Source organism: Enhydra lutris, unplaced genomic scaffold (assembly GCF_002288905.1).
Source record: "Enhydra lutris kenyoni isolate GAN:26980312 unplaced genomic scaffold, ASM228890v2 scaffoldscaffold12, whole genome shotgun sequence".
In the NCBI taxonomy this organism is placed as follows: domain Eukaryota; kingdom Metazoa; phylum Chordata; class Mammalia; order Carnivora; family Mustelidae; genus Enhydra; species Enhydra lutris.
The window spans coordinates 51,961,655-52,105,046 of record NW_019154096.1 but is presented as its reverse complement, the minus strand read 5'-3'; the positions used below and the strand labels follow the sequence as shown (position 1 = coordinate 52,105,046).

The 143,392-nt window shown below is 44.9% G+C and overlaps 4 protein-coding genes across 5 annotated transcripts in view; 1 reads left to right on the top strand and 3 right to left on the bottom strand.

Annotated features, from left to right (window-relative positions):
* LOC111145381 (ectonucleoside triphosphate diphosphohydrolase 7) overlaps positions 1 to 25,879 on the bottom strand; it is a 40,354-nt gene extending 14,475 nt beyond the window's left edge. Inside the window, exons 1-8 of one of the 2 annotated variants that reach the window (XM_022500248.1) lie at positions 25,823 to 25,879; positions 25,459 to 25,561; positions 24,126 to 24,308; positions 11,834 to 12,039; positions 11,423 to 11,573; positions 7,265 to 7,368; positions 3,632 to 3,688; positions 357 to 490 (exon numbers count right to left, since the gene is read on the bottom strand). In XM_022500248.1, coding sequence (XP_022355956.1) covers positions 357 to 490; positions 3,632 to 3,688; positions 7,265 to 7,368; positions 11,423 to 11,573; positions 11,834 to 12,039; positions 24,126 to 24,308; positions 25,459 to 25,466 — 843 coding nt within the window. In that variant the 5' untranslated portion in view covers positions 25,467 to 25,561; positions 25,823 to 25,879. Of the gene's footprint in view, positions 1 to 356; positions 491 to 3,631; positions 3,689 to 7,264; positions 7,369 to 11,422; positions 11,574 to 11,833; positions 12,040 to 24,125; positions 24,309 to 25,458; positions 25,630 to 25,822 lie in introns of those variants that run through there. The other variant, XM_022500249.1, reaches the window with a different exon arrangement.
* Positions 25,880 to 46,211: 20,332 nt separating this feature from the next.
* Positions 46,212 to 56,086, top strand: LOC111145060 (solute carrier family 25 member 28). The gene is made up of 4 exons (XM_022499674.1): positions 46,212 to 46,502; positions 52,502 to 52,730; positions 53,845 to 53,901; positions 55,272 to 56,086. Exons 1-4 carry the CDS (start codon positions 46,212 to 46,214, stop codon positions 55,787 to 55,789), a joined length of 1,095 nt encoding a protein of 364 aa, XP_022355382.1. The 3' UTR covers positions 55,790 to 56,086.
* A 6,661-nt stretch (positions 56,087 to 62,747) lies between these two features.
* Positions 62,748 to 114,715, bottom strand: LOC111145022 (translation initiation factor IF-2-like). Its single transcript, XM_022499642.1, has 5 exons — positions 114,669 to 114,715; positions 112,214 to 112,795; positions 67,837 to 67,920; positions 67,056 to 67,175; positions 62,748 to 64,142 (listed from the first exon to the last, which is right to left on the bottom strand). The coding sequence occupies exons 1-5, from the start codon at positions 114,713 to 114,715 to the stop codon at positions 64,043 to 64,045; spliced, it is 933 nt and encodes a 310-aa protein (XP_022355350.1). The 3' UTR covers positions 62,748 to 64,042.
* A 2,543-nt stretch (positions 114,716 to 117,258) lies between these two features.
* LOC111144948 (NK2 homeobox 3) lies at positions 117,259 to 120,436 on the bottom strand. Its single transcript, XM_022499567.1, has 2 exons — positions 119,898 to 120,436; positions 117,259 to 118,424 (listed from the first exon to the last, which is right to left on the bottom strand). The coding sequence occupies exons 1-2, from the start codon at positions 120,256 to 120,258 to the stop codon at positions 117,679 to 117,681; spliced, it is 1,107 nt and encodes a 368-aa protein (XP_022355275.1). The 5' UTR covers positions 120,259 to 120,436; the 3' UTR covers positions 117,259 to 117,678.
* Between the last annotated feature and the right edge of the window lie 22,956 nt (positions 120,437 to 143,392).

Below are 143,392 nucleotides of genomic sequence, written 5' to 3'. Positions count from 1 at the left end.
CTCTGGGATTTATATGTATTATCATGTTTAATCATCACGCAGCCCTAGGAGATGGGAGTATAATTACAATTGCTAAAATATATTAAACATTTATCACACACTGGTAAGTCTGTTAAGTGCTCTACACACATGGTGTCATTTCATCCTCCCAACTTTATGAAGTAGATACTATTATTATTCTTTTTATATATGAGGAAATTAAGGCTCAGAGGAGTAACCTACCCAAGGTAATATAAGCTAGCAAGTATGTGAACAAATATTTGGACCGAGGTAGGTTGGTCTATGTCCAAAGACAGTGCCCTTCTTCTTAAATACTGGCATTTCTAGCAACCGAATTTCCCTAAAAGGTAAAATACCTGTTTTGGAGGAAGGACAGAAGTTGAGGTAGGAACTTCATAAGCAATTTGAAGAGAGGCTCCTCCCATATCCAGTATCCCTACTGTCCTTCTGCGCCCTGCTGCCAGTTCCTGGGGAGCTTCGGCATCAGATTCTGAAATAAATAAGGGAACAGGAAGGATCTAGTAATTAAAAAACAAAATTAAATCAAAAAGAAAAAAAAAAAAAACCCAAAACGGAAATCCCTTAAAAAATAAAGAGCAAACGGGGCGCCTGGGTGTCTCAGTGGGTTGAGCCTCTGCCTTTGGCTCGGGTCATGATCTCAGGGTCCTGGGATCATCCCTGCATCGGGCTCTCTGCTCAGCGGGGAGCCTGCTTCCCCCCCCTCCTCTGCCTCCCTCGCTGCCTAGTTGTGATCTCTCTTTCTGCCAAATAAATAAATAAAATCTTTTTAAAAAAATAAAATAAAATAAAAATAAAGAGCAAACTGAAATATATTAATCTAACTATATCAACTATATATTATAGAGAATTCTTTCAAGTAACTTACAACAGCATTTTTACTATATCCCTTATAGAATGTATCTTAATGACAAAGAGGCAAATAGATATCTTAAACTGCATTTTAGTAGTCTTATTGGTAATAACTTTATTGGTATTATCATTTTTAAATCATTAATCATATATTATGAAATAAAGCAAATATTTATATTAGTATCTTTAGAAACATAATCAGCATAAAAAAACCTAAGAGTATAAAATCAAACATATTAAGCAATATAACTTTATATACTTATAACTTTAAATATGAATTGGAACTACCACTGTGAAATCATAATTTATTTTTCTTTTTTTTTTTTTTAAAGATTTTATTTATTTGTCAGAGAGAGAGGGAGAGAGAGCGAGCACAGGCAGACAGAATGGCAGGCAGAGGCAGAGTTGGAGAAGCAGGCTCCCTGCCGAGCAAGGAGCCCAATGCGGGACTCGATCCCAGGACGCTGGGATCATGACCTGAGCCGAAGGCAGCTGCTTAACCAACTGAGCCACCCAGGCGTCCCTATTTTTCTCTTTCTAAAAACACATATTTTCTAGGTCTGTTCACTGAAAGGGCCTAACAGCAAGGATAACCCAGGAGCAATGAGCACCCTTGGCATCCACACTACTATATACCATTTTCCAATCAAAGAAACCAGGGCTCCTTAAAAAATGGTTGTTGCTAGGTCTAAGGTAGAAAAAATACAAGATGATCATGGAATATCTTAGTGTGCCCAAAAGCAAGGGAAATAGACTACAAAACTATTGGGATGTTAAACAGTATAGGAGCCAACCTAAAGATGCCTCTACTGGCCAATGACAGTATAATTTGAGCACAGAAAAGAATAATGATGTGATGGACCATGATGCATCAAACACATTAAAATCTAAAAGTCATAAGATACTGGGGGGGGGGAACTCCACTGGTTACCTTTAACCTTTTTGTGCTAGGACATGAAGTCGTTACTAAAAACCTTGATAAGTGAAAGAAGGAAGGACTCATTTTGTCTTTCCAATAAGGATAACTGAATAATGAAGAAAGTTTTGTTATATAAAAATCCAAGTTGGGCAGTGGATGGCTCAGTGGGTTAAGTGTCTGCCTTCAGCTCAGGTCATGATCCCAAGGTCGTAGGATCGAGCCCCACATAGGACTCTCAGCTCAGCAGGGAGCCTGCTTCTCCCTCACCCTCTATCTATCATTCTGCCTACCTGTGCGCTCTCTCTGTCAAATAAATAAATAAAAATGTTAAAATATTAAAAAAAAAAAAAAAACAAGAAAAGAAAAATCCAAGCTGTTGGGGTGCCTGGGTGGCTCAGTAGGTTAATGTTGGCCTTTGGATCAGGTCATGATCCCAGGGTCCTACGGTGGAGCCTAACCAGGTTAGGCTCCCTGCTCAGTGGAGAGCCTGCTTCTCCCTCTCCCTCTGCCTCTTCCCTCTGCTTATTCTCTCTCTCTCTCAAATCTTAAAAAAAGAAAGAATAATATTTACTTTATTTATTTATTGCAGAATAACTGAAAGAATTAGAAAAATCAACATTTTGCAACCTCTAATGAAGAAAATGGATCTAAGCAACCATCACAATTGGCTATTAATTAAGTGAAAAGTGGCTGGGGAATTTTTATAGTAGATTACATCAGACTGACAGACAATACCTGAATCCTGAATATCTGATCAGTCTTAACATGACTAAAAGTGGGACAACCAGGAAACACTTAACGCCAATATTTATGATTTATTCTTGCCAGAAGAACTGAATCTCTGTCTAATCAAGGTTCTATCCCTAATCTCCAACATACTGGACGGAAGGAGGGATGAAGAGCATGTTGCAGACCCCACAAAAATGCAGTTAATCAAATCAAGAATGTGTCAAATTCATGCTATCAAGTAACCCAGTTTTGTTTTTGTTTCTAATCATTTGAGAAAAAAGAGGTTTGTTGGGGGGGGAACTGTTTTAGATTAAGAAACTGATCAAACATAACACGTGATCCTCATTCAGATTCTAATTTTAGCAAGACAACTACAAATAAATATTCTTGAGACAATAAGGTAAGTCTACACCTGGGTAGATGAATGTTACATAATATTATAAATTATTAACTTTTTTAAATTTAAAAATGCCATTGTGTATATTTTGTTTGTTTTGAAACTCTTCATTGGTGAGAGAGATACACTGAAGTACATGAAGATAAAATGGTATGTCTGGGGTTTGCTTTGAAAAATCCAATAGGAGGGGCACCCGGGTGGCTTAGACATTTAAGTATCTGACTCTTGGTTTTAGCTCAGGTCATGATCTCATGGGTCTGGAGATTGAAACCCATGTTGGGCTCCACACTCAGTGGGGAGTCTGCCTGAGATTCTCCCCCTCTACTCCTCTCCCCACTCACACTCTCTAGCTCTTGCTCTCTCTCTCAAAATAAATATATTTTTTTTAATCCAGCAGGAAAAAAAAACTGTGTTGTATAAAGGGAGTGTGGGGCCAAAAAACTAGCTAACCACAAATTAATGTTGAGTCTGGGTATTGGGTTCATGGAAATTCATTTTATTATTTGCTTCTATGAATGTTTGAACTTTCCATATTAAAAAGTTAAAAAGAAAAAAAAGAAGGCAAATTAGGACTGGAAAATAAGCATCTTAAAAGAGTTTTTAAAAACTAAAGAAAGAAAGAAAAACAACTCAAACACAGCACTTATGTTCTACAGATAGGTTACAACATAAACCTTCAGTGCTTAGAACTATCATAAGGCAACAGTATTACTCACCATCCTCATGGTCAAATCTTCCCAAAACAAAGTTGATTCCAATCCATGCATAAACTCCTAAGTAAGAAATATGAAAGTCCTCGCTTAATTCTCTGTTCTATGCCATGACTACACCTCTTCCCAGGGCTGTTCTTTTCCTCCTTTTCTTAGAAAAAGGTGATGAGAGTATTTTATTCCACACTCTCAGTGTATGAATTTAAAAATCTCATCTTATGATGCTTTTCCCTTTAATCATTTTAAAATGATCTGCATTGTCTAAATTTCCTACAGATGATTATGGATTAATGTATAAAAACAACTGGTAAAAAATGTGACTCTTGGGAGTTCTGGTCCTGGGCAAGATGGAATAAGCACACTCCATCCTGTCTCCCCACTGAATACAAGTGTAAACTCTGGATGGAATAGATAGAGATTTGTGAGACCTCTGAAAGGAAATGATAATGGGCACACGGAGACAGAGATCAGAAGTTAAAGTGCCACCAAACTGGAAGTGAGTTCCCCATTTCTCCTCCCCAGATATTGCCTGGCCTGGACTCAACAGCAGCTTGAAACACAAAAGGACATACAGGTGTGGAGGAAAGAACTTCAAGACCTTGCTTTCTGGTTCAAGGAGCATTAAAAGGGACTCTAAAAGCTCAGAAAGAATAGAGGAAAATCCTTTGAGGTTTTTTTCCCTTTTTTTTTTTTTTTTTTTTGTTCTCTGCTTCCCCAGGCAATCCTGCAGGGATAGAGGCAGAAGTTGGGCAGGTACCTAAAACTCTGAAGAACATGAATCCTTTTCTCTAACTAGAGGAGCTACAGCCTCAAGAGTTGGCAAAAATCCCTATTGGTTATTTTTCCCCCTCTGTCCTGTATCATTTAGCCCTGGCTACATCATGGAAAATGAACGGCAGAGCAGGTAAGGTAAAGTCCTGGCTTTCTGACTGGAGGACCATGAAAGTGAGCCCCAGGGAATCAGAAAGAGGAGAGGGAGGGGAAATCACAAAGAGTAGGGAATAAAGTAGTGTATCAACTCTTGGGCTCATAGTCAAGCTACACATGCATGGATCTCACTCTAAACAATATAAATACACCAAAGGTTCTGAGAACTGAACTACTGGCTAGACAACCCATTGGTATGGGCTATGCCCAGATTCTAGATTGGCCACTGGATGACACAAAAATGGGACAAATTCAAATAGCAGTGCCAACGCTTTGAAAAACAAATCAACAGAATCACAGCCAACAAAAGGTAGGTCAGAACTTGAGGCATGAACCTAACCAGGTCAATTCCCTGCTAAAACAATCAATATTCTCCTTATGACTGAAAAAAGACCCAGAATCTCATAATGTAATATTTTAAATGTCCAGGATACAATATAAAATTACTTGGCATAAAAAGAACCAGGAAATTCTCAACTCATAAGGGAAAGGATGCCAACTGCAAGAAGACACAGATGTCAGAATTATCAGACAAAAATATCAAAGCAGCTATATCATCAAGAAGTAAGAGCAGTCCTAGCATGAATGGAAAGATAGTTTCAGCAAAGAAATAAAACATACAAAAGAACCAAATGAAAATTCTAGGGCTGAAAAATGCAATACTGAAATTGAAAAAGGTAAATCTTTTCCCTTATGTGAACTATAACTAGAATGCATAGATTTTGTCTTTTTCAAGAAATGGAAACATAATTTTGTCATACGGGCCACATTTGGGCCACAAGAGAACACCCATTCAACTCCACCCCCAAACGGCAAGCTTTTAGGGACTTATCAGTACTGCACAGTAAATGCAATAAAGGGAGAGCCCATAACAAAAGAAAAATAGTGATCATCCTGATCACCCCCTAAAATTAAAGTTTCCCCATATTTTAATCTAGTAATTTGATTTACATTTGAATTTGGCAAACTCAGTAGAACTCAGAAAAGTATGTATGCTTTCGAAACTACAATTAGCTAGCAAAATATCCATTTGGAATCATCGCTAAATACTAATACCTTCTTTTTTTTAAAAATTTAATTTTTCAGTGTTACAAGATTTAGTGACATCACAGAATCTCTTAGGGCAGAAGTAAGAGCTGACCTGGCAGAAGTTAAAAATGCTATCAATGAGATCCAATCTAATCTAAAACTCTAACAGGTAGGGGGTAACCGAGGCAGAAGAGGGAATTAGTGATCTAGAGGACAAACTGATAGAGAAAAAGGGTCAAGAGGAGGCCTGGAACAAACAGCTTAGAAGCCATGGAAACAGAATTAGGGAAATAAATGACGCCATGAAACGTTCCAACATCAGAATTATTGGGATCCCTGAGGGGGTGGAGAGAGAGAAGACTAGAAGATATAGTTGAACAAATTCTGGATAAGAATTTCCCCAATCTGGGGAATACAAAAAGCGTTTGTGTCCTGGAGGCAGAAAGGATACCCACCAAGATCAACAAGTCTAGAAAGACCACAAGACGCTTGATTGTGAAACTCACGAATCATATTTTTAGACAAGAACTTCTAAGGGCAGCTAGGGGAAAAAGATTCCTTATGTGCAGAGGAAGGTCCATCAGAATAACGTCAGACCTATCCACAGAAACCTGGCAACCATACAAGGCTAGCAAGACATATTCGGGGCACTAAATGAGAAGAACATGCAGCCAAGAATACTTTATCCAGCAAGGATGACATTTAAAATGGATGGAGAGATAAAGAGCTTCCAAGACCAGCAAGGTTTAAAAGAGTGTGTGATCACCAAGCCGGCACTAAAAGAAATCTTAAGGGGGGGGTTCTATAAAGGAAGAAAGAACCCAAGAGTGACATAGAACAGAAATTCACAATCTATAGAAACAAGGACTTCACAGGCAACATGATATCAATAAAAACGTATCTTTCAATGATCACTCTAAATGTGAACAGCCTAAATGCTCCCATAAAATGGCACAAGGTTGCAGACTGGATAAAACGACGGGACCCATCCATATGCTGTCTACAAGAGACACACGTGGAACCTAAAGATACATCCAGACTGAAAGTGAAGGGATGGAGAAGCATCTTTCATGCCAATAGGCCTCAAAAGAAAGCTGGGGTAGTGATTAATTAGATTTTAACTAAATTAAAACAGACAAATTAGATTTTAAACTAAAGACTGCAGTCAGATTTATAGAAGGACACTACATCATTCTTAAAGGGTCTAACCACCAAGAAAATCTAATACCTTTATAAACATAGTACTTAGCACAAAGTTAAAAACAAATATAAACACAGGACTTCTAGAAGCAGGATTCTTTTTTTCCCATTGTAAAAAAATTTAAATTCAATTAATTAAAATATAGAGTATTCATTTCAGAGGCAGAGTTCAGTGATTCATCAGTCTTATGTAACACCCAGTGCTCATTACATCACATGCCCTCCTTAATGTCCATCACCCACCTCCCCTCTAAAAGCAGCATTCTAAAACAGATACTAATGCAGAATATGCAAATAATAACTAAAAAACTATACAGCAGAATCAAGAAAATTAATCGAAGGAAAGTAAATATCAAATATATAAAGTAATCCAAAAAAAAAATATATATATATATATATATAAAGTAATCCTAAACCCCCACCAGAGAGACTATGCCATGGTTGGCTGGGAGCCAAACCAGGGTGCCCCTTGAGGCCCATTACCTTCCTGCTTCCCAGAGATCACTTCTGCCTGAGACTGAGAAAAGAGGAAGTCAAACTCCAGCGGTAAATCTCTCACTAGATCAGCCAAGATAGCTAGCTGCTTTCTGCAAGAAAGAAAAAACATATAAAAGTTAATCGTTAAACACTCTTCTCACAATTAGCTTCAACTTGAGCTTCTACTCAGACTTGTTACAACTCACTGCTCATATAGCCATCCATCAGTTGAGCCCTACATCTTTCTTGTACCTTCTTTGATTTCAAAGGTTTAAACATATCCTCCTACCTAAAGAGTAATGTGGTACTAGTAATACTTTCCCTTTTTATAATTTTATGATTCGTATAGCGTTAAAAGATGAGACCGTGGTTCTGTGCCTCTCACAGGCTGAATACGTATAAGTGGCAGGAAGCACGGTTTCATAATTACATGATCCCTAACTACTGTGAACAGAAGCTGTTAGACTGAGGAACACAATCTCATCCTCAGCTCTTACATAATACAGAAACAACACCTCAAGTCACCACACGACGAGCACTGTTAGGTCCACAAGTTTTTAATAATCCTTTACACAAGCTGACAATGAACTTTTTAATCTCCCTTTATCTATTTCAAGGGTTGGTTTTTTTTTTTCTTTCTTTATAAAAAATCTTATCATTTGAAAAACCCAGATCAGGATCAAAATCCAAAGGTTATAACAATTTGGGGACAAAGTTTTGAGTCTTATTATCTAAGGTTGTTTTTGCCTCTAAACTTTTGTGTTATCCGTGTTATTAAAGAGAAGCAAAGAAACAAAGCTAGAATTAATAATGTGAATCTAGAGAATATGGTTAAAAATAAGAGCAATCATCCTGGATTTTTTAAATTACTCATTACAAAAATATTCCATTGGCTCAGATAGTTGTTGGCATGACTTAGTGGAGAATGTTAACACTTAAAAGTGAAGAATACATTTAAAGTAATAATTTCCCAGTATACTGTCAAATATAGTTTACAAAAAAGCTCATTGTTATACGTATTAAATTCCTGCAATAAGAATTTTGCATGTGTAATAAGAGGGACTATTTTGCCCTCCCTATTGGATAAGCTTCTAAAATACCCAAAGAAGAAGGCTTGTTGGTTTTGGCAAGGATTTGGAAGAAGAGGCACCAGTATACACTGCTGTCTGGAATACAAATTCCTGGTATGATGTTTCCAAGAGCAATCCAAGCCTATGTGTCCACATTTTTAATGTGCTTAACCCTGGACCAGCTATTACACTTTTAGAAATGTATTGCAGGGGCGCCTGGGTGGCTCAGTGGGTTAAAGCCTCTGCCTTCGGCTCAGGTCATGATCTCAGGGTCCTGGGATCAAGCCCCGCATCGGGCTCTCTGCTCAGCAGGAAGCCTGCTTCCCCCTCTCTCTGCCTGCTTCTCTGCCTACTTGTGATCTCTGTCTGTCAAATAAATAAATAAAATCTTTAAAAAAAAATGTATTGCAAGGAAATCATCAGATAAGAATACAAAAAGGAGAGAACATTGCAGCACTATTTGTAGCAGTGAAAAAGTGAAAATAACCTAAACGCACATCATTAGGTATTGGTTAAATAACCTGTGGTATATCCACACGGTGTGATACTAGACAGATGTTAAAAGAAATGAGGTCGATATAGATCTGTATGTACTGGCGTGAAAAGCTGTCCAATATATTCTGAGTTCTAATAGGTTATTAAACAATACATGTGTGACCCCAATTTATAATAAATATATATATAATGTGACCCCAATTTATATTAAACAATGAAACAAAAAAATTCTTCATGTACTGCACAGGACTCTCTAAAATTCAATTATTGTTTCTTTATTAAAGAAAAACTTTCAGTGGCAAAATATTGGTAATTGTTAAGCTGGGTGGGTAAGAAAATACAGATTCATCATGCTGTTTTGTTTTTTTTAATGTTTGAAATTTTCCATAACAAAAGTTTTCTTTCCCCTTAAATATCACCTTATACTATATTTGTAGTTTTTTAAAGATATTTCCATTACAAAATGAAAACGAGGTAAAACAAGTTGTTAGTTCAGGTTATTTCTTTGGCAAAGAAATAAAACCTAGTGCTAATACATTTCAAAATTACAGTCCCTGTAATTTGAACCCATTTTGAATACTGCTCACAAACACTAATAAATTAGCAAAGCATCAAATATACAAAACAGGTTCTTGCAGTGATGGTTACATTTATGTCAACAACTATGGCTGCCTCAATTGCTAGCAATGATTTCAGAAGCCCAGGATAGATCCAGGCATTATTAGATGAGGTGATCAGAAGGCAAGTTAAAATGCAAGCTCTTCACAAATACTTAAGATAAAAGAAATATTAATATTCAGAGCTTCCATGCAGTGAACATCTTGCCAAATGGAATGGAGCTACATAGTGGGTTTTCCCCAGATGGAAACTTCTTTGACAGAGTCAGTGCTGAGCGGTGTCAAACAATGAGACAATCCTCTTTGCTTCAGACCCCCAAAACATGGCTAAACCATCATCCTCCTGGTTGGCTCTGCCTTTCTGACTTCTGAGTTAGCTTTTTCTCTGGCCATCCTCCCCCTTGCTCCTCTCTGTTGACTGTAGACCACTCACAGACCTGTGATGTGGCATCCCTGTGTCACCTCTACTCTTCCCAGGATTTCTAAATTTTGAACTATATGAATATTACTTACGGCAAAACGAAAAATCCTAAATTGCATGTACAGTATGGTTACGACCTTGTAGAAACTACATATAGATGTACAGAGAGAAGGCAATGTGACAAAATGAAACACTTTTGAAAGAGCAGCAGGAATGTAAGTGTTTGGGGTTTGTTTTGTTTTATTTTTAAGATTTCTTTAATGCAGCTATAATATTTTAAAATTTGGTTTTAAAAATAAAAACAAGACAAAAATTTCTTAAAGGTCAAGATAAATGGAAAAATAAGGGGCTAGAAGAGCTCTCATTTCCACAAATGGCTATATAATCTCCTCCTCAACTGCAGACCAGACAGTAAACCAGTAACCTCGTGTCTAAACGAAGTCCACTGCAACAACTGTGGACATGTGTTTTCTGGCTCATCTGGCATAAGCCGTATGAAGTCCTACATTCATGGCTGAGGTTTTTGTTGTTGCTGGCCAAGCATACAGAACAAAACTTCCTCGAAAAGGTTACTGTTATTTACCAAGAATAAAATATTTAAGCTAATTAAAAAACACCTGATGCCTGTGAGACTTAGAGCATTCCAAGAGGACAAATTCTAAGGTTAAGGAAGGTCACTCCCACCCCATGACCATAAGTCTGCAGGGGTCAGAGAGGTGTCGAAGGGGAGAAATCACAAACAAGAAGGGGTGTCACCTAAGTATAGCCAGAGAAGGAAGAGGGATCAGGTGGCAAGATCCTGGGCTAAACTACCAAAGCCAAGTAGACACTGGACTGGTTGGGATGGAAAAAGCTAGTCTAAAGCAATGGAGACTGAGCTTTGCAAGCAGCACCAACTATCACCAGGGAGCCAGGCAGTTGCAGACAGAGCAGCATTCCTACCAGAGCCTCTCCTACTGGCCTCCAGGTACCCAGTCACTCAGATGAACCTCCTACAGCCCTTCTCTAACTATGTTCCCCATCTAGTGATCCCAAGTTACCACCATCACCATTGCTTCTCAATCAAAACTAATAATCATTACAGCCATCTCAGATAGATATCGATCCCAAAGAAGCAAGTGACACGAAGCTCTGAACAACAGATTGTGAAATAATGATGTGCGGAGGTGGCTCTGCTCTATTTTGAGCAAGGAGCCTTTTACTGCCTGCCACCTGCCAGCTCTGTGTGATATATCCCCAGCCCACCTTCAGACCAGGGAGCTACAGAGAACAATGTGTAGAAATCAGTCTTGTGGGGCGCCTGGGTGGCTCAGCCGTTAAGCAGCTGCCTTCGGCTCAGGTCATGATCCCAGAGTCCTAGGATTGAGCCCCGCATTGGGCTCTCTGCTCAGCGGGGAGCCTGCTTATCCCTCTCGCACTCCCCCTGCTTGTGTTCCTTCTCTCGCCATCTTTTTCTCTCTGTCAAATAAATAAATAAAATCTTCAAAAAAAAAAAAAAAATAGAATCAGTCTTGCAACTCTTGTACCAGCCATTTTCCTGCGTCCAGACCCCAGCCCTCACCTCTCGGGGAGAAGCCGCATGCCTGCAGTGCAGAGGATGTAGAGGGGTGTCTCCTTGTGCTTCTTCACAGGCACGTGCGCAGCAGCAAAGCTCAGCAGAGGACGAAGGTAATCACTGGCATGTTCTGGGGTGTCTGCCATTGCAGAAATTCCTTAAGCAAGACAAAATATTTTAAAAAGCAGATCACATTGACTCAGAAGACTGATATGCCATGAAGTTCTGCTTAAGGTCCTAAACACGTAATTATTTGTGAGGATGGGAGCAGCAACGAAGGAGATATCCCTTCCATTATCCAGAATCTCAAGGGAAAAAAAGGTTTTTTTCTGCCTCTTTCCTTCTGCCTCTTCCTTCCTCTCTCATGCCTGCAGCAGATAAAAAGAGACTGACAACGAAATATATTCCAATTAGTACCTGGCTTGATTTTTTTAACGACTGGCTGGCTGTTGCGGTCTCTCATCTGTTTGATGTCCAGCAAATCATGGGGGTTGCCATTATGTCTTGGCCAGAAATAAACAAAAATCCGGGAGCCACTGCTGCCACAGTCCACAACAAGTCCATAATTCAGAGTTGGGTCTGCAGTGTCAGTCGCTTCAAGCTCCCCGACTCGTGCCAAATACCTACGCCAGGCAGAAAGAGAAATTGGTATCAAGCATCCAGGTCCACAAAAGGCACCACTACTTTAATTCATTTGTTCATTAGTCTTCATTAACTGTCTATATGTGCCAACCACATGGAACCACAAGTCTCAAGGAATGAAACAACACTGACCATAGTTACTGATGGATATGTATGAGGCAACAGCTGGTTCGCTCGCCTAGAGGCCACTGGAATCAGACTAAAAGACTCCTCCATGTCTGGAGGCAGTTCTGAAACTAGCTGAAGTACCAAATCTTTTACCAACTTTAAAGAGTTTCTAGGCCTGAGTAAATTACGGTTTTTGTTGTTATAAGCCACTAAGATTCAGGGCAGTTTGTTACACACATTGATTAACTAAATGAATCCTAATAATTTCTCTTCATCTTTTCTGTATCTAAAGAATACTTTGGAATGATTATCACTTAATACGTGTTTCTAGGTGGTAAAAATTTATGGGGCTTTTTGCTTTGTATTTTTTAGTGCTAGACTTGCATTAACGAAAAATGTATTTTAAAATACTATATTCTTCTCTACAATCTTTTAAACTATTTTTTAGTCATAGAAAGAAGGTTTATAGTGTATGTATAAGTAATAACAATAAGACAATGCCTCTGTGCCCAACACCCAGTTTAAAATATAAAACATTATACTGCTTCAAAAAAAAAAAACACCAAAAAGCTTCTAGGCCCAAGGACAGCAGTACTTTGTGGTGGGATTTTTTTCAGATTCTTATTACAAGATATTTATTTGGCTGACAGCAGAAAGATGAAACAAGTGAAGATGTTACCATCAGAACACCAAGGTTTGAATCTCAGCTCTAGCACTTTCTATGCTGTGTGACCTTCAGCAAGTTACTTAACTTCTCTCAGACTGTTTTCTCATCTGTAAAATAAGAGTATGAGAGTGCTGAGTGGTTAGCTCACCGCTGTGCTGCCGCTGCTCTTGCTGTTATGTGATGAGTATTGGGAGGGCAAATAATAGAAGACTCTCGGGAGAAAAGGGCAGGAAAGTCCAGAAGGAAAGAAGTCTAAGGGTTGGTAAAAATGATTCTGAACTCTGAGTCTTTAATAAACATTAAAGTTCACTCAGAACCTGAGGGTCTGAAAAGTACAAATATTATCAACTCCTCTTCAAAAGCTTCACTTGAAGGGGAGCTCAGGAAGAACAGCTCTTAGCTTATTATATGGAAAAAGAGCTGTTTCTCAGTGCTACGAATATATACTACATGGCAGACAGATTCAAATGTCTTCAAAATTCCTTTAAATGTGATTAAGTATTACTATACGTTGAGATAATAGATGAATAAATGCTCTGAAAGCAGTGCTGTGAATTTTTTCAAGTATCACAGCTGAACAATCTTCCTTCTATCTGCCCTAGTCACCCAACACTATATTTAGAGCTAATTCCTAGATCCCCTAGACCCTTACACAGAAGCCCTCAGAACTAGGTTTTGTAAAGCCTGAAGCCAGTGCCAATGGAGAGGTGTTCTTTTTAAAGAAAGATTCAACATTACAAATGCAAAAGGAGTCCACACATGCCTGGGGCCTTGAAGTATACGTATCAATAGCTCTGCAGGAAATCTACCTCTGATTAGGCAATAAGCCACATGTCCCACCCCTGAGGACATTCTAGTCCATGTTTACTGGTGATTTCACATTGCTATGAAGACCACAGAATTCCCTACTTTGGACAGAAAAGCAAACTCGATGAATAGATGACCATGTAGAAACTGTGGAAAGAAAAAAAGGGAGCTAAGTACCTTTCCTAAGGTACAATACAAAATAAAGGAAGAACATGTATTTGGGCTCCAATATAATGCTGCAAATTATTACATAGATACGGTCAGGCAGAACTTTTTTCTGAATCCAACATCACAGTGAGTTATGGGAAATGAAGCAGGTGGTAAAAACTGTTACAGTCTAGTCCATTTACAGTCCCCAAAACCACATACTTACCCACTCTGATCAAATGACTGGGCTGAACTGGGTTTATAATCCACAAATCAACTCAGGACAGCTCATTGCTATCACATGAAAGGTGGGAAAATATCTGGGTTCAAGTTACAGAACTTGTGCAAATACTGATCTCATAGCACGCCATATGCAAGATAAGCAATCTCTCGCCCATAGTGACTTTTCATTTCTCATTTTAGCCATCTTTCTACTTCATATGCTTCACAGATCCTTCTCTGCTTTCCCCCTCTGAAAATCTTCCCCTCTACTTTTCTCACTAGATTCTGAATCCCATTCCCTCCTGCTTAATGAATAACTTTTCTCCAGTTCATTGGTTCTCAAATGTTTGGGGCTCAAGACCCTTTACTAAAAATTATTGGATCCAAAAGAGTTTTTGTTTATGTGGGTTCCATCTATTTATATTTATCATGTTACAAAATAAAACAGAAACATTTTTAGAATTTATTAATTTAGATATAACAATAAACTCATTACATATTAATATATTTTATAAAAATAACTTTTTTAAAACAAAACCCAGGAGAGTGGCACTGTCTTATGGTCTGACGCATCTCTTTAGTGTGTAGATTAATAGAAGACAGCTAGATTCTCATTATTTGCCTCTGTATTCCATCTGTTACAATATGTTGTGTTGGCTGAAGTATTTCAAAAAGTCCAGCTTCGTGGAGACATGTTATTGGAAAAGGGAATACTTTTAAGAGACCATTTAGATCACTGGGCATAGTCTTCTTTAATACTACACTAAAACTCAAGAAGTGAAGTTTCTTAAAGGCTAGTTGCAACATGAAATCTAAAACCCTATCGAAGAACGTTTCATACTCTATAAAGTTAACCATCGGTCTATCTTACACTTTGAATGACTTTTATCCCTGCATAATTTTGTAACATCCTATACTCAAAAATACTGGTTCACTGAGGATGCAAATCTTCCCAATATTGACACATTTCATTCTACAGTATTAAAAATAAACAAAACCCACACACTCATTCATTAGTATCACTACCCATTATCCAAAAAAAGGCATTTAAGTATTGAGAAGCTAGCAAACACATAGTTGCAGACACAAATTTTCCAAACTGCTAATTTTCAGCTGAAAGCTCAAATTTTATCATTGGCAATAAACACTGACAGTTGTTTTCCTTAAAGTGACAGGCTTTTACTTCATTTGTTTTCAAAAAAAAAATCTATGAAATATCCAAGTCTGAAAACCATAGCTTTTCTGGTAGTCATCCTTTCAAGTAAAAATAATATTCCATGATAAAAGCAGTTCATAACCCAAACAACTGCCTAAGGGCTTTTCCTCAAGAAAACTCCAGTATGCATCAGAAGTGCTTAATACGTATTTCCAATTCTGTCACACAGAATATGAAAAAGACATTCTTAAATGGAACTGGAATTTTTTTCCCCATTACAATTATGTGACAATGATGATTACAATAATTAATAGCATAATTTGGTGCCTTCATCGTGATTTGTGCTAAGGCACCTGCAGTTTTACCTACCCGTTGCTTTGCATCATTAGTATAAATGTCAACTCAGTGAAAAGGGCAAAAAAAACACCACAGTAGCCAAGAGGTAGAAACAACATAAATATCCACGGACAGATGAATAAACAAAATGTGGTGTATACATAAAATGGAATATTATTCAGCCTTAAAAGAGAAGGAAACTTCGTCTTATGCTACGATATGGGTGAATCTTGAGGTTATCGTGCTACATAAAACGAGCCAGTCACAAAAGACAAATACCTAATGGTTCCACTTATATAAGAGTAAAGCAGCCATATTCATCAAAACAGAAAACAGAATAGTGGCTACCAGGAGTTGGCGTGGGGAAGGAAAAAAGGGGAGATGTTGTTCAATGGGCAGAGAATTCAGAATTGCAAGATGAACAAGTTCTGGAGTTTGGTTGAATGACAATGTGAATATAGTTAACACTACTGAACTGTATATTAAAAGTGGTTGAGATGGTAATTTTATGTTATGTGTTTCTTAGCAATTAAAAAAAGAGAAAATAACATCTTAGTAGGTATTACAAAAACAGTTTTGGCCGAATTTTGAACTCACAGACACCATGAAAGGGTCTCAGGAACTCCCAAGGGTCAGTAAACACTTTGACAACCGCTGCTCTAACCTTCTTTTTCTCTGGAACATCCATCTGCTTCTCCACCTATCTCTCCCCCTTTCCTTCTTTGACATGGCTTCCCAGTTCTTAAGAAGCCTCCACTCAACAATGCTGACACTTGTAATACTCACAATGATTTGGAAAGGCCTCCTTCTTCTGTTTTAAAATGTGGAGTGTCATTATTCCCTTTAAGCAGTTTGTTTATATTCCAGTATGAGCCCCTAAGACTTCTTTCGTATTTCTTTGTTTCACCTTTGCATTTCTCAAGCGCAAAAACCTTAACCCGCAGTATATCCGAACTGTCACGGTATTCTTCACGTTTCTCTGACATGTACCAACCAACACTGGCTGGTTTGGTCCAGAGCTCACAATATAGAGCTGTGCATTTGTTAACTCCTCTATGTCTTTGTTAGCTGTCTAGCTATACATATTCAAAATCAATTGGTCTCCTCAGAAAATTTCAATGGCTTTTTAAAGCATCCTGTCATGCTCCTGGGTTCCTGTCAAGATAAGCAACTCTAAGTTGGGTCCAAGTCAACTTTGCTTTCTCATCTCTTAGAAGTCTCCCTGTGTGCATTAGTCACAAATGTCAGCTGACCTTTGAACACAAGGGTGAAAGCTAGAACCAGACAGCATTTATGTTACACTTCCCACTTGAGTCTTTGCTTAATGGCTGCAGTCACCAGGAAGCCTCCATCTTTCTCATCATGCAAACAAATGAGTTACTGAAGAACAATTTTCCCCTTTGGGAAGTAATAGCATCGCCTCTTCCTAAAACTTGGATGTCTAATGATCTAACCAGGCTTCTTACAGTTTTCAAACACCTGGGGGTCTTCCTCTGTCCAAGCTCCTGACATGAATGGATCAATGGTCCTTTCCTGGATGTTTTCATTTGTGATTTTCAGTCCTGGCCTTAGCCATCAGGGTCAATTACTTGCATTGCTGGACTCTCCTGCTTTGCTGACATTACACTAAATTAATCCCTAAAGAGGACGTAAAGTCCATGAGAAAAGTTCCAAAAGCTCTGGAATCCCTCATATCTGCTTTCCCAGGACAGATCTGATTCATTATCCCACATATTTAACCCCCCTACACACATACACATACTGTTTCTATTTGAGAAACCTGATTTCCCTCTAATCACTGCTCAATCAATGAAAAGGGAATTACTCACATATACATCACCCAAGGTAAAACTGGAAGACAGTGGCTTTCACTGCCATTACCCTGAAAACATTAACAGCATTGGGGTGGTAACTGACCAAACCATTACCTAGCTTACAACCAACACTAATTATACCACTTCTAGAGTTCAAACAAAACTCAGCAACATGCCAAAAGTCCATTAAAGCAACCCCCATCAGTATGGAGCTACCAGCTTTTTGCTGAATGTCATCATACTCTTTCAACTCCGTTCAAGGCTCAGAACCAAATATAATGACATTATACGGAAAGTAGCTGTGCATGACTGATGATAGTAATAAATGTGCAGGAAAGCATCTTAAAGGTTATTGCTGATCTCCTAACAAGATTAATCAGAGCAGTCAGGAGCATTTATAATTTAAAGCTCTGCTTATAAATACTATAAAAACCATTAAAGAACAAGTAAGTGAATAAATGAATAAATGCCAAAGAATGCAGGGAAATGCCTTCAATTTCACTAGGAAAAATCTCTGAATTTTTCTATTATACATAAGAAGCCTTAACTTCATCCGCATATCTCAAAGTTTATCATTTTATCCTAACCAAAAGTAATGTTTCTTTTCAACTTGCTTTAAACAGAATTGAAATTCCTAAGGAAGGCCAGTACTGAGCCCACTGCCGATGCAGAACCTCTCATTCACAGTTATACCTAGATGACAAAGGAACATGAAGGCACCTACCTCCCTTCTTCTAGGAGGAGGAGCAGCAGGAGAGGAAGAGAATCGTAAGCAGGCTTCACGCCCAGTGCAGAGCCTGATGCAGGGCTCCATCTCATGACCCTGAGATAATACCTGAGCCGAAATCAAGAGCTGGATGCTTAACTGACTGAGCCACACAGGAGCCCTGGCACCACCTTTTAAAAGGTACCAAAGACATTGTTCAGAACAATAAACCAGACAAAAATTTCCTCTCTAATGAAGACAGTAGTGAGGCTACAAAAAAGTGAATAATACTAAACATTAAGGTTTAGAAGAAATTCATTGAATATACAGAACATTCAAGTAAGGGCAGTTTATCATTTGTCTTGTACTCTATATATGTATACATGCTAAAAGTGCCCCTTATTTCTAAAAATTATTAACAATTTACCTAGGGCTAAAATTTTCCAACAGAACTCTCTGCTGTGATCGAAATATTCCCCATCTGTCCAAGAGGATAGCCACTAGCCACATGTGGCCAGTGAGCTGCTGAAATGTGGCTAGGGCAAGTGAGGAATTGAATTTATTTTATTTTAATTAATTTAAACTTAAATAGCCACTGTGCCAAGTGGGTACCCTATTGGATGCCACAGTATAGACAATAGTATTTGCTGAATAAGTGAAAAGATGAATGAATAAATAAGCAGTAAAATATGTGTACTAAGTCTGATGAAGTTGTCAGAGCACTATTTATAGAGCACATGCCAGACAAAGAGTTGATTAAAACACGTATCTAAGAAAAATACTCTTAAAAATCGCTTTGCTAGGGTTCCTGGGTGGCTCAGTGGGTTAAAGGCTCTGCCTTTGGCTCAGGTCATGATCTCAGGGTCCTGGGATCGAGGCCCACATCGGGCTCTCTGCTCAGCAGGGAGCCTGCTTCCTCCTCTCTCTCTCTCTCTCTGCCTGCCTGTGTACCTGTGATCTCTGTCTGTCAAATAAATAAATAAAATCTTAAAAAAAAAAAATCGCTTTGCTATGCATGTTGGGGTAGAGGGTACCTGGGAAACCTCTGTACTTCTGATAAACTTAGCTGTGAACCTAAAACTGCTCTAAAAAATAAAGTCTGTTAAAAACAGCTCTGGATTCTAGCCTTACTGATACCCCCATCACTGTCTAAATTTATCTTTTCTGAAATTCTAGTTCTGATGCAAACCTCCTGATTTCTCCTTCCTGAAGCAATATGGGTACATGTTCATAATAAACAAACAAACAAATACAACAACTCTTCAGTTTTGAAACTACAGAAGGAAAACCCTCATGCAGGCTTCTAAAATCCTGGGTCACGTTGCCTCAGAAGAAATATGCTAAGTTCCACCAATGGCTATAAAAAATTCAAATTATTTTTTTCAATACAAACTACTGATATAATTTCATAATGAGAAGTGGAACAATTTAAGTTGGAAAAAATATGACTATATTATAAGTATATAATATAAAAATCTCAATAACCACTTGTCTGATTTTTTAATAAGCTGTTGAATTGAAGTATTTCCATCAATTCCTAATCATTTGCTTAACCATCTTATTATCAGCTAGTGCTCACCAATGTTTTAGCAATAGCAGCAACCAGGAAGAAAAAAATTCTGGAAGGAATATTTTAAATGCAGATAATGCTGCCCATTATCTTCAGTGTATATCTATAGGGCAGAAAATGGAATTAGAGAACAGAAAAATCAAGATTATTTCAAATAAAAAACTCTCTCCTGCCTCACTGTCAAGATGCCAGCATATTATTTATTGACAATTGTCATCAGTGTGCCCACATTTAATGGTCAGCATACCCTTCCTACTACCACGATCTAGTTTGCTGTTTATGTGCTATGTTCTGAGACAAGACAAATCGAAGCTAATTAACACAGTGTGTAAAATAAAAGCAAACAGGGTCTATGGGAAAGACTATCTTATCAGTAAAGTGCGTGAGTTTAAGGATATCGACTTTAGTTACTCATAAGCCTCTGCTGATTAATTTCTGATTCTTTGTTCCTGATTCTTGACTGTGTACAGTTCCTGATTCTACACAGATATATATATATAAACTATTATCTCTTTGGGAAATAATTCTTCCTTCACGTCTGCCTCCCTAACTAGATTATGAACTCCATGAGTTCAGGAGCCATGTTTTATTCATCTTTGTACCTTAACATCTACAACAGCAGCAAGCACACAGCAAACTCTCAATGAATGTTTGCTTCCAAAATAGCTCACAGGGGCTGCCATGAATGAAATGTAATGATATACAGTAATTTGTGGCAATATGCACATAACCTTTCAATAAAGAACAGGAGCTCTAGGCTATATGGCTGCTGGCTGCTCAACTAGAGCATTACAGGGGTCAGGACTTTGGTAAGATAAACACACAGGCACAGTGTGTCCCTTAGCTCTGCAGCTAACTTGTTGCAATTAATTCAACTTCAGTATTTATCAGATCTTGCCACTTGCGGTAGAGAGGTAGACAAGAATATCAGATCACTCTACCTCCCACATATCCCTCAAATTCATTTACTTCTTTCTCTCCATTATCCCTGCTTCCACCCAAGTTCAGGCGACCATCATCTCTACTGGAGTATTCCAGTTCATCTCCCTCCTTTCATGTTTATTCCCCTCCAATCCATTCGCCACAATGCCACGAAAGTGAGCTTTCTTTAAAAAGAAATTCCAATCATATTACTCTTTTTTTTTTTTTTAAAGATTTTTATTTATTTGACAGACAGAGATCACAAGCAGGCAGAGAGGCAGGCAGAGAGAGAGGAGGAAGCAGGCTCCCCGCTGAGCAGAGAGCCCGATGCGGGGCTCGATCCCAGGACCCTGAGATCACGACCGGAGCCGAAGGCAGAGGCTTTAACCCACTGAGCCACCCAGGCACCCCCACCAATCATATTACTCTTTGAAGCCTTTCAAAGCCTTCCCTCTGCCCTGAAAATAATGTCTAAACCCCCTCAAACGACTTAACAGGTTCGACCTGATTTACCTCTCCAGCCACACAGCTCACCACTCATTCCCTAACAGTCTTTACCCTAGCCGTATTAACCCACATAGAATTCCATAATTAGACCACGCTGTCTTCCAGTGGAAAACTGTCCTCAGGTGTGTCAAGAAAATCTCAATAAGCATTAAAAAACACTCAAACTATGGATTTAGTTCTTTGAAGCTAACAGACTGCTTCAGGCTGATTATTGACAACTATAGTCCTCTAAACAAATATTCCTTCTTCAGAAAGACAGAATGAAAAATACAAATGAATAGTGCTGTTGAGGGAGGAAAGGTTGGAAACATAAACTTCTTGAAAAAAGGTACCAAAGTCTCCATGTCCTGGTACCTGTCATCACCCAGCACACAGTGGTTGCTCAATAAATGCTTGCTGAATGAACGAATGGATGAATGACCAAAGTGAAGTGGAAATGAGAAATTATGGGGACAGAACAACCCAGAAATATTAAGGGGAGTGGTCACATGTCCCAATTCTGACCAGAAAAGACTGAAAAAAAGGGCTGACGGAGGTTTCCAGGAAGAGCTCTCCTCATTCTCACACAAGGGCACTGAAGACCTGTTTCCCTCCTGTAGGACATGAATGTGAATGTATGTAGCCCTAGTGGCTACTAGCTGCGATCTTACAACCATTCAACAAGTTGACACTGTGGAAAACGGAGACAGAGATTCTCAACCTGACAGTCAATGTTGCACTGATGGTCCCTTTGCTCCTGGACTTCTAGTTGTGTGAGCCAATAAGCTTTCTTTTTATTTAAGTCAGTTTGGCTGTCACTTGCAGCCCAAAGTCTCCTGATACTGAGAAACAACAAAGAGAAAGTCATATTGATGATGAACACAACACATCATCATTTCACTTTGTAGCCTAATCAGAAACTAACAAAAACAAGAGCAAAACAAATCATTGTTATATGGGGCGCCTGGGCGGCTCAGTGGGTTAAAGCCTCTGCCTTCGGCTCAGGTCATGGTCCCAGGGTCCTGGGATCGAGCCCCGCGTCGGGCTCTCTGCTCCGCGGGGAGCTTGCTTCCTCCCCTCTCTCTCTGCCTGCCTCTCTGCCTGCTTGTGATCTCTCTCTCTGTCAAATAAAAAAAAAAATTAAAAAAAAAAAACAAAAACCAAATCATTGTTATAAAAGATACAGATCTTCTATGTAACTGGTAAGGCATTAAAACTATATCAAATAATTCAGATGTATTTTCCGGAAAGAAAAAAGGTATTTAGCACTCACTGGATGGAACTAACAGTAGATTAGACTTTATAAAAGAAAATACTAGTGAACTGGAAGACACAGCAATATAAAATATCCAGAAAGAAATACAGAGAGAAAAAAGACTGGAAAAAAAAATGAGTGGGTTGTGAGAAAACTTCACACGGTTCAATATGTATGTGACTGAAGATACCAAAGGAGAAGTGGAGGAGGTCGGGAAAAAATATTTGAAGAAATAATGGTCAAAATTTTTCTGAATTTGATTAAAAAGTATAAATCCATAGATGCAAGAATCAACAAATCACAAGTATAAGGATCATAAAGAAAACTACACCAAGGCACATCATAATCAAATTGCTCAAAACCAGTGATAAACGTAAAAAGCTAGAGGAAAGACACGTGATGTACAGAGAACAAGATTTAAGAATTACAGCAGACTTCTCCTCAGAAAGAATGCAATGCAGAAGACAGTGAAGCATCATTTCTTTTTTTCTTTTTAATTTTATTTATTTATTGGACAGAGAGAGAGCGAGCACAAGTAGGCAGAGGGAGAGGGAGAAGCAGGCTCCCTGGTGAGCCACGGGGCTCGATCCCAGGACCCTCGGATCATGACCTGAGCCAAAAGAAGGTGCTTAACCAACTGAGCCACCCAGGTGCCCTGTGAAGAATCATTTCTAAAGTAATGAAAGAAAAAAAAAAAGATCAATCTAGAACTCCATACCCCACAAATATTTTCAAAGGAAAGCTAAATGACTTTTTGGTCATAAAAGTTGAAAGAACTCTCCAATTACAAACTCACACTACCAGAAATGTTAAAGGAAGTCCTTTAGGCAAAACGAACAAATACCAGATGGAAATATGAACTATAGTACAAAGGAATGAAAAGGCCCAGAAATGAGAAATATACCAGCTGTTTTTTATTTCTGAAATCTCTTTAAAAGACAATTAAATATTTAAAGCAAAAATAATAACAATATATGGTGTTTATAACATATGTAGAAAAAAAATGTGTAACAATAGCACAAAGGCCCAGGGGAAGAGATAAAGAGGTATGCGGGAAGAGGAATTATATTACTTGAAGGTAGTCTATGATAAGTTAAAAACATATACTATAAATCCTAAGCTCTAAAGCAACCACTAAAAAAAAATTTTGAAAAATTAAAAAACCCAGTTATATCTACTCAGCCAACAAAAGAGATAAAATGGAATATTAAAAATGTACTCAATTCAAAAGGGAGGAAAATCAAACAAAGAACAGATGTGACAAGCAGAAAACAAATAGCAAGACAGATTTAAGCCTAAGCATAATCAATAATCACATAAAATGCAAATGACCTAAACACTTCAAATAAAAGGCAGACATTGTCAGACTGAATAAAAAGCAGTTACTTATAAAAAAAACTGGGTAGAAATAAAATATAATGACATAAAGGCTAAAACAAAAAAGATGGGAAAACATCTATAATGATAACACTAATTAAAAGAAAGCTGGAGTAATTATATTAATACCAGACAAGATTTCAGAGCAAAAAATATAATCAATGATTTTTTAAAAAGTCATTTAATAATGATAAAAGGGTTCATTCATCAAGAATACATAACAATCCTAATCATTTATGCATCCAATAAGTTAGCCCACCAAAACAAGAATACAGAAAGATGCCTTTCATGATTAAAACGCACCATCAGCATTCCTGAATGAAAAATGAACATTACCAAAACGGGACTTAAGATCTTTATGTAATAAGTGGCATGCACTTTTACTAATAAAAGTGCAGTATTCCCCAAAAGGGTCAAAGGTAGTAGTATGTTAAATGACAAAATATTTATGACTTCAATGCCAGGTCTGATCAAAGAGATCTAAAGCTGACTCACCTTTCATATTGCCTATCTCGTGGTAATGAAGCACCCCAATGTCGAAAGTCCATGATTAACATAAGTAAAAGGAGACAGGATATGAAGAAGAGTCCTAGGAATGCCACCCGCTGACGTGGAAATGGACTCACTGTGGGCACAGTAAAGTACCAGGAGGCTGGGCAGAGGTAGGAAAAACTGATCCTGAAATGAGACAAACATTATTAGTAAGTAAGGAAAGTCTCTACGGTTGAGTGCTCAAAAATGGTTTTTAAACTGGACTAAAGCCCTTCCTAATAAAGGCAAAAATTTATGCCACCAGAAGTCTATCAATGTTCTCTTAGTCTCAAACTTTAGAAAAGAACCTACATAGTTCATAGTGCTTCTATAAATCAGAAAAGCCTTATCTGCTCCTTTCCCAATGTCTGCTCTTTGGGGTGTAATTCAAAGAATTACTCTCATGTTTATGGAAAGATCACCAGTCTCCCTGGTCAATCTTTAACACTGCGGAGTGAAAGCAACTACAGCATTCCCATCAAGAATGATGTCCAAAAAAACGGACAGTCAGAATATTTTTCCAACTAATTTTTTAAAAAATATTTTAATAAATAAAATACATGGTAAGAAAAAAAACACAAGTTTGAAAGGACATATAGTGGAAGATGAGCCTTTGGCCTTAACCAATCATTTCCCACTCAAAGGCAACCACTGGTACCGTTTTCTATATATTTTTCCAGGGATACTCCATGTTTACACAAGCATAAATGTGTATCATGTATGACAATATACATGTGTGAATCTCGATTCCTCTGATTTTACACTGTACCTACTACTGTTCTGCATCCCTCCCCACTTACTCTATTTGACAATTGTTCCATCTGGTATTTTGATCCACATTAATCTTTTCTGAAAGTTTCAGAGCATCACAATGTATGGATACACATACTCAACTATGATATGAAGTTCACTTTCCATATTGTTCAAAAGGATCTCAGCCTATTTTCAAAGTTCATTAAAAAAACAAAAAACATTGTTTAACCTCCTCAGAAAGCATGTAGCCTCACTCAAACGGAAATCTGAAAGAACATTACATTTTAGCACTTTTCACATGTCAGCAAGCACTCACTCCATCACCCTGGGGTTATGAGCCAGAAACTACAGTTGTGTCTGCCTTCAAAAAAAAAAAAAAAAAAAAAAAAAATCACTTTGATCTTCTTTGCATCCATCCGACCAAGCAGCCAAGTCCAGATGCAGCACTAGGGAAAACCTCACTTGTAAAAACATCCCAGGGCCCCTCCACCTACCTGCCACCCCCAACTGAGCCCCAAGCTGAGGAGAAAATGTGCAGCCTTACCTAGCCATGGGATCCCTTCAGTGGTCTCAGTGCCTGTCACCTCCTTTTCTTTTTGCCCTGAGAAATTGGTCTCCTTATCTCAGGCATCTCCTAAGTCTGCAGCCTGTTAAGAGTTCGTGGGGTTTCAGGCTTACCTCCAGCAGTGCCCACAGGACTAGACCTCCGAAGGAAGGCCAAGGCGCCCACCCACCCCATATGCGTCCGCTCTTTTTCCCGGGGCCCAGCTGACGCTAAGCCGACTCCCCGGGAGCCGGGCGTTCTCGAGGCAGCGGCGCTTCCCAGGAGGCGAAGTGGGGGTGCCCACTTCCCCTCCTCGCCCTCCCCGCCTCTCCCAGCTCCGCGGCCCTCCCCCGCTCGCGCTCACAGGTCGAGCGGCCCGCAGGCTCCCTCGGCAACGTTCCGCCCGGTCCAGAGCGCTTCCCCGCGGCCTTTCGCCCAGCCGGAAAGAGGCCTGGGCGAGCGGCGGCGCCACGTCCCCAAGGAAACCGCAGGGAACCAATGACTGACGGCAGACCCGCGGAGAGGGTCCCAGCCTCCACCCAGCCGGGGCCGCGTGTGATCTAGCTGCGCCGGCCGCACGTCCATTCGCCAGAGTGGCCAGTCCCCAAGAGCGTTCGGCTTCTAATGCCCGCCCCGGGATTTAGCGCGCGCCCAATCCGGAAAGGCGTCGTGCCGTAGCTCCGCCCTGACGGGCCGGGTAGGCGCTCGCGTGAGCGGAGCGAAGCGGTGCAGGGGTGCCTTGCGCCCTCTGCCCTCCTGGCGGCGCGATTTCTCTGCCGGCTTCGTGCTGCGCTGCCGCTTCCAGGACTGAGCGGCGCCGGCCGGTGAGTCTTGCAGAGGCGGCGAGAGAAATGCATCCCTTGTCCACAACCTATCAGAGGTATTTTGTCCAGCAACCGTGATCGCCAGAATCAAACCTTCCCTATAGCCTCCCAGACTTATGCCCTCGCTTCCTTGTTTTGTCCTGTTAGAGAAACAGAAATAGGGGACAATATCGTTTACACCGAATTCCTTCAACATTCATTGAATGTCTACTGTGTGCCAGACGTGAGCCCCTGTGCCCCTGCCTTCTCGGACCTGACAGTAATACATAGAGAGGTAATGAATGTTTCCTTAATGTTCTTCTTCCTAGCTGACACCAACCGTTTCTCTCATTTCCAGGAGGGAGCCCTTTGGACAGGATAAAGTCCAAGCCCTTACAAACGTGGCATACACATGGCGATCCAGGACCCGCCCATGCAGCCTCTTATGCGGCTGCTCACCTTCTTTCCTGTGCTTCAACAACGCACATCCGTGGCTTCTGCCCTCTTAGGCTTTGTTCATTCTGCCTTCTCCACCCTTCCATCCGCCTTGAATATCCTTCCCGGCCACTTAGCCAAGCCAATCATACTCATTCCTTACCACTTAGTTTAGGGGTCACCTCCCCTAAAAACCTTCCTTGACTTACAACCCCGTAATATATGCGTGTTGTTTCACTTACCATATTGAATTACAATTTATGTGTCTTTCTGTCCCAGTCGACAGAATATGCTTGAGGGCAGGGATTATCTGCTTCCACAGCAAGGCTGGGTATTGTCAGGCGCATACAATACACCTAATGTATAACAAATAAGGGAATGAATGTAGAAATAAATGAAGACCACCCCACTGGGATCAAAAAGAGGCTATTTGTCCTATACCTACTATAAAAAGGCAGCCAACCATCAACACTTATATATGACAGAGACCTTAAGACTGTCAGGGAGGGACGCCTGGGTGGCTTAGTTGGTTAAGCGGCTGCCTTCGGCTCAGGTCATGATCCTGGCATCCTGGGATCGAGTCCCACATCGGGCTCCTTGCTCTGCAGGGAGCCTGCTTCTCCTCTGCCTGCCACTCTGTCTGCCTGTGCTTTCTCTCTCTCTCTCTCTCTCTCTCTCTCTGACAAATAAATAAATAAAATCTTAAAAAAAAAAAAAAAAGACTGTCAGGGAAATGGGAAAGCTTAAACTGGAGCGCAGGGGGCAGGGGGCGGGGGGCGGGGGGGGGGGAAGGCTTCATGTAGGCTCTGATTTGAGAGTATTAGCATAGGGAAGCTGGGGGTGGGCTTACTAGGAGAAGGGCATCTCATGTGATTGTGGGGAGCATATTCCGCTTTCTTTGATTGATCCTAAGTGAGAAGGCAGGGAAGCCGATAGTGAGCAGTAGTGAGAGCTCTAGGTTGATTGCTGTAGAGGTCATGGGTCACAATTCTGATGATATGTGGTCTGACATTGTCCAGTTTATATGTTCAGGCTCTTCCCTCCATTTCCCTCCCAGCCTGGATTCGGTTCCTAACTTAACTTTTTCCATTGATTCTCAGTGTTCTATTCTTCTTTGTCCTTTAATTCCCTACTCTGCTTCAGGTGTTATATTTTATCTGGGCCTCCAAAAGTCACATTGGGTAGAATAGTTGCATAAAGTTAGGATTAACTCCAAAATTATACAAATATCAGGTGTTTATATTATTCCAGAGCTCAGCTCGGGTAGTCATGGGAAAAACTCAACAAATGTTTTGGAATATATATATATTTAATTCTTGAGGTTGCCTGCCAACTGCGCCATTCTGTCTAACTTATGTATATTTCAAAATCCAGTGGTTCAATAAATGGGTGTTTTTGCATGGGAACAGAATTCCTATTTATGTTTTAAATAGTACTTAATCCATGTGATTTATGATCTATATTAACTTAGAGCTAAGGTGCATTGAAACATCTTCTAACTTATGTTTAATAACTACTGTTATAGAACAGAAAAGAAATCCATATTTTAATCCCAATACTTCATTATACTTTCTTTGTCCATTGCACTTGGATAATACTTCCTTCAGTAAGTCCATATGCATCCAGGAATTTGTAAAACATGATTCTTTACAAAAGCCTGCAGTGCTTATCTGATTAACAGCTCACAGGGCTGAGTTCTGAGGTTTCCAGTCAGGAGGCCAAAAGAAGTAGGTTGAGATCATTTCCCCATCTCATTTGCTGTAACTCTCAACATGTTGAAACAAATTATAGAAATCCATATTTCAAAACTGGTCTTTAACTGCTTTTCAAAGCCTTGCCTTCAGTTACATTTACAATTTTCTCAAGAAGTCCTTGACTCTACCCAGCTCTGAGCAAAATCAGCCATACCAGCCCCACACTTGGTATCAGTGGTCTGTATCACTTTATTTCCCCTCCTTTCTCCTTCATTCCACCACCATCCTGCCTTAATCTCTAAAGGAGTTGAAGTACTGTCATCTTCACTCTCCTTTCCAAGTTTACTGTCTTCTCTTCGTGTGCCTTGTAGGCACCTCCTTGCCCATGACAAAACTCATTGTCTTGCCACTCTTACTTTATCCACCCAAACCTCCTCCATTTATATGCCCAACTTTAATGAACTACTCTGTGATCCACCCAAGTAGAAATTTGCAAGTCATTTTAGAATCTCTTCCTTCTACTTCTTTTCTGCTGTAGGGGAGCAAAATTTGCCACCCCCAAAGGGGACTCTTTTGCATGTGCATTATTTTAGGCTGATTATTTTTAACAAACAGAAGGCTCAAGAAGAGCCTTTCAAACCACCCCCCCCAACCTGCCTACAAGAATTTGGATAGAGGACCTGCTCCAGGAAGGGAGCTAGCACCACAAGTAACTACAGTATAATATGGAACTAGGTGTGACACAGAGGGAGGAACTTAGCAAAGTTGTTTTATTAAGATTCCTCTCTGTGTCCCATCTTTTCTATATGGCTCAACAAACTTTTGTTTACAAACATTTATTCTTTTTCATCTTCCTGTGAATTGTCCTCCTTCCCTTTGAAGTCCCAGCTCAGAATGGCATATCAGCCTCAATTGCCTGACTACCTGTAGGCCCCTTAGTCTCGTGGAAGCCCCATCTATATGTAATTAAATTTTATTTTCTCCTGTTTATCTGTCTCATGTCAATTTAATTCTTAGGTCTGCCAAGAGAATCTTGAGGGAAATAGAAAATATTTTCCTCCCCAACACCTATTTCATCCAGTTAATGACTAGCCGTTCCTAATTCAAGTTTCTAAAATCCTTTCCAAAATCTTCTGATGAAGCCTTCTAGCTGGTGACCCTACCTCCAGACTCATGTCCCTCCTTAGTACCCCTCCATTCCGATATAGTGAAATACAATCATGCTAATTCCTGTTTTAACATCTTTGTGGTTCCCCATCCCAACTGGATACAGTCCAGATTCCTTGGTATGGTGTGGCAGATTCTGCTGACTGCCACCCAAAAAGCCAACAACCTCTTTTCTTAATTCTTAATTCTCAATTCTTAACAGAATCCCAGTTTTATTCTTATAACCACACTGCTATGCTTGGCCATATGCTTAAAGAGTGCCAGGCTCCAACAGCAGCCCCAGGGAGTAAACTGTGATTGGTCTAAGTAGATCATGGTGTCCCACTCCCTAACCAAATATTGAGCCTGGGAATATGATGCAATCCTAGCCAATGATACCAAAGGGAAGCCAGCTTTTGGGAGGAACGAGAGGAAGAGGGGAAACATTTCTGGGAGAGGTTTTATCCAACTTATAAAGAGTATAAAAAGTTTACATAATGAGAGTAAGAAGAGAAAGTCCCTTTTCTGCCTCCAGAAGTAATCTTAAGGCCTGGAGCCTCTGTAGCCATCTTAGAACCATAGGGTGGGAGACTCAGGGGGTGGGGGTGGGGGGAAGCCTAGAAATAACAGAATAGAAGTACAGATAACATCATTAACATTGTTGCTAACTTAATGAACACAGGAGAAGCTCTACCTATGGACTTATTAGAGATACTAAATTCATTACTGCTCTCATTTTTAAGCCCATTGAATCAGGTAGTTCTGTCACCTGTACTCTCCTAAATGATACATGTGGCTTCCAGTACCTGATAAGATCTAGCCCCAACATCCTCTGGCTCCCCAGTAGGTATTCTCACCCACACCCTGACATATTTGCAGTTCTCAGAATTATGCCTTCTCTTACCTCTGAGCCTTGGTACTGGCTATTACTTCCGCATAAATGACTTTCTTTCACTTCTTTACGAAATGAATTCCTGCTTTTCCTTCAGAAGCTAACCTACATGTCACCTGTGAGCTCCCCCAGTCTGCCTGGGTGCTTCTTTTTCTCTGCTCTTGTAGCACTTTGCTCATGTATGCTTCTGTGACAGCAAGAATACTTGTTTGAAAACCTGGCAGCTTTGTGAGTGGACCTGTCACTAGTTGGCCTGGTGGGAAGACAGAGTAGCTAGGTTTATGAACTTTAATCTGTATGTTTGGTCCACAAAAGTGGGATCCCTGGGCTTAGCCTAGGCAGAAGAGGTTTAGACCAACAAGACTGATGGCTCTGCCTAATAAAATGCGGGATTTTTAGCATTCCCACTAGAGACTAGGTTTGGGAAGCCCTGGTAAGACAACATGAAAAAGACATGAAGGAAAAGAGGGACCTGTGGAAGGTGCTAGAAGACAAGACTAAAGAGAACAATGACAATTTTTAAAGATTTTATTTATTTGACAGAGAGAGAGACAGCAAGAGAGGGAATACAATTATTATCTAGCCTCAGAGGTCACATGTCTTCACTTCAATCACATATTATTTGTTGAAAACCAGTCACTAGGGGTACCTGAGTGGCTCAGTGGGTTAACCCTCTAGCTTTGGCTCAGGTCATGGTCTTAGGGTCTTGGGATCAAGCCCCTCATTGGGCTCTCTGCTCAGCAGGGAGCCTGCTTCCCCTTCTCTCTCTGCCTGCCTCTCTGTCTGCTTGTGATCTCTCTCTCTCTCTCTCTCTCTGTGTCAAATAAATAAATAAAATCTTTAAAAAATAACAATAAAAAAATAAAAATAAAGAACCAGTCACTAACTCCCAGCCCACTTTCAAGGAGAGGGCAATTAGGCTCCATATTTTGAAGGGAGAAGTATCAATTTGGAAACTTATTTTTTTTTAATTTATTTTTTTTAATATTTCATTTATTTATTTAACAGAGAGATAGCATAATTAGGCAGAGTTGGCAGGCAGAGGGAGAAGGAGAAGCAGGCTCTCCCCTGAGCAGGGAGCCCTATGTGGGACTCAATCCCAGGACCTGGGATCATGACCGGAGCCAAAGGCAGAGGCCCAACCCACTGAGCCACCCAGGTGCCCCTGCAGACTTATTTTTAAAATTATTTTTTTAATATTTTGTTTATTTATTTGACAGACAGAGATCACAAGTAGGCAGAGAGGCAGGCAGAGAGAGAGAGGAGGAAGCAGGCTCCCCGCTGAGCAGAGAGCCCGACATGGGGCTCGATCCCAGGACCCTGGGATCATGACCTGAGCCGAAGGTAGAGGCTTTAACCCACTGAGCCACCCAGGTGCCCCCAGACTTATTTTTAAATCACCACAGTCCCTACGGTGGAGTAGTCCAGGAGGTTTAGATAATAGTATTGACTTCTAGGGTTGGGTTTTGAGTTCTGTGCTATATTATAATTCTCTCCACAACCCCTAAACCTTCAGTAAAAGTCTGAAAACCTATAACTGGCTTGGTAGATGGCTTTGAGAAGAAATTTAATACCCTGAAGTTTCTTGTGCCAGAGGAGAAATATACCGTTCAGGTGGATGCTGAAGAAAAAGAAGATATGAAAAGCTATGCTGAGTTTTCATCTCTCTCAAAGGCCAGGATTGAGGGATATGAAAAAAGAGCTGGAGAAGATGAAGAACGTAATTTCATTTGATCAGATGACCACTGAGGACCTGAATGAAGTCTTCCCAGAAGCCAAATCAGACAAGAAGAAAGACCCCTATTGGCCTCACAAGTCAATCGAAAATCTCCCACTTGAGTTGGGGAGAAAGCTCTGGCTCTCGTATTATAAACACTGGACACCAAAAATAATATATGGTAAGAAAAAAAAAAAAGAGCAAACAAATAAACAACCCTGTAAGTGGAAGATTACACACTTATCCAAAAAAGATATACAGATAACGAATAAACCTATGAGGTGTTAAACATTATTAGTGATGAAGGACATGCAGATTAAAACTATAAGGAAATGCTACCACGTACCCACTAGAATGGCTATAAGCTAAGAGAATAATTTGCCAAGAATGTGGTACTGTGTGCTGCAATGTCATGAGGACCCTTAGCAGCTCTCTGGAAAGGCCCATGTGGAGAGGAACCGAGGCCTTCTGCCAACCGGCAGTATCAACTTGACAGCTGTGTGAGTGAGTCACTGTGGAAGTGGATTCTCCAGCCCCAGTCAAGCCTTCATGTAACTGCATATCCTGCTGATGTCTTGACTTGCGCTTCCTATGCCCAGCCCTAACCTCTCATCTAAACCACTGTCCTATACCTCACCAGCAGAAACTGGTAATAAATGTTTGTTGCTGCTCTAAGCCACTTTGCTTTATAGTAATTTGTCACAGAGTAGCACATAACTAATTTACAACCACATAGGATAAAAAAAAATAATAGATGGGGCACCCGGGTGGCTCAGTGGGTTAAAGCCTCTGCATTCAGCTCAGGTCATTATCCCAGGGTCCAGGGATCGAGCCCCGCATCGGGCTCTCTGCTCAGCAGGGAGCCTGCTTCCCTTCCTCTCTCTCTGCCTGCCTCTCTGCCTACTTGTGATCTCTGTCAAATAAATAAATAAAATCTTTAAAAAAAAAAAAAGAAAGAAAGAATAGATACATTGGCTGGCACATAGTAGGCCCGTCATAAATGTTGGCTGTTATAATGCATACATGGGTTTTTTTTCACTAGCAAGTGCAAGTTTCTTGCAAAGGAGAACTTCAGTTCATTCCTTTTTTTTTTTTTTTTTTCCCCACTCTCCATCTCTCCTCATCCTTCTTAGTCCCCCAGCACAGTGCCGGGCAGACATACAGCAGAAGCCCAGTAAGTAACTCAAAGGGAGATAAGGAAATCCAAAAGTGAAATAGTTTTATCTTTGTCACTATAAGGATAATTTTCACCACCTGAAATATTAGTTTAACCCCTTTGTTACAGTTAATGTAAATGCCTGGGCTTTTATATGTTATTTTGGAATGAGTAAGCTGTAAAGGCAAGGAAGTCTAAGGGGTAAAGAGAAAAGATTTGATTAATTAAAAGGAGATAATGAAGAAACAAGCATCAGACAAGGCAGAAGACCAGGTAAGAGGGTCAGGGATGTGCCTGTATAAAAAAGAATAAAAAATGGGAATTGGACCCAGAGGACAACAAGGAAAATCACACTGATAAATCAGGGCCTCAAGGTTCATTGGTTGGAGACCCACATCTGCTGCCATAATTTATTGTTTGTTGGTAATTATGTTGTTTCTATTGTCAATAATGTTTGTTGGGGTGCCTGGGTGGCTCAGTGGGTTAAAGCCTCTGCCTTCGGCTCAGGTCATGATCCCAGGGTTCTGGGATCGAGCCCCACATCAGGCTCTCTGCTCAGCGGGAAGCCTGCTTCCTCCTCTCTCTCTGCCTGCCTCTCTGCTTACTTGTGATCTCTGTCTGTCAAATGAATAAATAAAATCTTTATATAAAAAAAATAATGTTTGTTGCCTCCATAACCGTGGCTAGTTACTTTGAGAATATATGCCATATTTATAAAGGATTCAACACCACAGAGCATTAAAAATACATCGTATCTACTTAGATAAATAACCCAAACCTCATCCCCTGCTGATAGCTTATCTTCTTTGTATGTCATGGACAATAGGCCATTACATTCTTTGATAATATTCAAGGGAAGTTTTGTAATTCATCCATTTTACTTAAGGAATTAAAGATAATTAAATCAACTCTTTATGGTATGAAGTTCATACACTAATTGAGGACACACATGACATGGGCCTGAAGTAAGGATATTATTGTTTGGAGAAAAGCAGGCTTATTTGTGAGATATCCCACATTTGGTGCTCTAGTCTAGCAAAGGACAATGACTAGTCATGGTCTCTTCGTCAGCAGGTAGGTAACAGGTTGCCAGCGATTTCTATGATAGCTGGATGGACAGTCAAAAAGGAAAAACGGTTAATAATAATTATAATGATAGCAATAGTGATCAACCTTTGTCAAGTTCTAACTATATGACTGATATTAGAGTAAAGAACTTTATTCTTTTTCTGATAGAATCCTGAGACAATCCGGTAAAATACACATTATTACCATTTTACAAATGAGGTCCCTGAACCTTAGGTCAAGTCATGGAACTTCAGCTCCTCCTCATTTTCTGACAGTCGTGATCAAGGTAAAGTCAGGAGGAGTCAGAGAATAAGGTTCTTGTTTATAACTTTTTTAAAAAATCATTTTAACTAACTCTATTTTGGTGGTTTATTACCTTTCTCTAGAAAGGCAGCAGGCTGTGGTTAAGTTTTCAGACCAGTGTTTGAAGCTTGGTTTCATCACTTACTATGTGGCCTTGAAGAAGTTATATTCATTTACACTCATTTTCTTATCCATAAAATAAGAATAATGGCTCAACTTCCAGGGTTGCTGCCCTCACTCTTTCTTTGCAGACAAAGTGTTCTTTGCAGAACACAAAATTGCCCAGGTTATCTCACTTCAACTTAAAATTCCACAATGGGATCCCATTTTTCTTAAGATATAAACTGATTCCCTTAACATGACTCTAGAACTTCTCAGGGTGTGGCCCCTACTTACTCCCAGGCTTATCTCAAAACTATGCTTCCCCCAGCCCTGTATCACTCTCCCAATCCTCTCATTAGGGACTTTGGCAATATGGTGTTCTCCTGGTCCAGAAGGTTTTACCTCCTTTATGCCTTTTTACCACCCCCATCTGACTTAGCTTAATTAACTATCCATATCTTTAAGATCTTATTTCAAATGTGACCTTTTAATAAACTCTTACAAAGCAGTGACATGAGTTTTTTCCAGTCCTGGCTTGTGAACTCACCTTAGGGCCTGTCTCTTCCGTGAGTGCTTCCCAAAATTAATGCCAAGATTAGGACTGCAATGAGTTTTGCTAGCACCCTGTTGGGTGGTATCCCTGATCAAAACTGCCAGGACACCAGCAAGGGTTAGGCCTTGGGTTGGAGGGAGCCAGCGAAAGAACTGGAACTCACTGGATGAGTCATTGCCACCACTCAAGGGGAGACATAGTAGCTCAGGACCAAGATCCGTCAACGTCTATTACTCAAATAAATGTTACCAAGTACTTACAGAGCTTGAAGTACAATGCTTGAAGTGCAGGGGAAAAAAGAAAGTAAAAAGATGTTTCCTGCCCTGATGGGGATTACCATCTATTAGTAATACAGACATTAATGAAATAATTTTATAAAACTATGCAAAATTATAACTAGCGTCTACAAAGTAGAGGACCTGAGGCATGTGATGGGGAAACTGATCAGTCTGGGGGCATCAGGGAAATAATGATTGAATTGGATTGAATGAATAATTACCTGCATAAAAAGTAAGGAGTGTCTTGGTAGCTCATTTGGTTAAGCATCTGACTCGGGTCTTGGTCTTGGGGTCATGAGTTTGGGCTCCGCGTTAGGCCCCATGCTGGGTGGGAACCTACTTTAAAAAGAAAGTAAAATTTTATTGGACTGTACTTCTTAATAGGTGGATGGGGGCTTTTAGAACACTTTAGATTACACCATCCATCATTAGATGACTGTTAACTTTTGATAGAGTGGGATGGACGGCATCACCAATTCTTGTCCCTTTTTTTGTTGTTGTTGCTATAGGTAGGTACCAAGTAACCTTTTTACACAAATAAGTGAATACAAAACAAAACAAAAACAGATAATGAATGGAGTTTTGCCAAATCTTTGTCACAATTTTTCCATCTTCTTAAATTTTGTCAAAGGATTAGGAACCATTTCATTGCAAAAGGATGTGTTACTTATTTGAGAAATCATTTTTTCAGTCTCTGGAAGTGACACCAAAGTCAAGTGACTATTAGTTGTTCTTCTCTCTTGCTTAAAGCTATTCTGGTTTTGGAGCCAAAACCCCACAAAATTGTGTTTCATAACTTTTCTTGTTGATTGTGAACAAAGATTCTCTTTCTTTTTCTTTATTTAGGTCATATTAAAGTACCTTAAGGAGACATTACAGATGGGTAGAAATTGGCTTAGTAAAAATATTATATATGGGTTTGTATTTTCAAGATTTAAACAGTTTTAAATTATACATTTGACAGAATTAAAAGAACATGTCACTATCTGAGAAGGAGACATTCTAATTAAATGAAGCAGTTCCCTCAAGTTCAGGACATTATATCTTAAATTATTTTGGGGGTACACTTTGTCTTACCAGGGACATAAGTAGATGCTTTTCAGAGGACAGTTTTAGGGGTGCCTGGGTGGCTCAGTTGGTTAAGCATCTGAATATCGATTGCAGCTCAGGTCATGAACTCAGTGTCATGAACTCAGGGTCATAAGATAGAGCCCCACATCTGCTCGAGATTTTCTCTCCCTCTGCTCCTCCCCCTGCTCATGCCCCCCCCTTTCTCTCTCTCAAATAAATAAATAAAATCTTTTAAAAAAGAGAGTGCAGTTTTACTTTGTGGAAATAAACAAATAAAAAAAGAAGAGAAGGTATTATATGACGGGTAGGTGCAGGGCTTACAAAAAGGTGTAAAAATAATTGTTTGGCGGCATTATTTCCAGAATTTACATTCCTGTCAAAGTAATAAGGGTATGATAGAAATGTAGAAATGTGAATGAAAATGAGTGGCAATAAGGAGACTGGTGCCCAGATAAGAGTGACTATAATATTTTTTTCCTGTGTCTGTTTCAACTCAATTTGAGTATGAATTGAACAGAAACTTTCTATTAGACAAGAAACAGTGAAGCAAAGTAATTTTTCTGAATTTCTGCGAGTCAGAGGTGAGATTATGTTTGTTTCTTGGACCAAAGTTAGTAATTTTTCTTGTTTTGGATTTTTTTTCTTTCACAAACAAAATCCTTTAGGAGAAACTTTAAGAGACAAGAATGGTGTGGTTGCAGTAACTACCCCCTCAAAAAATAGATGTGCAAAGGGTTACAGTTTATTGCTTAAAGAATGATGAAACTGGAGTTCCAGAAGAAGATACTCTTCAACGTATCTTGATTAGACATTGTGGTGTGTTAAGAACAGCTTTATTGAGATGTAATTTATATACCATAAAATTCACCCAGTTCAGTGGGTTTTAGTATAATCACAGGGTTGTGCAACCATCACAGTATAAATTGAAAGCATTTTCATCAACCAAAAAGAAACTTTGTATCCATTAACAATGCTGCCCAGATCTTTCACTTTTGTCCAAGGTAGATTTTCTTCAAGTTGGTGTGAGGCAACCTAGGAATTATCTAATGACTGTGTAGAGCTGCTGTTTGGAGTTACAGAGGCACAAGCATTTGAGAGGATAATGAAGTCCTAGTTTATTCAGCTCATCTGTGGGGTGCTAGCCAATCTTCCCTTTTTACAATGGAGGCATAAGTCATGTAACATGAAATTAAACCACCTTAAAGTGAACAATTCAGTGGCATTTAGTGTATTTATGGTGGTGTGCAACCAACACCTTTATTCATTCCAAATCATTTCATCATCCCCAAAAGGTGTTGTGCGCTGTATCCATTAAGCACCTTCTCCTATCTCATGACCCCCCGACCCCCACTGCCGGCCTTGGTAACCACCAGTCTGCATTCTGTCTCTATAGAGCAAAATATTCGGGATATCTCTTGTGTCTTCTATCACTTGACATATCTTCAAGGTTCATTCCCATGGCAGTATATATCCCTCCTCCATTCTTTTCTGCAGCTGAATTGTATTCATCTTGTGTATGTACACAATTTGTTTATCAGTTCTTGTCTTGATGAACACTTTGACTGTTTCCACCTTTCGCCTCTGTGAAAAGTGAAGTATTGAAAAGAAGTACTTAAACAAACACATGTATATGCTTGTTTATAGCACTTCTTTTCAATATACTGAGGAGCAGAATTGCTGGTCACGTGGTAACTCCATGTTTAACTTTTTGAGGAACGGCTAAACTATTTCCCACGGTGGCTGAACCATTTTACAGTGCCAGCAGCAACATCTGAGGATTCTAATTTTTCCATATTCTCATCCACACATACTGTTTGTATTTTTGATTATAGCCATCCCATTGGGTATAAAATGGTTTAGCCAATAGTCTATTGACAAAAGAAAATGAATATGTTTTTAGTACAAGCCTGAATAAAATGTTCACGATAAAACAAAATATGAATTTACTTTTGACCTATTTCCTTCTACTTGAAGGCAAGATGCCGATCTGTGAAAATTAAACAGTACTTTCCCTATACTTCTAGAAATTATGCAAGATATAAAATTGAGACCAAATTTGAGACATGAGCAAATGAAGAGCATCATTCAGCTTTCTTGTTTCTGACTAGAGAGGGAGACTTGCACTTTGTAGCATGTTAGTTCTTCCCAGCATACATTTTTATAAGTCTTGAATATCCTTGTCCCAAGAGAAATAGATAAGACACGGGACCTTACCAGGAGTGTGTCAGCTGAATGAAATAAGGTGCTACAACCTTTAACATTTAATTATACTCTTTTTTGCTTTATTCTAAGGGGAGTCTCCCTCAAAAACAATGTATTCTTTGATAATAGGGGTTGGAATAGGTGACGTGGTTAAAAACCCATTACTCCATTGTACGATATATATGTACACCAGATATCCCACAAGGATGAAAATATCCATTTCTAAAGCCATTTTTTGCCCTAATCAAAATATATGTAAGTTGGAGAAAGACCTGAAATCTACAGTTAGTTGTGTCTTGGTTGAAGGGAGCCTTGCTAGCACCAGGACCGCTCAGCTACCTGGAAATTTATGTCCCAGGGCAATGAACTGTAACAAGCTGGCTAGGCAAAGGCACACTTCTTTCATAAGGTGGGAAGACAGACAAAGAAACAAGAGGAAGGAAAGGAGAGATGCCTCAAATGCTTTCTCAGATTAATTTTAGCAAAGATGCCGAAGACAAGGAATAACAAATTGATTCCCTTGAACCTGTCCCCACACCCTCCTTGGAGCACCTTCCTGTGCACATTCTCCTGCCGTGAACTGCTCAAACGCATTATGTCTTCTCCCTTCTGTCCTCACTGACTGCCCATCTCTGAATTCCTACAGCTTTTAGGGTCTACTCTTCATAATGTAGGAACCAATTTTGCTTTAAGTGACTGTAAAGAAGTCAGTCTTATTTTCATGTGTGGCTGCTGGAATCAATCTCCTTCTGTATGATACATGTACCTCATATGGTCACATGGGATGGCAGTTCAGGGGAAGAGGGTGATGGTCAGGTAAGCTGGAAGGAGTAGGGGGACTTGTTTTGGACCTTCAAGAATGAGAATTTTCATAAGAACAAAGGGGAAAATGCATTTTAGGGATGAAGATATGTCCGTTAGGATATAAATCTGATGCTGTAACAACGATTCAGACCAACAGCAACTGTTTAAACAAGTTCTCTCATGTACCAGAACATGAGTAGTCCAAAGATACTGTTACTGCCCAAAAGGCAGTACGTTTCTTCTACCTTCTGCTCTGCCACCTCAAGAATGGGCCTTGTCTCATGGCCCAAAAATGATTGACATCTTCTGGGTCTGTCTTCTAAATGACAAGAAGAGAGAACATGGGAAAAAATACTCAGAACACCATCTTTCCATTTATTTATTTATTTTTAAAGAATTTATTTATCTGAGAGAGTGAGAGAGTATGAGCTGGGGGAAGGGTAGAGGGACAAGCAGATTCCTACTAAGTGAGAAGCCCAATGTGCGGCTCAATCCCAGGACTCTGACTGAGATCACGACCCAAGCTGAAGTCAGACGCTTAAATGACTGAGCCACCCAGGTGTCCCCAAACCTTTCCTTTTAAAGGTAGAACCCAGATATTTCACACCACTTACACTCACATCTCATTAGCTAGGACTTAGTCACGTAGCTAACACTAGCTGTAGGGGAAGCTGGGGGAAAATGGACTTCAGCTGGACTTTTAGCTCCAAGCTAAAACTTGGGGTTTCTATTACTAGGGAAAATAAATGAGACTCAGTAGTGAGACAGTGAATAGTCTCATAGGTCGAGGTAGAAAACAAGAAAGACAGTACAGAAGGGAAAATATGGAAACGATTACCCTAGGAATATAAGAAAATAAGATTCTGCCAAGCCCAACTGAGGAGCTGCATGTATGGGAGATACTGAGGGCTTATAAAAAATATCTCCAAGAAACTTCTTTGCTTGCTAATTGGTTTAGGAAAGTGTAAGTGCTGGTGAGATGTAGGGTAGTGTGCGTAGTTGGGTTGAGAGTGGTATATCATGTAGTCGGGATGGGTTCTTGCTATTCCAAGTGTGGTCCAGGGTCTAACAGCATCAGCACCACCTGGGGACTTACAAGAAATGCAGACTCTCAGGCCCCACTACAGAATAACAATCTGCATTTTAACAAATTCTTCAGGTGACTTTAATATCACATTAGGTCTGAGCGGGAGCGGGCTATATTTTGCTATGCTACGGAATAATCCTAAAATCTGTTTTATTTATTTTTTTAAAGATTTTATTCATTTATTTGAGAGCGAGACAGTGAGAGAGAGCATGAGGGAGGAGAAGGTCAGAGGGAGAAGCAGACTCCCCATGGAGCTGGGAGCCCGATGTGGGACTCGATCCCGGGACCCCAGGACCATGACCCGAGCCGAAGGCAGTCGTCCAACCGAGCCACCCAGGCGTCCCCTAAAATCTGTTTTAAAAACAAAGATTCTTTCTTACTCATGGTGAACGTCCATCTGGGAGGAAAGGGATGGTGAGCAGAAGACTCAGCTCCCTCATCTTTACCAGGCCCCAGGCTGATGTTCCTTCTAAACATCACCAGTCGGTGCGTGGCTCTCATGCTTCTCTCACATTTCATCAGTTAAAGCAAATCCATCATCTCAGGTCATGATCCCATTGTCTTGGGACCGAGTCCCACATGAGGCTCCTTGCTTGGCAGGGAGCCTGCTTCTTCCCTTGCCTCTGCCTGCCTGTGCTCTCTCTCTCTCTCTGACAAAAAACAAAGCAAAACAAAAAACAACTTTAAGGGATGCCTGGGTGGCTCAGTGGGTTAAGCCTCTGCCTTTGGCTCAGGTTATGGTCGTGGGGTTCTGGGATTGAGTCCCAGAACCGAGCTCTCTGCTCGGCAAGAAGCCTGCTTCCTCCTCTCTCTCTCTCTGCCTACTTGTGATCTCTGTCAAATAAATAAATAAAATCTTAAAAAAAAAAAAAAAGCAAATCCAGAGCCATGCCTATCTTTAAGGAGGTGGGAAGAACAATCCTACCATGTACCTGAAAGAGTGGGAATCAAAATACTGATGAAGCCAGGGGATCCCAGAGGTAACGAGGACATTCAAAGGTTATTACAATATACATGTGAAGGGAACAGATACTGGGAAAGTATATCAATAGGAAGGAAAAGGAAAGCACAAACCAAAGAAACATTTCAGAATATTTCTAAAGGGTAGCTCCAGAAGACTCACAGCTTTAGAGTTTGGTTGGGTATAAAAGAAAAATTTTGGAGGAATTGGTTGGGGTGGGAAGTTCAAAGGTGAAGTTTGGAATGAACATGCTGAGTCATGCCAGAAATTAAGGTAGATGTTCACCCAGTCTCATCCCATGTCACTTCCCCTTTCTCTTGCTATGTTCCAGCCACACTGGCTTTCTGTTCCTTCATACACCAACCTTGTTCTCATCTTAGGTTGTTGTACCTACTGTTTCTTCTGGAATGCTCTTCTCTGGGTTCATCATGGCTCCTGCCTATCATTTAGTGTCATTTTCTCAGAAAGGCTTTCCCTGGCCCAAAAAATGTAGCCACCTAGTCACACTTTATCACATATCCCTATTTCAGTTATCAGAATAGTACCTAGAGCTAGCTGGTATCTTTGTCTATTCCCCTCCCCTCATTAAAAAGTAAGCTCCATGAGAGCTCCATGGACTGTGTCCTGTGTCACCCACTTCAAGTACAGTACCAGGCACAGAGCTGGTCCTCAATAAATATTTACTGAATGTTCACATGGAAACTTCAGTTAAGAAGTATGTAATGAGGGGCGCACGGGTGGCTCAGTGGGTTAAGCCACTGTCTTCGGCTCAGGTCATGATCTCGGGGTCCTGGGATTCAGCCCCGCAATGGGCTCTCTGCTCAGCAGGGAGCCTGCTTCCCCCTCTCTCTCTGCCTGCCTCGCTGCCTGCTTATGATCTCTCTGTCAAATAAATTTTAAAAAATCTAAAAAAAAAAAGAAGTATGTAATGAACCCCAGAAAACAAAAAACCCAGTTATGAAATGGGCAGAAGACATGAATAGACAGATTTCCAAAAAAGACATCCAGACGGCTAACAAGAGATGTTCAACATCACTCATCATCAGCGAAATCTAATCAAAGCCAAAATGAGATACCATCTCACACCTGTCAGCATGGCTAAAATTAACAAGAAACAACAGGTGTTGGTGAGGATGCAGAGAAAGGGGAACCCTCTTGCACTCCTGGTAGGAATGCAAACTGGTGCAGCCACTCTGGAGAACAGTATGGAGGTTCCTCAAAAAGTTAAAAATAGAACTACCTGGGACGCCTGGGTGGCTCAGTTGGTTGGACGACTGCCTTTGGCTCAGGTCATGATCCTGGAGTCCCCGGATCGAGTCCCGCCTCGGGCTCCCAGCTCCGCGGGGAGTCTGCTTCTCTCTCTGACCTTCTCCTCGCTCATGCTCTCTCTCACTGTCTCTCTCTCAAATAAATAAATAAAATCTTTAAAAAAAATAGAACTACTTACAATTCAGCAATTGCACTACTAAGTATTTACCTGAAGGACACAAAATACAGATTCGCTGGGACACATGCCCCTGGATGTTTATAGCAGCATGTTAACAATAGCCAAACTATGAAGACAGCTCAAGTGTCCATTGACTGATGAATGGATAAAAAAGACATGGTTTGTATATACAATGGAGTATTACTCATCATGGAAAAGAATGAAATCTTGCCATTTGCAATGACATGGATGGAGCCAGAGTGTAATATGCTAAGTGAAATAAGTCAGAGAAAGACAAATGCCGTATGATCTCATGCATGTGTGGAATTTTAAGAAAACAGATGAACATATGGGAAAGGTGAAAAGAAAAAAAGGAGGGAAACAAGCTATAAGACACTCTTAAATAGAGAAATTGATGGTTGATGGAGGGATGTGGGTGGGTGTGGGCTAGGCGGGCGATGAGCACTGGGTGTTATAAGTAATCAATCACTGAATTCTACTCCAGAAACCAATATTGCATTGTATGTCCACTGAAGTTTAAGTTAAAAAGAAGCAGCAGCAGCAGCAGTAGTAGTAGTAGTGTAGTAGTAGCAAAAGTAGTATGTGAGGAGGGAAATACAGTAGCAGTAGTAACAGTAGTAGTGTAGTAGTGTAGTAATAGTAGTAGTGAGTATGTGAGGAGGGAAATACAGGCCCAATGGGGAAAACAGATTTGGAATGGTAAGTTTCTCTAAGGTATTGAAGATGACAAAAAGCATTAAAACGTTAGTAATGCTTTCCCTTGGTGTTTAGAGAAATGTAGGAGATTGAGAAGTCTAAAATGTAGAATAGAGTGGTTCCTAGGGAGGAAAGTATTTCAGTGAGGGATAAGTCAGTGGGGGCAGGAGGGAATAAGAAAAATACCATTACATTTGGAAAGGTCATCTGTGGTCACTGGATAAATGAGTGAAAATGTTGGGGCTGGGCACCTGAGTGGCCCGGTCTGTTAAGTTTCTGCCTTCTGACCAGGTCGTGATGTCAGGTCCTGGGATGGAGCCCCCCAAGGGGCTCCTTGCTTAATGGGGAGTGTGCTTCTCCCTCTGCCCCTGCTCGTGTTCTTTCCCTTGCTCACGCTCTCTCTCAAGTAAATAAATAAAAATTTTTAAAAAAATTTAAATGTGGGGATTAAGGAGAGAAAGGATACAGCAGGTATAGCTCATTACTGCAGTAGTTTGGCAGTAGAGGGAATTAGTACTCTAGCAGGGTTGAGTGGTTTATCTTTTGGGGAGATCTATTCATTTCTCAAGGGAAACGAGCTAGAGAAGAGAGAAGATGTAGAGAAGGGTTTTTAACCTAAAGTTTATGGCCCCCTAGGTGTGTGCATGGCAGGTGGGAAGTGGAGGGAAGAGCGTCTGTAGTTTCGTTACTTTCGCAAAGGTCCGGGCCCAAAGGTTATTAACCACTGCTGAGGAGGAAGAGAATAGATGAATAAAACAGTTAAAACCAAACAAACCCACCACCCCCCCCCCCCAAGCCCCGAGGCTCGGAGAAGGGCTAAGCTTTAAAGAAAAAAGAAAGCCTCTTTCTTAAAAGCTATAACGAGATGGAAAAGTTGACAACTGCATCGTCATCTCGGTAAAATAGGTAGTAAGAACAGAGCTGGAAACGGGGGAGGCTTGGGTAAACACACTCCGGAGAACGGATACTGAAGCACGGACGACGGAGGAGAGGAGAGATCTGCGTTCCTCAACGGAGCCAGCAGCCCTCGTGTAGCTCCCGCGCAACGTCACCGCCCAGGAGGTGGTGCTCCCGGCTGGAAATAGCCGGCATTAACCAGTGAGTGCAGCTCTCAGACTCAGGCCGCCCCTCCTGTGAAGAACAGCGGTCTTATCTCAAAAGGCAATCTCCCCCAGGCAGTGGTGGTCATCCGCGCGTAAGTGCAGGGAAAAGCTGTTCTGTCCGAGCTTCTCCACAGTCGCCGTACTTTCTGTGCTGTTTGGCAGCTGCCTCCAGACCGGCCTCTCCACCTGTCATCTCTGAATCATCCCGCCCCATTTCGACATCTCTTTCCTGCCTCCAGCTCTCGGCCTGGAACAGGACCCAGCGACAGCGGGCTCCGGAGAACTCATTCATTCAGCACCCGCGGGATATACCGGGCGACTTCGCGTGCAAGCCCAGGGCGGCATGCCGGGGCTTGAGGAGCACCGAGCCCTCAGGAGCCGGCTCGCGCGCGGCATGGGGCGGGGGACAGCACGCCAGATCCAACCGGAGTGTAAGGGGCCTCCGCCCGCATGTCGCAACAGCTTCCCGTACAGGCCCGCTGGCCGCGCCAGGGAATACCCGGCCCAAGCTGGCTCCACCTCACGCCAGCCCGAGATCCCGCGGGAACAGAGCTCTGGGGCCAGCGCCGCCCGCCCGTGACCCGCGTGTCCCGGGATTTGGGGCCCGCGCTCGAACGCAGTTCTAACGGCTGACTGCAACGGTTTGACCCTGAAGGCCTGGCACCACCCCACCCCCTCCCGAGACCATCCGGCATGCAGCGCCCGCAGCTCCCCAGCCGCCAGTCTGTGGCCCAAATCCCGTCCCTCTACCCGCTGGGCTCTTCGCTCTCTTCCCGTAGCCAATCGAATCCCGACGTGGTGATGGCCAATGGCCGCAGTCAAAGTATCAAGAGTGGTTGAGCCTATCGAAGTTCAGCCTTAAGTTTCCCTCCGCCCTCCAGAAAAGTCGGTGGGCGGGCTGTTCTTGCATGTTGGCCAATCAATGGCCAATAAACAAGAAGCTTCCCAAGATCAAAGGGGAAGGGGTGGGATCTAAACCGTAGCAACGCCGCAGGGCGGAGGAATGACAGGCAACTTCTCTAATACCACAGACATCTTTTTCCGACGTAAGCAAAGGGGCGGGGCTGCCTTGACGGCCGCACCAATGGCTGGCTGGGGGGCGTGTTCATGGGCCGAGCGGGAGCCGGAGGCCCCGGGCTCTCTGGGCCGCGCCTGAGGCGGACACGACGGGGCTGGGGGACGGTGGCGGCAGCGGCAGCGGCGGCGAGGGTGGGCGCCGCAGCTGGCCCGGGTGGATGGAGTTGGAGGGGCGGGGTGCTGGCGGTGTGGCGGGGGGGCCGGCGGCTGGGCCGGGGCGGAGCCCCGGGGAGTCGGCGCTGCTGGACGGGTGGCTGCAGCGGGGCGTGGGCCGGGGGGCCGGCGGCGGGGAGGCCGGGGCCTGCAGGCCCCCGGTACGGCAGGATCCGGACACCGGCCCGGACTACGAGGCGCTGCCGGCTGGAGCCACTGTCACCACGCACATGGTGGCGGGCGCCGTGGCAGGGATCCTGGAGCACTGCGTGATGTATCCCATCGACTGCGTCAAGGTGAGACGTGGACCGGCTCCGAATCCGACCTGAGGCAGACCCGACCCCTGGGTCCTGTCCAGAGCCAGGATCCCGGCCGAGAGCCGGAGCCGACATGGGTTTCTTCCTGGCCCCTGCCATCGCCGCACGATTCGACCGATACTCCGTACAAGCAAGGTCCCGGCTGGGGATTGAACCCAGCCAGGAACCAGGACCCATTTCTAACCGTCAGTGAGATCTGAATCGGGACTGTGGAAAGAAAATCTGTCAGCCAAGGCCCCGGATCCTAGCTGGGACTAAACAGGAATAGGGTGGGATGGGATGGAACAGGTAAGTGCTACTAACTTGATTAAGGTGAAGCCAACTGGGGTGAATCAGACCCTGAATAGAATCTTAAAGGCTTGAGATGTTCTGTGGCAGGTGCTTTTACAAGCTTCTTGCTGTGTCTTCCCTTAAAAGTGAGGGGGCAGAACCGAAATCTGAAATCTCTCAGCTAGATAGAGCATTTACTTATTAAATCTTAAACCACGAGTGACTGGAAATCATTTGTGCAGTGAGAATTCATAGTTCTAGACTGGAAGTAATTTGGGAAAGACCACGTTCAGGAAGAGGTTTCGGTTTCTCTGCATCAGGCATGATACCCCACCTATTTCCTGAACATGAAAACTAAACTGGGATTAGGATTTTTGTATGTGCAGCCCTCAAACAAGAGATGGACCTGACAGTGTATTTCTTTAGCCAGCTGAAGTTGACAAAAGGGAAAAGTTGCCTAGAAGGAAAGCATGATAATATTGAAAATGAACTGGGATCAACATGACGGCATGATTCCTGTGAAAGTAAGAACTAACTGCAGCCACAACCAAGCAGACTGATAAGTGGGTAAAGAAGTCAAGTGCTTCGGAAGAAAGCTAGGTGAAGAGAGGAGCTGATTTTTCTTTACAGTTCTTATTCTTGTGCATTAGCAAAGGTACCAATCTCTGAAAGTGAGAACTAGATTGAGTGAAAAGTAAATTCAAGGGGGCTGTTGAAATAAATGTATCGACAGACTGATGCCTCCTTTAAAATGTTGGGGTTATAGTCAAACAGTATCCTCACAGCTCTTTGAAGTGTGTTTTTTCCCTCAAATTAGGAAAATGTTACATATTCAAAAGGAGAGAGTATTGAGTTGGGAAATATGAAGTCTATCTTTTCTGCTTCTTCCTGGTTCTGGCACTCTCACATGTTTTCATTGGTAGTGTGGATGAAGAAATAGGGAAAGTACTCATTAAGCTTTTGAATGACTCTGAGTTGATAGTTTTCTAGCAAGTTGCAAGGCAACTCCTACCAAGGGCCATACCTATTGAAACTGGTAGATTGCACTTGGTTAAAATGGATACTAGAGTTTTAAATACCCTTGTCAGTTGAGAGGAATAGAAATAAATAGTAAAATCCATGCGAGAGAAGTAAGAGGATGGTTAATGCTCTAACAGTATTAAAATATAAAGTGGATAAGTACCAGTAAAGATTCTGACATTTATGTAGTAAAGTCTAGGTTGAATGACTGTGAGTTGTTAATGCTATATATCCAAAAATTAAAATGACCTAACTGCAAAGTAAAGTAACTTCACTATACTTAGACTGTGAGTAGAGAGCAGGGTTTAGGGTGCTATGTTTCAGGATGGGTATCAAATGAAAACTAGATCAAAGAAAGCAGTGAAAATTATTTAATGACTTGAAAAATACAACGTAATAATGTGACTGAGAAATATTACTATAACTTATCAACTTAAGTGTTGTTCCATTACCTTGGGAGGCTGTCTCCTTATTCAATATCTTTGCATAATGTTGCTATAAATATTTTATAGATTCCTCTGTTAGGAATGCTTGCAGAATATTTGGGTAAATATGAAAGAGGGCAAATCTTTGCTGTGTGACAAAATGGATTTTGGGTTTTTTTGTTTTTTGTTTTTTGTTTTTTTAGTAACAGACCATTCGGAATAAAAAATGATAAATAAGGCAGAAGATCAAAATGGGTAATATTGATTGAAAACAAAGAGAAGGTAGCACCAGAAAGCAAGGAGACTGATTTATTCTTGAGGCTGATAAACCCACTGAGGGAACTCTTCTGAAAGAGGAGTTCCAGAAATATTTTGCATAATCACGGCATTGCTAGAATAAGTTACTTCTAGCCTTCCAAGGTAACTGTTTTGAAGAACAGTTCTTATTCATTTACACAAACTTTTAAGTGTTTGTTTTTAAAAAATTAGTCATATGACATTATAGTCATGCCTCAAAGTCCTGTATTAAATAATTATTTGATTCAGAGGCAAAAAAATGCTCAAGAGTCTTCAAAGATACAAAAGCATATTTTAGAAGAATCATTTGCATTTGCCATTAATACTGAGATTTAAATAACTAGAGGGAACAGCTAGGTGAGACTGGTAGGATTTAATGTCAGTAGGATGTTAGACATTGTTGTGCAAACATGAAAGTAAAATTCAATCTCTTCCTTCAGAAAGGACTTCCCAGTTCACTTGTCCCAGGGCTTCCCAGTTCCTCTTTTACCATAAATGGTGGTGGAGAAGAAGAGCAGCCCAACCGTCCCTAAGACTAGAGGCAGGTAACTGTGTTGGAGCCTAAACAGCAGCCACAGTGTTTTCAAATGAAAGTTGGCATTGCCTCTTGGCATGCAAGCCTGTGCACCCCAGCTACTTATCAGGGTCAAGTTGATTTAAAATATCCTTGGGAGGAACGTACCATAACCCGCTAGGCCACAGTTACTCAGCCAACTATTTACATAGTCGTAATAGGGAGGTTTGGGAGTCCAAATATATTCCAGTTTTCCTTTTCTGAGCCTCAGAGGCAAACACCAGACTTTATCTATAGGGACAGGCTCTGGAACCAAAGTAGTCAGAATCATCTCAAAATCATCTGGCTAAGCACCCACCTGCCTCCAAGGTGCTACTTTTTGGCTCTGTATTGGGATCACAAATAATCTACTTACATAATAAGTTAAAGAGAGAAAGAGCAAGGGAAATCTTTTCCAAACTCCAGATGCAAATGGTTATCTATACACATGCACCAGTGAAAAGTTAGGAAGTAGAAACATTGGCTTATTTGACTTTCTTGTATCTAATACTTATTATTGAATAAAGGGCAATTGTTCTTGTTTGCCAAGCACTAATTGATGTGCCTTACATAAAATTATTCATTTAATCCTTGAAGCAATTTCACAAAGTATACACCATTTTCATTATTTTACAGATGAAGAAAAGGAAGCAAGCTAAGTGGCACCGTCATGATTTGAACCCAATCTGACTCTCAGGCCTTCCATACATCCTTCCCAGAAGTAGATCTACAGATCCAAGCAAGGCACAGAGTTTCATAATAGTGCTCATCCCTAAACATGACCTCCAGATTAATAGTTGGACATAAAAATCATTATAGCCACAGAGAAACTTTAAAGTAAAAACAAAAAAATACAAAATTAAACCTAATTTACTGGTGGCTAAGCACCAGTTAGTTGCCCATGCACATTTGTGAAATGTATACAAGAGACAACAGTGCCATCATCTATAAATTCTATGGTATGAACAAATATGCCCAAGAATCGTGTTTGAATAAAAAAAAATAAAAAGCCTTATATTTCTAGTGCTTCATAAATTACCAGTGGCTTTTACATGTCCCCTTGGAATCTGCACAACAGCCCCGTGACCCATTCTTAGTCTCATGTTTTAGATGACAACATTGAAACTCTGGCTAAGTGATCTATCCAAGACCACACATCTAGCAAAGCAGGGGCTCATACTCAGGCTCATACTCAATTGACTCAAATGTGGCTTGTTCTTTTACCAAACCACTTATCTCCCTATTAGTTCATTTGGATTTTCTTCAAAGCCAGTGTTTTTCTAAATAATTAAAGGCTATTCATAAACTTGTAGAGATTTCATTTTTCTCCCAAAGAAAGATTTATTGGTTCACTCCTTTGGGGAGCCATATTGATTTTTATATTTGGCCTAGCTTATGCCTGGGTCCTTTCTATAAGGGTGTAAGTAGAATTGTGTTAGATGTAAAGGTGTGTATAAAATGTTCAAAGTAACTTTCAGTCCAGGTTTCTCTTGAGGGTGAAAGGTTCTAAGTCTCTGAGGCCAGACCTTTCAAGGCTGGTAATGCCACTGACTTCAGCAGAGCCATGCAATTTCTGAACATTGTCCCTGTACAGAGCAGTTTCAAACAAACCTATGGAAACACAATTGTTAAGCCACCAGGCCCAGTTTATCTTTATTAGCAGCTGTAGCCAGCAAAGACCTGTAGTCACGAATAACTCCTCTAATGGATTCTGTACCTCAGCGTGATGTGAAAGATTTGTCGTAAGCATATCCTTTATTGGAAATTTATGGTGTTTTATTTATTTATTAATTTTTTGAGAAGTAGAATGAGTCAAGTTGTAATAAATGATACTGTATTTATGATTGAACTTCGTATTAACCTTTTAAGCTTCCAGTTCTTTGTCGGTAGCGAGCAGGAGAAAATAACTTTAGAGGAATGTGGATTGCTTACAGCTAACTAGGACCTGTTAATCTGGTTAATTGTTTTCCCCTATGCTCTTGAGAAGCGGCAGTGCTCTTGGATTCCAGATGGCCAAAAGGAAGGTTCAAATTGAATCAATAACTGGAATGAAGTAGGAATTTAAACTGCATTTGGGCATTAGTTGCCCCTACTGACTCACTAATAGCCCACTTCTTACTTTGTGAACTGGTGCAGACAGCTAAGATTCATTTGTTCTTTCATTCATCCGTTCATTCATTCATTCAACAAACATATCTTGAGTGCTTACTCTGTTCCAGGCTCTGGACATTGATTTTATATTGTTCATCTCCATGCTACCTTAATCTTTTTTTTTTTTTTAAAGATTTTATTTATTTATTTGTCAGAGAGAGAGAGAGGGAGAGAGAGCAAGCACAGGCAGACAGAATGGCAGGCAGAGGCAGAGGGAGAAGCAGGCTCCCCGATGAGCAAGGAGCCCGATGTGGGACTCGATCCCAGGACGCTGGGATCATGACCTGAGCCGAAGGCAGCTGCTTAACCAACTGAGCCACCCAGGCATCCCACAATGCTACCTTAATCTTGAAGTGGATCAACAGACAAGAGATTTTCATTAGGAGACACACCTTTCCCCTGAGGGTCTGTGATTTGGGGAATGTTTTGAAAAGATACATTTCCTATATTTCAGTCCAACTTTGTCCAGCATTATACAAAGTGTCTACCATGTATTTTTGTCTCAGTCATTGAATCCTCTGGAAATTCCATGGATTATGTTTCACGAAGGCTGATATTATTGGATACCAATTTCGGGATTCATTCAGTTTGGATTAGAGATCTGGAAATCCCTTCAGTTTTAGAGACTAAGTTGGTTTCCACCTTTCATAGTTTCAGGTTAAATGCTCTTTCCCATGAAATTAGAGCAGTATCAATTACAGATGCTGCCTTTGCCAAGAGTTTAACCTACAGGCCCAGGTGCCAATGCCAAGTAATCTGAGAAACTCAGATAATTATCAAGGATCTAACAAAGGGTGAGTTATCCTCATTAGTGTAGTATGTGGTGAACAAGCAGGCCCAGGATCAATCTTCAGAAATAATGCATAAACTATGTTGTAGACAGAAAATAGTTGACTTCAAAATACATTGGGAAAGAACTCGGCCCGAGATTATTAAGGCACAAAAGCAACTTCTTCTGAAACACGGGCTTGGTATTTGTTGCTGAGGCTCTGAATCATTTCAGAGTCCAAGGCCACGTCCCAAGCAGTGATGTCCTCAGAGACAACAGCGGTGTTCCCCTCATAGATGACTAGCAAAAAAAAAGGTCCAGGTCTTGGAAAGATTGGATGCAGATCTGGAAGGAAGTAAACCTGGAAGCCAGACGGCACTCCTGCCCCTTGGCACGATTCCACATAGAAGTGCCCACAGTCTCAGTGTCGGAAGTCGGGAAGCTGAATGGGGAGTTGGCATCACTGACCCTGCGCTTCTTTCTGTAATTTCAGACCCGGATGCAGAGCCTACAGCCGGACCCAGCCGCCCGCTACCGCAATGTGTTGGAGGCGCTCTGGAGGATTATAAGAACGGAGGGGCTGTGGAGGCCTATGCGGGGGCTGAACGTCACAGCGACGGGCGCGGGGCCTGCCCATGCCCTCTATTTTGCCTGCTATGAAAAGTTAAAAAAGACATTGAGTGATGTAATCCACCCTGGGGGCAATAGCCATATTGCCAACGGTATTGAGCCTTCCTGTGCTGGTTCCCCCACTTTCTCAACTCTCTGGGCTTTGCTGCTGTCCGTGCTTTCCCGTCTCAGCATGGTTTGGAGCTGAAGCTCTGGGCTGGGGTAGGCCAGATTATAGGGGAGGGACTTCCAAACCTGAAGTTCTCAGACAAGGGGCTCCTGCAACCCCACCCCTCCTTGACCTCCTCAACAAAGTGTTAACAGTATCTTCCCTTACCTACCAGCTCGACTCATCTCCCTGCACCAACTTCTAATGCCCCAGTAATGTGGAGACACACCGGACTACCCCCGCCATTGTGTATTTCCTGATAGGTGATGTCCTGCTCTTCGGGGCAGGATCAGAGGTGACCCAGTCACCCAAGGAAGACATTAATGGAGCCCCAGCTCTTTGCCTCACCTTTTCAGGACCCTAACTGACCAGAGGCAGTTTGAGTTGCTGAGGACATGACCAGGCCTCAACATGTGAATTGGGCTGGAGCCAAGGGACTTCTGCACAGAGAAACCAGAGGGTTGGAGGTTATGTGGAAGGAACGGAAGGGACAGCAGCCGGGTGTTTGAGGACTGAGCACCAAATTGAGAGCGAACGGGAGTGGTGAGGGATATGGCAGTTCAGGACCCGAAGGAAAGGTCTAGTCGTAGAGATACTAGAATCTGTGGAGATGGACTGGGCAACACAGGGGTGTCAGGCTGGGAGGTGAGATGCTGTGGTGCAAATTTGACCACCCTGCCGCCCCTCATGTTCTCCCTCCACTGGAGGCAGCTGACGCTGGCATCCCTTGGCCGCAGTGGATCTGGTTCCTATCTGGGGCATAAACTGTGTTTATTCTCAGAACTGGCTGTAAAATCTGGGCTGTTTTCCTAGGCTCTTCTGGGCCTTCCTATTATGCCTATGGAATGGAGATTGGTGACCTTAAATAAGCTTGTGGGAACAAGTATCTTCATTTCTCTGAACGGGGGTTTAGGAGTAGTGGGGTCCCATCTTTTGAACTGGCTCCTACGTTCCCTGTCCCTACTCTGGCTTAGCTGTCCCCCCACCCCCCGCCAGGCCTCAGTGAATCACCTGACCTCTCCTGGCCTTATATGTGGCAGTTGTTTTCTCCTTTGCAGGTGCAGCTGGGTGTGTAGCAACATTACTGCATGATGCAGCCATGAATCCAGCAGAAGGTAATGATTCTGCCTCCATTCCCTCTGTGGGCAGCTGCATCTGCATCTCCGGGCTTTTCCTTTATTTCTGGTTTGCAGAAGAAAGCCAGGGAGCACGTGGTTGGTTTGGGTGGGAAATCCTGCTGTGCTACTGCGTCTTACCGGTAGAGGGCGCTCCCCTCCATGTTGTGGGTACTGAGGAGGCGCCCCTTAGGAAACTCCTTGAGAGTTCATCGGCTTTGGGGCTTTTCTCAAAAAAGAAGGCCTATTCCTGGGCCTTCCTGGAAGTCTCCTCTGTAGGGGATTTGATCTCATCTGAAAATTTAAGATTATTTCACTTTTCTTCAAAGAGGTGAAGATGGATGATTTTAAAACCTTTAAAAATCCAGCCTTTCTTGTTGAAATGAAGACAGATGAAATAGGAATGAAAGGGTACATTGTAGAGCTCAGTTCATACATGGCTACTTGGATCTCAGCTTTCCAGGTGGAGGGTGAGATACTCAAATATGAAGGGGTAGCATGGTTGCCATGTTCTTTAAGTTCTAGTTCTTTACTTGTCTGGGCAAGGCCATGGTGTGACAAGGGCCAAACCTAAGCTAGAGATCCAGAGTTCACATCATGTTACCCACTTGAGGGAGCAGATGTTTGGAAACTAAAGCCACAGTCCTTCTTGGTTAAGAATTTTGTTTTCTTTTTGGTAGCCCTTCGCCTGTAGAAGGATTAACCATCCTCGTGTCATAAGAGTTGGGTGCTCTGCATACCTGAGGATGCAGATTAGGGCTATCCGTTCATTATTATGTTCACTACCACTGAGTCATTTCTTGTCTTGAGTTTTATGAAAGGGTAAGATAATAGTAGTAGGTACTTACTTCAAGGAAACCCTCTGGAGTCTCTAAATCATACATATATTCTGTGTGTTTATTGTTGCTTTTTTAAAAAATATTTTGTTTAATTTGGGAGCGTGAGAGAGGGTGAACGGGGAAAGGGCAGAGGCAGAGGGAGAAGCAGACTCCCTGCTGAGCAGCAAGCCCAGTGCAGGCCTCCATCCCAACCCTGGCGTCCTGACCTAAACTAAAGGCAGACCACCAGACGCCCAACCAACTGAGCCACCCAGGCACCCCTCACTGGTTGGTTTTAAAGAAAACCTAATAGAAGTGGGTCTGTTATATTTTGGCTCTTTACCAGTCTTATCCTATCCCCTCTCAAAAAAGGGAAACCTGAACGTATTAGATAAGAATGCATTAACGTATTATTGACAGCTCACTCATATTTTTTTCCCTCCCTCTGCTCCGATGGCCGACCCGCCGACTTGGGACTCTGAATCTGGATACCCTCGCTCCCCCGTTGACGGCTGGCATCGTTTCCTTCCTTCTTGTTGGTGGCACCCTCAGTGGTCAAGCAGAGGATGCAGATGTACAATTCACCATACCACCGGGTGACAGACTGTGTGCGGGCAGTGTGGCAAAATGAAGGGGCCGGCGCCTTCTATCGTAGCTACACCACGCAGCTAACCATGAATGTTCCCTTCCAAGCCATTCACTTCATGACCTATGAATTCCTGCAGGAGCACTTTAACCCCCAAAGACGGTACAGCCCCAGCTCCCACGTCCTCTCCGGAGCCTGTGCAGGAGCCGTCGCTGCCGCCGCCACAACCCCACTGGACGTTTGCAAAACACTGCTCAACACCCAGGAGTCCCTGGCCTTGAACTCAAACATCACGGGACATATCACAGGCATGGCAAGTGCCTTCAGGACGGTGTATCAAGTAGGCGGGGTGACCGCCTACTTCCGAGGGGTGCAGGCCAGAGTAATTTACCAGATCCCCTCCACAGCCATCGCGTGGTCTGTGTATGAGTTCTTCAAATACCTAATCACCAAACGGCAACAAGAGTGGAGGGCCAGCAAGTGAAGTGAAGCAGCAGAAAAGGCAGCCACGTTCTCCGTCTCCTGGCCTGCTCCAGCCTTGCGTGGAGTTGGAAGGAAGGGAGAGGGTTCTCCCCGGGCTATTGGTGTTTTGGCTAACACCAGTTCCTGCTGACCTCTGTTGCCGCCACCTTTCCTTCCGGGCCCTAAGCAATGCAGCAAAGCACACCACAGCACCTCTGATAACCTCTCTCCCTCCTGGGCCTGACGACCTGCTCTAGACTGTTACAGAGGGATAAGCAGCTCATTCCCGTGGTTCCTAATAAAAAGCCTTTAAATTAAATGGTTTCATTGGGTTTGTTTTGCCAAAGGGGAAGTGAAATGCTATCAACTGCTCTTGACTTTAAGCATAAATCAAGGGGCCCAAAGGGAAGATTTATCACGTATGTCTGTCCGTAGTTTGGGTTTCTGCTGATTTACACAGTGACTTATGACTTCGGAGCCCTACTCCCTTTGTTTTAGTAATAGGCTTCAAGGAATCTCTCTGAGGGCAGGAACAATGGCTTTTGACAGATCCTGGCTAAACAGGCACTCTTGACTCCCACTTTTCCCTGGGACAGTGGCCGGGCACAGAAGAGGTAGCTTTCTCTGCTGTCTCAGCTCTGCCTGCCAAAGTCCAACTCCCCACATGGCACTTTGTTTTCTGATGTCGTTGCAGAACAAGAGTTACTCAGTGAAGCTGCAATACCTAAAAAAGATTATGTGGCAAATAATAATACTTTCCATTTGGCCTGAAGGCTTTTACAGAGTACTGTATGTGACTTCATCTGGTTCTCACAAAATCTGTGAAGTAGGCAGTCCGAGCATCGCCTCTATTTTACAGGTAAGAAAAGCTCAGAGAGGCCATCCCTTGCTCAAGTTCTCACAGCAAGTACAGAACTGAAACCCCAGCCCAGATCTTTTGCTCCCGGAAGTGGACCTAATCGTGCCTTCCTCCAGACAGGAAATGAGCGGAGGGCACGTACTGCAACCCGTCTCCTGAAGAAGCTCTCCCCGGATGGCCACTTGGGCTCTGTGTGGAGACTTTCGGGGGTGGGGCTTTCACTGTGCTTCATGGGTTGGTCGGTTTCTTCGTTTGGATATCCCCAGTTAATAAGTTCTTCAGTACACAGAATGGAAATCTACCTCCAAAAATACCCATCTGCCATCCTTGTTATGTCATCTGTCATTCATTCATTCATTCATTCATTCAGTAACTGTTGAGTGTCCCTGTGTCAGACACTGATGTTGGGGTTATGGTGATAAATAAAACCATCCCAGCCATCAACGAGCTTATTGTCTGGAGAGGAAGGCAAATGTAAACAGGTACCTACAACATAAAATGACAAGAAACGTGTAAGATCACCCAGCCTTGGCCTTGGGTGACTAAGGGTGGCTTCTGGAGGAAGTGATCTCTGAGGTGACTTCTGGAAGGCAAATTAGCCTACTAGGTGAAGAGAGGAGGGGAAATGTTCTAGGAAAAGACCTAGAAAAGAGAGGTAAGAGAGGATAACAAGTGTTGAGGGTTCAGTGTGCAAAGGACTTGGGAGGGCTGACAACCTGGGCAAGGCATGCACCTGGCTGAGTCTTAAAGGCAATGCTAAGGAGTTGAGAGTTTATCCTGAAGGCAATACAGAGGCATTACAGGGTTTTAAGCAGAGGTGTGGTGTGATCAGATTTACAATTTAAACAGATCACTTAGGCTCTCTGAGAAAGGATTAGAGGAGCAAGACTGGACAGGCCGGCAGACCTGATGGGAGGCTGCACGGTGGTCTGCACCAGGACTGGGGCAAGGGAGACAGCAGGTGCCAGACTGGCGTGATGTTAGGGTTATAGAAGCAATAGAAATCTGTTACAGAATAAATCTTACCCTTCTTCCACCTGACAGCCCGACAAGTATCTGTGGAGAATCGTGTCTGAATACACTTGAAGAAAAACTGTCAAGGAAACAGCAGGGTCTCCTGTTCTAAGCCTTATTTAAGTAAGCGATGCTGCCCTTCTGCTGTAGTGATGGAAAAGAGAGACATTAACGGCTGGCTGGTGGCCACTGGAGTTTGAATCGACTACGGAGCGAAACGGGCACGATGAAATCATTGCAGAGGCCGTTTCACAGGGTTTTCTAGTAAAAATGTAAGAGTCACTGCCTCCCAGCACACATGGAATGTGAGAACAAAGGCATGCCTCTCCAGACCTCGTCTCTTCAGCTGGCCGGATAGAGCTGCTATCGGCATGGTATGCAGACCACAGTAGGCACTGTGTCAATATGACCATTTTCTAAGAATAGAATACGGGGTAACTTTTTGAAAGAACGACAGTCACTGAAGATTCTCTCAGCTCTAGTGTCATTCACAAACAATGAGAAAAGAACACAAAAGTCACCTTCCAATCTCCAGCTGTGCCCTAGCTGTTGGAGGACCATTGGTTTGGAATTTGGACAGGGCCTTAGTTTCTGCAGGTCTCTTCGTCCAGTCACTAGAGCGGATAGAGACAGCGTAGTGTGAGAGGGTTGAACGATCTTGGTTCCTGAATGCCTGGGTCAGAAGCCAAGCTTTGCCTCCACTCCCTTGAGAGCTGTGGGCCTTTGGGTTATTCTCAGGTCCAGGGCCTTCTCTGGAAAGCCATGTAGGTCATGTGGCACCTTGAGGATCCAGGACCAAGATCAGTTCCTGCACAATGCCATGCCATGCAAGAAGTCGTGCCAAAGCCCACCTCTATGCTAAAGCAAGAAAAGAAGTCACAGGTTAGCCAGAGAAAACTTTTCTTAATTGTGGAGACAAGACTAACATGAATGAAACAGTCTTGTAATAACACAAGACAGAATACAGCCATGTAATGGATTATGCAGAACCAACAAGAAGATTTAGAGACAAAATAGGTAAGTGTAGGTCAGAGTTATTGGGAAAGACGTGGCTTTGATGAATAGAATTAAAAAATAATTTTGTAAAAGCCAATAAAAGTCAAATCATGCTAATTTTATACAATTTCTAAAAATAGATAAAGAGAAAATACCTCCAATCCCATTACCCAGAGAATATGACAATAATTTGATGTACTCATTGTCCAGTATTTTTTCTATGTTGGTTTTTTTGTTTGTTTTTTTGGTTAACACTCAAAATTCAAGTCACACTGTAACCAGCTTCTTTCTCGTGATAGTATATGGTGCCCATCTTTCCACATTATTAAATCTTCCAACACTTCAATATAAATAGCCACCCAACATTCCGTTGTACAATGGCTTATTCTGTCAATCACTTGTTGCGCCCTCGTAATAATTTATTGTCAAGAGCACTGCTGTGGGTAGGTAGAATCTGAATGACAGAAAGGGAGCAGGCTGGCTTACAGAGAGGGTTCTGAGGAGGGGAGTCCATTTGGTGGTGCCGCTGAAGAGATCCTGGCTGGAGATGTGGGGTTGGAGGGGAGGGCGGGAGGCCCGGGAGACTGTCAGAGGTGGGAGGGTTCTCAGAAGTCATCTTACTCACCATCCCTCCTGGAGCTCCACTTCTCTTTGCAGCATCCCTGAGAGGGGGTTCCCCACTCCCCATTCCTGTGTCTGGGAACTCATTGCCACTCAAGGCCATCCATGACATCACTGCCAAGTTCACTGCTGTTAGAAAGCTCATTCTTCATGGTCTCCTGCTTCCATTCTAGGATCACATCGCTGGCCTGCTTCAGTTGCCAAATTCCTCACCATGGCCAACAGGGGTTTCCATCACTGGGCTCCAGCTGATCTCTCGAACCCCAGTGTACCACACAAACACAATGCAATCAGAACAAATACGTATTTTCTTGAGAATCTAAAATATTCCTCCTGTTGTCTCCACTCATTGATTTAGGAGGCCTGTTGAACAATAGTCTGTCTAGACCATCAGAAACGTCACACGATTGGTGTTTAGACCGGACGTGCAGTATTTTGTGACTTCCTGCCCCGTGAGCCTGGTAAATAGAGAAGTCCCGTGGGTGCTGTGCACAATATTTCACCCGTCATCAGAGCCTCCCACACACCGCCTCACCCCCCATCCCCCCAGCCCACATCCACACACACCAAAAACAAAGGAGAATAATTCTCTCTATTGAGGCACCCAGGTCTCCCCGTAGTTTGCACCTAGGATCACCTTCCGCCTGCTGGAGCAGCACGGAATCAGACTAATTCATATTCTCTCTGACGGCCTTTCACAACTCTGCAGACAGCTGTCATGCACTCAGGGAGGGTCAGACTGGGGAAGCCCGAAAGCCAGGCAGAGGTGTCCAGACTTGACTTGGCAGCTAATGAGGAGCGCTGGCGGTTCTTAAGCGGGGAGGGAGATGACTGAAGTCATGTCTGAGGACAACTCCACCAGCAGCCCAGGCCTAGGGCGACCTGGACGGGGAGCCAGCTAGACACGGGAGCTCTGGCCAAGGAGCTGTCATCATCTAGAAAAGAGGAACCTAGGAAAGGTAGTTACAAGAAGATGAAGGGGACTTGGTGGTTCAGACACTGGTATGGGAATGAACCTGTAGGTTGTCTTGCACTCCTCTGGCTGTGTTTCGTCTCCCCAGACTGGGGAACCTGTAGAATCATGCCTCTTTTGTACCATCCCCTGCACTGTGCTTGAAAACCACCTGCTGACAGGGGGATGCAGGTACTGTTGTGGTCAGACACTGAGGTTTGCCTGGGAAAATGGTGTTGGCATTAGGAATGACCATTTCACTTCACAAACCTGTACAGAGCAGGGAGGGGTCCCAGGGCAGATGCTGGGCCTATGGGATGGGCAGTTTTTTGGTGACAAGGCGGCAAGGCCATCGTCTCCAGTATTTCAGTCAAATACTGATCTAGACATTGCTGTGAAGGTATTTGTGGATATCATCAGTTTTTCGTTGTGTTTTTTTTTTTTTTTTAAAGTAAGTAAGATTATCCTAGATAATCTGGGCGGGCCTCATTCAATCAGTTGAAAGGTCTTAAGAGCAGAACTGAAGTTTGCCTGAAGAAGAAATTCCAGCTGTGAATGCAGCTTCAGCCTGTGCCCAAGAGAACGTGTGTGCAGAAATACGTATGTACACAGGCACGTAGATGTGCATATGTGTGTATCTGTAACACTGAGACAAAATTATTATCTGTCCCACAGTTCATATGTAAATTTCACCAACTGTTCCAACAACGTCCTACTTCATAGCTATTTCTTACCCCTGATCTGGCATCCAATCCAGGATCACTTACCACATGTTCATATCTCTTTGAGTCTTCTCTAATCGAGATCAGGTCCTCAGCTTTTTATTAATCTCATGAACTCGATTTTTTTTTCAAATTTAGATTACAGGCCAGTTATTCTGCCGAATGGCCTTGCATTTGATTTGTGTGATGGGTCCTCACAATTAGATCGAGGCTATGGAGTTTTGGCAGATACACCATAGAAATGACACCAACTCCTTCTCAGGGCATCATATCAGGAGGCACATAAGGTCAGTTTGTCTCTTGACTGGTCTTGTTAACTGACCCAGTGTTTACTGTTGTGTTCACCAGGTTAACCCACTGTAGAATTAATCATTTTCCCTTTGTAGCTAGGAAGCAATTTGTAGAGAGGTGCTTTCCGCTCATGTAAATATCCTGTTTTTCATCAAACTTCCAAATTGTAGCATCCACTGATGATTCTTGTCTCTGCCGGTTATTATTAATGGTTGCACAAGGATGATATTCTAACTCCATTATTCCTTCTATATTTACTCGTTAATATTCTTCTATGAGAGAGAGTTCTCCCTTATTTATTTATTATTTACATTAGTATGAGCTCATACATTCTTTTTTAAAAATTTTTAATTCAAGTATTGTTAACATACAGTGTTATATTAGTTTCAGGTGTACAATATAGTGATTCAACAATTCTAGACATTACTCAGTGGTCATCACAATAAGTGTGCTCTTAGTCTTCTCCACCCATTCCCCCATTCCTCCCTCCTCCCCTCCAGTAGCCATCAGACTCTACAGTTGAGTCTATAGTTGAGTTTCTTGGTTTGTCTCTCTCTCTCTCTCTCACTCACTCTTACTTTTCTTTTCCTTTGTTAGCTTTGTTTCTTGAATTGCACATATGAGTACAATCATATGGTATTTGTCTTTCTCTGATTTATTTTGCTTGGCATTATATTCTCTAGCTCCACCTATGTTGTTGCAAATGATAAATTTTCAGTCTTTTTATGGCTGAATAATATTCCTCTGTGTGTGTGTGTGTGTGTGTGTGTGTGTGTGTGTGTGTGTGTATGAGAGAGAGAGAGAGAGAGAGAGAGCTTCTTTATCTTCATCTATTGATGGATACTTGGGCTGCTTCCAAAATTTGGCTATTGTAAATAATGCTGCAGTAAACATAAGGGTGCATGTATCCATTTGAATTACTGTTTTTGTATTTTGGGGGGTAATTACCCACTAGCATGATTACTGAATCATATGGGAGTTCTATTTTTAGCTTTTTTTTTTTAAAGATATTATTTATTTATTTGACAGACAGAGATTACAAGTAGGCAGAGAGGCAGGCAGAGAGAGAGGAGGAAGCAGGCCCTCTGCTGAGCAGAGAGCCCGATGTAGGGCTCGATCCCAGGACTCTGAGATCATGACCCGAGCTGAAGGCAGAGGCTTTAACCCACTGAGCCACCCAGGCGCCCCGCTATTTTTAGCTTTTTGAGGAACCTCCGTACTATTTTCTATACTGGCTGAACCAGTTACATTCCCACAACTAGTGCACAAATGCTTCTTTTTCTCCACATCCTCACCAACACTTGTTACTTCTTATGTTGTTGATTCTAGCCATCCTGACAGGCATGAGGCGATATCTCATTGCAGTTTTGATTTCCCTGATGATGAGTAACGTTGAGCATCTTTTCATGTGTCTGTTGATCTGTATGTCTTCTTTGGAGGAAATTTGTGTCTTCTGCCCATTTTAAATTGGATTATTTATTTTTGGGGTGTTGAGTTGTGTTAGTTCTTTATATATTCTGGATGCTATGAGTTCCTAGATTCTTATTTTATTCAAAGAATGTACTATGGGAATGTAACTACTGTTATTTAATGTTCAGATTGCCCCAGATTTGACCAGTGGGATCCTCTTCTGATTCCTCTGTCCTTTTGACATCTTGCTACTATCTTTTTAGCACCTCCTTAATTTCTGGAACAACATGATATCTAGGTTCATCTTGTATGTTCTCTCTCTGAGCCCTGAAACCAGCCATTTCTCCAAGGAGTCCTGGTTCCTTTTACTGATGAAAGGTATTTAGAAACCAAGAGCTAGCTGCCAGGTGTGCTCAGTGCTACTGAGTGTCTACTTCTAAGACTTTTAGCAGACAGAACTAAGAAATATGAGTTGATATTGATATCTTATTACTATATCTGTACACACATACAACCATGAACTCATATAGATATCTCCCATTCTAATTCATTACCATAAGATTGATTTTAGTGTTCCTTCTCTTTATCTTTGTAACTCTCTTCTCCAACAGAAAGAATAGGCTCCCATTAACCTCAATATATTTATTCAATTGCTCAATTCCATAGCACACTAAAAACTTTTAGGATTGCTAACCCATACCACTATAGGAAAAAGTCCTTCAACTACAATTCAATATTCATTGGTTTTTGTTTGTTTGTTTACTCTCCCTTCAGTGTGGTAGTATTATTTATCTGAAATAGAGTTAGGTTCATTCACTTCTATTTATGTCCCATTTTTAGGTGGTTTTGAGGGTTTTTTTTCCCTTCTCCTCATCCTTGTTCATTATTTTTTAAGAGGAGAAGTATTCCTTACCTAGGGCCTGTGGGTTTGTGGATGGATTTGATGGGGTCGGTAAACCCCCTGCAATTTAATGCAAACTATTAGATATGTGTGTACCTTTCCTGGGGAGAAAATCCACAGCTTTCAAAATATTCTTAAAGTGAACTTTAACCTAAAATGTTTAGGGAGCAGGAGAAGAGAGCAGAAATCCAGGGGCAGGCCCTCTTTAGAAGTCTCTTACCAGTGGGGGAGAAAGTTTCACCAGCTTATAAGATTCTCCAAAGAAGACAAGTTTCTATTTATCTTGTATCTACGCCAAGTGCCAAGGACACACACAAATGCCAAGTGAAGAGACACCAAAGGAGGGAAGAGAAATTTGGGAGCAAACCTGCACATGGAGCTCACAACTGCTCTTTGCCAAGAAGGCCTAGAACCAAACCAGAGTACAGAGAGGTAGGTTGGAGGAAGGGGAACCTAGCATGAGCATTTATCTATAGGTATACACAGAAAACTAAACCAGGAGAAAATTCTCAGCATGCTGAAGAGACATTGACCCAAGGCTCTGACACACTCCTTGCATAGGTGGTTTCAAGGTCCATGGGTGGTTTCAAGGTGGTTTCAAGGTCCCTGCTAAATTAGAGAACAAGAGCAATTATACCTGTGTAGGATAGCAGTGAGTCAGGCAGGGTTTACCATTTGCAGGCATGAGTTGAAAGCTTTCCCTGGGTGTGGTGGGAGGCAGGAACTCTCCTTGGCATCTGACATAGATGTTTCATATAAGGGTGGCATTGCTCCTCAAGGAACTTCTGCTGCTAAAGAGGGACCTTCTCTCGCTCTCTCTCTTCCTTGCTCCCTCTCTCTCCCCAAATGAATAAATAAAATCTTAAAAAATAAAGGGGGGAGGGGCGCCTGGGTGGCTCAGATGGTTATGTGTCTGCCTTTGGCTCAGATCATGATCTCAGGGTCCTGTGATAGGGCCCTGCATCAGGCTCGCTGCTTAGCGGAGAGTCTGCTTCTCCCTCTACCTCTGCCTCTTCCCCTGTTTGTGCTCTCTCTGTCTCTCACTCTCTTTCTCAAATGAATAAATAAAATCTTTAAAAAAAAAAAAGAGCGGTCTAGAATGGAGATAATGAGGTGCAAGCCTCATGGTCAAGGACAACCTCCTCAGATGTGTCAAGGACAACCCACTAAGGGCCAGCCAGGAATCCAGAAGAAACCATAAACCTAGTCTGTGCCACGTGGCTCAAAGCTTGTCTAGAAAGTCATGGGCAGGCCACAGCAAAATCATAGAACACAAACTGAGCCCATACACGCTGAGTGATCTGTGGGGTGGGTAAACCAGGGGAAGTCTCCTAAAGGAAAGAGCTGATACACGCTGTGAAAGGGCTGAAACTGAGGAAAGATAAGAGAAGAGACGAGGGTGTTCCACTTGGCAGTGACAGCTCAACAATAAGCAGAGGTTTGGGGCAGAGATGGTTGATCCTCCAGCAGAGAAGGGGGTTTGCATCAAAGACCGATCTGGAGGGTGCTGAGGTCACATGCCCATAAAAGACACTGCTCCTCAAGAGGAATAATGTGATGGTTATGATGTTTGAGGGAGAGACTGTGTGGGGCTGAACTGGGGAGTTGCAAATGCAAGGAGAACAGCAGGGGTGTTACTAAGATCACCGGGATGGGAAGTATCTGCCTGGGCCGGAACAGGTGGCAGTGTAAACACAGATACATATACACAGATAATAAAAATGAAAATCACCACTCACATTTTATATGGCTCTGTGGACTAAGATCACATGTGCCCATATAGAATTCTATGAGCAACACTGAGAATTATTTATAATGCTTTACTGAGCAGCTATTATGTGCTGGTCATTGAGTTAACTGCTTGGCTGAGTCTCACAACCACCGCATGAGGGAAACCACGTACTTTCTACCACTCAATATCACATGCTGTAAATTTGCTCAAATGTGAATCTCATAAGAACCCTGTCTGTTCGGTGCATCAGGAATTATCCCCACTTTATAGTAGAAAAAACAAACACTAGAGAAGGTGAAGGCCCTCACTCGCAGCCACTCAGCCAAGGGCTATCCGCCAACACTCGGGACTCTTATTTTGGGGATCCCTACACCTTACTTTCTCCCTCGGTTCACGTACAAGGTATTAACAGAGCCCTCCAGGGTCAAATGTCACTTTGGCCTAGATCTACAGCCCACTTCATCTAAACACACCAAATTCCTGGCATTGGTTCACCAAAGGTCAGTAATGCGACTCACTCAAGGGTCACTCAGCTGAGTCTAGCCTGCCTGGACAAAGAACCCAAGGAATGGAAGTAGAGGTGAAGGCAAGGTGACCTAAAAGATGAGGTCACCTCCCCATCTTTTAGAAGACATAACCACTCCAGTCCCCTGCTCCTGACTCAGAAAAGTGGGGGAAGACACACATTCCATCTGCATTACATCAGGTTGCACAAGACAGAGGGAGGGCAAGCTCTCAAGGTCACCATTATGTCTTCATGCCAGGGTTGGGTCTTAGGAAAGCAAGCAAAATGCTGGCGGTTGCTTGGAACTAGAGCAAGCAAGGAGGAAATCCCTGGGGAGACACTTGCCTAGGGCTTGTTCTGCAGATGTTCCCTCCGGCCCCTCGGAATCTACCCCCACTCTCAGTGCCTCCTGCCATTAGCCAATTGTAGCCACATGCACACCCTACTCTTCCATTTGAGATGCTCTCCCCCTTTCCCTTCAAATCCTCTTTTCCGGGCCCATGAGCTACTTGTTTCAGTTTTTCTACGCCGCACAATGACACGGGTTATTATGAACCAAGAGGGTTGCTGCTGGGCTCACCTTGGGAACAGGTGAGCATAAGGTATGTTTTACATCTGGCCATATCCTCAGATCTCTGCTCTATCACTTGCCCGGCTCACCTGATTCTAAGACTGCTTTCCACAAGTCACAGAAATGACTACAACATGGCACCGAGGTGGGGTGAGTACCAGGCCCACGTGGAGCTCCAGAGAGGGCTGAGGGGATACCCCATGGGCAGGAGCTGGAAGACAACCAGAGCCAGGTGGGAAGCAAATGGGCTGCTTTTTAGCTCCAGGCAAAGATCAGGCACTGTATCTGTCCTTATCAAGCTAGTGGCTGGACATGTTTTCCATCTGAGAATGAGACTAAAACAGGCCCTGGAGCAAGGAGTTCAATTCGGAGATTTAGCTTGCTGGCCTGTCTGGTAGGTGTTCCAAGACAATGGCTGTGTCCCTCCTGGGGGCACCGCAGATCCCCTGGCAAGAGCTGTAGAAGAATATGAAAGTCTTCGTGCAGCATTTTCTTACGCTAAAGCTCCCATTCCACAAAATGCATTGAGCACTTACTATATGCCGGGCATCTGGAACGTGGGCACTGTCGATGAGCAATGTATAACTTTGCACTTACTATACTCGAGGCCCTATTCATTCTCATGGCAGCCCCATGGGTTGTCTATAAAAATGCCTCCACTTCACAGATGAGGAAACCAAGGCTCAGAAAGATAAGAAACACGCCTGAACTCACACAGCAAGTACGTGACAGAAGCAGGATTCCAACCCACGCTTTCCAAGGCTGTGTGGCTCACCACCACCCCACAGGATCCCGGAGAAGTCAGGGCCACTCCTGCCCCCGGAAGCCATGTCCCTGGGGGAAGAGAGAATATAAACAGATCATGAAATGTAAGATGCTCCTGGCTCTAATGGAAGCATGAAGAAAGTACTCTCTTTTTCTTTTAGCCTATTCCTGTGATAGTGCGTGAGGGTAGGACCCCAGGACCAGTAGAATGTCAGGTGTAATTCTTGTCTTTCTGCAACTGCTCACCTCTTTGTTCATTGTCAGAGAGTCAAGAGGCCAGCGAGAAATGGCCGCTTTGGAGGGTTCATCTATTCCCATTTATAGGCTGGGACTGTCACATCCCTTGTCATGCTTAAACCCCACTCTGTGGCCCTTGCCGTTCCCTCAGCATTGAATGTGCTTCCCCAGATACCCCCCGACTCGCTCGCTCGCGTCTCCTGGCCTCTGCTCCAGTCTCCCCTCCCAGGAGAGGTCCTCCTCTAACTCCTTGTCTGAAATAGCTTTCTGGGGAGCCTGGCTGGCGCAGTTAGTAGCGCACGCACCTCTTGATGTTGGGGTTGTGAGTTTGAGCCCCATGCTGGGGGTAGAGATGACAAAGATTGAAAGATAATAAATTGAAATGAAATGGAATGGAATAAAATAAAATAGCTCCCTCGACACCTTTATGCCTTCTACTTAGCTTTCTGTCTCTTAGTGAACTCAGCAGTCTGAAGTTTGATTTTACACTTACCTGTTTGTTGTCTCTCTCCCCAGATGAAGACTGGGCCCACTTCTGTTTCGGTTACTGCTCTCCCCGCAGCACCTAAAACGGGATCTGGAACACAACAGATAATAAATAATTGGTTGAGCAAGTGAATCAATTTGAACCTTACAACAATCCTTCAAGAAAAATCATCCTTGACAACATGAACCTCATTGCCATTTTTAAAAATAAGGGACCTGGGGTGCCTGGGGTGGCTCAGTGGGTTAAAGCCTCTACCTTCAGCTCAGGTCATGATCCCGGGGTCCTGGAATCGAGCCCCGCATCGGGCTCTCTGCTCAGCAGGGAGCCTGGTTCCCTTCCTCTCTCTCTCTGCCTGCCTCTCTGCCTACTTGTGATCTCTGTCAAATAAATAAAATTAAAAAAAAAAAATCTTTAAGTTAAAAAAAAAAAGGGGACCAAGCATATAAAAGTTATCTGGCCAGTCCAGTCACACAGGGCCTGCCCTTGGGACTGGATGTGTGCCCGGGCCCCTCTCCTTCCCACACCGCCCTCCCAACCCCACACTGCTCTCTTCTCTTCCCCTGACTCAGTCCATTGTTCTGTGGTCCAGGGTCTGTTTGTTGTTTATAGAAAGGAAAGAAACCCAACACCACCCAGGAGCGCCATTTACCAACCCCAGGCAGGTGGAGTGGCATCCTCCAAGAAGCACGGCACGGTCTCAGGGTCACCTCCTCCCTTCTCTCTGCCACCAAGCATCCAGGGCAGCGTGGTGGGCCAGGTTCAGGTCACCCTCCAGACAGCAAGAGTGGCTCAGCCTCCCCAGTGTTGCAAGGGACACTCGCCTCTCTCTCTCCCTCCTGGCCTTCCTCCAGGAGCCCCACAGCGGGGCACCCACCCTCCTGTCTCAACAGGCCCCAGGGGGAGTAAAAGAATCCATCTCACCAATGTATGGACATCTGCCTGCAAGGCTTCTCCCAGCATTGCAAAGGTGGAAATGCAGGGAAAGACACACTTTGGGGTTCCTTGTATGAGGCAGAGGCCACGTGAGGGAGGAGAAGTGAGGGCAAGACCACAGGCTCGTGCATGAACTGGTAGCAGGGGTCCAGAGCTCACTCAAACAAATGAGCAAACACAGGGTCTCAGGGAGCAAAGAAATGGGAAAATCAGCTGGCGGATCTGGGTTTGTGTCACAGCCCACCTCTGATAAGCTATGCAGTGTGACACAAGGGAAGTTACTTCCTTTGCAAATGGGGATAATTAAATAATAGTACTTTTATGCAGTAAGTACAAAACCCACTAAGAAATCTGTGAAGGCATCTTGGAAACTCTCAAGTATCTATAAACACAGAGATGTGTTAAATGTATATTTTTTCTGATTAAAAATGATTCATTATATTGGGGCACCTGGGTGGCTCAGTCGGTTGAGCATCTGCCTTCTGCTTAGGTCATGATCCCAGGGTCCTGGGATCAAGCCCCGCATCGGGCTCCCTGCTCTGCGGGAAGCCTGCTTCTCCCTCTCCCACCCCTTCTGCTTGTGTTCCCTCTCTCGCTGTGTCTCTCTCTGTCAAATAAATAAAGAAAATCTTAAAAAAAAAAAAGACTCATTATAGAAACATAACCAATACAATCAACACATAAAAAGTATAAAGAAAATAAAAATCACCTGTAATTCCACTACTCATAATCACTGTTATCATTTCATGTATCTCTTGCCATCTCTTTTCAAAAACCCATGTATGCAAATACATATGATATACACCCGCGTCCCCTCACCACAAGACTGGACTGCACAGGCTGCGCGCCCAGGAATTTTCATCATTAATTTCATTAGAGCAGTAATCGCAGTCCACACTGGAATTTTATCATTGTTCTGGCTAAGAAGTGTTAGAAACTTATTGCTAATAATTCCTCAGTCCTTTCGTTTAATAAATACACAGTTAGTTCTCTGCAACATGGTACACTGGGGAAACCATTATTACACTAGGAATCAGGAGATCTGAAATCTTCCTCTGAGGGTGCCCATGAAGAACGGTGTATGCTCTGGCAAGAAGGCTCTGTGCCTCAGTTTCCCCGTCAGTTAAAGGAAGGTGAAAATCTATGCCCTGAAGGTGAGATGAGAGCATGCAGGGGAAGGTACACAAAGCACCCCTCTGTGGGAGGTCCTGTTCCTGTCCTCCCCCTCCCCAACACGCGTGAGTACATCCAGGGAGCCCGTGCACTTGAATTCATCCCTGTCCCGTTTAACAAGTGCTGGCAACTCAGGGAGCAAAGGCGACCTTGAGTCCGCTTGTCTCTAAGAGGCTAAAGTGCCATTCCCTTTGCCTCGAGCACTTAACCAACAAGTCGTCCCCAGAGCTAGAGCATGCCCTGAAGCGGCTGGCCCAGGAGGTGAGGAATACTGTCCCAGTCCCTTGAGGAGTCAGAGTCTCATCCTCTCTCAGACCACTGGGTCCTGTTTTCTCAAAGTGAGCTCTCCAAATGGCTTGCTTCATAGGGTCCCAGGCCAAAGTCAAAGTCTTTGAGGGCAGGGCTCAGGAATCTGCATTTTTAATAGCTGTCTCACCCCCATCCTGGCAAAGACTTAAAACCACCCACCACCACCACCACCACAACTGAGATGCGCTCATAAAGTCTGAGAACTGACCTGTTAACAGCTCATTTGGGAAGACTGACGATCAAGGTTACAAAGCCATGAGTGGCCAAGCTGGAGCCAAAGGACCAGAACTCACATTTCTTCCTCAATCTTTCTCTGCTTCTTTCTCCTACTTTCTGTCGTCCTTCCCTCCTTGCCCTCCTCCCTTCCTTATTTTCTCTTTTTATTCCAAGAAAATAGACTTTTCTCATCACATACAGTTTGGCACTGGGATTCCCATTTACTGGGCAGTGCTGCTCCACACGGTTATAGAATTCAGATTTCTTGTTTGTATTTAAATAATGTTCTAGGGTTGTTTTTTTTCCTTTTAAAGTCATAATTCTTTTTTTAAATTTTTTAAATAATTTTTTAATTTTTTTATAAACATATAATGTATTATTGGCCCCAGGGGTATAGGTCTTTGAATGGCCAGGTGTACACACTTCACAGCACTCACCATAGCACATACCGTCCCCAGTGTCCATAACCCACCCACCCTCTCCCTGCCCCCCTCCCCCCGGCCAACCTCAGTTTGTTTTGTGAGATTAAGAAAAGTCATAATTCTTTTTAAAGTCAGTAACCAGGAGGGGCACCTGGGTGGCTCAGTGGGTTAAAGCCTCTTGCTTTCGGCTCAGGTCATGATCCCGGGGTCCTGGGATTGAGCCCCGCATCGGACTCTCTGCTCCGCGGAGAGCCTGCTTCCTCCTCTTTCTCCCTGCCTGCCTCTCTTGCCTACTTGTGACCTCTGTCAAATGAATAAATAAAATCTTAAAAAAAAAAAAGATTTAAAGTCAGTAACCAGGAAAGACGTCCTGACGCATTGTAACGAATCACCATAATTCTTCCTCTGCCGGTGGGAGCTAGAACATGGGAAGAAGGAAAACAAGTGGTGTGGGAATAAGCGAAAGTTTCATTAGTTCACGTGTGAATACATTCATTTATTCACCAAATGTCACTAAACACCTAGTAGGTGATTGGTGCTGGGAATTCAACAGCCTTCCTTCTAAGTCAGCTCATGACACAGCACTGCTGACTGAAAAATGAAACTGGATGTCTCAGTGAACAAGCCCTGGGCCAAAAAGGGCCAGGGGCAGCTGTTGGGGGGTGGGGGGGGCTACAGAGAGAAGACGGTCCCAAGCCCACCTTTGTTCTCTCAAATGACCATCTCTCTCTTTTTTCTCTCTCTCTCTCTCTCTCTTTCTCTTTTTTGTTAATTTTGGTACAGAGTTTTAAAATTTATATTATTTCATTTATTTATTGTGTTCAGTTAGCCAGCATATATAGTACACCATAAGTTTTTGTTGTATTGTTTAACGATTCTTTTTTTTTTTTTTAAGATTTTATTTATTTGACAGAGAAAGAGTCAACCAGAGAGGGAACACAAGCAGGGGGAGTGGGAGAGGGAGAAGCAAGCTTTCCGATAAGTGGGGAGCCCGATGTGGGGTTCGATCCCAGGACCCTGGGATCATGACCTGAGCTGAAGGCAGATGCTTAACGACTGAGCCACCCAGGCCCCCTTGTTTAGTTGCATATAACACCCAGTGCTCCATCTCTCTCGGTTTCCCTCTTTTGGGAGGGGCAGAATGTATGCTGCAAGAGTCACATACGGTGTTTTTACTCGCAAATTGGCCACATCCTCGGCTCGAGAACAGAATCCAGGGTGGGGAAGGAAGGGGACTTCCGCCCTCCCAGAGCATCAGCGCCTGGCATGCTGGGAACGCCAGGGAGGCAATCCGTGGCATCCCTGGACAGACCGACAGGCTTAGCTGACCACGCAGAGCCAATAAACATCATCTCCCTGGATTTTCATAAAGTTTTGAATGGGTTCTCACACTTAAGTAGTCCTTGAGAAACTTAGAAAAGATGGCTGAGTATAAAAGTTTCATAAGCAGGATGTTGGGGAGATTAAGGGTGCTGTTTAGCACCCTCCAAAATCATTTTTGCCATTAATTTGCTCTGCCCCACATGGTCTCCTAGTCAACCTTGTCTTCTTCCTTCTCTCTCTCTCTCTAATCTCAGTGGCCCTTTAGAACTGTACGTCATCTTCCACAGACCCATGCCACTTTGCACAGGGCTGTACCCTGGGACTTGCACAAAGCTGGGGTCAAGGGAGGTATAGCAGAATGATCTCAGCACACAAAGGCCACTTTATGTTCCAGCCTTAAACACTGAAGACATAAAACCATTCTTAAATATGTGCTGGCTGAGTATATGGAGGATAAAACATCCTTTTGAAGATAAACTTGCTTTTGTACAATCAGGTCATTATGTACTGTCACAAAAGCATGGTCCTGGCAGAGGGGAAAGCACTGTGAAGGCAGATAAAGGAGGCAAAATTGCCTGGGGCTGGGAGGGGGGGGTCAAAACATCAGGGTGGCAGTGGCCCAGAGGCATGAGGTGACTGAGGCTGAGGAAACCGCTCAGAGCTCTGTCTCCCTCCACGGACAGTCACCCCTTAAACTGACAGCTACGCACCTGCAAGATACAGAAAGCAGAACCGAGAACAGAACAGCACTCAGTCTTCGAAGCCACCATTACTGTGGGTCTCCAAAGTGCAAAGCACTGTGCTAAGGAGATCTCGCTCACTTTCTTTCTCTGTACTTTCTTTCCCTTCATTTCCTCAGTAATTACGCGTGGAAGGCATCATTCCCTACTTCACAGATGAGGTAGCCAGGGTCGTCCAGCTAAGGTGGGATTCAAACTCAGACCCTCCCGCCGGCACACACACACACACGTGACAGCCTGTACCTTTTTTTTAAACCACATCATAGAGAAGATGAATGTAAGTGTCTATGCCTGCGATGACAAGAGAATTTCTCAAGGCTTCTCCATATTTATCAATATATTTTGTTTTCGAAAAATCACTCACTTCTTTAAAAAAACATAAAAGTCATACATAGTTATTCTTATCAAGCCAAACAATTCAGAGAAGAATGAATAGTATGACTTGTCCTTGACATTCCCTATGATTGAAAGTATAGATGTAACAAAAGCGTATTGGGGGGAGAAAACATTTTTTAAAGAGAGAAGAAACAAAATCTATAGTCCTCTCACTTTAATGAAATAACCAAGAGAAATTCAGAATACTACTTTTCTACAATTGGGGTGTTTGTTGTGTGATATACATTCAGTATATTTTGTATCCTGTTTTCCTTGAGTTATGACACAAGCATTTCCATGTCATTTGTCTAGTCTTCTTACTCCTTGGAGTTCATGGCTGAGTGACATGTAACTGAGAACCACAGTGTGCTTAAACCATCCTTCCACTGCCGAGCATTTAGATTGTTTCTAATTATTTGCTATTATTAAGTGTGCTGTGATTAAGATCTCCATGCATTCTTTTTTTCTGTCTCCAGTTTGGATTATTTCCCTAGCATTCCCAGAAAGTAGCATTACTGGGTCAAAGGGTGTGAACATTCTTAAGGCTCTTGATCCATAGTGCCAAACTGTTTTCCGAAAGGATTGAACCAATTTTCACTGTTTGGATGCTTGCTTGTTTTCTCCATGTGAGAAGTTCTGGGGAAAGACTTTGTTTAAGGCTTCTTCATCTGTTTAAGAAATCACTACACTTTAATGTAGCTGTTTCATACGGCCCCTGTCAAAGTCTGTTGACAATGTTTGGCCATCTGATTACTGGGTGGAAGATTTATACTGGTCTCCCTGTCTCCAGGCTCTTCCTGCCTTCAATCTGTTTTGCACACTTCAGCCAGATTCATTCTTTTGGAAACATCTCTTGCCTCGTGTCGCTGCCCCCTCTCAGTAACGGGTAGTGACTCTCTGTTTCCTCTGGGATCAAGTCCAGACTCCTCTACTGGGCCCTGAGGACCCTCCATAATAGGGTCCCATCTCCCCACCTTCCAACTTTCCCAACTCAATCTCATCTCCTACCACCCTCAGCAGAAACCTACTGCCACTTCCTGTCTAGACCCCCCCATTACCTCCATCTGCTCTTCCCTTTTGTTTATGTTTTCTCCCACCTGGAATGCTTTCCTTTCCTTTCTACCTAATCCAAACCCTCCTCTGCTTTTAGGGTACTTCAGGTGAGAATTCTTCAAGAAAAGCCATAGAAAGTGGGGAAAGACCCAGAGTCAGGAATTTAGAAAGAGAGGGAAACAGAGGAGGGAAAGAAGTGGGGGACCAGGAGGATATGGGGCCCCCACATTAAAGGCACGAATAGATTGGCAACAGAGACCAGAACAAAGGCAAAATTCACTGTGCTATTTTAAAGTTCACTGCTGTTCCTACTGGCCTAAAAAAGGAATCTATGAGTGAGCAGGATTGTGGGCCAGTGCTAATAAAATAATGATGACAATAATAATTATAGTATATTAGTTAGGATTAGCTTCACTTAGGGAAATGAAGACCTAAAAAAATAATGGTTTAGATATGAGAAAAGTAATTTATGCTTTATGAAAAGAAATCCTCAGGAAGTCCAAAACTGGAATGGCAGATCCCTGCTCATCAAGGACTCAAACTCTTTAGCTCTCTGCAATGCCAGGCACCCTCAGAGTGTGGTCCTCCTCCTCATGCCCCAATATAGCAGTTGGGGTACCAGCCATCACAGTCAGAGTCCAGACCAGTAATAGGCAGAGGAAGGATGATGAAGACTGTCTTCTCTCTTTAGGGAGACTTCCTGGGAAGTAGCATGCAATGCTTCTGCTCAGAACTCATTGGTCTAGTCCCATGGCTGCACCTAGCTGCAAGGAAGTCTATGTGCTCAGATGAAAATCAAGGTTACGTTACTAAGAGAAGAGAATAGGTTTGGGGCACACAGGTCACAGTCTGTGCTACCATTTATTGAAGCACTGTGGTAATCAATTTATGTCTATTCTCTCTTTTCATTTTTATACCAATTCTACTGGCAAGTACATGGTAGAAAGGAGCATAAGACCTGGACTGTGTCTGAGTCCAGTACCTGGGTGGGCTCCTTTTTTTTTCTTTTTCATGGAGACTTATTTTTCATGATATTGAAAAAAAAATCACAAAGTAATTGTTAAATCTCTTTTTTTTCCCCCCTGCTTGGCCACACACACACACACACACACACACACACACACACACACAGTTCACCTTTTAGAGACTGAGTCTTCCAATCTCAGCAAACAGAACTCACTGGAGTCCTTCCTTTAGTATATGCTTAGTTATATTTTTTTGGCATTGTAGGTCTTATTTGTGAAAAATATATAAGACTTCCTCTATAGGTCGTCAAACATAAGCAGTCCTCAATAAATATCATTGAAGTAACGTTCTAAAGGGAAACAATAGCAATACATTCTCGAGAACACTGATGGTAAACAGTTTTTATAAATAAGAGGTTTACTAACAGTTATGAATGCAGAAGAGCGTAAGAGAGATGAAATTCTTTCTCCTTCAGTTTGTATTGTTTTGTACTGTTACTCCAGTTTTCCTGTAAAACAAATGGATGGAAAAATCGCCAGATAGAGAGGCTAGGCAGGTTTGCTAATGCTGATTTTGTGATTAACTGGTCTCCAAGACCTGGGAAGCATGAACTCTTGTGGCGCTGGAAGGGTAGCAGGGCTGTGGTTGGGGAGGCGGGGTGAGGGTGGGGCAGGGTGGTAGGGGGGCGGGTGGAAGGCTTATTTGATGACCAAAGGAAAGCTGTTTGTAAAAAGGGTTTCAGACTGATAGGGATTACAGACAGAAGGAAGGGAGAGTCTAGGGCAGAGACTAGCTTTAAAAAGTACAGTGGGCATGGAAGTCAGGTGGGTGAGGCAGCCAATTAGTGTCTGAGTATTGGCAGAGAAGGCAGTTTTGGCTTCATACCACGGGCTACCCTGCATTTCTCCCAAGGCCGAATTATTCCCAACAAGGGCAGCGAAAGAATGATCCGGCCCAGTAACTGCCAACATCTTATTGTGCCCAGCCTCCTGTGGCTTTGTGAGCCTGAGCTGTCTGCATGTTGCACTAAAGGAGGTTTTGCGTTCTGGAATGACTAAGACTGGGTGTTGTCAGGAAGAGGAGCCAGAGAAAACCATAGGGAAAGGCTAGTTCCTAGAATTTAAGCAGCTGGAGGTCAAGGACCAGGTCAATTTTGTTTTGTGCTATATCCCCATGCCAACTTCAGTGGCTGGTCCACAGTTCCCACTACCCTTACCCAGTGAAATTTGTTGAATGAATGAATGAATGAATGAATGACTATGGCCCCAAGGTCACAAGCTAAGAAGGATCCATAAGCATCTTCCTGCTGGCCCTTTAAGACGACCATTTGGAAATGTCAGGAAACATTCTGGGGGAATTCACCACCTGGAAAACAGCCAGTCAAAGCCAGGGGCTGAGTACAACAGGCAGTGGGTGTCTGGTATTGGGTGTGGGGATCACAAGACAGTGACTGGGAAATCATTGAGACTGGATGAGGAAAGACTTCGTACTTTCTCTTTTTGCCCTCTTCCTACCATGTAGTGACCCCCCTACTAAGCCTCAGGCATCGTCCTACGTGCATTATCTCACGTAATTTGATATTCTAGGGAGGTCGACATTCACATCCCCATTTTCCAGATGATAAAGACTGGAACTTGAAGAGGTTAAGTAACCTGTTCAAGGTATGACAGCTCTTAGGGTGGAAAGCAACAGACCAACGCCATTGGCCCTGACTCTGTGGCCCTCATCTTAACCACTTCGCTTCCTGCCTCTGCTCCACACTGTTCCTCATATTCTTGCTCACTTACTCAATCTGGCTGCAAAATGGATTTTGTCCATCTATCTAAAAGACATTTTATTTTCAGATGTTTTCAGATATCAAGAAGATATATTGCAAGAACAATATGAAGAATCCCCATAGACCCTCCACCCCCATGCCCCAAATGTTGGCCTTTTACTGCCCAGAGTAAATATTAACTACATTTTCTGACATTTTTATATTCCCTTGGACTTATATTTTCATTCATTTTTTTGAGGCTTACAGACACTGTCCAAGGGCGATGATGAGAAGCAACGTGGCAGCTGGCTGGTGGGCAGCAGGCTCACTGACCACGTGTGAACCCCAAGCCCCGGGAGCAGATGTGCCGACTCCCAGCATTCCCCCAGAGGACAAGAGGGTCATCCAGTGACTCGCCTAATGGGGAGGCTTCTGAGGAATGTCCTAGACGCCAGGCTTGAGAGATTCCCCAGCTACAAAAGATGTCTAAACAAGGGAAACATTAGTGATGACAACCCCACAGAATAATTCTACGTCTTACTCCCTTGCATGGTCAATTCAGGGCAGAAAGATTAATGTGAACCTACTCCTCATCAGGACTGAATTAGGTACCCGGGCAAATGAGAAGACTTAATGAGGCCAGCCTCCAACAACAGACAAGCAGGATGGTTGACTAGAAAAGATAAGGGAGCCTTGGTAGGAATTTCCCTACTACTAGTCAATCAGGGACCCTCAGCTGGGGAAAAACCTCACAATTATTTTGGAAACAAAATTAGAAGCTGGAGGTGGGGGGAGGGAGACAGGAGAAGATGGAACAAGTTCTTGCATGAAAACAAGACAATCCAGCTCTGTTTCCTGCCTAATGCTGGTGGTCTTTGGAAGCTGGCAGGTGGGGGGGCAGTTCAGGGGAAAGGAGGCCCTGTTAGCTGTGGCCAGAGAAGCCAGGGGGCCAGAGTACTGCAGTTCCAAGGACAGAACCGACTAGCAACGCAAGTAGAGCTGCAGTTCAGCTCCCAAGCAAATCTACAGACTTTAAAAAGAGGGGATTTAGCTAATGCTTCTGGGACAATATTTGCATGCAGAGTAGAGGGGAAAGCAAGAGGGAGGAAGAGGCTCCGCACCCCCCACACACTGTTCCCCCGCCCCCCCCAAGGATCATTCATTGTCCCTGTAAGCCTTCCTGGTCCTTTTTTTCTTGCATGTTCTCTGTGCTGTCCTGTTTCATCCTGCACTTTCACCGGCCCCCAAAAAACCCAGGAGGGACCTGCTGAGACTCTCGATTCGACAGATCTGGATCAAAGTCCCAGCCCTGCTACTAACCAGCTGAGCGACAAGCCAACCTCTTCAAGCCTCAGTTCCTCAAGTGTAAATCTGATGTGACAGTTGAAGGGGATGATGCATGCCATGTGCCACCAAGGCTCCCTGCAAGCAATCTTCTTTCTCATTTCTCAGGCCACCTTTCCCTCCCACCTGCCGGCTCTCAACCTCTGATAATACTGGTGGTGAGTGTGCTGCTCTCTCATTCCTCCTTTTTTCCACATTATAATGGAAACAGACCAAGGAGCCTGCATCTGGATTTTAACTCCAGGTTCTGTCACTTAACAGCTGTGTGATCCTGGACAAGTCACTTAACCTCTCTGAGCTCCTGCTTCCCTGCTTCCAAAATGGAAACTGTCCCTGCCTTGAAGGAGATAATGTAGAGAAGTGCTTTCTAAGTGTTAAAGCACTCAATGAGTGTCAGCCGCTGTTTTGCTGCCCTTCCCACAGTTCCCCACACCAAGCCCAACTTGGGAGGAGGGAGCACTGGACAGAGATTTAGGAAGTTCTGAGCTCCCGTCCCAGCCCTATCATCTATGTGGGACCCTTCAGCAAATCATGATCCTCCCAGGGCCTCAGTTTCCTCACATGTAAACTAAACTGAACGGAAGATCCTTTATGGTCTCTTCCACATTTATTGTTGTTGAAGGGGTCAGGAGTTTGTTTTCTGATAAGAATACAGTTGGGGTTCGAGGACATCACTGCTTCTGTGCTCAGGTCTGCTCTCACTGAATTCCTCTATTCATATGACCAGGATCAGGCACTTCTGGGTCATGGGTGGCCTGAGGGTGTCTCCAATACTCGGTTTTGGGTAATTAGTCTTTTTGACCCTTAGCAGGGGAAATGTCTCCAGTTGGGGGGAAATGAAGTTGTCAAACATGGTCCTTAAGGAGAGGGAGATTTATAGGGGATCACATACAAAAGCACAGGAATTAAACAAACAAACAGGGAAAGAGCACTTAAAAGCTCAGACCAAACAATGTATACTGCACGCTATGCTTGGGCAGGGCAACCAGGGGTCTGCCGTCTCCCCCAGCCCCACCCAGGCCTGACAGCCTGGACAATTGTTCATCTTCCAAGAAGCCCTTCCCAGAAACCATAGGGTTGCAGGAAGGTAAAGCCAATGACTACACAAAGTGAAAGAAACAGCAGTGGTCAGTACAGTCCTTTGGTGACCATTTGGTTTCTAAAACTTGCCTTTATGTAGCCCAAGATTTGGGCCCTGCTACCCCTCCCGCCCTTCCTCGTGGCACCCTGCCCTGACTATTCCAGTCGCTTGCTCCTCCTTTGTCCCTCCAACTCTGCTCCCTCCTTGGTCCTCTTTAAGGTAGGGTGTCCATAAAATATAGGATGTCCAGTTAAATTCGAATTTCAGGTTAACCACACATACTTTTTTTAGTATAAGTATGTCCCAAGCAGGGGCCCCTGGGTGGCTCAGTAGATTAAGCGTGTGCCTTCTGCTCAGGTCATGATCCCAGGTTCCTGGCATCCCTGCTCAGCAGGGAGCCTGCTTCTCTCTTTCCCTTTGCAGCTCCCTCTGCTTGTGTTCTCTCACTCTCTTCTCTCTCTCTCAAATAAACAAATACACTCTATAAAAAAAAAAAAAAAAAACAACCTGTGTCCCATGCAGTATTTCAGATAACTAAAAATTATTCATGGTTTAGCAGAAATTTAAGTGAACGTTTTATATTTTTATTTGCTATATCTGGCAATCTCCTTTCAAGGCACTTTACTTGCTGATGTCTCTGTCCAGAACATACCACCCCTACATCTTCCCTTGGCCAGCCCCTTGTTACTCAGGCTCCACTCAGGGGTCCTTAGAGAGATGTCCCCTGACACTCTCTTCCAACTGAAAGTAGCAGCCCTGCCCCTAGAGTTCCTCTCTAGCAAATTCTCCTATATTACTTTTGTCCCTCTGAACTGCATTTGCCTATTGGTTTTCTTGTGCAATGACTATTTGTTTCCTCCAGCTGGAATGGCAGACACTGCTGTTTTTTCCCTAATCGCTCTCCATCACCTGACATGTACAAGGCACATGCCAGGCATTTGATAAACATTGGTTGAAAGAATGAATGTATGCTTTACAGCAGTGCTTTACAGACTTGAAGAAGACGCTAAAGATTTTGTTCAATTCCATTAAAATCCAGATCCTGATTCAGTGGGGTGGGCAATGGCCTGAGAGTATGCATTCTTAACAAGCTCCCAGTGACACTGATTCTGCTGGTACATGGGCAATGCTTTCAGAGGCAACAGAATTCTCTGTGACGACAGAAATAGTCCATCTCTGCACTGTCCAATATGGTAAGCCAGTAGCCACACGTGGTCACTGAGTACTTGAAATGTGGCTAGTGTAAGGAACTGAATTTTAAGTTGTAGTGAATTCAAACTAATTTAAATTTAAATAACCACCTGTGGCAAGTGGCTTCTGTATTGGATGGCATGTGTTGAGGGAAGTGGTTCTCAACCTTGGCTACACATGAGGCTCACTGGAAGCGCATTTCAAAGTACAGATGCCCAGGACCCACTCCAGACCAGTTCAATCGGAGTCTCTGGGTTTGGGTCTTACAGCACTGGTTTTGGTGGTTGTTTTTTTTTTTTAAATCACCCCTCTCCCCACCACCACCATAATTCCAGAGTGCATCCAGTGTTGCGAACCCTGCCTTCCAGTATTCAGATCAGTCACTCCTTCCTTTGCTCATTTAATCCTCCCCACAGCCTGGACAGCAGATAAGGCAAGTGTGACTAAATGTCACCAATCCTGTTCTACTGGGAGTAACTGAGGTTCAGGCAGATGAAGGGATTTGCCCGGGGCTGCACAGCTGGTAACTGATGGACGTAGGACCCGCAAAGCCCTCAGGTTTTCACAGCCTACAACACCTCAAATTCTCTGTGGACAAGAGGCAAATGGTTATCCAGCAGTTATCTTTGTGAAAAGAAGCAAACGTCTGTCCTTCAATTAGACAGTCAGGCAAGCCCATCCTTTCTGCATAGCTGCCCCCAGCTTCTATCGCCTTTGAGGCCCCCTTTTCCAGGGCTTTGTCTGGTCATCATGCCTCAGGGAGGAAAGCCGCTTAGAATCCTCACCCTGTTTTCATCGTTGATCAGTAAGAGAATGGGTCTCTCATGACTAGAGATGAAGGAAATCTAACTTTGAGTGGAAGAGGGCACCTCGCCACGGAACTCACCACTCCCAGGGTGGGACCTCAAGTGAAATGACCTGCTCCTTCCTGCCACATTGGCCCACAGACGCAGACTGAGTGGTTTCAGAGAACGAAGTCAATAGTAATGACACGGATGACCCAGAAGCATCTCTTGAAGAGTTTACAGACCTTGCCAGGGTTTCTTGTGGCTGGGCTGGAATATACCGGCGGGAGCCACCTGGGGAGGGTGGTTTTAGAGGATCCATAGGAAAATGTTTAACTGTTCCATACTTATGTATTTATTTTAATATATTCAGAAAAATGCAGCTCATTAAATCTGTAATTCCACAGATATTTCTGACCTAGTTCCTAACAAAATTATTTCATTTAAGAGAAAAGGGAGGGCGGTGGGTGGGAGGTTGGGGGAGCCAGGTGGTGGGTATTAGGGAGGGCACGTATTGCATGGAGCACTGGGTGTCGTGCAAAAACAATGAATACTGTTACGCTGAAAAGAAATTTAAAAAAAATTTTTAAAAAAAAGAGAGAAAAGGGAGCACATTTAAAAGAAAATGTTAAGGAAATAATAAGACAAGCAGGACTTGGATGTTTCTGATGCAATGCCAATGGCCTGGGTACACCACAAGGGTGCAGTGGGAATAGGAGGACAGTATATTTTGTGTGGAAGGTCAGAGGTGGAAGGGAAGGATTTCGTGAAACATTCTTGTCGGCAGCATGTCTTTCAGGAATAAAGAAATACTGTTGCTGACAAGAAATCCATTGTCCTGGAATAATGGCCAGGAATGAAAACAGCACAGCCTCAAGACCTCGTGGGCCTGTAGAGAAGTCCAGCTAAGAGAAAGGACTAGCAGCTTCTGTGGCCTTCTCAAACCCTAACAAGCCTGCACCAGACCGTAGTCAGCCCAACTCCTCCGTCCTACACACTTGCCGAGAGAGCTGTGTTCCATCGAGTCCTGTGTCCAAGGTCAGGTCCTGCTGAGGGCCAGAGAGCCTGGTTGCAGCTGTCCAGGGACGGGATCTCCTCAGTCTCATCCAGCCCCTGCCTGGAGCCTGGGAGAACTAAGCTCACAGTGGTTATGCCTAAAAGCACACACCCACATCTCCGGGGCCAAACTCAGGTGAAATCAATTTGCACCTTTGTCAACCAGACTCAGTTCCCTGGGGTATGCAGGATGTGTGTTCGGTTTAATGGGCTGACAGTCCGACTCTGACAATGAAAAGGGACTGGGTCCAGTTTTTAGGAATTAGAGTTGCCATCTTTAAAATGTCCCAAGATGGGAGCGGGGGTATGACTGGGTGGAGCACAGAGGATTTTTAGGGCCGTGAAAATAATCTGCATGATCCTCTAATGGTGGACACATGTCATTTATACATTTGTCCCTAGTGTAAACTGTGGACCCTGGGTGAATATGTTGTGTCCATCTGGGTCCATCAGTGCTAACAAGTGCTACTCTGGTAGAAGATGTTGATAAAGGGGGAGAGGCTCTGCACGTGTGAGGGCAGGGGAGCATGGGGGAAATCTCTGCACTTTCCTCTTAATTTTGCTGTGAACTTAAAACTGCTCTAAAAAAATTAAGTCTTAAGGGTGCCTCCATGGCTCAGTTGGTTAAGCATCCGACTCTTGGTTTCAGCTCAGGCCATGATCTCACAGTTGTGGGATCGAGCCCCATGTCAGGCTCTGGGCTCCGTGCAGAGTTGGCATCAGATTCTCCCTCCCTCTCTCTCTCAAATAAATAAATAAAAATCTTTTTAAAAATAAAAATAAAAATAAATAAAGCCTTAAGAAAAAAGTCCCAAGAAAATTTGTGAACATCAGAATCCAATCAAAGGAACCTGGAGGGTGGGGTGGGGAGGGCGACTTCAGGAAGACCCACCTTGATGGTGGGTTTAACTGAGGCAGCTGGAAGTGTTTAGAATTTCTGGGGCTTCCAGACTGTGAAGCTGAGGCCCGGGCCCAGGAGTCTCTGTGGGGGTGCCTGGTGGACCTCCACCCCCCACCCCAGACACCAGCCATCTGACCAAGGAGCCGCTCTACGGGCTGCCACAGGATATACCTGGGACTTCGAGAAGCTGCTAATCCTAGCATCAACACTGTGCTTCTCTTTGAAGGATTTCCTTTCCTGTGAGAAAACTGGTATTGACTAATATTAGCTCATAATTGCCAATTGTAAACACCGATGCTTGTTGGATCAGTGCCCTCCTAGGCATTTTCACACATATGTTTTTAAAAAAAATAGGATTCTGTTTTATGTACTATTTTTTCTTTTTCACTTACTATATGATAGAAATCTTGCCATGTCAGAATATATAGCTCTGTATCATTTTTTAAAACACTTTGTAGAACCCAGCATGGTTTTTAAAAACTGGCGAAGGAAGATTGGATATTTTTTCTTTTTACTCATGTACATTTGATAATTTTTCAACAAAGAAGATATATTACTTATGTAAAAAAGAGATCACACTCTTTTTTACAAAGAGTACTGAAAGACAATGTAACAATACTTTAAAAGTGAACAGAGCTAGTTTCATTTTTGTTAATTATTTTCCAGTTCTTGTTCCCATACAAGAACTAGAACAAGTATTTTTACCTGGTTAGAGCCATGCTGAAATACTCCCTTTGCATGTTATCTGAAACATTCGTCCGTGTTTCTACAGAGCTTTCTCAAAGGCTTGGATCAGGGAGTAGAGGGAATGGGGGCTGTGGAAGGTGCTGGGCACACAGGGCAGTGCCTACAGCAGAGCTCCAGGGACATAGCCCTTAGAGCCTGGTGAAACCTCAGGACCCCTTCTCAGAACCGTACTTTCCAATGTATACAATAAGATATATATGACCACCAAAGAAGTCAATTACACTGAAATACAATTATCAAAATAAAAATGTGTAATATAGTAATAATACATACTTCTTTGCACATTAAAGAACAAGACTAACGGTGAGTCTAATTTCTATCATAATTCCAAAGTAATGATGGACACAAATATTTCATGAGATCTGCACACAATAACATAATATGAAAACATCCATGATTTCTATTAGTGACAGGTCTCAGCTTCACCAATACAGCTGGTCTGTGATGTACATTTTGTAATTGAAGGAAATACCAGATTTCATTTTATGTTAAGGAAAATAAAGATGTCACTTTTTCCCCCCAACCAAGTTCACAGACCTCCTGAATTTTACAAGGGACAGTGGCTTCTAGCTCAACAAACATCTGTTTCACAGAATTTCTATGCTTATGAGCCTGGGAAAGGTGAAGGGAAGAAATTATTTCCAAATCTCTTTCCCTTTTCATTTTTTTTTTTCTATCTCTTCTTCCTAAACCACCAGCCTCTCCGGCTCCCGTGACTATGTGATCATTCAGAATTAATCTGGGGGTTTCTCCCCTCTCTAGCCATCAGCCCAACCCCAACCCCTCCCACCCCCTGGTCATCCTCTGGTCATACACAGAAAGAAGCTTGTCTTCCAACTCAGCGTGCTTCATATTTGCACTAGATTTAACATGCACATCCCTCCCTCTTCCTTCCTGACAGTTAAGAAGTCGTCCAACAAGTCCAGTCAGTTCTGAACGAAGGAAGCTGGATAATCCGCCTACTTATTGGAGACCGCCTAATCCAACGAGATGTTTTTCATCACCGAAGGTATTTTCCAGGGCTCTGCAAATCCAGAGGATCAGTCTCCTTCCTTCACGCAAGCATCAGCCCTGGACTCATTTCTGAAATCACCGGCACCAACCAGGCTCTGGTTCTTGGCCCAGGTTACAGAAATGATCTGTGATGGTACTCTCCTTTCCTTCCACCAATAATTATAACATAAGGCAACTGAGTGTCACCTTAGGTGGAGGTGATGTTCACACACAGAGTGCTATCTTCCCGGAGGCAGAATATGGACCCAGAATTCTGGATTTTTTTTTTAAGATTTTATTTATTTATTTGACAGGCAGAGAGAGAACACAAGTAGGCAGAGCAGCAGGCAGAGGGAGAGGGAGAAGCAGGCTCCCTGCTGAGCAGGGAGCGGGTTGCTGGGCTTGATTCCAGGTCCCTGGGATCATGACCTGAGCTGAAGGCAGACACCCAACCACTCACTGAGCCACCCGGGTGCCCCCAGAATTCTGAATTCCTAACCCAAAATTCATTCCTTGATTCAGTTATTATTATTTCTGCTATAAAACAATAAACTTGGGGTGCCTGGGTGGCTCCATCGGTTAAGTGTCCAACTCCTGATTTCAGCTCAGGTCTTGATCTCACGGGCGATGAGATTGAGCAGCACGTTGTGGACCCTGGTCAGCGGGGATTCGACTGGAGATTCTCTCCCCTCCTCTGTCTCTGCCTCTCCCCCCACTCACGCCCCCCCTTAATAAACAAATCAATCTTTTAAAAAAACCAATAAGCTTGTGTTCTCTTTAGCTAAACATGAAAATCTCATATTTTTCTATAACATTATTTGAAAAGTTAAAATACTTAAAATATTGTGGCTTAAACCAAAGCAATGAAAATTTTTAAAACAAATACTCTATTTTATTTTTAAAGTACCACTCCTCTTTCTACTCGTTCATACTCATACTACTTGCTTTCATTGCCACACCCGTGCTGCTCCACAGAGATATGGTTCCTCCCCATCAGTGCTACATTAAATGGACACGTTTAGCCAGATAGAAAAATTTAATCAAATATTTATTTCTCTACAGGCACCTGGGTGGTTCAGTGGGTTAAAGCCTCTGCCTTTGGCTCAGGTCATGATCCCAGGGTCCTGGGGTCGAGCCCTGCATCAGGCTCTCAGCCCGGCAGGGAGATTGCTTCCTCCTCTCTCTCTGCCTGCCTCTCTGCCTACTTGTGATCTCTGTCTGTCAAATAAATAAATAACATCTTTAAAAAGAAAAATATTGGGGCACCTGGGTGGCTCAGTGGGTTAAAGCCTCTGCCTTCGGCTCAGGTCATGATCTCACGGTCCTGGGATTGAGCCCCGCATCGGGCTCTCTGCTCAGTGGAGAGCCTGCTTCCTCCTCTCTCTCTCTCTCTCTCTCTCTCTGCCTGCCTCTCTGCCTACATGTGATCTCTGTCTGTCAAATAAATAAATAAAATCTTTAAAAAAAAAAGAAAAATATTTATTTCTTTAAATGATTTTTAAAACTAAAAACATATTTAAGTGCCAAAAAATTTGGCTTCTTTGGTTGTAAGCAACAGAAACAAACTCGCTCTAACTTAAGCAAAAGGAAGGAAGGAGGGAAGGAAATTTCTTAGAAAAATATGGAATAGCTCACTAGAAAACCTGAAGAACCAGGCTTTGAAATGGGCAGGAACCAGGATAGCTCCTGGGATTTAGGCAGCAGGAATTAATGGGAAATCCTTTAGAGCAGAGATTAGCAAACTTTTACCGCAAAGGTCCAGATAGTGAATATTTTAGACTTTGTGGGACAGTCTCTAACGTAACTACTCAATTTTGTCATTGTAGCATGAAAGTCATAGACAACAAGTAAATAAATGATTTTGTCTGTGTCCCAATAAAACTTTATCAATATTGCCATAGGGCTGGATTTGGTTCACAACCATAGTCTGCTAACCCCTGCTTTAAGGTACATTTTCGGCATGTTTCTGCTCTGTTTTCAATCTTCACATCACTTGGCTCAAGATTCAAATTCCAGAGAGAGGGCATCTGACTGGCGGAACTTGGGCCACTTGCTCATTCTCCGGCGAGCAGAGGGTGGGGTGCCTTCACTGGCCAGATTTTGTCCAATTGGGAAAGGTGATTCCCCAAAGCAAAACAAAGAACAGTCACCAAAAGAAGGGCTAATGGATGCAGGCGAAGCTGAAACAACAGATTCCACATTGTTATCGTGTTTGTTTCTACCATTTTACTCTCCAGGGAAGGAGTCAAAGAAACCCAGAACATGGTGTTTTCTCAAACGACACTTAACTGAAGGAACTTGGTGTGCCAGGATCCCATTCTCCCAGTGTGGTGCTTAGAACTGAACCATAAAGACTGTCAACTGGGGGTACCTGCCTGGCTCAGTCAGTGGAGCATGTGACTCTTGATCCTGGGGTCGTGAGTTCAAGCCCCACACTGGGTGTAGAACATATTTAAAAAAAAAGAGAGAGAGAGAGACTGTCAACAGAATAATGAAAGACTCAAATTTAGTCCTTCATTTTATAAAGGGAGAAATGGAGGGCATGGGAAGATATGTGGGGGTATCCGTGTATTGTGAGCCTTAATGGGGCACATTCACAGGCTTCTGTGAAAGTCACGTGTCCTTGGGGTTAGAGTTAGTCAAGAAACAGATGGGATGAGAACTTCGTTTTAAGTTTTTTTGACTTTTGGTCCAGACCTCTCTCCACTGCACTGTTAAATTTAGTCTAATTAAGCCCAAGGCTTGATTTCTTCAATGCAAACAATCCTCTTTCCTCTTCCCTCCAACCAGCCAGGCACCTTACACTTTTGTCCTGATGGATACAGAAACTGCCAGACACCTCCTCTGAGTAGGCACGGCGTTGGTGGCAGGATCTGATAAACACATACCATGCTCCCTTCCCAGTGATATCTATCCTACTAGTCTATTACAGTGCTAAAGTTAGGATGGTCAGTGAGGAGGACAATTGTCCTTTTACATTCTAGCAAGTCAAACCTGGGGATCCTGTTCTGTTTCTCTATTCTAGAAGCAAAGTGTTCCCAGACTCCAGTGTCCTGGAGTTATTGTACCTTGTGTTTCTGTCTAGCCCTATTTTGACCCCAACCCCCCACTTCTCTCCCAACACCTTTCCCTTCTTGGCAGTGGAAGGGGGACTCTTTGATCATGGCTCACGTGGAAGCCAGAGGAAATCCCAGATTAGACTCTGATGGACAAAGAATGTCTACAAGCCCCCAGGACCAGTAGGGGTGGGGAGGGGGGATGACACTCAACTGGAATGAGATAAGAGCATGGATTTTATGTGTATGAAAAAAAAAATTGCATTTTGTGATGTATCTATAAAAGTCGAGCTAATCCTTGTAGGTATTGCGTAGTATGGTTTTGATGGAGGAAAAAAAACACACACCGTACTGAGCAATAGGGTTATGGGTGACAAAACGTCCTAGTTTTCTCAGGACTGAGGGATCTTCCAAGATTTGGGACTTACAGTGATAAAACAAGGGACCCCAGGCAAGCAGGTATGAGTTGATCACCTCATGGGCAAACAACAACAATAACAATTTATCATGCATCAGGCACTGGTTTAAGCACTTGACATTCATTTACTTCTCAACTACCTCAATGAGACAGGTACTATATTTATTTGTTTTACAAATGAGGAAATCAAGGCAAGTAATCAAGGAAATCTAAGGCAAGTAACTCACCAAAGGTCACACAGCTAAGTAAGTGTGGAACTGAGATTGAAACCAGATCTATCTGACTTCCAAATCCATGTTCTTAACCATCATAATAATGTTTTTTCCTTCAAATACTTACAAAAGTAAACATATATTAGCCCAGGGATTATTGTGTTGAATTGAGAGGCTCTGGACAAGCCACATCTTTCTATGACCACTCCTCAAACTAGAAAAAGGTTTAGAAAAAAATTTTTTTAAAGATTTATTTATTTAGTTGAGAGAGAGAGAGAGCATGCACACAAGGACGGGGCACGAGCAGAGGGAGAGGAAGACACAGACTTCCTGCTGAGCAGGGAGCCCAGTAAGGCCATCCCAGGGCCCTGACATCAGGACCTGAGCTGAAGGCAGAAGCTTAACTGACTCAGTCACCCAGACACCAAAGAAAAAAAATTTCTTTGACACATTATGCTTAACAATTCTTGTAAATGAAATAAAATGTTCAGAAATAGACACAAACACATGTAGGAATTTACGGTAGATAAAGAGAGAACTTCAAATCAGTGCTGGAAAAGCTGAATTATTCAACAACTATTGCTGGGACAGTTAGGTAGCCATCTGGAAAACAAATAAAGCTGGATCCCCATTTCCCCACTTCATACCAAACTAAATTTCAAATGGAGTAGAGGTTTATGTGAAGGAATGAAATAAAAGAAATGCCTGAAGAAAGTATGGGAGTGGAGGTCTTTCTGAGTATGATACAAAATTTAGAAGCCATTAAAAAAAATCTGACAAATTCAACTACATTTTAAAAATACTCTGCATGGCAAAACAAAGTTCAAAAGATAAAACCAACCAAGGGAAGTATTTTCAATGCCTCACAAACCAAGAACAAATGTCCTCAATGGATAAAGCATTTGTACAAGTCATAAGAAAAAAACTAATGGGCAATTACAATAAAGAAATCATGAGGACAGACAGATCACAGAACGGACTGACTCCCAGATATTCAGTGAAAGATACTCAGTTTCACTGATAATAAGAGAGGTGAAAATCAAGGCTACAATGAAGCACTGGGTCCCACCCATGGGATTGGCAAAGACCCAAAAATCTGATGAAAATCTGTATTGCTGAGGGTGTATCTTTGTACAGTCTTTTTAGAGGGTAATTGGTAAGATCTATGAAAATTTAAAACAAACCATAACCTTTGACTTGACAAGTCCACAAAATCACTCACACATATAAAAAGATGATCTGCAAAGATTTTTGTTGCAGCATTTTTGCATTGGAAGCAACTTATATATCCATCAAAAGGAACTAGTTAAATAACTGTTACATATACGGAATGGAATATTATGTGGCCATGGAAAAGAATTATGTGGTTATCAGGAATGATCTGCAAGATCTATTTTTAAGAAAATAAAAAATGCAGAGCAATGTGTAAAGAACGCTACTATTTGTATGTATGTGTCTTGAAGGAGGGTAGATAATATACTGTCTATTGTATGTATGTTTGTAAATAAAGGAAATCTCTGGAAAGATACAAGAAACAACTAAGAGAGATTTCCCTTCTCTAGAGACTTAGTTTTATTTTTTAAATTTCTTTAAAGGTTTTATTTACTTATTTGAGAGAAAGAGAGAGAGCACGAGCTGAAGGCCATCTGGGGTGGCGGGAGAGGGGCAGACAGAGAGGGAAAGGGACAAGCAGATTCCCCACTGAGCGCGGAGCTGGAGGCAAGGTTCTATCCCAGGACCCTGACATCATGACTTGAGCCAAAGTCAGAAGCTTAACCCACTAAGCCACCCAGGTGCCCCGAGGCTTACTTTAATATCTTGTAAAATTTTCAATGTTTTAATATCTTATCTACAAATACGTAAACACATTTTAAATATAAGAGAGACCCAGGCCTGGCTTCACAGATGTACCACAGATGCACTCGCAAAGGATCCTGCACTTGGTTTAATGCTCTGACGTTGCCATCTTGAAATTTTTAATAATTTTTGAGCAAGGAGTTCTTTGCCTTCGTGGTAACTGGGCTGTGTGAATTATTTAGCCAGTTCTGGAGAGACCCCTGGATAACAAAGGCTGAGGCAACTCAAAGACACTTGCGTTTTCCTGTGGCCACTAATCCCCATCATTAAACAATAAATATCCAAATAAACCTTTGCAGCTGCAGTGCAACCACACAAAACCATCCGGATTTTCCTGATCACTAAGAGCAACACATGTGTCAGCAGGAATACCTCCTCTTGGATGACGGGGTTCACGCTACCCAAACTGGAAACGCAGTTACAGCTCTTCAAACACTACCTGACATGGCAGCTTTTTGTGAAAGAAGGGTCTGCACAGTAAAAATCTCATGCGGTTTCTGCCTGCTGAGCGGACGAAACAAAACGATGGCTCTGTTAAAGCACAGATGCGTGAAATAGTTCGCTTTTAGGAATTTTGTTATGACGACCTCTGGAGGCAAACGAACACAACAGCACAAGCTCCTACCTGGCAAGTGTGGCAAGGTTTGTCTATCTCATGTCTAAACAGCCTCTTCAGTTTGGGCCATTTCAGTGAAGGATGTTATCCACAAGTGGGCGAATTCCAAATATATTTTACTGTAGGACGGGAGTAAGTGCTCGAAGCACTACAGCAAAGTGAAACAAGGGCAACGCTCAGAGGATAAGGAGGGAGTGAAACGCAGCTGGGACGTGTATTTCCCGTGCATTTCGTTTCTCAGCTGTAAAATGGGTAAGATATTACCTACTTCCCCAAACTGTGCCACAGATTAAATGAGACAATGGATGTCAACATGCGTTGTGATTTGCTAATTACAAGGTAACATCAGCCGTGTTATTCAGTAGGGATATCATTTTGAATGGGTATTTGTGTTTTTACTGCCAGTTCTGTTTTGAATGGGAAAGGGCAGCCACTTTTCATACTTAATAAAAAACCTGTTTTCCCCAAGTACAAAAGTCATACAGAGCCTCACAGTATAAAATAAGCACAACAACCCAGAAGCAAACAGGATGACAAGTGAAAGTTCCCCCTTACCTTCTGCCACAAATCCTATTCCTCTGTTAACAGAGTGTGAATTCTTTCAGGAGATTTTTTTTTAAAATGCATCTGAGTAATTTAAAATAAAATCACTAGAACTCTATCAGATGTTTCATGACCCCCTCCCCCACCTGACAGAATGTCATTGTTTCTGGTGGGATAAGATCCTCACCACTAAACCCTTTGCAGAATCAGAGATGCGTCTAATTCCTAACCCTGCTTCATTAATTAAACTCACTAAGTTGCAATGGCTTCCTGGGTCCTTGAGAATATTCACAGTCATGTAAAAAGGAGACCCTGCCATTAAGTGTTAGACTCATGTAAAAAATCACTTTGCATATATCAACTCCTCAGTTTCTTTTTTTTACAAAGACCCTATTAGGTAGGTAGGGTTATTAGTCCCATTTTAAAGATGAAAAATCTGAAGCCCAGAAAGCTCCAGTGGCTTCTCACATCCCGGTAAGTGGCAGCCTATACTTTAAAGTCCGGGTGGTTGATCTTCATACAGGCTTTGCGGAAGTATGAACACAGCCATGGGCACCGAATGCCAATGTTTCTCCATGGCCACCTGCATCAAAACCCCCAGCAACTTAAAAAAGACAGACTGCAGGATGCCTGCATGGCTCCGATGGTTGAGTGTTGGACTCTTGATCTCAGTTCTGGTCTTAGTCTCAGAGACATGAGTTCAAGCCCTACAATGCGCTCCATGCTGGGCAGGAAGTCCATGTTTTTTAAAAAAAAAAAAAAAAAAAAGGCAGATTCCTAAGCTTCAATCCAGACCTATGGAATCAGTAGTACAAAACCCTGCACTTTAAAACTTTATTAAAGACATTTTCTCATTGTGCTAAAATATACATATACATTACCATTTTGACTGTTTCCACATGTATAGTTCAGTGGCATTGAGTACATTCACAATAATGTGAATTCAGACTATCGTGAATATACTTAACTATCTCTACCATCCATCTCTAAAATGTTTTCATCATCCCAAACTAAAACTCTGTACCAATTCTACAACTCCCAACGCCCCTCCAGCAGTCCCTCGTAACCCCCATGCTACTTTCTGTCTCTATGAATTTACCTATTCTTGATATTTCATATGATTGGAATCACACAATATTTGTCCTTTTGTGACTGGCTTATTTCACTCAGCATAATGTCTTCAAGGTTCATCCGAGTTGTAGTATGTGTCGTAATTCCATTCCTTTTTTCAGGTGGAATAGCATTCCTCTGTGGGTATAGACCACATTTTGTGTATCCATTCATCCATCGGTGGACACTTGGGTTGCTTCTACCTTTTGGCTACCATCAGTAATGCTGCTATGAACACGGGTGTGCAAATATCACTTCAAAATCCCACTTTCAATTCTATGGGGGGTACACCCAGAAGTAGACTTGCAGGACCAAGGGGTGATTCTATGTTTTGTTTTTTTTTAAAGAATTGTCATAACTGTTTTCCTCAGCAACTTTGCCACTTTCCATTCTCACCAGCAGGACACAAGGGTTCTCCACCCTCCACCACTTGTCATTTTCTGCGTTTTTTTCCTCAGTATTATAATAGCTATCCTAAGGGGTGTGGAGTGGTGGAATCTGCACTTTCAACACGATCCCCCACATGATTCTCCATCATACCCAAGTCTGAGAATTGCTAGTCTTTAGAAATCTTAGCATCAGAAAGAGAAGGGGCAGTGAGCCTTCTAAGTCTGAGAAGCAAAGCAGGAATTTGTCTACAAGTATCATCATCAATAATTGATTAGAAAAGCTTGTCCATCTCCCAATGAAAAAAGATTTTTTTTTTTTTTTTTTTTGAGAAATAGTCTTAGACCACCAGCTAAGGAGTTGGTAGGTGGAAAAGAAACAGAGAGTTTACTGACCTTCATAGCTACCCTGAGCTGGGCCAAAGCAAAGAAAAAAGTCCTTCAAACCAAAAAGTCCTCCACAGCAGCCTTGAACAGTGCTTGGAAATAACATATAACATTTAGCCACCCCATCCACTAACGGGGAAAAAATTCCTTTCTGGCAATGTCTGGCTGAGTTCGTGAGGCCCTGCCACTGTGTGGAGGGAAACCGGTGCCATTTATGAGAGGACAAAAGAAGGCAAGGGAGGAGACCCATAAAGGGGCAGAAGGGTGAGCCTGTGACCTTGACTTTCCCTCCACATGAAAGCGTCCTTAATACTTAGATTCATACATAAATTTTGGATGGAAAAACGCGAGGGTTAACAGGTTGGACCCATACTCCCAAGTGGTGAAATTATGACCCCTAGTGGCTGTTCTCTAGGACCTTTGAGTCATGAAAGATTTGCATGAGAAAGTGAGGAATGCAAGGCAGTGGAGGTAACAGTTTTCAATTAATTCATTATAGTTGGCTGGAATGGGGCTGATGTAGAAAATATTCCCCTCAACCCCACCTCCAGTGGAAATCTGGATGATGCCGTCAGTACCTTCTGTGATGGAGAGTGAGTGACTGACATCAGTTGTATTTCCCGTGCTTCCGTATCACACTGCACTCCTCTGTACAACGGAAGGTAGGTCTTACTACTGTTGTTATTATTATCACTATTCTCATGGAAAGGGTAAAGGAACAGAAGCTCAGAGAGATTAAGGGACTTTTCCAAGGCCATGGGCTCCACTTTTGAGCCACATCTCCTCTCAACATGTAACCACATAAAAACATAATGGAAAAGAAACAGTAAGATCGTTAGAAGAAAAACCCGTATCTCTTTGAGTTCTCTACCATGGCAAGGGGGAAGCAGAGATATACGCTAGAAAACAATTTTAGGTACTTTTTGTACCATAAATAATAAAATTACAAAGAAAAAGAAAATTATTGAAAAAAAAAAAGAAAATTATTCATAATCCCACCATACAGAACTATTCACTCTTTGTACCTAAGACTTCTTACCATGCATACCTATAGCAGTAAAGAAACAGTCTTTTTTGTTGTTGGTCATCGAGGCATTGTATTGTATGGATGGATTACATCCCTATAAAGGAATCCCAAGATTTTCTGTCCTGTGTGTTTGAGTGTTGCTTCCTCTTGTTCTTTGATGCCAGCTGAAGTTACCAGCACGGTGAAATCAAACTGATGGGATGAGAGCAAATTGTTCTGCCATTTTTGTAGATCGTTGACTTGTATACCAAATCTGGGGTCAATCACTCCACACTTGTTTAACCTGAGTGCAGGTTCACAGCAATTCCACCAGCTCTATGATAATTAATGGTTTCACATTGACCAGTGTAAGCATGCTTCAGCATCAGTGTGAAATGCCTTTGGAGCACAGCCCACATAAGAGCCGGCTGTTTGCCTCTCTTCTCAGCAGTGTTGATGCCTCTGAGAGCAGAGCATGGGCCCAGTTGTTCACAGATGCCATTATGGTGGCATGGAAAAAGGTGGAAAGATCATGGCAGCTTTCGATACCCAACTTATCCCATTCCCAGGTCACAATATTTTTTCTAAATGTTCCTGCCTTAAACTTTTTTTTAGTGGATTTATTCATAATAGTCAAACACTGGAAAGAAGCCAAATAGCCAGATGTCCATCAACCAGTCAAATGAATAAGTAATTTGTGATATACATACACACACACACACACACAAAACATAATCTAAAATTTAGTGTTTACTACTCTCTCCTCCCCCCAGCCCTTGGTAACCATTATTCTATTTTCGTTCTCTGTGACTGTGACTCTTCTCAGTACCTCACATAAGTTAGATCATACAGTGTTTGTGCGACTGGCTTATTTCAGTCAGCATAATGTCTTCATGGTTCATCGATGTTGTAGCATGAATCAGTACTTCATTCCTTTTAAGGTAGAATAAAATTCCATCATATGTATGCCCCACATTTTGTGTATCCATTCACCCACTGATGGACAGTTTGGGTTGTGCCCTTAACTTTTCAAGTTTCTTTTCTTGCCACTTGGGTAATTACAAAGGCATTCGAACATCAAGGAGTGATATGTGCCTCATTTCTAAGCCTGGCGTATGGTGGTGGAAAGAGACATCAAGTGAATGTTTGGAGGAAGTTGCCTCAAGTTCTTAAATCTTTCCTGAAGGCTGAAAGATTCCTATCTTAGAAGGTGCCTGCTGGGCCCTGCTGGAAATAGCAGTTGAGGCAAACTGGAGAGTGCTTAGTTGATCTGTAGCAGGCTATGGTACATGTGGCTTGAGGTTCTGACCTTGAGAGCTCAGTGAAACACACACGAGTTGAAATAGTCCTTAGAAGGAGGCTGCCGGGAAAACGGCAGTTCCAGGAAGGTGTGAGTATTAGGCAGGAAGCAGCAGGCAGTGAGTATATTAGGAGGAAGCCTTAAGGAACCTCTTTTCAGGGGCACCTGGGTGGTTCAGTGGGTTAAAGCCTCTGCCTTCGGCTCAGGTCATGATCCCAGTATCCTGGGATCTAGCCCCGCATCGGGCTCTCTGCTCCGCAGGGAGCCTGCTTCCTCCTCTCTCTCTGCCTGCCTCTCTGCCTACTTGTGATCGCTGTGTCAAATAAATAAATAAAATCTTAAAAAAAAAAAAAGCACCTCTTTTCAAGTTAGATAGGCTGATTTAGGACAAACAGAAGCATATAACGGGTAATAAAAATGTAGTGGCAGTTCCTGGAAGACGCAGCTGAGGTTAAACCATCACTAGGTACTCCTTCCTATCTGTGGCATGAATCGATACCTGAGTTTAAATGAATCCAGGCCCACGATGAATCATCACCCCACTGGTAGTCTTCATTTTAAAGACTGCTTACCTGCTCGTTATCTCATTTCGTTTGGTCCTAATAACAACCAAGTGAGTCAGGCAGGGAAGGGATCACTTTCCCGACCATGCAGAGCAGGACACTGGGGCCCAGAGAGGTGAAGTGACTTGTGGCATTATGGAAAGACCTGGAGCCCCCTTGTGCCAACATACAGAGGATGAAGGGGCAGGCAGGTCCCTAACCTTTCGTGTCATATGCAGCTCAGAGTAACCTCTTCTTCCACTGGGTGTCCCTAGAGGCTGTGTCAGAGAAGCTCAAGGGACGGCCTTCAGCCTCTTCTGTGTCTGGGACACTTCCCCCTCGGCAGCCTCAGCAGTAAGGGCTGGCCTATGGCAGTCGTCTAAACTGGGGAACGATCCCTTCTTTTCTTCCTCTGTAAAAATGCTGGGTTCAACTCTGAGGGTACCCTTTAAATTTAAGGCTATAATTAATCTCCCCAAGTCTAACAATCCCTTCCAAACATAACTTACCATTTTTAAATCAAGAGGTATTTTACAGTCAATTTCCAAAGAAATTTCTCTGCCACCACTTCCTCTACTCTAGCCCTCTGAAATATCAAATAGATGGCATCTTTGAATTAAAGAAATCATTGATCCCCTCGGGGCATGGGAGAGAGGAAAAAGAATTGCTGGTTGGATTCTGGCTGGGCTTTCCAGATGACTTGGACCCCACCACCCTGTTGTTGGTGAGATAGATTCTGGACTGCTCTCCTCAGTCTCAAGCCCAGGCTGAAACTTCTATGTGTGAAAAGAACTTGACATGAAATACCTCAGGACACACACTTAAAGCTGTGCAGCAGCAATTCCACCCCTAGGAACAGACCCAGAGGATGGAAAACACGTGCGCACATAAGTTTGTTCCCAAATGTCCCCAGCGATGTTATTCAAAACAACCCAAATGTCCAGCAACTGATGAATGGGTGAACAAAAGGCGGTATATCCATGCAAGGAATATCACTGGGCCACGAAAAGGAAGGAAATCCTGACACCTGCTACAACACGGATGAGCCTTGATAACTATATGCAAGGTGAAGGAAATCGGTCACATAAGACCACATCCTTCAAGCTTCCAGAATGGGAAGATCCACAGACAGAAAGTGGTTGCGGGGTTGGGCAGAGGGGAATGGGAGTCCCTGCAAATGGGTGTGGGGTTTCTTTTTGGGGTGATGAAAATGTTCTGGAATTAGATAGTAGGATGGTTGCCTAATTCTGTGAATGTATTAAAAATCACTGAACTGTACATTTAAAATGTATAAAATATATACATTTTATGGTATATAAATTGTACTTCAACAAGAATTTTTTAAAAACAAAACAGTCATGTAAAGAGCTATGTAATATAGCTCAATTAAAAAGAAGAGTAAACAGGGAGAGAGGTTTTGCATCTTCCTTTTTGACTCTGGAAAGCTAGTCAGAGTACAGAAGAAATTCCTGTGAAGTCAGAGTCTCTTGGGTTCCAAAGCTTCCAGTGGGGAGACCTGCAGAATCTGGAAAGACCCCACATTACATCTCAAGGCATCTGACATCCCTAGGTCCTCCCGCAGAAAGCACACTTAATGACACATGAATCCATCCTAACATAGGTGAAGGGCTGTCGAGACCCAAGGATTGGGCTTCCGAGTGACACCAGTGGGCAGTCAGGACCAGCGGATGGGGTGATGAGGCAGTCTGGTCAATAAGAAGAAAGACTCCTGAGGGATGGGAGCCATCTGAATATGGCATGAATGCCCAGTCTGGGCTGCCTTCAGTAGACTGACCCTGTTTGAGGAGAAAAGTTGTTCAAAGTCAAACTTTCAAATACTATTGGAAAGTCTCCTGCAGTGGCTACGTGCTGGGTCTCTGGGTTCAGCTGGTCCTAAGTTCAAATCCTGATCCATTACTAATTAGCTATGTGATCTCGGACAATACATTAAGATCTCTGGACTGGAGTTTACTGTTTTTTGTGGTTTTTTTTTTTAAAGGAATAATCATAGGACTTATCTCCCGACTTTGCTCTGAGGTTTAAATGAAATCCTCAGCCCTCGGGGCGCCTGGGTGGCTCAGGGGGTTAAAGCCTCTGCCTTCGGCTCAGGTCATGATCTCAGGGTCCTGGGGCTCGATCCTGGGATCGAGCCCCGCATCGGGCTCTCTGCTCAGTGGGGAGCCTGCTTCCTCCTCTCTCTCTGCCTGCCTCTCTGCCTACTTGTGATCTCTGTAGGTCAAATAAATAAATAAATAATCTTTTAAAAAAAATGAAATCCTCAGCCCTGATACATATTTACAGTAGCTGTTGTAAACTGACCTAAACAAATTTAATTATGCACAGATTATGCGGTTGTTATGGTAGACATTCTGGAATACTGAGAGCCAGCTGCTCCCTCTACAACTTCACGAAAATTTCAGATCCAATCCCACCACATCCTGGACATTAGACACACTTTTATTAGTGAGGAGACACAAAATCTATCCTGAAAGCTAATCACAGCTCTATCCTTTCAGGAGCTCTAACCAGACCTGGCATGGCTTGTTCTAGCAAATTCCATGACCTAGAAGCAGAATTAAGTCAACCCTAAGGCTTCAAGCCAGTCAAATTCTTTGCCATCGCAGCTGGACACAGGACCATGTCAGAATGCAGCCTCAGGTACTGTCCAGAAAGGTGAAATGAACAGAACTCAAAAAATTATTTTTTCCTACCATCCAAGGGTGGAGAGTGACTGTAAACTATCTTAGCCAATGTGCAGATCTTCCATACCACTGATTTTATTTTATTTTTTAAATATTTTATTTATTTATTTGAAAGACAGAGAAAGCGAGAGAGAGAGCACAAGCAGGGGGAGCTGCAGAGGGGGAGGGAGAGGGAGAGGCAGGCTCCCTGAGCAGGGAGCCCCACATGGGGCTCAATCTCAGGACCCTGAGATAAATGACCCGAGCTGAAGGCAGATGATTAACCAACTGAGCCACCCAGGCATCCCAATATACCACTGATTTTAATGATGAAATCTTACTACTAATTGGGATTTTATTTATTTTTATTTTATTTATTTTTTTTTTTCTAACTGGGATTGTTAACAAGCCGCATTTTTCTCCCAGTGAATACCTAATACACCAATTGAGCTAATTACAATGCTCTGGTACTTACGGGAGATATTAATGGCTGAGGCCCTCCTAGCAGCAGTGAATATTTGATTAAATACTAACTAATCACTCCTGTATATTCTCCATTAAGGCACTGACCTTCCCTAGAGCACGGTTTAAATGAGCACATAAATACTAATCACATTGTAGACCACAGACATCTGAGAGCTGACTGCATTTCTCCAATGCCCCCAGTATTTCTAAAATAGAGACTTGTTTTAGTATGTGCTAACTGCCCAGGTGGTGGAATGCCTCCTATAAGCCAGCCATTCCTTTAAATCCTTTAGCTCATTTAGATTCTCACCACAACCCTTTGAGGTGTGGGATGTGACTCCCACTTCATCAAAGAGGAAACTGAGCTTCCAAGTCAGGGAGCTATAGAATATGGCAGAAATAAAGTGAAGAAAAAAGAAGTAGGAATCTTGCTCCCTGTAAATAAGGTCCTTATCTTAGCTGAGGAGCATGAAGGAAGACTAAGTAAAGTCCGCTCAGCCTGGCAGAGAGCCTTCCCTTAGTAACAAGAACCACTCGTCCTGTCACATAATCTAGCACATCTCCTCTATCTCCATTTGAGTGTTAATTTCATACTTTCGATGGACTGCACAGAGATGCACTCTCTTCCCGCTGCCCGGCTGAGGACCTCCAGGGTCTGTTCTTGCTGCTCTGTCCACACCCAATCCCAGACCACCTCCATCTAGAATTACAGCCAGCCCAGGGCTAGGGTTACTGCATTTAGCACTGAAAGGCTGCCTCCTTCCAGCCTTTTAGAGCTAGCCAGCTAATCACTCATCACTTGCCAGTTGGCTGGTGTATTTTGGGCTTGCTTTGTTTCTACCAGGGCTGAAAACAAGCAAAGGGTGAGTGGCCATCAGGAATGGAACAGGCTGAGCAGGGCTGGAGGATATGAGTGACATGGGAATTTGGAGAACCAGTATCCCCAGGGTGTTAGGGTTTGTGGGCAGGTGTAAGTGTCTCCACAACTGACATTGTGCATGTGACTAAGAGCCTGCATACATACAGCCTAAGTCCCCACCTAGGGGTGGGGGGCGTCCCCATACTGAGAGCCTAGTATGTGCAAGGCGTTTTTAAAGGGGAATATCAACAGTTTCTGTCTTTAAGGGGAGCCTTTTAGTAGGGAGGTAAGTGTCCTAATTTACACCCCAACACTCTCAGTCAACCTATTCTCTCTCCTCTCCTCTTTCAGTTTTCATGAAAGATACTCCCATTCACCTTCTCTCCTAGCCTTAGAACCAGGAGTCACCCTGGAGTCTCCCCACCTCACCTCTTACATCTGTACATCACTTCGTACAAATGCAATCTCCTTTTCTGTCCTATTTCCATGATCCTAGTTCATCATTTCTCATTTGGACTAATGCAGTTGTCCCCCAACTAGTTTCCCCAACTCCAGGGTATCCTCCTAACCCTCCCCCTCCCCACTGTAGCCAGAGTGATCTCTGTAGTTTAGTGTGTCTGACCATGTTGTTTCCCTGTGAAAAATCCTTTGGCAGCTTCCCATGCCTACAAAATAAAGTCTAACTCCCCATGCGCTCTGTCACTCTCTTAGCTGTTGATGGACACTTTCTCTGGGGCACTATGTAGGACAAGTATACAGGTGTGAACAAAACAGAAATGGACTTTGTCCTCGGGAAGCTGGCAAACTGGTGGAGGAGACAAACAGAAGAAACAAAACCATGAAATAACATTATCCTGTTCGAAGAGCTGGCGAGCACAGGAACTGAGGGCCAGAAGAGAGAATCACAGTGGGCACCATCTTGATAACCAGGCATGCAGGGCAGTCATCTCTGAGAGCTGAAGGCTGAGTAGAAGGCAGTCAGGTGAAGAGTGGGCAGAGGATAAAAGAATGTACTGTGTTTTAGAAACTCGAGGAAGGTCCTGTGGCTGTGCCATGATGAGCAAAGGGTAGAGGCACAGAGAGTCTGGGGAGGTCATGAGGCTCAGACCATGCCTTGCAGGCCATGGGGAAGAGTCTGGATTTCACTCTAGCACACTGGGAAGCCACGGAAGTCTTTTAAGCAGTATGTAACTTGGTCTGACTTACATTTTCAGAAGATCACTCTGGTGGCTGCCTGAAAAATGGTGAAAGGGACAAAAGAACAGAAGTAGAATTATGTGCTGATTTGTGTTCCCCCACCCCCGCCAAATTCATATATGGAAGAGCTAATCCCCGATACCTCAGATTGTGACTTTAGTGGGTTATTAAATTAAAGTGAGTTCATTAGGGTGAGCCTTAACTCACCATGACTGGTCTCCTTATAAGAAGAGGAGATTAGGTCACAGATACCCAGGCAAGGAGGGAAGACCATGTGAAGACACAGGGAGAAAGGCCTCAGAAGAAACCACCCCTGCCAACATCCCGATCGTATACTTCCAGCCTCCAGAATTGTGCAAAACTATATTTGTATTATGTAAGCCACCAACCTGTGGTACTTTGTTAGGGCCTGAGCAGACTCTGCTACAGGTGGAATGTCCACTTAAGAGGCCACTGAAGAAGCCAGGCTGGGAAAAAGAGAGTGGTCGTGGCTCATTCCAGAGAAGAGGACTAGGAGATATAGCAAGGATGGACTGCAGAGGGAGCTTAAAGTACAATCTAGCTATAGAACTCAGTGACCCTCTAGATGTGGGGGGAAGGAGACAAAGGGACCAAGTGTGATCGAATCAGGCTGCCCTTAGCAGGGGAGGGGTGGTGCCCTTGACACCAAGGATTGGGGAGACATGGGGATGGGAAGAAAGCTAGGCTCCTTGTCAGACCTCCATGGAACAGGGAGGTCCATGTTCTCGGTGACAATGAAGATGACTTTGGCTGCTCCCATCCTCCAAAATTTATTAAGTAATCCAACGCAGGGTTTTTAAAGAACTGGAAGACTTTGGTTTTTAGGACATTTTTAGATTTACAGAAAAATTGAACAGATAGTACACAGTTCCCCTTTACTTGTCTCCTCTGGAGCTTCCCTTACTGTAAGCTTTAAAGCCAAAGGAAGTCCTAGAGTTGAAACAAAACCTATGCATATCTACCTATTTCTCCCACAGCACAGAGAGAGGATTTCAATGTGGGAAAAATTCATAGTGACACAAGGGAGCATCACTTGTCCCCAGTAATCTTTTAACCCCCTCTCCCACCAGCTTCCCACTTTTCTTTTTATGGAAACAGCTTTATTTCACTTATGCTGGCTAACTCCTATTCATGCCTCAAAACTTTGCTTACCTCCTCCCAAAAGTCTGTCTTAACCCCTCCATGTTGGGCCAACAACATACTGTGCAACCCACAGGTTATCACTTCCCATCTCAGAGGGAGGGAAGTGTTCTTTACAAATGAACACCCCACCACCCCCACCCTCATGACACTATAACCAAGTGGAGAGAAGGGACCTGGAGTACTGTATCTATTCCTAGTGGTCAGCATAGCGCTTGGCTATGGTAAACACTCCATACCATTTTTTTGTTGTTGGCTAATTAGAACAAAATAGAAAAAATTTTTTTGATTATACAGAAAGCCATTGGTGCCATTCAAAAAAAAAAAAAAGTGAACAAAGTACTCTGGGAATTTAGGACTTAATAAACTCAAAGCCAGTCGGCATGGCTGCCTGCTAATTGCATGTCACAGCCTCGTGGGGACGAGGGGTCACATGGCTTGTTGCAGAGGTCCTTAGAGGAAGCAGAAGGCAGAGAGAAACAGGAGCTGCGGTCTAACATGTCAGCGAGGGAGGCGCTGGGCATGTGCTGAGTGCTGAAAGGAGAGCCCATCATCTTCTGTGTCCACGGCCCCTATTCCCGGCCCCTCCATTAGAGTGAACTATCGTGTGTGAAAGCGAATTTGACATGTAATCTATAGACTTTGGGGTTGAATCTGATTTTGTCCACCTGGTAAATGAATGTAGGTTAAATGATCTAGCTTCTCCCTGGAGGTCATAATTCCATTTAAGGGGCATCTGGGTCTTATTAAGCTGTTCCAATTCTGGTCCCTCCTACAGCAGCCCCACATCACATGCCCTGTGTTTTTACCTTTGTTGTGTTCAACCAATAGGTTCTACTCAGAGTTTTGCCATGAACTGACTGTGTGACTTTGGAGAAATCAGGTAATTTCTCTAGCCCTCTCTTTTCTGTCTGCGGGGCACTGACATGATCTCTGTCTTCTTTAGAAAACTCGGGGTGTGTGTGGGTGGGGAGAGCCTGGAAACAAAGCAAGAAATGTGGAGTAGAGGAACTCCTTCGGATCTCCTTCGGTGTTCTCATAAACCTTCCCTGTTGTTGGTATCCTGAGGACTTCCCCTTGATGCTAATCATAGGAGCTCCTCCTTGCTGGCTTCCCTCCCTCCTCCCTCCCTAGTATTGTAGAAACTATGTGTGTCTGTGGCAGGGGGTTGGGAGGGGGCTTTTCCTTATCAGAGATCACTGATGCACAGAAAAGTAATATTGTTTGTATACAAATAAGAACTAAATTTAACATAGTTGCTATTTTTGTGAGAGAATTATGACTGGTTAGAGTTGTCTCATTTTTAAACACAAAAAATATAACATATAAGGTTATGGAGCACTCTTTAATTCCATGAGTCTGTTAGTGGATAAAAGGAGATGTGAGGGAAGAAAGAGGAAGGGAGAGAGGGAAGACTGAGCAGCCCACAGAGGCTGAGAGAGAAAGAGGCAGAGGACAGAGGAGGAAGGCAGATGGGAGAGGAGGGGAGAGAAGGGGAGAGGAAGCCAGAAGTTGAGGGAGAAGAAAACAATGGAAAACAGCGTGATAAGCCTGCTGCTCACCAGGGCTGTTTCGCCACAGGGTTATTTGTCCTTGCTTGCCCACAAGGGTAAGTCTGTAACTCATCCCTGTCCACAACCCAGGTCTTTGCCTGGAGCTTCTAATGACTTATGGCTTAAATCCACCGTGGGAAGTGCAGTCAGTTAAGGGAGGAGCTCTCTAGGTTGTAGAGGCAGTGACAGGAGCAGCATGTGTACCAGCGCTTGAGGATGTCAGCGAAGCCAGTCAGAAGGCTGGCCTTTCCCTCCCCCACTTAGAGGCCACGCCACCTATTTATTGCTGAATTTTTCCTGAAACAAAGATTGTTTGGGTGACCTGTAAAGGCATTCGGCATGTCCATTCAGTGGCATGTTATTCAGGGACTAGAGGGATTTGGAGATGTCTATGGTACCAAAGTCCCCATGTTTGGTTGTGTGGGTTATTCACTGAACAAGGGTGCCCAGACCAAGAGACACCCATATCTACCCTCCAAGCCAAGGACCAGGCAAAGCCATGTCCACTCGGAGGAAGCAATGGCTTTTTCTAATTTGCCCAAAGGCTCCAGTGGTTCTGTGTGACCCAGGATCCATTCAGAGCAAGTCTGTTATTTATCTGAAGAAATGCTGAGAGACTGTGAGCAGCTCTGGAGGCTGGATCCACACACACGGGCTCCACTGTCCCCAAGATGGCAGTGGGAGAAGAGGATAGACCACCTCAAGCCTCAACCCCATTTTCCATTCGCTCTCTGGCTTGATCCTCATCACGTCCCTATGAGGCAGATGAGGCAGGTGTTCCCCATTTCCAGATGGGCGCTGTTGCTCAAAAAGACTGAGACTTACTCAAGAGCACACAAGGTAAGTACGTTTGAGGATTTCGCACACCAGGCCCAGGGGTGTCAATGAACAAAGAACTGCGGACACTAAGAATAGACATCAATTATACAGACTCTGAGTCAGCTGCTCTTGCTGACTCTCTGAAGAGGAATTTGGGGCTGATGCCAAGTCCCTCTCTTAATCTAATTTTGGCCATTGTCAAACATGAGTGGGTCTTTCTTAAAGGACTAGCAGGAGTGGAGGACTCAGAGAATCCAGCTCTTTCCTCGGTCCAGCGAAGCCTGGGAGACTTAGGCACCTCTGAAGTCTAACTCCACATGGCCTTGGGTCCCCAGCACCAGAGGGTGCTGAAGAGGTCCTGAGCGCCTGAAAGGGTTGTGCATCTCCTTGCGACCACTAGAGGGCACAGGACCTGCCTCCTGGGGTCCAGAGAGGGTAAACACAGGGGATGGGTGATGGAGCCAGGGCATGGAGATGGTTCATAGATGAGAACCTTACCAAGAGCAGCCATGGTAGAGGAAGCGGGTATCCAAGTGGGGCAGCCAACAGTTGGTCAGTGTGTCCCAAAGAGTTTTCTGGACAAGGTAAGTAGATCAGTTCAAGTCCCTGCTCTGATACTAGCTGAGTAACCTTAAACAAGTTGTTCTAAACCTCTCCGAGCCTCAGTTTACTCATCTGTAAAATGGACCTACCATGACTTGGAGTTGCAGAGGTGCCAAGAGCCTCCTAGGCTGTCTAGTATACTGCCGGCACTTTAGGCAGCTGAACTATTGTATATTATTATAAAAATTCTATGTTTCTAGACTCACAGAATTCTGAAAGGGTATTTGAGCCCTAGAGAGAGCCCTTGAAGAGATTCTGAACTGTAACTTCCTGGTAGAGGCTGTGTTCCTCCCAAACAGTCACATGTTATTAAAGTGTGTGTGCTCACAACCTTGGAGGTATTTTTGTTTACATTCCCAAGAGACACTGTTGTATAGCATTAAACACAAAATGGGGGCATGCAGAGTACAGAGCTAGGAGAGGGGATGTGGGAAAGGAAACTTGCCAGAGAGGAAGAAGGGCTGGGGATAGGTGTGGGGACAGAACATTGAAAAAGAGGGAGTTAGTGAAATCCAGTATTAGGGAAACACTGGATTAGACAGAATCTAAGAGGAGGAGTGACCTAGGGTCAGATACCCTCCTCTCTGGGATCTTTTCCTCACCCTTGAAATGGGGAGGTTGGGCTGATATCCTTCTAACTCTGACATTCTCTCAATTCACACAGGGAAACAAGAAGAGGACAAGGCTGGCATTGGCTCCAAATCATATGTCCAGTTCATTGTTTTGTCATATGTGTATCAAACATTCAGCATGTTCTGGGCATTGTACTAGGTGCTGAAAAAAATAACTGAACAGGCAAGACAAGTGTTCCTTGTCCTTGAAGCCAATCATCTAGTGGAAAATGTAAGTGCCTCTCCTTTCACACGTTCATGATGAGAGGGCATGAAGGAGTTGTTAAACAGGATGAGGAAGAAACCGCACTCTGAGTTTGACTTCTATTTCTTGAATCCCTCAAATTTCTGCTGACTGTTGTTTGAACCTGTGCCCAATATCAATCAGGTAATAAATTTTGCCAATGTCTATCTCATCAGTATTTTTAAGAATAATATAGTTAACTTACATTACCCTTAATACTCTTCTGAGCATTTTCTCCTCGATTTCATTTATGTTTATTTCATTTATATTTATCTCTGTAGGCAATATGGGAAAAAAAGCATAAAATATGACCCTTATCCTCAGGAAGCTTATAGTATAATTGAGGATGGAGATAATGAGACAATAAATAAAACCACTTGGATCAAAAACTGAGTTATGCAACAGAGGCTATTAAGTCTATGTCAAGATAATGGGACATGTGATCACTGTGAGCCATGGTAGCTGGAAAAGCTTTCATAGTTGGGGGACAATGGGCTTGGAATTAAGAAGGGTGAGAGCTCAGAGGGTCCCCAGGAATGAGCATGGCAGATAAATGGGTCAGGGAGAGGTACAGTGAGAAGACTGTGTAGATCATTTACAAATAATGAGAAATTCCATTGATTAGACATGGTAATGAGGGTTCAACAGTGGTCTTGAAAGTCCATTTGATCCTATCCACAATGAAGAGCCATAGCACTGTTGAGAAGACATAGGTACCTTTAATGAAGAAGCATTTGAAGAAAAAGAATCTGGTGCTGGTGTGAGGTTGAGTTTTATCCGCGATCTGCCCAAGCCAAGTTGACAAATTAGGAGGTCATTATAGTAAAGTATTTAGGCTTTGGAATCAGATCTTGATTTTGATTTATACCCTGAAATCTGTCACTTAAAAACTGGGCAAGTCCTTGAGCAAGATGTTTGTATTCTCAACTTTTGATTTCTTAACCCATAAGACATAGATGATGGCACTTACTTTTCAGGATGGTTATTGTATTAAATGGGTGAGGATATGCAGAGCCTAGTCTCTGAAATGTATTAGGTTTCCCCACTCTTTCTGCTCTGAGTGAAGAGAGACATTCAGGGAACTCATTCGTTGATTGATTCCAACCAAAGGGAAGAGAACAAGGAAAGATGATGCCACTGGCAAAAGTTGAGATGTGAGTAGTTTGGGGGAGTGGTGATGACCTTGAGACGACAAAGGTACAGGTACAAGTTGAATAACCCCCTGGCATTTGAAAATAAAACATCAGAGGGAGACCAAGATAAAGGTGTAGATTAAGGGCTCCTTAGTATAAAAGTGATAGTTGATGCTGTGTGGGCAGACAAGCTTTAGGACAGCAAGAGTCCAGAAGAGCCTTGGAGGCTCCATTAAGTGGGGCTGGAGGAAGAAGATAACTACTCATTGAGAAAGAAATTGATCAGGATAGTACAGAGTGTCAAAACCACAATAAGACTTTCTAGGAAAAAATGTCACTGTGCCAAACACTGAAGAGAGGTAACAAAGCACAAGCCTGAGTAGAATGAATCTCAGATAATTAAGGGAGAATGGCAGGAGTTTAACTCCTCAGGAGTGCTGGAAAAGGGAACCAGGTATCAGGGAAACAGCTGAACCAGCTGACCACAAAAATCACTTCTAAGTGAGATCAGTACTCACCACTTGGGAGGAAAGAATCATGTAGACTGAGGGAAAGGGAAGTAGCTGGGGAAGACACATATTCAGAAATCTGACCCAAAATGGGGAGGAAAGATATTTGAGGAAGGGGCACCAGTGTTAAGAGAAGATAATATGACAAGATCGCTACATGTTTCATGGTGAAAGAAAGGAAGGCAGAGAATACTGAATTGTAGGGTGAGGGGATCTCAGAACTCAAAATAAGAAGCACCGTTTCTAGAAGTAAGAAAGAAAATATATCAAGGCTTTAAGGAGTAGTGTTATTTTAGAGGGAATGGATGCTTATTCCTCTGAAGACTAAGGAATTAAAACATAAATTGAGGAGAGTGGGACCTGTGCAAGAGAGCCTCCCAGTGGACCTCAGCTTTCTCAGAAGAATATGGGAAGATGAAGATGAAAGTAGTCAAAGGCTGATGAGGAGGAGACCACCTGTAGGGAATGTATCAGAACCTTCCAGGCACAGAAGAAATGGGCGAGCTAGAGAAAATCCACTGAAGAATGGCTGGGAAGCAGAGAATAGTCAAAGAAACTGAGGCTGTTTCGCACGGAGAATCATGGGAGTCAATGGCTGGCTTCAGATACTTGAAGAACTGCCATGCAGAAGAAGTAGACATCTGTGGCACAAGGAGGAACAGCTGAAAGGGACATCTGGCTCAGTTCCTTAAGTGTCTACTCTTGATCTCAGCTCAGCTCCTGATCTCAAGATCACGAATTCAAGCCCCGTGTTGGGTCCATGTTGGGCTCCAGACTGGGTGTAAAGACTACTTAAAAAAAAAAAAAAAAGGATGAATGAAAGGAGGAGCCTCTGATAGAAGCTACAGGAGGAAGATTTCATCTGAATATAAGGCAGAACTTTCTCACACTTAGGGAGTGGAGGGGTGAGTGGTTCTCGCCCATGGTTGATCCAGGAGACATGGGACTGTTACTTGCCTGGGATGTAGCACCACAGGATTCAGCATCAGAAAGAAGTTGGACTCTGGCAGTTTCTGAGGCGCTTCCCACCAGCACAGCTGAAATTTATGCTGGATCTATAGGTATATAACAGATTTAAAGAATCTCATGGCTGAAAGGGACCTTTGAAGCTCATCTAATCTAAAACCCATTTGATTCTTGAACCCCTTCTCTGAGAGGCCCACCGAATGATCAGGGATTGTAAAACTCACCCAAGCTAATGAATCCACCAGTAGCCACTAGGGACACTGGGTTTTTACTTATTTCTCAACTGGATAGAGAACTTATCTGTGGACCTCCCAAAGAACTTGAGATGTCAAGATGGTCCAGGTGAAACTTTCACGAGAACCCTTCTCAGTAAAAGAGGAAATATATGTGAAATGTTGATGAATCTTATATATGATTTTGAGTTGCTCTTGTTTATTACTTGAAAACCCAATCTTACAAAGAAAATGTGTTCATTTTTAAAAAGATACTTAGAGAAAGCAAGCAAGAGAAAGAGCATGAGCAGGAAGAAAGAGAAGCAGGGTCCCCACTGAGCAGGGAGCCTGATGTGGGGCTCAATCCCACGATCCAGGACCATGACCTGAGCCTGAAAGCAGACACTTAACCGACTGAGCCACCCAGGTACCCCAAATATTGTGTTATTATTCATATTTCAAAAGGATCCTTCACTTATAAAATAACTAATATTGGGATACTTTTAGGCAACAAATTGCAGAGATGAAATTGAAATGTACTCAATTTTTCTCCCTCCCCACAAGCAAAAGACTATTTGCACACAGCTTTCCAAGAACTCACGTATCACACCAAGTGAATTTCACTATTATTACAACATAACAAACAATTCCTCTGCTTAACTAGCCACACACAAGTGGTTAATGATCACTTTGGTTCTGTCCAAAGGGAGTCTTCACAGAGGACATCAAATTTGATCCAGGATTTCAAGATCTGTACCAGCCAGGGCTCTGTTTACCCACGGAAGGGAAATTTAAGAAAAACGTCAGAACTGTTTTCGGTGGCACAGGTGGAAAGTCCTCTTGGGGTTACTGCTGTTAACTATCTGTGTGGCCTAGAGGAGAGTGGTTCCGTGTCTCACAGCCTCAGTGTCTGCATGTGTAAAGAAGGAATACCTAATTCACATGATAATTCGGAGGTTTAGAAAGAATTTCTACAAAGACACACACACACACACACACACACACACACACACACACACTGCTGCCTCCTCGGGTTTACTTTGCTTCTCAGCAAACCAGTGAGGCAGCAGAGATGGTATTAATGCCATTTTATAGAAAGCAGAATAAAAATAAATAAAGAAAGAAAGAAAGCAGAATCAAGCTGTACACTAAAACTAAGCCAGCACAAAATCTGGCTTTTGTGCCATGGCTGTAGCCTGCCAGGCAATCTCATCATCCCCTCTGATGGCATATTCCAATAAGTAACAGTAAAGGGAGAGGGGTGTTGATTTGAAGGACGCATAATGTAACAAGGGCTGAGGGAAATGGATCACCTCCCAACACACAGCCCCTTCCTAATGTCCTAATGCCTTGCTAACCCAGGTCCAGTTTCCAGGGGAGAAGGTTGACTGGGTGGGAGGCCTGACGCAGGGGTGGGGTGGTATAGAGGGTAAACTTAAGACCCTATAACAATGCTCTGTCCCCAAGAACCCCTCTAACCATGATCATCACCTTTACTATGGTATAAGTGGCAATTTTCATTATCTTGCTTAAAAGCGAACAAAAGCCTCATTTTAACTACAGGCTCAGCAGAACTGCTAAAATGAAAAAGAAATGAAATGAAAATATTGAGTTGAGCAACACGTGGTGCTACAGCCGGTGGGGGTGAAAATAGATGCGCCAACTTGAGACAACCGCTCAGTACACACTGGAAGCTGGTGTTCATTTCCCCGACACAATGATTGCACTCCTAGGTGTAAACTGAATAGAAACATTGACTACAGTCCTCAAAAGACGGGTTAGAACTGTGCTGTCCCAGGCATGACTTTCTATTTAAATTAACTACAATTTAAGAAAATTAAAAATCCAATTCCTCACCCAAGCACATTTCAAGCTCACGTGCTCGCTACCTTATTGGCCAGCACAGACCGAGAACATTTCCATCACTGCAGAAAGTTCTGCTGGATGCTGCTCTAGAATGTCTTTGGTCGCCCCATTCACAACAGTCCAACACTAGAAACCGCCCAAAGGCCCATCAGCAGCACAGCGGGTAAATCATCTGCCGCACATTGATACAAAGAGATACTCTTAAGTAATGAGAGTGAGCTATCGCCAAGTGCACGCTGCAAGGTCGATAAATGTCACAAACGAAAGGAGTCAGGCGTAGAAGCATGCATACTACAGGCTTCCGCGTATCTAACTTTCCAAACCAGGCAAAACTAATCTGTGCTGGTAGAAACAGTGGTTATCCTTGACGGTGGGGACAGTGACCACAAGGGAGCCTGCGGGGGCGGGGGAGGGGGGGCTAGTAATGTTCTGTTTCTGCACCGGGATTTGGTCTCATGGCAATATTAGAGGATTCAGCCAGTGTTGGTGCACTGACGTCCCTTCTGCATGCGTTTCATACTTCGTTACATTTTCTAAACGCCCCGTCAGAAAACTTTGCTGTTACCTACAGCCTAGGCTGAGAAAGAGCGCGACCTTTCAAAAAAGCAAATGTGGCCTTGGGATCAGTGCCCCCTCCCGCAGAGGCCTCCCCCGCACTCCCCACCGAGCCCTTCCCGGCTCACCACACCCTCCCCGGTGCGTCCTACCTGGGCGCCCGGATCGCGTCGTGTCGTCCGGACGGCCGGCTCCGCAGGTTCAGGCGGCCACCGCGAGGGGAGGCCAAACTCTCCCGGGGCTTGCGGGTGTGCTCCCGCGCCAGGCCTGTCTGGGAGGCGGTGTCCGGCCCCGCGGCACCTGCGCTGCCCGCCGCAGGTCCGAGGATCCTCCCCCTTCGCGCCCGGCCCGGCCGCGGCCCAGCACCGCACTCCGCGGGCAGACAGTCCGCCGGCCTCCCGGGGCTCGGGCCGTCGGTTCGGGAGAAGGCGCCCCAGGAGTTCGCTCCGCGGCCCAGAGCTGTAAACGCCGGAGCGGGAGGCTGCGAGCGAGGCACGGAACCAGCCCGCCCCCCGCACGCGTCGTTCTCCGGAGAAGCGCCCCCGCCTTTCCGCCGCACCTTCGCGGGGGCGCGCGGCCCAAGGTCCCGCAGGCTGGGCCCCGGAGCAGCGGGGCGCCGGACCCCGGGCAAGCTCTCCCGAGAGGGGCTCGGTTTCCCCTCCCAACCCTTTCTTCCTGCACTGATGAGGCCGAGGAGGGTCGCCGCTCCGCCCGGAACCTCCTTGCACCTTCTCCTTCAGTCGAATTCCCCTGAAGCCTCCAAGGTCCAAGCCTCCGCGAAGCTCTCCGAGCTCCGCCTGCCTGTGGTGACGCGTGCCCGCCGTGTTGGGGTGGCGAATCCCCCGGGCCCGCCGCGCTCCCCCTGCGGACCTGGGAGCGCTGCAAAGACAGAACTGAGTCCTGGGCTTCTCTGCATACAAGGCAGCTAACGCCGGCCTGGCCAACGCCAGGGCTGCAAGGCCCAAGACATACCAGACACTGTGCTAAGTTGCTTTTACAAGGATCACCTCATTTAATTTGAGTCCTGTAAGTGTTTACATATATAAAAACTCACTTAATTGCACTTACTATTTGTGCGCTTTGCTTAGGTAAAAGAAAAAAAAAAACACCTATGAGAGAAGTGTTATACCCATTTTACAGAGGAGGAAACTGAGGTTCAGAGTGCTCCTAACTTACTCAAATTCTCTACTACTGGTTGTGGTGGCATTAAGGTTAGAATGGAGGAAGGCTGGCTCCAGAGCCAACCTCTTAACTCCTCTCAAGCTTAGGCTAATGCAGGAAAAAATTGCTGGCCTTAACCTCTCTCACCAGTAACACTGACCCCCCCCACCTCGTACCCCCCCACCCATGAGCCCAGCAAGAGTCCCTGGGTAGGGAGGGATTATCCATGCATTCAGAGAAGTAAGGAGAGTTTGAGCCAGAAGTGACTTCTGAAATCATACGGTTTATCCTTCTCTGCCTTAGAGCTCAGAAGCTAGAAGCTAAAGGGGTGACTTACTTCACCTGCTCAAAGTCTCACGGATCATTAGAAGGCATTTTACTCTTCCTCCCGGCTCACAAAACTATTCAGTGAACCAGCAATTTGGGCTTGCGGGTGGGGTGTGTCTTTTCCCCTGCAGAGGGAGCTCAAAGAGAGGTAGCTGTGTTGGTCAAGAGTTTTCACCCTTCGATGGCCGACAACTTAGCCCGAGCGATGGGAGCTATTTATACCCGGAGACTGCTGGCTCTGGGGAAGTGTAGTGAGCAGGGAGGGAGTTGGTTCAGTCTGGCTTTAAGTATCTCAAGACACGCGAACTGTGTGGAAGCCAATCCCTAGAACTAGTCTGCTTCCTCTATCACGGTCGCACACCTCTTTTCGAAAGAGGAGAGGATGCAGAATGGAGGAAGATTAATGCGGGCCGGGAGGAAGCCGGGCAAGGAAGGTGGGGATCTGGTGCTGGGAGCATCGAGAGGCCAAGGCCCGCCGGAAACAGATTAGGCTGGGGGGAAAAGAGTTGCTTACTTAGGAAACCCCCAGCAGAGCAAGGACATCTGCTCCCAGAGTCTTGGGTTCCTAGAGCGCAGGTGATGGAATCCAGTGTTGGAAGTGAGCAGTCCTGGAGTGCCAGGGCAGGCTCTTGGTCACCTACCATACTCCTCAGCGAGGGAAATTTGGAGAAGTGGAACTGGGTCCCCGTTACAGGTCCCAGATTTATCATACACATCTCAGCTCTTCTCCCCTCCCGCTTGAGTTCTCACTCTTTTCCCTATCTCTGTGTCCCTCCCAACCCCTAAACTTTGTGCCCAGGGTATCAGGTCATCTCCAAGTTCTCAGCCTCCTTTCCTATGTTTTGAGCTATAGGGAGAGGGGTAACAATCTCTTGCAGAAAGCTGTGTCCCCAGCAGCATTGCAGGGTACCAAAGGCAGGACTTTTCTCTGGAATCTGCATGGGCTGTGTGTCTTCTGCAGGTGATTTCAGGTGCCTTGGCCCCGCCCAGGTGGGCTAAGAGTCCAGCTCAGCACATGCCTTGCAGCCAGCACCCAGTGCCGAAGCTTCACATCACCAGGGCCACTGCATGAGCTGGGGAGGGTCCTTAAGGACTCTGGTCCCATGATCTCCTACTTACTGTGTTATCTGTCCCAGGGGACAAAAGATGTCAACCTGGTCGCCCATGACCTCATTAGGACCTCATGAGGAGGGAGAGAAACAAATAAATCTTTGCATGACACGATGTTGTGGTATTGGAAAGTACCTAAGACTCTGGTGGCATATATGTGGGAGGGATTACCTCCACTTGGGTGGTTCAGGAAAGAAGCCTGGCCTTGAAGGGGGAGCAAGAGTTCACCAGAAAGATGGGGGTGGAAGGGCATTCCGTATCGTGGGGAGGGCAAGTGTGGAGGAGTGGGGTTGCAACAGCAAAGGCCTGTTTGGACTGGCTTCCCTTTCGTCATTTAGGTGTCAACTTACGTGGCTTTCTCTGATCACCTACTCCAAAAGAACCCTCCCTTCAGCCCTTAGTGCTATTTCCTTTTTAGAATTTATCTGCTTATTTTTACATTTACTTCTTTGTTGTCTAACTCCCTGTCCCTGGGCACACTCATTAAAATAAACTCCACGAGCCTGTGGACATTGGTGCCTTTTTTTCCCCCCCACTATCCCCAGCATCCAGAACAGTACCAGTGAACATGTATTAGCAGGTGTTCTGGAAATTACGGCTGGCTGGCTGGCTGGCTGGCTGGCTGGGTCAGTGGTCTGAGGCTGCAGGCCATGAGAAACGTCTTAGGAAGCGAGAATTCCCTCCCCAGCCCTTAGCCTAAGCAACTCACGGGAATATAATAGCTTCAGAAGAGGGCTCGCTAGGAAGGGGACTTGGGGCGACAGGGCGGTGATAAGGGTGGTGGGAGGAGTTGTCCCAGCTCCTGGGAGGCTTAGGCAGAGGAGGGAACTGGCGGCAAGGAGCTGAGAGACCGGCAACCTGGTGCACGATAACTCACACTCAACTCCAGGGTTTTTCTGCCTGGGAAGAGGCGAGGAGAGGGAGGGTCTTCGCCCCGTAGGCGCCGCCTCTCCAGCCTCCCGCTAGGCCCTTTTGGTCCCGTCCAAGCCTCATCCTGGGCGGTCAGCGGGTTTCGGAGGATTCCCTTGCCTGCCTCCCTCCTTTCCTCCCTTCCTTTTTTCCTCCTCCTCCTCCCGGTCTCTGCAGATCCCCAGCCCGGCGGCCCCGCCGCAGCCTAGCAGCCCCCGCCCCCTCCTAGAAAGGGCGAAATTGCTAAACTTGTAGCAATAATGACCCTGCATTCAGGCCGCCGACTCCCGCTGAACGTCTCCGCGCCGCGGCTGGCCGGCCTAATCAGCGCGCCCGTCCCGGCTGCCCGCCCAGCCCCCGTCCCCCCTTGCCGCTCCCTCCCCCAGCGCACAAAAAGTGGGGAACAAAACCCCCGCGCATTTCTCCGTCCCTCTGTGGAGCAGACTGCTACACAAAGCCCCCGCTCTGAGAAGCAATGGGGAGCTGGGGGGGGACGTCAATCCCGACGCGCTGGGGTTTTTGTTCGCGCAGGGGACTTCGCCTTCCTACCACACCTTTTGTTCGGGACTCCAATAAAAAGCCATTCTTTCCGCACCTTCCCGGCCCGGAGCCGCCTTTCAGCTAGGCCCGGCCCCACAATGGCGCGGCGCTCTGAGGCCTCCCCATTCACCCGCCTTGGCACGCTCACAATCGGCCGTGTGGCAGCACAGGCCTCGCACAGGCATTCTCCGCAAGTGACAAGGAGCCGCATAAAGCCGCGGCCGCCGGGGGAGAAGGGAGGGCGGCCGAGGGGGAGAATTCGGCCGCGGCGGGGCGCAGCGCCCCTGGGCGCGCTGGAGGCCTCGGCCGCGGCAGCTGAAGGAGCCGCCTTCGCGCCGCCTCCGGCTGACCCGGGGGGCGAGGTTTCCTTTTCCCTGGCGACCTCCGAGGTGGGGCAGAGTCTCTCAGTCTTGGTCTAACGCAGGCCCAAAGACACTAGCCAAAGCATCTGGTAAAACTTGGGGGGATTACAAAGCCGGGGACCTCAAAAGGCCCCGAGTCTCCGGTCTGTTCTCCCACAAGAGTAAAGAGAAATTTAATGGACAAAACCAAGAGGACGCAAGACTTGCAGCCCCCGGGGCTGGCCCAGGAGAGGCCAGGCCTGCGAACGCCCGGGGAAGATTGCTTTCCCTTACACACCTTCTCCTTCCCTACCCGCCCTGTCTAAAGGATCCCTCTCCACTTCTGGGGGTGGGGGGGAAACAGAGTCTGTAGCCAATGGTTTGGAAATATTGCACCTTGTTTATTGACTCCTGTAGTGTATGGCAGCGGGTGTGTACACGGCGTGTGGGTAGTTATAGGTATATTATATGTGCTGAATACAGAATATGAAACAGAAAGGAAACCTGGTAACACCTCCCGCGGGCCACCAGCTCCCAGATTTGTTCATTCCCCCTCCCGCAGCACCCCCCCCCCCCATGTTTGATCTTGCTTCGCCGGTTTTTCTCGCAGAGTTCTACACCCTGACGATCCGGAGATCCAGGCCGAGGTATCTGCTGCGGGGGGCAGGCGGTAGGGAAAAGAGAAATCGGCTGTGGTGTGGCGCTCCGGGCCGCAAAAGAGGCAGAGGGGTCCGTGGGGCTTGGGGATTCTCAAGCCCCGACCCCATTTTTCTCTCCTTCATGCTTTTCTTTTTTTCTTTTCTTTTTTCTTTTTGTCCTTGGGCTTTCTGTCGACATTTCGAGGAGGCCGCGGGAAGGCCGAGGGGGAAAGACGGCCTTCTTGCTCTGGAAGAAGCAAGCGGCAGCCAGAGTCCCAGCCTCTCTCACCCTCTTCGGGGCCAGAGTCCGGGCCATTGTCCTCCCCGGCACCCAGCCGGAGTTTCTGCCTCTGAGACAGTCTCTGCGACCGGTCCCGGGCCTCCTCCTCGTCCCGCAGCCCCCTTCCCCAGGCTTCGCCAGAGCTGGGTTCCGGGGCCCTGGGGAGCGAAACATGTGTATTGGGGGGTAGGGGGGTTGTGTTTGTTTTTTTTTTTAACGAGAGGACCTGGCCCTGGGTTCCAGCCTTTCTCGCGCTTCAGTCCCGCGGTGCAGGCTGCAGTGGGGCGCCCGCCGCGTGAGCCGCCGCGTCCCTACCAGGCCCGGATGCCCTGCAAGGTGCCCTGCGCGCACGCAGCCCCGGCCGCGGCACCCTGGTGCAAGGGCTGCGCGCCGCCACCGCCGGCGAAGCCGCCCAGGTTGCTCACGTTCACAAAGGGGCCGCCTCCGGCCGCGCTGCAGGCGGGCTGCATGGCCGCGGCCGCCGCGGTAGCCCCGCCGCCCCCGCTGCCGCCGCCGCCGCCGCCAGCCGGGTACGCACAGCCGTAGCTGCCGCTGTAGGCCGCGGCGGCGGCGGCGGCGGCAGCAGCGGCGGCGGCGGCTGCGGCCGAGTTCCCATAGCCGTAGGCGGGGAAGCTGTTGTAGGAGTAGGCGCCCGCACCCACGCTGTAGGGCGCGCCGTAGGCTTGCGCACCCGGCGTGACGCACGGCTTGCCGTCCCGCACCAGCACCGGCACCGCCACGCGGCGCGGCGGCGGCGGGGGCGCGTGCGCCCCCAGCTCCAGGGACTTGTCCTGCCGCTGCCTCTTGCACTTGTACCTGCGATTCTGGAACCAAATCTTCACCTGCGTGGACGTGAGCTTCAGGCTGCTGGCGAGGTGCTCGCGCTCGGGCGCGGACAGGTACCGCTGCTGCTTGAACCTGCGTTCCAGCTCGAAGACCTGGGCTTGCGAGAAGAGGACCCGGGGCTTCCGGCGGCTGCGTGGCTTGGGCCTGTCGCTCTCCTCCGCCGCCTTACAGTCTCCGGCCGCCTCCAGAGGCTTCTTCAGCTGGCAGCTTTCTGCGGAAGAAGCACAACAGCGTCCCTTAGCAGTTCCCCGCCTTACCGCGGCTCCTGTCCCAGAGCGCTGTGGCCCTTTTGGTGGCAGCGCGGAGCATGCGGTAGTAAATGCCTGGGCTTTCTGGAAAGTTTGTGGTTTCTGGCGCCATGGGGCCCTGCGACAGCCCCAGTACCCTCAGAACGCCCTTAGTGGGCAGAAGCACGTTCCACGGGGAGGGATAGTTAGTGCGGGTTTGCTTAGAATTTGAGCATCTGTGAGAAAGAGAGTAGTAAATGTTGGGCTCGGCGTGCTAATGACGATTCTCGGGATGAAAGTTTGCAACTACATAGTAACTAGAGTGTTTGCAAACTCCTCTGCTTTCCACTCGGTTACGGATAGCGGAAGGTGTGAAGCATATTGGTAGTTGGGGGCCCGTATGCGTGAATTGCGTGAATAAATCTTTCTGTTTTGGAAATGCTTGAGTGTGACCCTCCTGCATTGCTTAGGAACTTTTTTTTTTTTTTTTTTTGGCTTTTAAAAGACAACAGACCTCCTGCTAAATGCGTGACGATGTCTGTATTATCTTAAAGAGAAAAAGAAATTTTATTGATTTAGACCGTTTCGTGTCGATTTTAGGCCCAGGCGAAGTGTCGGGAGTCTAGGCCTTGGCTGCTGCCACATCAAGCCTCCTCTTGGGGAAGAGATTCTTCGATTCTCCCCTCAGAAACAAACACTTCCTTAGGGGTTTTATTCAGCTGTCCGATCTCCCTACCCAATTCACCTCCCATGAGCGGCTGGGATCTAGGACTAGGTTCCGCGCGTTTTTCACACAAAGCATAACATTATGAATTTTCAAAAAAGGCTAGTGCCTCGGGGGTGTGAACGCTATGCACGCGCCTAATGGACTGTGTTCCCACGCACTCTCCGACCATCCCCTCCCTCTCTGCCGGTGCTGTGGGTGCCAGGGACACTGAACTCCAAGCAGAGAAGTGAGGAAACCACCCAGCTTGTCTCTAGCAAGGTTCCTGCGCCCTGCCAACACAACCTGCCTAGATCATCTTTTTGAAGAAGAGGGGACGGCTGTCTGGCCTCAAAGACCTCGTCTCACCCTAGGGTCAAAGAGGAAGAGATTTGAGCTCTTGTCTAAGTCTTGGGAGGAACAAAAATGCTGTGAGTTGTCAGAATCCAGCAGCTGAGCCCGTGTTGCTTATCAGCGTCAGGGCAGCAAGACTACTTTCCCTTCTTTTGGGGGCTTGCATCGCCTCTCCTCTCCGGGAGGAGTAGTTGTCGGGGTCACCTCTTCCTTTTCCCTCCGCCCCGGCTCCCTCGCAGGCACCTGTGCTTTGCGGAGCTGTCGTGGACCAGGGTGAGGCATGACCCCAGCCAAAGGTTAAGGGGGCGGGAAGCAGTGCTGGCAAGGTTTGTGGGCTGTTTGCGGGCGCTCCGCCATTGCTCCAGATGTGCGGGTGCGTTCTCTTTCCCCCTCTACTCACTTTGGCTCCGGTCCCTCACGACCTCGGGCTCCTCTTCATGTTCCTTAGGCCCGCTACACGAGTCTCGCAGGACTGTGTGGACATAGCTCTGCGGACAGAGCCCCGAACCCCCGTGGCCGTCGGCTGTGGCTAGTGAGTTCAAATAGGACAGTTTCTCGCCCTCTTCTTCCTCGTCTTCCTCTCCTCCGTCAGAAAATTGCGTCCCCTCGGTGGCGGCCAGCATGCACGGCGCCGAGTGAAAGTGGTGCTCCAAGTCCGCCTGTAAGTGCGCGCCGTGGAAGTGCTGTTGCTGCTGCTGCTCCAGATTCAAAATGTCTTTGACTGAGAAAGGGGTGGAGGTGACCGGGCTTGGTAACATCATCAGGGCCACTTAATTGTCCAGTCCAAATACTCAATAAATCCCGGCGGGGGCGGGGAAGCAGCGCTGCGGCTCCAGCTCCCCTTCTGGACTCTGCCGCTGCTGCCGAGTCGGGCTTTTGACAGACGCGGTCCGGCTCCAGTCTAAATCGCCTCCATTGGCCGGGACCTGGGGGTCTGGGTTTTGTTACAGCCACTGCAGGGACTGGGGCCGGGGCTGCGAAGCCTGTGTCCGGGGGTCGTGCGTCACGTCGGGGGCGGGCCTCTCGCCTCAGCCTCCCTCCCTATTGGTTCCGGCTCATGTGGACCACGCCCCCCACATCCACTGAGTGGGGTGCTGCGGCGCTACCAGAAATAAAGGACTAGTATAGAGTCGCGAAGTCCAAGTCGTTGTGGGCGAGGCTGCACTGCCCCTGGTCCCCGAACTACCGATTCCCTCCCCGCCTGGCCGTATCTTCCTGGCCAGGGCCAGTTCTGGGAGGCTTCTTGTCCACGAGCCAACTGCCAGGAAGGATGGCCCAGGCGCGTGGTTTTTCCAGCTGCTGCAGGGCAAGAAAACGTCCTGGTCTGTAAATACCGGCCTCTGGATTCCCAAGAAGACGGAATGTTTTGTATACCAATGGATGGGCAACGTGTCTGTTCCCGACTTGTTGACTTTGTTCAAGCTCTTCCCTCCACTTGGAATGCCTTCCCTGCCCTTGTCTCCATGAGAGGAAAGCTGTTCTCCAAGGCTCTGCTCAAGTACCACCTCCAAAAGGAAGCGCTCCCTGATCGTCTAGCCGGAAGTCGTCTCTCCCGCATCTGACCTTGCAGCGCATGTTAGTAAAGGACATTCGTGTCACTTATCACTTCCCACCTAGTACTAGATATTGCTGGCCTAGTCGCCCGGGGTAAACTATGCCCCCACCCCGGGGAGGGGCAGAGTCCCGGTTGTCTTTGTCCTAGTAGCTCTTGCAGCTGCCCACTAAGCAGGTATGTGAGAGACAGGAGGACGGAGTTGTTACTGACCTTGGTTGGTAGGTCTTGGTTCCAATCCTGACCTAGTCGATGTGTGGCCTGGGGTGTTTCTGAGCCGCAGTTTCTTTGTCTACAAAAAGGAGCCCAATACTTCTTCAGGGGTTGTTGCCAGGGATAAAGGACAAAACATGCCGGGAGCTTAGCGCCGGGCCCCACACTTGTTAGGTGCTCAGTACACCGCAAGTCCACCATTCTGCATCAGTGTTTGGTGACTGCATCGGTGATGGAGTGGCTGGAGTGCTGCACACATCAGGTGGCCTCGTATGGCCTTGAGAGCGGTATCTGCCACAGGGGAGGCGAGCCAGCTGTGGAGGCCTTCTCTGCATATTGAGACCCGGGTCCTGGATCTAGGCTTTTACCCTCTGAGGCGTATTTCTCATTTCTCCAGCCCATACGTGGCGCCCTCATGCGGCCCCCAGGTGTTTTCTGGGCGAAGCTGTGGGGTCCCCTGACGTTCTGGGAACTGGGCATTGCTGGGGTTCATCTTCCTCACAGTAGACATTCGCCAGCCACCACGCTTCGCCTACTGAGGAGCAGCGGTCACTACTGTGGGGCCCACAGAAAGACCGAGGCGCAACACTGGCCTTGAAAAATACAAAGACCGGTTCCAGCCTAATCGAGGCGCCCGACATCCGCCCCTGGCCGCCCCAAGCATTTTTTGGCGGCCGGGATGGTGGAGCTGGGGGAGACCGGCCTCAGCTGGCAGGGGAGGGTGGAAGGTGCAGGGACTGGTGGACAATGCCTCCGGGCGTGGCACCCACGGGATGGAGTGGGGGCAAGTGGAGAACTGCCCTGCGGGCCCCACGGCCGTTGGGAGTTGTGGGTGCCCAAGGCCAAGGAGAAAAAGGCGGGAGGGGAGAGAGGCGGGGCTGTTCAGGAGGGAGCGGAAATGGTGCGGGGAGTCAGCCTCTGAGGCCGCCCGGGGAGCTAGGATGCGGCGCGGGCCACGTGCACCCGGGAGTACTTAGGGCGGCGGCGACCGGCGGGCGGTGGGGGAGACCCTCTGTGGGCAGGGCCTTGCGCTGGTACACCCATTCTTCAGCCGCAGGGGCGCCGGGTGCTTGTCTTCTCGGCATTGAGACTATTGACGTCCCAGGCGGGGCCCGACGTCTCTAAACCAGGCCAGGGGCTGCAGAGAGAAGGCGGCGCCTGGTTTTGCAGCGGATCGCAACCCCTCGGGCGCAAAAGATCCAGAGTGAGGTGGGGGTGAGTGCGCGGCCCTGTGGGGTGGGGGTCCTAGTGGGTGTGCGTCGCTTTGGCAGGCGAGCCTAAAAGAAGGAAGCTGCGCTCCTGCCCCACTCCTCTATTCCCATCCCCCCCCCCCCCCCCCCCCCCCCCGGGCTAGACCATCTTGGAGAATGTTTCTGGTTCTCAATTTCTTCCACCTCTTTGGGTGGTGTTCTTTTTGTTCGTTGTTTTGAGTGATTTTAAGAGAAAAAAAAATGGTAAAGGACAAAAGCTACGGAAACTCCCTTCCCCCAGTTTCCAACAGAAGGTTGCGTTTCTCTCTGCTACATTCTCTTGGTTCTCTGCAGCACTTCGTTCTTAGGACTTCTCTAGGTCCATCCCTAAAGTGGGGTTTATCTTAGGACCCGTGGCCAGGGGCGCTGGGAGTACGCAACCGCCGCTGCTGCCAAGAGCGCACGGGTTGCCTCCAGACTGAGTACGAAGAAGGCTATCTGCTCCCTAGTCCCAGGCCCTCACTGTCCGCTCTCCCCCAAACCCACTGCCACCACTACCCTGCCGGGTACCCTTGGCTGGGCTTGAGAGGTTCTCTTCTGCAGCTCCTGACCGGGTTGCTCCTTGGCAGCCCCCGTCCAACAGGGACGTAGCTCAGGCCCCAGTGGCTGGAGGCCCGTGAGGGTCCAGAGCGTGGGCAGCACAAGGGCCTAGCGTGCCCTGGCCCCCCTTTCTCTTCACACCCCTAACCCTGCTCAGGGCCGATCTAGTGGGCAGGAGACTTCTGCCCACTACCTAGAGCTGATCTTGGCCTTGTGACCCGCGCTGGGGCTTTAGTCGCCTCCAGCCACCCTCCTCCTGGTTGTTCAGGTTCCCTAGGGTCCGTCTTGGTTCCGCTGCCCCGGAGTTTCTTACCAAGGATGCCCACCAGGTCAATCGCACCGAGGCAGCCTGCCTTTGCCGCGCGCAGCCTGGACGGCCGTGAGAGTATGCGCGGCCAGCTGCGCTCCGGTGTCCCGGAGGACAATGCCCGGCGCTAGTGACTCTGCAGCAGCCGGGTTCTCGGGAGCCGCTAATCAGAATGTGGAATCTGGTCTCGACGTGTATCTAGTTACGATCGCGTTCTGGGGCATTTGCATTCTCTTGTCTGAAAAGAGGATCTTTGAAATCCTGGAGTTGTGCTCCACTAATAATAGGTTTTCGTTCCAGTCAGTTTAGCTAATTACTGTCAGATAAAGTAGATATCGCTGCTTCCAAGGAAGCGTTTGATGTTATTTTAATCGGGTGTATCTGCCTCCATAGGTAGGATTTTGTCGAGGTACACGTTTATGCAAATCCCCCTCCTCCCGTAAAGATCATAGTAAAATGATGGCAAATTCTATGAGGGGGAGATGTTGCCTAGAGGCATAAGCGATACATAACATTATATCTTTTTTGGAGAAAAGCCCCGTGCTAACCATTGCAATACATTATCAAATTAAAATGTGATTATTCTTTGAAAACTATGATGTGTTCCCATAAGTTACTATTCTCTACGCAAAAATTGCTTAATTAATACACATAGAAATACAGGCAGATACAGATCATTTTCGTTATACGTGCCACTGCTTATGTTATTACCCTCCAACAATTCAAATGACCATTTAATTGTGTAACCACGCTCACAAAAAAAAAAAGTCGTAAGTTATCATGGCTTCTAATCTAAATGTAGCACCACAGTCAGAAGTAATTGTCTATTGAAGTAGAGAAAAAATCCCGCAATGAACACAGCTAGCCAAAACTATAGAACATTGCAAGTAAATTTGTTTCATTGGATGTTCCATTTTTTTACTGCTCTTCTAGAAATGCCATTCAATGGCATCTTACAAAAAAAAAAAAAGACATATTTCTTCTTTGGCAGTAGAACTAAATAGGTTCTTGTTATTTTCTTGTTCATGGTGGTGGTATATAAGTCTATGTTTTGGTTTGCTTTTTAGTTGAAGGATATTGGAAAGCTCTCCAAATTTTTTGAGCTATCTAGAGGCAATAGTATTTTATGAGAAGGGTAAATACTTTTTCTACTTTTAAAGAAATGGCAAGTAAGTAGGTCAGTCCCAGAAAGCATTAAAATAATCTAATTCCTTGAGAAGATTTTTTTCCAAGTTTTGATAATTTTGTAAGAGAGATTTTAAAATGGAGTTTTGAGCATTTTTGCTTTTTTTTTTTTTTTTTGGCATGTGTTTGTATAAATGTTAGATTTCTCCCAGATTGTATTTGGAATGGAGTTTTCTAAATAACCCACCACTTCCCTTCCCTGGGAGAAAATCAGTCCAAGTTCAATAATGCAAGTAGTTCTTTGTAAATTGCAGGCCCTTACTGAGGAAGCGAGTTTCAATTTCTCAAGAAGAGGACCTTCTGTATCTATCTTGCGTGTATCTCCCCCACTCCAAAAAAATTTCAAGATAATGTAAATACAATGTAAATACAGACTTTGTCAACAAAACCAGTCCTATTCTGCTGATAAAACACACAAGAAAGCCTAACTTTGTCGAATGAAAATTCACTATTTTTTAAAAACAAGAATACGTATATGAAAGATGCCTATGCAGACACTTATTTGTACTATCTGTGTGTGCTATTTGGGAGTGCGCGGGAACAGTTTTAACTTGGGGATTAAACTGGAATTCTAGATGCATTCCTTAACTTTTATTTATTTTTAGCGTGAGTTTAACTTCCTGTAGCAAAGTTTCAATGTCTATAGACCTTTTAAAATATAATCTGACTTCAGAAGAGCGGCTGCAGTCTTTGGCAGATTAATTTTTTTAAACCAGAGCGCCTGCTTGCTCTGTGCAGATCTCTGAGCAGTAAGGGTGGATGGGCGGGGGAATGTGGTTATCAAGTTCCAAGAAGCAGAGGTTCTTCGTAACTCTTTCCAGTGCAATCTTCCCAGTCCTGTCTGCTCTCAACCACAAAGCCACGGACTCTGGCTTCCTAGGACATAGAAATCATTACACGGATCTCACTGGAGGTCACTTAGAGTAAATAACTTAAAATCATTTGAGAAGGAAAAAGATTTTTCTCATTTGGAAAGAAACATTTGCCACATTCTTGTGGCTTAAGAGAAGTCGTATCCTATCTTCAGTGTGTCCAACCTGGAGGTCCTGGTCTTCGGGTCTTTGGTCCACACTGGGGAGAGCAATTCCCAAGATCCATGGGGAAGCTTTGCCCCATCAGTGGGCATCCAGGTCTGCTGGCCTAGTTGCCCACTTGCCCTTGGTTTCTTGAAGGTGGGGGGGTTACCCAACAATTCCCACTGCTCTGGTGAGAGTTCCAGCTTGTCTGACTCTGCAGGAATGTTGCAGGGCGGGGTTGGGGGGGCAGGTGCTGGCCTTGCTCGGAACCAGAACCAGCCAAGGACCTGACCCGGAAAGGACCAAGGCCCCCGGGCAGCCGCAGTGCATCAGGGCACACAGCCACAGGGACCCAAGGCACTAGCACTACTTGCCTGAGGAGCCGGGCCCAGGTCCACAACTCTTGGCCTCTGAATTTCACAGTTTTGCCCTGTGCAGACTCTGGTGTGTCAGGTCGGAGGTCAAGAGTTCAGCAGCAGCAGCAAGCCTGTGGGGACCTGTAAGGTTGTCGGGCCTCACTCCACTTGGGTGCCCTGTCACCAAGCCCCAGCACTTTGTCCATGCAGGTTGGGGCCCAGAGTGCTGGGCTTTGCCCCGGGTTCACTTCTCTCTGGCTGCAGGCCAAGAGCCCAGGACCTTAAAGAGGAGCACCCCGGGAGAAGGGAGACGCAGGCTTGGTCTCACCTCTGTCTTTGGAAGTGCCTGTAGGTTCTGGGACTCCTCTCAAACTCTCTGCACTCCTGCCAAGTGAAGAGAAATACCTTCTTACCTCTTGAGGCTCCTGGCACCCCAAGATCCGGAAACCCCGCAGCACCTCGGAGGAGCCTGAGACCCCAGAACATCCGTAGCAGTCTGCCTCTCACCCCTTGCAGACAACCGTTTTCCCTTTGGGCTCCTTCCTCTTGCACTGGCCCAAATCTAATTCCTCTACCCCTTCCCTTCCTCACTCCGCCTTTCTCCCTCACCTCTTCCTCCTCTCATCCTGGGGCTCTTTTCTCACTCTGTGTCCACTCCTCCCTACCTTTTCCACTCTTATTTTTTCACTATCTCTTCCTTTCCCCCTATCTTGTCTCATGACGCCCCCACCCTCCCTCCACTCTGAAGACTTCATGCATTTTTGTCCCTGGCCCTAGCAGGTGTTTGATATGTGCACCTGAGGGCTGCACAGGATGGGGGTCAGACTAGTTGAGCATGGCCTCTTTCCTGAGCCCCAGAGCCCTCTCCCCTCTCCCACTCTGCCTCTCACACTCCACCTCAGAGCTGCACCTGAAGATGCCCAAGCACTTTTGCGTTTGTGACAAGAACACTCCTTGCACCCTGCTCTGGCCCCCCAACCCTGAGCAACCTCTGCAGAGGGTCTGTGGGGCTCCAGGTGGCAGGGCTGGGCCACCCTCCCCATGGAAATCCCCGCTCCAGGCAGATCCTGCCAGGCCTCCGTTTCCTACTATTGTGGCGGTCTGGAGAGGATCACAGCAGAGCTAAAGGCAACAGTAAGGCCTGGGCCCCAGACATCCTTTGAGAGCACAGATCGGGGCTCCCAGATCAGGGCTGGCCCCCTCCAACCGCCCCCCCACCACCACACAGGAGCGCTATCCAACTGAACTGTTCTTTCCTCCTCTTTCTTTCTTGCCAGCCCCACTTTAGATTAGGCACCTTGAGATCACCCCAGCTGGGATGTGTTTCAGGGACTGCCTTAAAATGCTGGAGCCAAATCTGGGAGAGGAGCCTGGGATCCTGGCTCAACCCGGCCAGCAGCAGCAAGGACTGAACACTCTGTAGCGGGTTCTCAGCCCACCTATAATCTCTTACCCTCTTCCTAGCTGCTGGGTATGGGGCCAGTAGGGCCACTGACAGGGTATGGGGCCTTCTCCCCTGTGAGTCAGGCTCCCCAGCTGCGTAGGAGACAGCTGGCCACCTCTACCCTCTTCCGTTCCATCTGCAAGCACATTTCTGAGGTCGATGATAGTTGCATCACTCTGATAAATACGGGTTTCCAACAGATGGACACAGTCCTGACATGTATGTTTCGATGGAATTCTGTTTCTCCTTAGATGAAAAGGAACGTGCTTTCTTGTGTGAACACATCAGTGTGTGCACGTGTGGATGGGCATGGGAAAGGAGGCTTTCAGGACTGTGCCCATCCATGTAGAGTCCACATTAGGGCTCTGCTTTTTCAGAATGTGGGCAAAACAGGGGGGCTGGACTGACACTCATTCTGAATCTCTCCCTCTCGCTTCTTTTTTTCCCACCACAATAATGTGATTGCCAGTAGCAACATGAAGTTTGGAGAGAAATGTTTATATGGTCCAAGAATAAAACTAGCTTCCATGACTATGAGACACACTATTTCCATACAGACAATTTATGGGATCATTACAATTAGGCTTGTACTAAGCAGCCCCACAGGGACCACAGCAGCAGAGAAGAGGGCACAGGTTCTATTGCTAGAGTTGTAATGACTGTGTGTGTTCGTGAAAGTAATAAAACCACACTGAAATTATTCTGTAATTTAGACTTTTAAAAACTGTACATGCTCCTCCCCCATTGTAATAGGAGGCATGCAAACCTCATAAGCATGCGTGGGTAAGAGATGGTGCCTAGGACACGGGTCTTCTGCAGGGAGAGCTGGGTTTGGGGTGCGGTGTAGGGGGGAGACGTGGTTTTCTCTAAACCATGATCGCACCTCCTGTGTCTGTCTTGAGCCAAAGCAGTGACCCTGGAGTTTGGAGCCCTGTCCTGTCATTTCGTCGTCTTGTAACCTTGAACCAGTCCCTCAACCTTGCTAAGCAGCTGTTTTCTCACCTACAAATAGAGGTAATAATGGTTTGGACTTTATAGGCCTGCAGTAGGATTAAAGAAATGATGGAAGGAAAGCACTTAGAGAGCTCTGAGCACATGTAAATGCCAAGGGTGACACACGGGGTGGTTGTTAACTCAAGGAGGGAGGCTCTGAACCTCTCCACTGAGCAGAGATCAGGGAGTTGGAAATCCAGGCACTCCTTTTTCTTACTTGGGGTGGGAGGGAAGCATTATTAAACTATCAATCAAATTTTGTGTGTCTGTACGTGTGTGTGTGTGTGTGTGTGTGTGTGTGTGTTTGTCTCCAAACAAGGAGACCAGTTCTCTTAATCACTGGAGTTTTAGCATATACTCTTGGAAGCAACAGCCTCCTCTTAGCCTCCCCGCTCCCCCTCCTTCCCCTCTAGAGCTGCAGCGAAGAAATCCCACACCCAGACTGAGCTTCCCGCTCCCACAAATGCATCATTTTTAGCAGCGGTAAACAAATCCCCAAAGACTCTTGTCATTGTTATCATGTTTAGATAAAGATCTGGCCAATTGGTGTCCACACAGGAATGTAAATAAATCAGCTGCCCTGGTCCTACCCCAGTGGGGGGTGGGCGTCCCTCTCCCACCGGGCTTCAACCCAATGCCCTGCACTCCTGCTTCTCTCCTTTTCCCTTTTGGGATGGGAGAACCATCTGGCCTTGGAAATCGCTTGGTTTCTCATCTTTTCACTCTTTTCACTCTGCTGTGTGACTTCAATCAAGTCCCTTATCCTCTCTGAGCCTGTTTCCTCCTCTGTGCAGAAGACTTAATGACTGCTACCTCTCGGGATTGGGAGGGGGCAGCAGTAACTGTAGAAGAATACTGCTGTGTACAGTAACAGCAATAACCTGCTCATAAGCAGCGGTCCTGTAGACAACATGGGCTACCGTTCAGGGCTTTCCTACAAGCCCACAGTAAGGCTCAGTGATTAAGAGCCTCCATACTCACACATAAACTGTCAGACTGCGGGCAAGCTGCTTTGGCGGGGCTGGGAGAGTCGTGGGCATGAAGAGGGGAGACTGGCACCAGGCCTGTAAACTCTTCTAAGTGTCCATCCTGGTTATTGTTTCTGCTTCTTGCAACAGGTCTTGTCTATGGCCCCGTTAATGTCACTGTTTTATATATGGAGTGTAGGAAACTGAGGCTCTTAAGAGGTAAGGCGACTAACTTGCCTAAGGTTAAGTTCCTTGCCTTTTACACCGAGCTCCCTCTCTTTGTTCCTCTCCCTTCCCTGGGCAGCCCCAGCGTCACCAGGCTGTGCACCAGGCAGGGACTGCTTGCCCAGGCACTGTTCTCTTTGCTTTTGTGAATTCCTGCCGTGGGTAGTGGACCGCCCACCCCCAGCACAAATCTTCCTGAGGCCCAAGCAGTCATCCCCAGCCCCCAGGCCCTGGGATTGAATGGAAGCTGCCTTGAAGATAAGCACGTCTTGGCGGTGGGGCTGAGCTGCGTGGAGCCCCCTCTCCTCTTCTCCCTATCAGCACCCCCTCAGAGCTGCTTCATTTCTCCCCATCCCTATCCTTGTTTGCTTTCTTTTCAAAAAGAAGAGGGGCTAAGCGAGCCTCTGCTCTGCCTTCTGAGGCACCAGGCATGCAGTTAATATTAATCATGATGATAAACTCCTGCACATGAACAAAGCATTCCACGTGTGTGATCTCTTTCCTATTGTTACAAGATCCCCACAGGGCAGATATTACTATTTCTCCCTCTCATTTTAGAACCATGGAAATTGAGGTTCACAAAGATGAAATGACTCGCCCAAGGTCACAGAGCTGGTAAGAGGTGGATGCCATCCTGCCAGGCCTGTTAGCTAGATGCCATTCCGAGACTCCAAGGCTTGGGTGGGCTGGAGCGAAGGCCCCACTCCAGCCCAGCTCTAGGAACCTGGACTTTGAGGCCTCCTGGCTCCAAGCAGAACTTCTGCTTGAGCTGACTCCCTAGCCTGGAGGTCCTGGTGTGGGAGCAGTTCCTCCCAGCCTGGCCCAGGCATCCTTGTCCTCTGGGAGTTTGGAGCCATCAACTTCTGGGCTCCCAGAACAGGCTACCTGGCTTTCCAGGCGTCTCCCTTCCTTCTCTGTCCCGACATCTCAGACTACTCTGCCCACGCCCTCTGCAGAAGTAGCAACTTCCCACTGGAAAATCACCGCGTCCCGGCGGGGCCAGGGGCACGCTGGAGCCAGGCACATCGGAATCTGCGCAAATGCGTGCCTCTCGGGTGTGCACGGGACGCTTCCGGGAGAAGAGTGGTGGGTTCAAATCCTGTCTCCACTCTGTCTCTGGGTGAACTGAACGCCAAGCTCTGCTTTCCCGACTTGGAGAACTGGGAATATTAGAAGTACCTACCTCGTAGGTCGCTCTGAGGATTAGAGGAGATTATCTCTGTGAAGCACTTAGCGGGGTGCCCAGCCCAATAAATGTTAGTTTGTTATTATTGACCCCGGGGCTAGTGGAGGCTGACTCTTTCCGTTTCTGGGTGTGAGCTCTGCGTCCCCGAACGCACCTAGGCCGCGGATGAGGCCGGGTGGCGCCTGGGGGCCCTGGCTGGACACTTAGGCGCGCGAATTATTGGAGAAGAGCCGGTTAACCCCGGTCGCGCTGTGTTTGGGGCCGGGCTCTGGCGGTTACGTTACCTCGAGCCCCAGCGACACTGCGCTCTGGGCGTGTGCGTCTGTCCCAAGCCGCGTGCGTGTGGAGGCCTATGCGTGTCAGGAGCCGGGTGGCCACTGACGCGCCTGCGGGGACCTCACCTGCGCTGGATTTAGATTTCGGCGGGGACAAGGACCTCCGGTTTACCTGACAGATGCGCGGTGTCCGCGCTGTGTACACAAACCCGAGCGAGACCGGAGTCGAGGGTGCTCGGCCTCCTGCTCATCGAACAATTTTGGCTATTAATGGTTATTTTATTTATATCGTTTGAATTGTCCCCCCCCGGCTCTGTTTACACCAACGTCTGGCCGTCCGGGCCGCAGTGTTTGGACAGCGGATTACACTAATGGATGGCGAGCTGGGAAAGGGGTGGGGGAGAAGGCGCGGCTGGAAGCGGGGCTCCGGCCCACGGCAGCGCGGGGTGGGCGGCGCGGGGAGAGGGAGCAGGCCCCTCCTGGGCTCGACCTCTGACCTTAGGAGGGAAGGAAACGTGTCTGCTCGCGATAGGAAGCTTGGGCCTCCGGTGGGGTGGAGGCTGGAGGTGCCTGCTCCCGGGGTGTGTATGTGTGTGGGAGGGGGAGAGCAGGGGGGAAGCGGGGCGGGGGAGGGTGCTCTCTCCTCTCAAGGCTGATTCAAAACTCGAGGTCGTCCCGCTTGGGTGCGTACACGTCAACAAGTAAACAAGACTTGGAGCTACCAGGACTGGCGGCCGCTTTGATTCCCCCAGTCGGTGGCGGCCAGCTTAGTGCTTCGGCCTCCAAATGCGGATTATGGCTGAGCCCCGGGCGCCTGGCGGCCGGCAGGGTTAGAACCGCCTTCAAAGCGGGCGGCCCAGCAAGCGCACAGCTCCCCAAACTCAAGAGGCTCCACCGCACCGCACCGGGCCCCAGGGGCGCACCCGCACGACCAATGAGCACTCGGGGGCAAAACACGGCCTGCGCCCCCACCCCGCGCCGCGCAAGGGCCGCGGTCCGAGAGTCGGCAAGTGGCACGCTCGCTGGCACTCAGGACCGGGGAAGGTTTTGAAGCTCTGGTAGCCCTCAGCTTGAACAGAGCAGGCCTGGGATTCCCGGCTTCAGAGCCAAACCTCTTTACTACAGGGCCAGGGTGGATGGGTAAAAATATCTAACATTTAATCAGCATTTACTATGTGCCAGACACCATGCCAAGCATTTGTATCTTCCCGACGATCCTAGGAACTATTATCCCATTTGACAGAGGAGGAAACAGGAGGTTCAGGTAATTTGGGCAAGGGCTCACAGCCAGCGTGGAACTAGAACCCTAACGTGCGGTACACGCCAGGACTGGTGAGCTAGTCCTTCGCCTTTTGGGTTTGGAGCACCTGTTTGGGACCTGAGGTAAGCTGTGGATTCCCCTTCTCACAAGAATGCACATGGCCATATGCAGCTCTCTGTCAACAATTCCAGGGGGGCTTCTCGGAACCCCCGAGGCTCACTCATGGACATTTAACCATTTTGGTTTTACAAGTTATACAAATCGCTTTTGATATAATTTCTTAATTCTGGACATAGACTAGGAAGGTAGTACTTCTTATATCCGTTGTATAACGCAGGATTCTGGAGTGCGGAGAAGTAAAGTCATTTGCTCAAGATCATACAGCTGGTAAACTCGCAGTTGACCTCTCAGGTCTTCGGGTGCACCACTTCTCCAGTCTCCCCAGACCCCGAAGTTCTCCTTTTTCTTCCTTCTTGGCTCTCACGTTCTCTCCCCCTCTGGGAAGACGTGCGGCCAGCCCTTGGAGGATCTGGGTTTTCTTGGGGGCCTATGCAAGGTAGTCCGCTGGCGGGGGCGCAGCGCCAGGACCCAACGTTGCCCTATGCTCTGTGGGCCGCGCTGCCAGGGCGCTTGCTCCGGTAAACGGTTTATCTAAAGAGAACTTCTGTTTCTCGTTCGCTGTCGGGAGTTGCCCTGCAGCCAGCAATGAAAAATGCGCCTTTTCCCGAGACTCTGGCGCTGGTGATTTATGTGGGAACCTTCCTCACCCGCGAGGCCCGGGCTGCTCAGGCGGGCCTAGCGGGTGCAGGGGCAGAGCCCGCCTGGAAGAGAAGCCGGTGCCTCGCCCCTTCCAGCGCGCGCTTTTACGGCGCCCCCCTTCCCCTCTACCTCCAGGACATTTTACAGCCGCTCCCCCAGGGAGCCGAGCGCTTTATCGCGGTAAAGTAAACACCATTATCCCAGGTCCATTAACACGGAGATTTTGGCGTTGTAAATAGCGGGCGAGAGGGAGAAGAGCAGCCCCCGCAAACTCCCTTGTAAAACCGCGAAGGTTCTCCCAAGATTTATGGCCACTGATTGGCCCCCCAACCTTCTAAGAAATCCCAGTCTTGACCAAGGCCAGGAGGTAGGGCATTCCCCCAACCTAGAAATCCCGCCCTGGGTGTTAGGACTTCAAGGGTAGGGAGTCCCCAGGACGCGCCCAGTCGTTAATTTTCATTAAGCCACAACCCCAGGAATGCTGATTCCTTTCTGGTGGTGGAGGCACAGATAAACTCTGCAGGTCCCTGGCAGCTCTTAGAGAGCAACCAGCGTAGACAGAGTCAGGGGCCAGAATGCTTGTGTTTCAGGCTCCTTCCTCATTTGTAAACTGGATAGTGCTTTCAGCAGCTACTTAGAAGTCTATAAAACACAGGACGGTTACGCTGGTGGGCACTGCCCAAACAGCCTGTGACCTAGGGCACTCATTTTGCCAGCTTGCATGGTCTTGTTTTTGCTTCTCTTTCCAAAAGGAAATACCCTCCTTATTTACTCTTGGGCCAGCCAGTGTATGAAATCAAGTCAGGCTGATGGTGCTGGCACACAGCACAGGAGACGGTCCTTCTCTGCTGGAATTTCTCTTTCTGATGAGTATCTCATGACCTGTTCTGGGAAGTTTCTGTTCATCTACAATGGTTTTCTTACCCCCTCAAGTCAATATTTATACTGACAAAACAGAGGATTTTGAACTAGGAAAAGTGGCTCTGATGGATTGAGAAAACCAAGAGATAAACAAATTCTCCAGGCCAAGGGAAGCTTCAGTAGAACCCAGACTCCCCTAAGCTTTGCCAAGGTCACTTTCAGGATGCAGTCCCTATGGGGAGGCAGCTCCTTCTTTAGCCCTGAGAATTCAGTAATTCTTGTGAGGTCCTCCACCTGGCTAATGAGTTGGCTTTTGGGAAGGGGCAATAGAGAAAAAGCAGGGAGCAGAAGGGTGACAGAAATTGGTTTTGGTCCCTTAGTGTAACTGGCTCTATCTAAAATGGTCTTTTAACCATTTTTTTTTTTCCTATGCCAAGGACCCCTTTGACAACTTTGACAAAAATTGGTCTGGTGGAGCCTGTAGATGCCCCCCTTCCTGAATAATATTTTATTTATTTAAATTTTATTTATTTTTTTGACAGACACGAGTAGGGAGAGAGAGAGAGAGAGGAGGAAGCAGGCTCCCTGCTGAGCAGAGAGCCGGATGCAGGGCTCTATCCCAGGACTCTAGGATCATGACCTGAGCTGAAGGCAGAGGCTTTAACGCACTGAGCCACCCAGGTGCCCCCTGAATAATATTTTAAATGCTTAAAATAAAATACACATGATGGTATTAAGGTACAGTTATCAAAATATTTTTTAAAAGATCTTTTTAAAAAAGATTTTATTTATTTGACAGAGAGAGAGATCACACGTAGGCAGAGAGGCAGACAGAGGAAGAGGCGGAAGCAGGCTCCCCACTGAGCAGAGAGCCGATGGATGCAGGCAGGGCTCCATCCCAGGACCCTGAGACCATGACCTGAGCCGAAGGCAGACACTTTAACCCACTGAGCCACCCAGGCACTCCTGTCAAAATCTTTTTTAAAAAAGATATATTTATTTATTTTAGAGAGAGGGAGAAAGAAAGAGAGAACTGGGGGGAATGCCAAAGGGAGAGAGAGAGAGTCTCAAGCAGACTCCGCACTAAGCATGGAGCCCAGAGCTCCATCTCACGTTCCCAAGATCACGGCCAGAGCCAGAACCAAGAGCCAGATGCTCAAGAGACTATGCCACCCAGGGACCCCAGTTATCAAAGTGTTTTTTTTTTTTTTTTAAAAATAGTGCTATAGTAATGTATGTGCTGCTTTATTAAGTGATTAAATAACAGAAGCTAGTGGCAAGTCTAACAACAATCATAATTCAAAGTAGTGATGAATATAAATGGAATTCAGGGTGTCTACAGCAGCAGGAACATGCTGTGACAATATGAAGGATTTCTATTGGTTCCAAAGTCACAGGTACTACTAATACTACTGAGTGTGTTATCTACATTCAAAACTAAAGGAAATGCTAAATTATAGCTGGAACTAATAAAAAATAAAGATGTATTTTTCCACTTCCAAGTTCATGGACCCCCTGAGTTCTATCCTCAGGTCTCTTGGGAATCCATAAACTGCCAGGTTAAGAACCACTTGTCTAGGGTTAAAATCCAGACTATGTCATCTCAAGAAGTGGCCTTTGGCTCACCTACAACAGAATCTTTTGGGGGTTGTTAGAAGATTCTGGGTCCCCTTCTGAGATTTAGGTAGACCCAGAAAAGTGGGTCTAATCAAAGGATTATTCAAAGGATTAATCAAAGGATTATTTTCATGCAAAGTATGTCAGGACTTCACTGATGAACATCAGCACTTTGGTTGGCTGCTTGGATGATGAAAGGAAGGAAAATCCCTTTAAAGAGCTGAGAGGTGGGGTGGCACAGTGGGGATTCTGGGCAGAAGCTCTACCATGGAGACGACTTTGAAGTGGTACACACCAACGTGGTGGGCACAGCAAGCTGGGGCTTGGGAGACCACCAGAGAAAGAGGCTGGAATAGGACCTTTTGGTGAAGGGTTCCAGTGTGCTGGGAGAAGCTCTGGGAAATGTTGGATATTAACTGTTCCCCATCCCCACCTTGATCCTGTATTTTACACATTAGAATAGAAACTTGCTAAAGGCCACATTTCTAGTGGTGGAGGTAGATCTGTATAGTCCACTATATGAAATGTCAAGTTTAGTCTTCACACTTGCTGGTGGTTAGTTCATGGTCAGTGGCAAGCTGCCTCCCTGTGGTCCTTAATAATCTTCTCCATCAGTTCTCTGCACTGGCTTCCTTTGTGCTTTCAGTGCTCCTGCGTTCTGAGCTCCTTTATAGAGTCTTACCTGGTTGGTATTTTTGGAGCTTTCATTCCTTCACTCACTCAGTGGATGCTACGGACCAGGCCTGGTCCTAGATACTATAAAAGATACATAAATGAGTAAAAAGATTGGTCACCACCCTTCAGAGATTTTCATAGACACCTGCTCTTATCCCCACCAATCTTAAGTAACTGTGATAAGCATCAAATCTCTCTTGACCCAGGTCTGATTTGGTGTTTGTACAATCCTCGGAGGCCAAAGAGGACTTACTGGAAGGGAAGAAGAGCTTGCAGCATCATGATTAGTCAGGGACCTGTCTTTTCCATTGTAAAAGGTAACTAGTTAGACCATGAGGTTTGATGAGCATTATAACGTCAAAATGTTGAACAAAGTGGGGCTTGTTCCAAATGTTAAGAAATGTTCAAGATATGCCCTACATGACACTCGAGGAGAGTTATGACACTGTTGGCTCCAGATCAAATAAGTGATTATGACAGAGAGCGCAAGAGGAAACACAACTCTAACAAACCAGTTTTCACCTGGCGTAAGCTTCCACTTTAACAGTACCGTTTGCCTCCCTCTGTCTTCTCACACGTGTCTTCATCAGGGTCTCACATCACACCCGCATAGATAGCAGGTGGGTCTGTGTGCAGAATTTAGAGATTAATACAAAGAGGGAAAAGTGGAGAAGGAACAGGATCTAGAGTCAGACGATTTGGGTTCAGTTCTGTTTCTGTCACTTAGGAACTTTCTGATTTGGGCAAGTAAGTTGAATTTGCGTTTTCCCTGGTAAAATGAGTACAGTAATGCCTATTTCATAAACTTTTTCCCCATATCTTTAAAAATTATTTTTATTTTATTTTACACAGAGAAAGAGATCACAAGTAGGCAGAGAGAAGGGAGGAAGCAGGTTCCCCACTGAGCAGAGAGCCCAATGGGGGGCTCAATCCCAGGACCCTGAGATCATGACCTGAGCCGAAGGCAGAGGCTTAACCCACTGAGCCACCCAGGTGCCCCATCTCATAAACATGTTGGAAGCAGTAAGATAATATATGGTAAAGGTGCTTTGTAAAACGTCAGCCATCCTATAATGTGAATAGTTTATTACATGCTTTTGGAGCCAAATGGACCTGGATTCAAGTCTGGCGTATACCACTTACTTGCCATTTGTAGAAGATCTTTAACTTTGCAGGCTTGGTTTTCTCATCTATCAATGAGAATAATGATACCAATTTCTCTGGATCATTGTTCTAAGATTTAAATAAGATCATTGTGTGTGAAAGAGTCTCCATCAGGGCTGCCTGACTGGCTCAGTTAGTGGAGCATGTGACTCTTGCTTGATTTCAGGGTTGTGAGTTCAAGCCCCAAGTTGGGTGGAGAGATTACTTAAAAATAAAATCTTTTTTTTTTTTAAAGTGTCCATGATATTGTAAAGCAGTCAACAGCCATTCCTAGGATGTCAATGTTAAGATAGCCGTGACTGTGTCCTATTTATCTTTGTGTCCTTAGACCATAGCACAGAGTGCTGCAAATAGTAGAAGCAATCGGTACAGTGTCCGTTATACTTAACACAAAGTCCTCAATGACTGAATGGAGCTACTTCTGGGTCAGTTCCAAACTCATTTCCACCCCAATGGACCCATTGCATGCACCCTTCTCCTTGGAGGAAGGCAGGGTCATAATGATACTCAGAGAGTCAATAATAACAAATAGCTCCAGCACATGGCTTGGGAAAAAGATACAAGTTTCTATTTTATTTTATTTTATTTTATTTTATTTTATTTTATTTTATTTTATTTTTTCAGTGTTCCAAGATTCATTGTTTATGCACCACATGCTCCATGCAATACATGCTCCATGCAATACATGCCCTAAGATATAAGCTTCTAAATTAAATTCATCAGTCAAGTCATAAAGCAAGAAATGTTTATTGAGTTACTACTGTGTACCAAACACTGTTCTAGGTGTTGGGGATTCAGCAAGAAATAAGACAGACAAGATTTCTGTCATCAGTCCCATTAGCCAGTACAGAGAGTAACACCTGGTGTTGCTGTTTCTTTACTGATTTTCTTTTTGAGATCAGTGGGCTTGAGAATCTGGAGGTTGAAGTGCAGGGAAATTACTGCAGTGACTGTCCCTGGGAAGGTAGTCGTTGAGGAATTCAAATTCAAGGATATACAAAGGACTGGAGAATCAAGCATATTTACACACATTAGTCGATAAGGACACAATTAGGGGCGCCTGGGTGGCTCAATGGGTTAAGCCTCTGCCTTCCGTTCAGGTCGTGATCTCAAGGTCCTGGGATCGATCGAGCCCCACATCAGGCTCCCTGCTCAGCGGGGAGCCTGTTTCTCCCTCTGTCTCTGCCTACTTGTGATCTCTGTCTGTCAAATAAATAAAATCTTTAAAAAAAAAATAAGGACACAATTAACAGAGGGAGAACAAGGAAAGAGAAAAAGTGAGAGAGGGTAGGGGAAAAAATAGAATTGGTTTTCTACTGCTTCTGTAACAAATTACCACAAATGTAATGATTTGAAACAGCATAACTATTATCTTACATTTCTATGGATTAGAAATTTTACATGGGTCTCACTGGGTTAAAAGCAGTGTTAGCCTTTCTAGAGGATCTAGGGGAGAATCTATTTCCTTGCCTTTTCCAGATTCTAGAGGCTGCCTCCATTTCTTGGCTTATAGCCCCGTTCCTCTACTCGAAACCCCAGTAACAGTTATGACCTTCTCAGCTGCCACCTCATTGGTTCTCTCTCTGACCCTTCTTCCGTAGTCAAGTCTCACTCTGACCACTGTTGGCAAGGTTTCTCTCCTATTAAGGATTCATATGATTAGGTTGGGTTCATCTGGATAATCCAAGATAATCTCCCCGTATCAAGGTGTATATCCTTAATCACAGTGCAAATTTGCCATGTAACGTAACATATTCACAGGTTCCAGGGATTCAGGTATGAGCATTTTTAGAACCCATTAGTCTGCCTACCAGAGGGAGAGAGAGAGAAGCAGAGGGGAGAAGAGAGAGGAGGGGGAGTGGGGAGAAAGAGGGGGACAATAAAATTTGCCTGGTGTCTTTCCCAGAAAAATAGACTTCCAGTAACTAAACAATTAAGAATTAAGAATGCATCAAAAAGACAAGAAATAACAAGTGTTGGATGTGGAGAAAAAAGAACACTTGTACACTGTTTGTGGGAATATAAATTGGTACAGCCCCTGTAGAAAATAGTATGGAGGTTCCTCAAAAAATTAAAAATAGAAATATCATATGATCCAGTAATTCCACTACTAGGTATTTACTCCAAGAAAACAAAAACACTGATTTGAACAGATATATGCATCCCTATGTTTCTTGCAGCAATATTTACAATAGTCAAGATATGGAAGCAACCCAAGTATCCATTGGAAGACAAATAAACTTAAAAAGATGTCTCTCTCTCTCTCTCTCTCTCTCTCTCTCTCTCACACACACACACACACATATTTACATAGGAATATTACGCAGCCATATAAAAGGACGAAACTTTGCCATCTGCGACGCCGTGGATGGATCTAGAGTGTATTACACTGAGTGAAATAAGTCATACCAAGAAAAACAAATTCTGTGTGGTTTCACTCGTATGTGGAATGTAAAAAACAAAACAAACAAAAACCAGAATCAGACCTATAAGTACAGAGAACAAACTGAGGGTTATCAGAGGGGAGGAGAGTAGGGGATGGGCGAAATGAGTGAGGAGGAGTGGGAGATACAGGTGTCCAGGTATGGAAATGAGTAAGTCATGGAAATAAAAGGCATGGCAAAGGGAATATAGTCAATGGTATTGAAATAGTCTTGTATGGTAACACTTGTTGTGAGTATAGCATAACATGTAGAGAAGTTGAATCAGTATGTTGTACACCTGAAACTGATGTAACATTGCATGACAACTCTACTCAAATAAAGCAAAATTTTTAAGAATTAAGACTGCAGCTGAGGTTCAACATTTCTTAGTAAATTACATTTTTACCTACACATTCACCAGCTAGAGAAGTAACATATACTCTGCCATCTCTTCTCACCCAGGAGTTCTGTGCTACATGCTGGCTCTCCTTGAGCATGTTGGAAATCAACTCCCTGTTAATTACACTTTATCTGTGTCCTGTTCCCAGGTTTCCATCCGATGCAAGAGGAGCCCCAGGCAAAGCTGCAGGAGAGTTGGTGTTTGTCTTTGGTACCACTCTGGTCTTTACCACTAAACAGACACCACTGCTTACAAGCACATACATAGCTTGGGCACCTGCGTGGTGCAGGCGGTTGAGCGCCGGACTCTTAGTTTCGGCTCAGGTCATGATCTCAGGGTCATGAGACCATGCCCCTTACAGGGCTCCTTCATGCCCAGTGCAGAGTCTTCCAAAACAGTAATATTTGTTAGGTGGTAAAATAACAGATTTCCTTCTTATAGTTCTCTTAAACATTACCTGCCATTCTTTTGTACCTATCGATATAAATGTATATTCACAAGTGTTAGCCATTTGATGGAGATCTCATTTTGCAATAAGGAATTGAGAGTTGGAGATCAGGATTTAGATCTTATAATACCTTTATTTCTGAGGAGCCAGTTTTGTCTAAAAGTGAGGAGTATGAGATGCAGGTAGGTCTGGGTTCAGTCCTAATTCCTCCATGTACAACCTAGTCGACCCTGCACAAGTGGCTCCGTTTCTTCAGGTGTAGAATGAGGACATGAAATAGCTGTGATCTCATGGTGCTTTTGTGAGAATTAAGTCACAGATGTGTACGAACCGCTTAGGCTGGTGTTTGTCGCACACTAGGCCTTCAATAAAAACAAATTGTTATCTTTAGAGCTTGAACATTCTTTAATCCAACCCTCAAAGCAACTACCAAATCTAATTTAGAGATAGCAGGGGTGGTCATGTTCCCAATTTCTGAATGTGGCAATTACGCATAAACAGAATGTGTTTCCATCTGAGAACCTTCAATTTGGGTGAAAGCCTGTAAGTGACTTAATTATATAGACAAACACTATTGGTAATGCAGAATATTAAAGCAAAGAATAAAAAAATAGTCTTTCAATTATTCACTTATTATTTATGGAGTACTTAGTATTTTCCAGGCCCCCTGGAGAGGGGTCTCTGTCCCAAGAATTTATAGTGTACAAGGGAAGAAAGGAAATGAACACAAATAGTTATAAAAAGAGGCAGAACAGAGAACAGCCTGGAAGGTTAAAGAAGGAGTTTTCCCTGGATGGTGGCGAGGCTTCCAGGAGGTGGAGAGATCTGAGCAGGGCCTTGGAGAAGCGTGTGTTTTGACTAGGTGATTGGGTGGTGGGAAGACAGTCTGGACTATCCTGCAAGCGTTTTCAGGGTACGAGCTTTCAGGAAAAAAGCTTCCACTAGTACAAAGATTCAGAGCATGTCATTCCCAAGAGCTATGGGTTTTGAAACAAGGAAGAGTCTCAATACACTATTACAATGATCCCTAAAATGATAAGATGCAAAGCATTTAAAAACATAAGATGCTGGGGCGCCTGGGTGGCTCAGTGGGTTAAAGCCTCTGTCTTCAGCTCAGGTCATGATCCCAGGGTCCTGGGATCGAGCCCCGCATTGGACTCTCTGCTCAGCAGGGAGCCTGCTTCCTCCTTTCTCTCTGCCTGCCTCTCTGCCTACTTGTGGTCTCCGTCTGTCAAATAAATAAATAAAATCTTTAAAAAAAATAAGATGCTTATGTTATACAGCCTCCCAAGAAAAGCATGTATCAAAAATATGCACCATATGATCTCAATGATGAAAAATGCACAGAAAATAGATGATAGGACATACTAAGTTTAACACTCATTGAATCTAGGTGTTGGGATTATGGACTTTACCCCCTCTGTGTAGTTATTTGTGTGTGTGTGTGTGTGTGTGTGTGTGTGTGTGTACTAAGTACCCAGAAAGGAGGGTGTAAAACACATATGTTTATTAATAACCACAATAATATAAACACTTATGAGCTCACCAACAAGGTAAAAAAAAAAACCCAAAACCATTATTGATACTTAAAAATCTCCTATGTGCTCTTCCCCAACTTGTATGCCGTCCTTTTCCCTTCGATAATGTTAACTATTTCCTTAGATTTTTTTTCAACCTATGTGTGCATCCCTAAATATAATATTGCTTCCTCTGGGGAAGAAACTGAGTGTCCAGCAAATCTAGCTGTGTGAGAAAAGGACAGTGTTGCCACTATTATGAAGGCTCCCAGGAGGGAAGGTGGTCAGTCTCTGGGTCATGATCCTCCCGTAGCTTTCTTAAGAATTTAGCTGAACCACCTAGGAGAAGTCAGTGGACAAGACCATAAACATGTCCTGAAGTCTGTGGGCTCTGGAGCCAGGGAATCTTAGGGCTATAGTATGAGATATAGACAGGATATCCAGTAGATAAACATGCTCTACCTGTTTTGCTTCTAAGCACCTACAGTTTCTCTCTAATGCTCTGGCTTCCAGAAGACTTCCAAGGGGGTGAAACGAATGTCTTCAGTTGGCCCTAGAAGTAGCATGGAAGGGAGAATTGGAATTTGATCCACACTTGACCATTTCAGAATCTGGACCAGGCTTACCTGGGTACTCTCTTCTTAGGTTAAAAAGGTGATATAATGGCAGAAGAAATCCTGGTGATGACAGTGCTAAGAGTGTCTGGTCCTTGGATCTTATTGGTCCAGCTGGAACTGGCTGTCCTCTTCAGTGGGAGAAATCTGTTCTCCTGGGATCTCTATCACTGTCTTTGAGATTCCATTCACCTCTCTCCTAGGTTGGCTTACTGGTTTCCTGTATCCCATGTTCTCCTCGTGGTTTGTAAGAACGCTATTTCAAAGAGTTTTTGGAAGAAGAAGGGTACAAGGAAGGAAGTCAACAATACCTTGATATCTTAAAATGAATTTTACATTCATATTTGATCGATTGTTTATCTGAATCTAGAATTCTTTTTGGAAGGTAAGTTTTCTTCAGTATTTGGAAAACAATGCTTCATTGTCTTCTAGCTTCCTTGTTAGTGTTGAGAAGTTCTACTCCTCCCTAATCACCTGTATTTTCTCTCTGGAACCTGGGACAAACTTTTCTTTTCACCCTGTCTTGTGAAATTCCACAATAATGTGCCTAAAGTGGGTCTGTCTTCATTCATTGTGCTAGGCAGCTGGAGGATCCCTTAAGCATATCAATTAGTTTTGGAAATTTTCTTGGATTATTTTACTAATT

Excerpts from the sequence above, each read along its gene's own strand:
- LOC111145060 (XM_022499674.1), top strand. The coding sequence starts at position 46,212 with ATGGAGTTGGAGGGGCGGGGTGCTGGCGGTGTGGCGGGGGGGCCGGCG. Across the intron at positions 52,731-53,844 it reads CAATAGCCATATTGCCAACG|GTGCAGCTGGGTGTGTAGCA; the intron begins GTATTGAGCCTT and ends TCTCCTTTGCAG. Across the intron at positions 53,902-55,271 it reads AGCCATGAATCCAGCAGAAG|TGGTCAAGCAGAGGATGCAG; the intron begins GTAATGATTCTG and ends TGGCACCCTCAG.
- LOC111145022 (XM_022499642.1), bottom strand. The coding sequence starts at position 114,715 with ATGGGCGACCAGGTTGACATCTTTTGTCCCCTGGGACAGATAACACA. Across the intron at positions 112,796-114,668 it reads CCCCTGGGACAGATAACACA|GAGAAGGTGCAAGGAGGTTC; the intron begins GTAAGTAGGAGA and ends ATTCGACTGAAG. Across the intron at positions 67,176-67,836 it reads GGGAGAGAGACAACAAACAG|GGACATGGCTTCCGGGGGCA; the intron begins GTAAGTGTAAAA and ends CTCTTCCCCCAG.
- LOC111144948 (XM_022499567.1), bottom strand. The coding sequence starts at position 120,258 with ATGATGTTACCAAGCCCGGTCACCTCCACCCCTTTCTCAGTCAAAGAC. Across the intron at positions 118,425-119,897 it reads CGTGAGGGACCGGAGCCAAA|AAAGCTGCCAGCTGAAGAAG; the intron begins GTGAGTAGAGGG and ends CTTCTTCCGCAG.